We start from the raw sequence: 144,179 nt of genomic DNA, 5'->3' as shown, positions 1-144,179 counted from the left end.
ATACATCCACTTACACTTCCACTCACAATGCTTGAGAATGCCCGTGTTTCCACATTCTCATTGTTCCTGAATTTATAACTAACTGTTTTTAATCCTTGCCCAAAGACATTTTTTTTTCATAGCTTTTAGAGAGAGAGGAAGGGAGAAACACTGATGCAAGAAAGTGTCAATTGGTTGCCTCTCATACATGCCTGGACAGGACATCTTACACTCCCGGAGAGGGAGAGAACCCTCAACCCAGGAATGTGCCCTGACCCTCCAACCAAGTGAGCCACACTGGCCACAGTTATATTCAACTTTTTAATATCTCAGTATCAATGAATGAAAAAAAGATATGCCTTTGCAATTTGTATTTGCCTGAATACTAGTGAAACTTAGCATCTTTTCAGTCATTTGTATTTATTGACCTATGAATTGCCTGTGCATTTCTTTACCCATTTCTTGACCCATTTTTCCTACTGCCTTACCCAAACCGCTTTATAGAAATACCATAAATTATGACTAATTATCAATTTTAATTCTTTATATGAAAATATTTTCTCCTAGTCTGTTGCTTATCATTTTACTTTGCTTATGGTTTTGTGTTTTTTGCTGAACAGAAGTTGATATTTTTTATGTAGTCAGTTGAATTATTTCTGGTTCCTTGCCTAGCCCCAAATTACAAAATAATTTTTTACATTTTTTCAATACTTTCATTGTTTTGTCCTTTTGTGTCAAGGTTCTTATTCCATCTCAATGCCCCATGTCCTATTTCCACTCTTTGTTTTTGTTTACTGAATTGGAGTTACTCCGGGTTTCTGCTGGGAAGAATGACTCATTACTGGTGTGCCTTCCCAGGGCGTGTTTTGGGTTAAGGTATCTTTTGCTCTGGTTTCTGGAAATGGGATCCATCTGCTTACCAGCCTCCAGTCAGTCCTCACTAGGAGTCCCTTTCTTGCTAACACAGTATCTTTTTATTCACATTTTTCTATCTTCCCTTTCATGTCAGTGGAATTTCAGAAGAAATAGGCTATAAATACATATGTGTTGTCTACCTTCTTAAGTGGAAATGTCTTGATATGTTCTAAGAAACATTTTATTATGAAATAAAAATATGCACACAATAGAAAATTTGGAAAATACAAAAAGGCAAAAGAAAATACAAATCAACCAAAATTCCACTGTTTGATAATAAAAAATGCTCAGATGTTGGTGAATTTACTTCTAATATTTCTAGTGCATATAAATAAAATTGTCACAGAAATGTAGGATCATAGCCTATAGTCAGTTTTGTACCATACTTTTTAAATACACATTATGTTCAGAGTATTTTCTTATATCCTTGAAAAATATTTCATAAAAAATGGTTGTAGAGCAATCTACACATATTTCTTAGCAATTAGTGATGAATTTATTTTTTAATTTTTATTTATTGATTTTACAGAGAGAAAGAGGAAGGGGGAGAAAGAGAAACATGAATTTGTTGTTCCACTTATTTATGCATTTTTTGGTCGCTTCCTGTATGTGCCCTGACCAGGGATCAAACCCATAACTTTGGCATATCTGGATGATGCTATAACCAACTGAGCGACACAGACAGGGCAATGATCAATTTATTTTTTATTAACACACTTATCTCCAGGAAGAGTAATACATTCCATGATTCAGTACAGTCAAAAGTCTCTTTTCCAACTTCTGACTCCTGGTGATCACCCTTTGTGAAATCAACAAATGATACCTGATTATGTTGTAAAGATAAAGCCCCATAGGTGGAATTAATTGAGTGAAAGGGCTTATCCCTTTCTAGCTCCTGATAAATCCTTGCTCTCTAGAAATGTATAATTTACACCACTCCTGTATGAGGCCATTCTTCTTTCAACATGTATCAGTTTGGAAGGCAAGAAATGCCCTCCAACAGCCTTCATTCTCTAACAAAGAATGAAGTTTGAGCATATTTTTCATACATCATTAGCCCATTCTGCATCTTCTATCATAAATTAATTGTTTGTTCCTAGGCTTTGCCACAGAGGACCCTTTAAAAATACTTTCTTAGCTTTCAGCATTATGGTCAATCCACTGAGTTTTCCCCACATCAAGGCCAAGCGAGGCCTCCAAACAGCAGAGCTCTAGTTCCCCTTAATTATATCATCAGTCAACCCCATTGTTTTGCACTCATATTTTGACCACTTGACCACTTGTCCCTTATGTGCATCCTACCCAATCTTGGGTGAATTCCAAGCACAGTCTTGCCCTTACTCCCCGTTTCTCCTTCAATACCCCCAAATTTAGTGACATTTCAGTTCCTTATGCCACCCATCAACTCCAGCCTCTATTACAAACGTTCAGTGGTAAGTTATGCTTATATTAGAGTATGATTAGCTAAGGTTAAGTGATTTTAATCTTTTTTTCTAGGCTGATGTGGATCGCTGTATTTTCTGAATCATTGTACAAAGAGATGTTCAAAAATATTGGTTGGATCAGAGTACACTGCTGACTTTTTCTGTTTTTTCTCAACTTCACTATATTAGAAGGAGCTTTTCCCTAAATCCTCCTCCTCTCCGCCTCTGGCTAGAGCCACACCCACTCCCCTGACCCCTCCAGCTGCCCCGAGGCTCTGCCACGCCAGCACTATTTACTGTCACAGCCCCAGGGAAGCTGTTAACCTTGATCCTGGTGGAAGGGTCAGATGCTGCTTCTGTGTCCAGCGTCCCTCATGTATGACTGGCTGTCTCCCTGCCTGGACTCCCACACCTGCCTCTCCTTTGGTCTCCAATACAACAGTTCCGGCTTCTGGGCTGTGCTTGGAAACACCTGGGGAACTTTTACATAGTATTACCTGGTTCCCCTTCCAACTCAAAAATTCTGCTTTAATAATCTAGGAAGCAGCCTAGCTATGGAAATTTTTGAACGTCCCGCGGGGAGAGGAGGGGCTTCTTATGTTTGAAATCTGTCCCGCGCGCACCTGGTCTTTGCAACCTAATTTCCAACTTCTAAATCTGGGCGCCGGAGAAAAAAGTAAGGAATGCGGCGCACCTGGCGCTCGTGGGCCCGGGCGGCCCCACCCCTTGGGAGGGCGCGGCTGACCCGCCTTCCGACTTGGTCTCCTGTGGGCTCCGGAGGAAACCTTGAGCCTGAGTCCAGCTGCGAGTCAGTGACCCGGTACTGAGGCAAAGGAGGCCGGCTTCACCGAGAGGAGGGCAGCGAGGGCAGCGTGTCTCGGGTGAGTTGGCCAAGTCCCCGTAAAGGGCCTGGGGACAACCTCTGAGAGGAGTGGCGCTCGCGGCCCGCCAGCCCTCTGCGGCCCAAGTCTGGCGAGATCCGAGCGACTCGGGCCTTAGCGTTGTTGGGGGACCCTGAGGGAGCTCGGGGCGAGCCCGGAAGGGCGCTGCACCTCGGAGTGAGCTCCAGGCGGCTGCGTCCCAGAGGCCCAGACTGCCAAGGCCGCTGCCGAGCCCCGCAAGGGTGAACTGCTAGCCTCCTTCCCCGACCCAGAGCAGAGGGTAGGATGACTCCCTGGGCTCCCTTTTGGTCCATTCTGCCCAGGTGGCCTGCTCTCTGCTACTGAATACATCTATCTCTCCCTTCCTGTTGCCCCCAAATACTCTCTTGCCCCTTATCTCACCATCACCCCCGCGCCTTACCCTGGCCTGGGAATAATGGGTCATCTGTTTACAATGTACCCAGTTAGTTCAGCTTTGGGACTAGGAGGCTAGGACAGGAGATAGAGACACCAAAGAAGTCTTCAGCCTGATTAAATGTAATATGCTGTCACTTTCTAAGGGTCTTTACACTAAAATGGAACTTCACATTTACTTTTGTTTGTAAGTATAGTTACTATAGCCATCTTTAATTGCTATAGTCAGGGATCATTAATTTATATGCTAGCAGTAACATCAGTGAGCTTTAGCTGATATTTATTTTGCTGTCATTATGTGCCTAGCGCTATTCTAGCAAGGCCTGTAACATGGCAGGCCCTGAAATCCAACCTCGACTCCTTTTGTCCCGTCCCACCCCCGCCCTGTGCATCCTGGAGGGGCCTGGGGCAGATGGGCAATGAGGACCTTTATGTAAGGCTCCCTATTTCATAAGTAATGGTAGGTACTGTTAGCATTCCCCTATTTACAGGAGTAAACTGATGCACAAGAGATGAAATAATTTTAACCAAGGTTGCAGAGAAGTGAGTGGCAGATCCAAAATCCAACCCAGACTTTAATCTCTAGGCCTCATTACCTGTGCAGGTCCCCCACAGGCACCATAAACCCCGAGGAAGGGAGAACCTCAGGGTGCCATGCTCTTAAGCATCTGCCAGGACAGGGATACACAATGGGCCTGTGCTTGGTGTTGCATCATGCCCACATTGAGACTGTGCAATATTGGCACCCCTGGCATTAAGAATGTTGTTGTCTCCCAAGTCAGTGGTAAGACTCCTAGTCACCTGTATCATGAGGAGAGAAGTAGACCTTTGTCCTTCTGGCTAGGACTTAAATGGTTGTGTGCCTGAAAGGGCATGAGTGGCCTCATGTGGGCTTTCTCATGTAAGGGGTGTTGCCAGTGCCCAGGGTGTTGCTTTACTGTAGAAAGGCACCTCATCCTTACATGTCTAAAGGTACATACCCCATGACTATTTAAAATAAGAGTCCAAATACCACATTCACCCTTCAGGACACCTTCTTTCCAAGTCCTGCAAGGTCTGGGGTTCCCAAGCAATTATCCCAACCTCTCTATGAAAATAAATTCAAACAAAATGCCAGAGAGTTTAAAGGCCATTTCATCCAACATATGGTAAAACCTAGTGCTCCACAGCAAACACTCTTTGTTTAACCTGAATGCCTATGTTCCCCAGTTCCAGCATTCTTATTCCCTGGACAGCCCTGGACACACAGGTCATACCTACCTTAAGGCTCACACTCTTCTGTTTCTCTGCCAGGCACACCACTCCCAGATCTGTCTACCTCTCACCATTCATCATATGGATATCTGTTCAATTGTCAGTTCCCAGCAAATTTCTCCTGTTGTCTACTATCCTGCCCACAACCTAAACTACATCTCCTTTCTACTCTCTATAGCTCCCTGCACTTTTCTTTATACTACTATAGCTTGTGCTGTTGTATTCATTCACTTAATGTCTATCTCTTTGACTAGATCCTTAGCTCACCAGACCAGAGAATACAAGAGGCTACCCATCCCCTCAACCCCAGTGCCCAGCATCAATGCTCAATAAACATAATAAATGAACACCTGGCCCTCCACTAGCAAACACGGGGACTTTGGATAAACTGCATATATATTCTTTCTGATCCTTAATCTCATCTGCAGAATGAGCCCTCAAAGCCCTCCTGTGGTTGAATCTACCTGCCCATAAACATTAATAGTAACTAATCTGTCCTCATCCAACTGCAAAGTGAGGACCTGCTGTTCATTAATGAACATCACCTGCCCTCCTCTGTGCCTGCCAATTGGACACCCCACTCACGGAAACCCCCCCATTCCCACTAGAATATGCTCCCTGCTAAACATGTCTTCTCAACCTGGAGGAAATAAGACCTCTTTTTTTCTCAACTAGTTGTTAGTAAAACATCTTGTAAACTCCTCATTGAACTGTAAGTAACTGATAACAGGACATAAGCATGGAACCCAGTGTGAGCTTGTCAAGGGGAGATTTGTTATTCATCCAGCAGACCTATCAGATGCCTTGTTGAGGAGTAGCACCATGAATCTGAGAAACAGGATAACATTTGTAAAGCACCTACTGTAAGCCAGCATGTGGTCCAGCACATCAGATACATTCTTATTTCATCTGTAAAAAACACAGGACCAGTAAGAGCAGATGAGGAGACCTAGACCCAGGTTTCACAGCTGGGCAGGGCAAGGCAGGGCAGGAATCCAGATGTGTCTCACTGGTGGCCTACGGTCACAGGCACAGGGGCTCAGAGCTGGGGAAGGGGCATCCAGAGCTGACAGTAAATTCATCAGAAAAGGTTTAGAATGAACAACTAATTACTCTTCTTAAAATACATCATGCAAATAGGATTTTATGTTTTTCTCTTGAATCTCAGATTTTAAATTGTGACACATAATTAAAGAACAATGGTGCAAATGAGAAAACACAAACCTAAAAGGGGACAAAAATAAAACCAAAGACATAGCAGGGATGGCACCAACATCATGATATGGTCAAGGCTTTGAACATAAATCAGTCAACAGGATTCTGATTATCAGGAAGAAAGGTTAGGTCTGAGAAATAATGAATGTCTCCTCTGGGTTAAATTTGGGTGTGGTTAATAAACATGAATGAACATTTGTCACCTGTAATACTTACTTAGCAGCGCACAGTTGTGGGCCAGGCTTGATGCTGTGCATCAAGAATGTGCAACAAGCATTAAATTCAACCAAGATGCAGTCCCCTCCTCTTTCTAAGTTCAGAGTCTGCTACCAGGAGAGATGTTTAAATCATGCTTCTCAGTTTTTTGGGTTTTGGGTTTTTTTTTTTTAATATTTCCAAAACTTTGAGCTTGATGTAGTAAGCAAACACAGACGCCTCAGTCTTCATACAAGTCTTTCTTTCTCTATAGGTGTCAGTCAGAAAATGGCTCCCAAAATGGACTCTGCAACGAAATTTTTAATTTTCTTAGGAAAATCACTGTTCGCTCTTCTGGAGACTCTGACTTTTACCTTAATTCCAAAGCCAAGGAAGAATGTTGCTGGTGAAATCATACTTGTAACAGGTGCTGGGAGTGGACTCGGAAGGCTTTTAGCCCTCAAATTCGCCCGCCTCAGAGCTGTGCTTGTTCTCTGGGATGTCAATGAGGAGGGCAATGAGGAGACACGCAGGATGGCTCAGGACGAGGGAGCCACAAGAGCCTATGCCTATACCTGTGACTGCAGTCGAAAGGAAGAAGTGTATAGATTAGCTGATCAGGTAAAACCTGGGTGCTCCCTGTTTGCTATGGATAGTAAGAACTCTATGTAAATACTTGGACATACGTCAGATTCTTTGTCTGCCATTTCTCAGTGCCAATTTGTCTATCTTCAGCATTCCTTTAATGTAAAAATTATTGGAGAGTGGAAATTAGGAATTTTGAGTTCTCACTGGTATGCAATACACCATGCTAAGCACCCTGTATGTATTCTATCATAATCCTATAAAGTAAGGCCTGTTATTATCTCCATTTCACAAAGGAGGAAACCAAGACTGAGGGCAGGTAAATAGCTTAGACAAGAAACAGTTAATAAGTAGCAAAGCTACAGCTGGGACCTGAGTCTATTGACTCCTGAGTAGGTGCTCTAACCACCACTCTATACTGACTGTACTGGCCCCTAAGGTAGGTGATAGCATCCTTCTGTGAGGATAAAGAAACTGAGTCACAGAGATATTAAATGATTTGCTCAGGGTTGTGGAGCTACTGCACGACTAAGCCAGGATGTAAACACCTATTTAGACTGATTTTAAATCCAGCTATTTCTACCCCATCCCAGTGCCTTTTATTTGAATGTGTACTTCTCGTAAGTTGTCATGAGAAAATTAGAATATCTTATTCATTCTAAGAACTGTTAACCTCAGTTGTTATATTGGCAATGACAGAGGTGTTCATATAAAGAATGCTTTCAGGAGACTGTAGCTCTCGTGTGCCAACCCTAAGGGTTTTCTTAGTTTGTAGGGGCACATTTTTGTTTGCTGGCTGCCTCCTTTCCTTATTAAGGATTTCTCCTTCACATTGGCACGAGTACTCCACACATCACTCTCCAGGGCCACTTTTCTTTCCCAGAGTTCCCCCATTCAGTTAGAAGGGAGGAGCCAGACCGGCCTGTGACAAGCAGCCCAACCACTTTGGAAAGTTCTTGCCCAGCTTCTCTGCTCTAAGTCCCTGCTACTTTTCACTTCACTTCCTAGTGGAAAGGTTTGCAGGTCACTGGCCAGTGAGTTTGTAACTTTTAAATTTGTTTTTACATTTTATACATCTGTTCTAACATCTCCAATCACAGGCTGTCCAGAGCCATCTGGAGATCCAAGCCTGACAAGCTAGCGTGGGTTCATGCCAAACTCACAAATTCAAGTCTTTGCACTTGAAATACCAATCACCTGGCATGTTGGCTTACACTGACTACAAACAACTTCTCAGGCCTCCCTTAAGCAATAACTGGCTCCTATTTCAAACACTTAACCACTTCAGATGGAGCAAGCTAATATGAGGCGCTTCATAAATAATTACTTCCCTCTTCTCCATATTCATAACTTAGTTCTGCCCAAGATACTCAGCTTCAGAAATGGTCAAACGTGGCCATATTACTAGCCTATTATTCAGCTTTTCTTACTTCTGGGTCTTGCAGAGAATTAATTATATACTCTTCTGTATTCAGGAGAAGCAAACCATTTTCCACCCTTAAAAACCAAGCATCTCCACTTCTTATTCTAGATAAAGGGAAGATACCAGAGAATTTTTAAAAAGTGTCCCATAGTGGAGGGATCGAAGTGAAAATTGTCAGAGCAGGATGACATTGTTTTATCTCCACTGAGACCCCAATAACCTTGAAAGCTTGCATCCCAGATCATAGATTAGTACTAAAAGGCCAGCTTGATACCTAGCATCCTGGATGAGAGGTCATTTTGAAGAATAAACACAAGACCAAACTGGAGCTATGTACTTGTCACTTGTCCTTGATGTGGCATGTGGAAGTGTCCTAACTCTATGTTAACTATATGTTTAGTGACCATGATCCCTTATAGAGAAGCCAAATCATAATCAATTTTGCTTGGCATACCTGTAGATTGAATTGGTTCAACAGAAAGAAATCCTTAACTTATTACAGGCATATCTTTGAGATAGTGAGGGTTCAGCACAATAAAATGAATGTCTCAATAGGGAGACTGTCACAATAAGGCAAGTGCCACAACAAGGCAAATTATGATCTTTTTGCTGATGGAAGGTCTTGCCTTATTTGTAAAAATGAGGTATGTTTGTATTTGTAGCATCTGTGAAAAATTTTTAAGGTTTATTACTGATTCCTGATGTTCAAAGTCAAACTTGAGGATTGTTCCACCTTTTAAACCATGTAGTCACTGGTAGAAGTAGACTTTCACCTGCTGCCCACTATGACTAAGTAGTGTCTGGGAAATTCAAATCAGCCGTCCCAGGCAGGGTGGTGCTAGACACTGACATGCTCAGCCTTGCTGAAGTTTCTGTTGCCATAGCATGAGTGTACACAGAGAAATCCTGGCCAGCAAGTGGGCACAGCTCATGTGCGAGTCTTCCCAGGGTTGTGAGCTGGGGCTGAATAGACTGTTGCCACCTTCTTACAACAAGGAGAATAACGATGCAAAAAAAGAAAAAGAAAACTAATATAAAACTAGAATCTGTGGCATTCTCCCTTAGATGTTAGCCCTTTGTCCCTTGTAAAACACCACAATACCAACAAACTCACACTCATCTCCAAGAGACCATTCCATTGTGTTATCACTGGTCAGCAATAGTTAAACATATAGTTAAGTCACAATCAGTTAAACCTGATCCTTTTCCTCCCTAAAGCAGCAGAGGCTGAGTACTTGCCTTTCCATGCTTAATTTAAAGGAAAAAAGTAGACTTGGGAGCAAGATAATACTTAAAAATAAAAAGATAACCCTATATACAAAACAGATATATCAAAGGGAGAAAGATTATTCACATGAAAAATCCTGTCACAAATGCTTAGTCTGGTATGTTTCAAGTATGAATCATAAATATACAGTTTTTATATACTGCAGAGCTATGAGTCATGGATAATAAAACCTTCAGTGCCTACCTTGAAATTAAAATCTGATGTTTATGTTGAGTGTGTGATGACATGCTGTATTTGTAGGGGAGATGACGGTGGAACACACGGCCCTGTTATTTCTCCCTTAGATGTAACTTCTGGCTCAGCCATCATGACTCTGAGTTAGGACATCAGCCTCTAACACTACAGCTGTCTTCCAGCCACAAACTGTCCCGGTTTTGATTCTGCCTCTGGTAAGGCTTACCTAGTTGTTTCTAGCCTTGACTGCTGTTCAACTAGGATTTGACCATATATATTTAACCACTCTCCAAATCAGACTTTGTTGATTGTTTCCAGTGCTTTGAACTGAAGACTCTAACATGGGAGTAAGATTTCCTTTGTTTCTATTTCATCCTAAATATTTTCTAGATTACAGACCTTGTTAGCTAGTAAATACCTAACACGTGTCACCCGCATTGTGGGACCCATCCTCCCCCGAACCAAACTGTACCATCCATCCAGACAGGTGCACACATATGCAGGCACACACATACACACACATACAGAACTGGAGATGTCAGTGGTGAGCCCCCTGGCAGTGCATGACTGCCACCAGTGCTTTTCTTGGATTTGGGGGACAGGGTCCCTGCTATGTGATACCAATTACAGTAATGAAATTTAAACCGCAATGAGGAGCAAAGGGACGGCACCACCCCCTTGTGTCAGGACTGGAATCCTGTGCCCATTGCTCACATGACAGCCAGGGCTACACACTGAAGATATGCTCTAAGCAGAAGCCTCCAGTGTCCCATGCAGAATTTTTATTTCTTAAATAAGTTATTGGATACCTACTCTGGCCAGCATTACAGCAGCAAATGGGGCCTACTCGGTTCCTCTCTTCACATATTTTGGGCCTTGAAGTTAATGAGAAGGAGAAGGAAACCAGCCAGTTGATAAAAACAGAGCAGACAGGTTCTGTGTGTTTAAAGGATAGATATGAATATCATACTTCCTCTTTCCACTCCCTACAGCACCCGACCTCTGTGTGCTAGGTCTTGATTTATATGGCATGGTTATAACAGCGTTGTGTCCCGTCACATTGATTAAAGTGATATGCTACTTAGAGCACAGAACAAAGTTACTATTCACTGAATATAAGAATAGCTCTAACTGTAGAAGGAAAGCAACATTGCAGTGTTGGAGTATAAGGAATGAATAAATGAGAAGAAATACATCAAACTTGGATCTCTGATGCACTGTACATTCAGCAAAGGAAATAAAACATGCTGTGTTTTCAGGCTGCATAAACTCAGTCTATGTTAACAAGGATAAGAGGAATATAAAATTGGGGGGAAACTAAACCTACATCATGTAAGGAGTTACTACATTGACGGTGTTGCTCTTGTTTCTCAATTCAGGTTAAAAAAGAAGTTGGTGATGTTTCCATACTAATCAACAATGCTGGCATTGTAACAGGCAGGAAGTTCCTTAACTGCCCAGATGAGCTTATGGAAAAGTCTTTCGATGTGAATTTCAAAGCACATTTATGGGTAATTATTTTTTCTTTTCTCCTAATAAATATTATCCTCTGAATAAAGCACAGTCTTCTCAATTTCATATTATCCTGGTCTACCCACTTATCTCCTCTGAATCCAACTCAACCCACACCTCCCAGAGCCTCTGCTCAGGGAATCCTACAAAGACACTATCATTTATTCATCACCAAACACTATCCTAGGTGCCTTAGTGAAAAAGGAATCACAGAAGTTAAAAGATTTGCTTGAGGGTGCACAGCAAGTGACAGCACTTAGACATGACCAAGGTGACCTTATCATTTCCCTAAGCTGGAACTCTTTTGAGAGTGAAATGGGACTTTTATTAAGCAAGCATTAATCAGGTCTGTTCTGGGAAAACCACACATTCTGTTACCTGACTCAGCACCTCACCAGGAAAGGAGAGTTTCTAGCAGTAGCCCTGGTGACTGACCACATGCTGTGGACATTAAGGGACACAGCCACTGACAACCATGGCGATGCATTTTCTTGGTAGTCCTGCACATCTCCTCATTCTGCCTTTCCTAGCACTGGAGCCATTTTGTTCCCTCCCCACTGACAGCTTGCCCTTCCCTGGGCCAGCTATGTGCTGGGGTTTCTGAGATCCCCTCCATTCTCCTCACACCTCTCCACATGGACCTCCACCCAACTCTCCTTTGACAGCCTTTCCATTTCATTTGGAGCCCTGGCCTGGTGGTTCATTTGGTTGGAGCATGATCCTATCCACCAAAAGGTTGTTGGTTTGATTACCCATGTGGGCCCATACCTAGGTTGCGGGTTCAATCCCTGGTCAGTGCACACATTTGAGAAAACTAGTTGATGTTTCTCTCTGTCTCTCTCCTCACCCCCTAAAATCAGTAAACATATCCTCAGGTGAAGATTTTTCAAAAATGTAATTTGGAATTTGTAGGTTTTCTGTCCCCTGGTTGTACCAAAAATGTGATGGTGCTGGTACCATCACATCTTGGTGTTCTCTTCAGTTTTCAGGAGAAAGATGGATTTAGAACTAAGTAGCCACCATGCTCCTTCCGGAACTACTGCAAGTGATTTATGTTGTCTTGTCCCACATGCCCCTGTGCTTCATCACAGTGAAGTCAGAATATATGGTCAGAATGAAGATAAAGACAATGTCCTTAAAAGTCTCCACTCCTGTGGCTTCCATATTCTTTTCCTGCCTCTCTGCTTTCATTATCTCTTCTTCTAGATGTTCCCGAACTACTGATGTTTCCCTGGCCCTTGCCCGCCCCTCACATCCTCTCACTGTGTACACTTTTCCTGGGCAAGTCAGTGTACATGCTCTGAGCACCTGCATGGTATAAGCACTTACTTGCTAGAGGATCAGAGAGCCCATGGTGACAAGGGTCCCAAAGGGAATGTCCACAGGGAGAAGTGAAGTGACTCATAGCAGAAGCCACAAAGTGTTTCACCATGCTGCTTGCTTTGATTTTTCATCTCTCTCTACATGTTAGGTTCTCTCTGAAACTCATTATGAGGCAGACAAACAAAGGTTGGTTGACTTTTATAAGACATCCTTTTCTCATATTTATTCACATTAGGAAACAAATATTTGGTTATTATTTCTTTGTTGCAGAATACATCCCCCAAAGCTCATGTTCTCTCCTTTATCTTTTTTCTCCTGATCCCACACCAAACTTGAAGGTGTCCTGTAGTCCTCAGTCCCCTATTTCCAACAGATAATCTCTTTTTATGACATGGAATAATATTAAGAAACTGTTATTCAAGGAAGTAGAGATAAACTTTAAAACACAGTGGTATTTTTTAAACTGAAACCAACAACAATATTTCCTGTGAACACTATTCAGAAAAGTTTGAAATTCAAATATGATCCCGGGGCGGGGAGCGGGGGAGAAGGCAATATATACCTAAATCTTATTCTTGATTATAATCTAAATAATCATATTTTTTTCCTTTCTGGACTGTGGCTGCCACAACTAAGATTCTCCTGTACTGCTTCAATTATTGTCTTGATATGTTATTTTTTAAAGTCAAATATGACTTATGGGACTGAAACCAGGAGCTCATGCTGTGGCCTAAGGATGAAGTTCTCCATAGGCTGTAATAGACATTCTGTAGTGTTATGTTTTCCTGAGGAGAAATAATATAAAAAGTAATAAAATAAAAAATAAAGGTCAAATATAAGTCTGAATAAATGGTTTGTAATAATATTGGTATACCATGAGGAAAACACTGGTTTAATAGTTTAAGCAAGTTAACATGGTTACTTTCCAGATGTTTAAGCTTTTATATCCCAATAGCTTCAGGTATTTTTATGAGCTTAAAAAAATTTTTAATCACAATGATCATATAAATATCTGAAAAAGCGTAAAATGTGGTATAAAGTATTAAAAATTTTACTTTGCTCTTCTTAGACTTATAAAGCCTTTCTGCCTGCTATGATTGCTAATGACCATGGACATTTGGTTTGCATTTCAAGTTCAGCTGGATTAATTGGAGTAAATGGACTGGCAGGTAAGAAACATGTAACATTTCACATTTGTACTTTTTCCTTTTTTAATTATATTTTATTGAATATGCTATTACAATTGTCCCAGCTTTTCCCCCTTTGCCCCGATCCGCCCAGCACCCCCTACTCCCTCAGGCAATCCCCACACCTTTGTTCATGTCCATGGGTCATGCGTATAAGCTCTTTGGCTTCTTCATTTCTATGTTGTACTTTACATCCCCAAAACTATTTTGTAACTATCAACTTGTGCTTCTTAATCCCTTCACCTATTCCCCCAACCCCGCCCCCACCCTCCTGGCTGCCATCAAACCATTCTCCATATCTATGATTCTGTTTCTGTTCCGCTTGTTTGTGTAGTTTGTTTTTTAGTTTAAATTGTTGATAGATACGTATTTATTGTCATTTTGTTGTTCATAGTTTTGATCTTCTTTTTCTTTAAGTCCTTTAACATTTCATATAATAAATGACAAGCTCCTTTAGTTTTGTTTTTTTTATCTGAGAAGGTCTTTATCTGCTCTTCAATTTTAAATGATAGTTTTGCTGCATAGAGTCACTTTGATTGTAGGTCCTTGCTTTTCATCACTTTGATCATCCCTTGCCCATTTCTTCTTGCTGGCAAAGTTTCCTTTGAGAAATCAGCTGATAGTCTCATAGGAACTCTGTTGTAGGTAACTACATGCTTTTCTCTTGCTACTCTTAAGATTTTCTCTTATCATTCACCTTTGGCATTTTGATTATGATGTGTCTTGGTGTGGGTTTCTTTATGTCCATCTTGTTTGGCACTCTGTGCTTCTTGGGCTTGTATGCCTGTTTCCTTCATCAAATTAGGGAAGGTTTTTTTTTTGTTTGTTTTGTTTTGATTTGATTATTTTTTCAAATAGCCTTCCAATTTCTTACATTTTCCCTTTCCCTTCTGGCACCCCATGATGCAAGTGTTGGAATGGTTGAAGTTGTCCCAGAAGCTTCATACACAATCTTCATTTTTTTTGAAGGGGTGGATTCTTTTTTCTTCTTGCTATTCTGGTTGGTTGTTTTTTGCTTCCTTATGTTCCAAATCATTGATTTGATGCTCAGCTTCATCCACTCTACTGTTGATTCCCTGTTGATCATTCTTTATTTCAGTTTGTGTATCCCTCATTTCTGACTGGGTCTTTTTTCTGCTGTTGAGGTACTCACTAAGTTCCTAGAGCATCCTTATAATGAGTGTTTTGTACTCTGCATCTGCAAGATTGCTTATCTCCCTTTTTAGTTCCTTTTCTGGAGTTTTGATCTGTTCTTTCATTTGGACCATGTTTCTTTGTCTGCTCATTTTGGCAGCCTCCCTGTATTTGTTTCTATGTATTAGGTAGAGCTGCTGTGACTCCCTGTGTTGGTGGCATGGCCTAATGTAGTAGGAGTACTTCAGGGTCCAGTGGCACAGCCTCCCCTCTCACCCACACTGGGTACTCAAGATGCATCCTTCATTGGGCTGAGTACACCCCCCTCTTGTAATTGAGCTTTGATTGTTGTTGGCAGGTCAATGGAAGGGATTTAGCTAGACCAGTTAGCTGCAAGGACTGGCTGTAGCCACTGACCACCAACCTCTGTCCTCTGTAGAGGATCAGCTGTGCAGTATCTCACTCTACAAAGCAGAGCTTACTTCAGCAGGGCCCCAATATCCCATTATGTTCTGTCTGGGGCCACTTGGTACAAGGTGTAAAGTGATCAGCAGCCGACTGCTTCTTTTGCTGGGCTTCAAAGTGCCCTAGTAAGGCCAAGCTGTGAAGCAAGGCTGCTAGTGCCAGATCTGGAGCCACTTAGCAAAGCACAGGGACTTGCTGAGGCCAGCTACTGCTTGTTTGAGAGGATTTAGGAAGTTCAAAAGCATGAGCCAAGGTAAGTCAAGGAAAAGCCACTGTTAACCATTTAGATAGGCCCATAAATTGGGTGGGGGAGAGCCTCAGAGAATCACCAGTGTGGGGCAAACTGTGAGCTAGGTTGATGGAGTTTCAGATATGGTGCCCATTCTGCCATTGTCGAGGAGAGCCTAGAAGAGGAGCAGTGGCCTCTGCCAGCTGTCTGTCTTGGAGAAAGCTGTCCCCCCACTCTAGCCCTGATGCCAGACACTTCAATTCCTCCTTGTATGCCACTAGTAACCTTTCAAGCTGCTGCCCTGGTGTTGGAGCTCAGAGGGAGGGAGTCTGAGTAAATCCAATTACAGGCCCTTTAAGAGGAACTGCCTGGGAATTCAGCAGTTTCTACCACCTACTTAATATATACTGGTTTTTAAAGCCAGAGGCCACAGGGATTTATCTTCCTGGCACTGAAACCCTGAGCTTGGAGGCCTGGTGTGGGGCTGGGACCCCTCACTCCTGCTATCCCTCTGATTTTTATCAGCCACACATGGGTGTGTGACTAGCCCATTCCACATCTCTGCATCTCTACCCCTCCTACCAGTCTGGATGAATATGATTTCTTCTTTAATTTTGTGGTTTCAGGACCTCCATTCAACTCGATTTCTGGCAGTTCTGAGTGGTGGGTGTTCTAAAGTTTAGTTGTAATTTTTATGTGGTTGTGCAAAGAGCCAAGCCATGTTTGCCTATCCCGCCACCTTGGAGATCTAGCTCTTATATCATTCTTTATTAATTCAATTTGGAGAAATTTCACACAATAGCAGTGGCATCCAAGCTTCCATAGCTAGTAGATTGCGGTGCTAAGATTCAAACCTCTGCCTGTAGTTCACTTCCAGGACCCAGGCAGGTAGAAATGAGCAGAGCAAGGACAATGGGGCCAGGCACAGAAGGTCAGCCAGGCAGAAAGTCCCAAGTGCCTAGCAATGGATGCAACCGAAGAAAAAAGGACCTTGCCACCAGGGTAACCTTTCCTCCCCTAGCATATCACTGGTCATGCAGTTTGGACCCTCCACACTTGCACTTTATTCTAACTTTAGCTTACATAATACCTGTGAGTAATCAGCTTTGACCTGCACCAATAATAAAGATAATAAATTTTTGTAAGATATCTTTTTTTAAAGAATTTATTTATATATTTTTAGAGAGGGAAGGGAGGGAGGGAGGGAGAGAGAGAGAGAGAGAAAGAAACATCAATGTGTGGTTGCTGGGGGCCATGGCCTGCAACCTAGGCATGTACCCTGGCTGGGAATCGAACCTAGGACACTTTGGTTCCCATCCCATGCTCAATCCACTGAGCTACACCAGCCAGGGTAGATAATAAATTAAGAAGTGTATTCAATAAGGGAAGTGGCTGAGAACTAAATAGTGCACCAAAACTGCCCATCAAGGACTTCCGGCCAAGATGGAGGCATAGGTGGATACACTGTGCCTCCTCCCACAACCAAAATAAGGACAACAACAATTTAGAAACAAAATAGCAAACCAGAACTGACAGAAAATTGAACTGTATGGAAGTCCGACAACCAAGGAGTTAAAATAGACACATTCATCTACACCAATAAACCAGGCAAAAATAGGGAGTTAGACAGACCATGCAACCCAGGGTCCCAGTGCCAGGAAATAGAGTCTCAGGGCACCGATTGAAAACACCTGTGGGGGTTGAGGCACAGGGAGAGACTCCCAGCCTCACAGGAGAGTTCACTGGAGAGACCCAGGGGGTCCTAAAACGTGCACGAGCCCACCCACATGGAAATCAGCCCCAGAAGGGCCCAGTTTGCTTGGGGGCAGCAGCGGAGGGGGCTGGAGTCTGAGAGAGAGCAGAGCAAGCGCCATTGTTCCCTCTCAGACCCCTGCCCCACATACAGCCAGTGACTGGCTTGCCCAGCTCTGGTGAACACCTAAGGCTCCACCCCTTTACATAACAGGCATGGCAAGACCAAAAAAAAAAGCGGGGGGGCCCAAATGGAAGAACAGTTCAAAGCTCCACAGCAAATACAACTAAGCAACAAAGAGATAGCCAACGTATCAGATGCATAGTTCAAAGCACTGATGATCAGGATGCTTACAGAATTGGTTGATTTTGGTCACAAATTAGATGAAAAAATGAAGGCTACACTAAGTGAAATGAAGGAAGATACATAGGGAACCAATAGTGATGGGAAGAAAACTGGGACTCAAATCCATGGAGTGGACCAGAAGAAGAAAGAAACAACCAAACAGAAAAGAATGAAGAAATGAGAATTCAAAAAAATGAGGAGAGGCTTAGGAACCTCCAGGACATCTTTAAACGTTCCAACATCCAAATTATAGGGATACCAGAAAGGGAAGAGGAAGAGCAACAAGTGGAAAAGTTATTTGAACAAAGAATAAAGGAGAACTTCCCCATTCTGGCAAAGGAAATAGACTTCCAGGAAGTCCAGGAAGCTCAGAGAGCCCCAAAGAAGTTGGACCCAAGGAGGAACACACCAAGGCACATCATAATTACATTAGCCAAGGTAAAAATGAAGGAGAGAATCCTAGAAGCAGCAAGAGATAAGGGGACAGTAACCTACAAAGGAGTTCCCATCAGACTGTCAGCCGATTTCTCAAAAGAGACCTTGCAGGCAAGAAGGGGCTGGCAAGAAGTATTCCAAGTCATGAAAGACAAGGACCTACATCCAAGATTGCTCTATCCAGCAAAGCTTTCATTTAGAATGGAAGGGCAGATAAAGTGCTTCTCAGATAAGGTCAAGTTGAAGGAGTTCATCCTCACCAAGCCCTTATTTTATGAAATGTTAAAGGGACTTATCTAAGAAAAAGAAGATAAAAAACATGTATAATCAAATGACAGCAAACTCACAGTTCTTAACAACCACACCTAAAACAAAAACAAAAACCAACTAAACAAACAACTAGAACAGGAACAGAACCACAGAAATGGAGATCACATGAAGGGTTATCAGCAGGGGAGTGGGAGGAGAAGAGAGGGGGAAAAGTTACAGAGAATAAGTAGCATAGATGGTAGGTAGAAAATAGACAGGGAGGGCAAGAATAGTATGGGAAATGTAGAAGCTAAAGAACTTATGACACATGGACATGAACTAAAAGGGGGGAATGTGGGTGGGAGAGGGTGTGCCGGGTTGAGGGAAATGAAGAGGGGAAATGAGACAACTGTAATAGCATAATCAATAAAATATATTTTTTAAAAAACTGTCGATCAGATATACTTACCCATAGTTGAAGTATGCACTTTGGAATCATTAGGTCTTATGCAGTCCTCTGGGTTTAAAAAAAAAAGAGAAAGAGAGAAACTTTACTGATGAATGTTTTTACACAAGTGATTAGCAGAGTCACCATCTCCCAGATTGCCAGGCAGCATTATCAGGATGGTAAGACTGACCACTCTGCCTTCTGAAGTCTCCCCCTGCTGTCAGTTTGGAGATAACTTCTCCATTTCAAGAAACCTCAGCTTTACCACTTTGCTTTCCCACTGGTTGGAAGACTTGCACAAAGTAATTGTCATTTCTATCTCCCTTGCAACTGACTTGACATTAGCAGTGGGGAGGGAGCAAAGAGGTGCACCGAGATCCTTGGTGAAGGATCCAACTCAAGAGCTGGTTCTAGGAGAAGCAGAAATCTTGTCATTCCCTATCAGGGCATCATCCCCTGGAGCAACGTCCTGTGTACTGGCTGACACAGATCCCTGAGACTAATGCATCAGAAAGCCTAGCTGCAACACTCCGATAACTTTGGTCAGCTTGCCCATTGGGCACTTGAGCTGAGTGGCATCGTTCAAGATCCACAATACCAGCCTAGGCACAGTTCATCTCAGTTATGTGAATAGGTTTTTCAGAACCACCAGTCACTGAAACCGTTACCAGTCTAAACACATCTCCCTGTACCCTGGACTTACCTTCCTCTGTCACTCTTAGAAATCATCACATATTAGTATTACCTCTTTCTTTCATTCACCTGATAAATGATGAAACCTCAAAGTAATACAGGTATATTTACAGCTTCTGTTAATCCTTTTTCTGACATAGTATCTCTATCTTCAACTGGACTCTTCCACCCACAGCTGACCTTAGAAACAAGTATAAGCCTTTTCTGATTCCCACAGTAGAGGTCCTGGCTCCCCTGCATCAGAACTGCCCAAGTTATTTAGAATGCAGATTCCCTGGTCCTGGGCCACATCTGCTCATCATAATCCTGGGAGTTGAGGTTATTGAACTGCATGTCAGAGTCATCATACACCAGATGACTTCGATGATCCTAGAAGCTGATCAGAACTCCTCTCCCTCTCCCTCCTTCTGCCTTAGGCAGCAGTGGGCCTGACAGCCCCACACCTGGCACTTACAGCCTGGTTCCTGCCAGCTGTGGTAGCTGCTTCTCAACAGAGCCAGTGCATATACCTCATTTGACTGTGAGGGAAAGGAAAGGAGAATTCCACCCAAATGCCTTTTCTACTCCAGACTTTTCCATTCAGTGAATTGAATACTCAGTTGTTAAAGTGAGAGTGATTGAAGACAGCAAGCTCTAAACTGATATAAATGCCACTTTCCACTCTCCCTGCATTTTTAAGATATTTAAGAGGTTGAGATTTAAGATACTGAGTTTTTTGTTTTTCTTCTGGAAATGGAAGAGTTATAGTTAGAAGAAATTTTGGTCTGACTATGATGACCCATGCTGCCCTCTCTTGCCTACATCACTTACTGTATTTCTTCTTTTGTGCGTCTTCTGCCCACTTGGGTTGAAGTTCTTTGGGGCAGGGACTGCACACACACACTGTGTGTCCCACATAAGAGCTAGCCCACTGTCTGACCACCCATCAGTGCAAAAGTACTGTCTAGCAACATGGCCATCAGAGATTCCCTGCGCATCCATTCTCTGTTGGTTAGTGTTATAAGGACACCTGAATGTAATGCCAGTTTTTAAACTTCAGAATGTACATCAGGATTGTTTGTCTTTTTCAGATTACTGTGCAAGTAAATTTGCAGCCTTTGGATTTGCTGAATCTATATTTATGGAACTATTTGCTCAGAAAATAACAGGGATCAAAACCACTATTGTGTGCCCATTTTTTATAAAAACTGGAATGTTTGAAGGTTGTACTACTGGGTAAGTATGTCCTGTAATTTCAAAGAAACTGTATTTTAGAAAATAATCGATTATCTGTTTTATTATTTTCTACCTGTTTTTTAAAGTTGTGTAAAAAGATGTATTTTGGGGGTTCAGCCTGATTTATAAATGGCTTCAGAATTTACTTTTTAGTCAAACATGTTTGTGTTTAAGATGTGGAGTTTAATGGGAATGGTTTTTCAAAGCCGTGTCCCACTCATAGCCACCTGATAGCCTGAATCTGCTCACCCATGTCCCCAGCAGGCAGCCACACACATTCCCTTCCTTCAGCCCTCTTCCCTGATTCCACAGGACTGGAAATCAGTGAAGGGACACAGATGCCACATTCTGCATCTCATGGAGATGACAGAAAATTAGTTTGCAAAGACTTGCTTTATAATTAGACCTTGTTTTAGTATGGTTTTACATGTATGCATATTGTACCCCACTGTATTAATTAGAATCATCGTTTTCCATATTTTCCATTTCATATTCTAGTTATTACCATTTTGTTAATAAGGGAATAAATAGATCAAATCTGGAAGTGAAAGAAGCAAATAAATGATAATGTCTTACAATCTTTTTATCCTCAATATATAAGAATTGTTTTTATTTATTTGTTAACTTTGGTTTCTTGTTTGTTTGTTTGTTTACCTCCTAGCTGTCCATCTCTGTTACCAATTTTGGAACCAGAGTATGCAGTCAGAAAGATAGTAGATGCTATCCTGCAGGAAAAAACGTACTTGTGTATACCAAGGTTTATATACTTCATGATGTTTTTAAAAAGGTAACAATATCAGCTTCTATGACTTCTCTAATGTGTCAATCAATAATTTATTGAAAAACCACTAGAAGAAGCCACTTAAAAATTATCTGTTAAATGATTCCCCCCTTGTGCCCATTTGCTGACATAATATCAAATTTGCATAGTTGCCGTGCCTCCCAGGGGTCTAGAAAGTGGAGCTGGATCCTGCCAGCCTTCTTAGCATTATTGTCAAAAAAGAAGTGGATTCATGCATGAGGTGGCAGGGAAAGGCCATGAAGCTAGAAGTCAAGAGAACTAAGACTTACTTCTGGTTTGACCTTGAAGGAGTCATTAATGTCTTTGTTTCTCCATTTCCTCACCATATCACTGTAAGGATCAAATAAGATATCATGGAAACACCTCAAATATAAGCAAACTGACTTATTTGGAAGGCACTTTATTTTGGAAGGTATCACACAATTCTATCGCAAATTCCCTAGTGCAACAAAATTGTTCAAATCAGAAAAATTTCTGGGATCTGCAGTTCTTTTATGGAAACATTTTTTTTAAATAAAGAGCATAAGTGAGTAAGGTTTTCATTTTAAAGGAAGATGCTTGCATGATATAGGATGAGAGATTTCTGAGAACAAATAGGAAATTCCTTGAAGACTTGGAATTTAAATTGTCACCACTCTATTTGAATTTGAATCTCTAATGCCAGAGATTCTAATGAATACCTAGGTAGCACATCTATTGCACATCTATTGTCACCTCTTTTTATCTTTTTTAAAAAGGTGGGTTTTATAAAGTTGAAAGCTATTTAAATGCTTTTTTAAAGGCTTCCTTTTTTTGTCACTGGGTGTAGATATTGCAGGCAGCCTAGTGACACAAGATGTGTATCTGAATGTCATCCCACTATCAACAACTGAGTAGCTTCCTATAGCCCTTAGATTAAGAATCAAATATCCTAGGCTAATGAATCTCAACCCTGGCTGCTTTACTTAGAAGATTTTTAAAAATATCTTTCCCTAGTCCCTCCTCTAATTGAATCAGAATCTTTGTGGGTGAGGCCTGGGTTATAATTTTATAAAAGCCATGTAGTCTGACACTGACCTCTCCCATCTCGTCTGCCACTCCCTCCTTCTCCCTGCCTCTGCTCAGCCTACTGGCAGAGTCCTTGGTCCTGGAAACAGTCCAGGGCATTTGCACATACTGTGTCCCCTCTTGGTGTAAGCATTCTTTCCCTGACTTCCCAGAATATCCCAAATGGCTCCAGTGCACAATCTCCTAGCACCTGGCCTTGGCCCCCTTTGAACATCTCACAGCTGCATTGTACATTTCTTTGTGAGGTCTCCCCCTGGGTTGTAAATTCCTTGAGATTAGAGGCCAGTTGGTTTCTGCTCACTGTTGTGTATGTTCAGCTCCAGAAAAAGGCCTGACAAAAAAGAAGGCATTCAATACTTACAAAAGTGTGGGAAATTAATGATGGGATGGAAGATGATTCAATATTTTGTGTTATAAGTTTTAAGAGATCTTAAAACACATTATATATATATGTGTGTATATATATATATATATATATATATATATATATATATATATAAAAGTCATGTGTAAATCTAAGGAAGTATTGTTACAAAACATTGGGCCCCACTTTATTTTAGCTACAGCTCTCTCAGCCACCCTTCAAAGACAAATACCATTTGGAAAATAAAATTACAGAACTAATATAAAAACATTTTAAGACTGGATTCACTGAATGATCTGTGGACAAATTGAAATTACTATTTTTTTAGGAGAGATGCTTTTTCTTATGCCAGTCATGGGAGAATAGTGTCAGAATAGCTATTGTGTCCATGCTTATGTGAGTGCAGAACCCAAAGTCAAGACCACACACTAAGGCAGATATTTCAGGAGCTTGTGGTAGGGGTAAAAATGGCAATAGAGGATAAATTTGTGCTTAAGATGGTTAAAGACTTGGGGGGAAAACTCTGAAAAGATAACCACCTCTTAAAAGCACGTGACAGCATCTTTTCCCCTCCTTCTCTGCTTTCCATTGCGTGTTAGTGCTGAGACATATCACCTGCCATTTATGAGCATTTGCTCCAGTTACAGGAACAGCAGTGCCGAACTGCCTGAAGCAACTGCTGATTCCCAGGTCTCAGTTCATTTTCTACATTGTAACAGGTCATGTTGTTACACTTCCCCCTAGTAGGGGTTTCTGCTTTGCAAGGAAGCACGTTGGATTATTGACCCTCTCCCCTCTATGGAGTTGAAATCTGTCTCGTTTTAAACTTCCAGTGGTTCCATTGCTCCTGACAGCAACAATTGTTCAGTTGTTTGAACACAGATCTCATGCCTTGTGTCTACCACATGGCTAGCAGCCACTGCTCTTCCTGCATAAGCAAATGTCTTTTCTCTTTAGCTAATTGTATCTACTTTGTGCAATGAACCCAAAATCATTCTTCCATCCCTTTACTTCTTCACGCTTCACCTAGCACAGGAGTGCTGACTGTAGGGCTGACTGAGGCCGTATGGGCGGGGCACGGCATCTTGGACAAGGAGACTGAAGTCCAGAGTTATAACCCTCCTGTTTACCAAGTCTGTGACTCTGAGCATGACCTTTTTCTCTGGGTCCAATGTGCTCATTTAAGATGTAGAAGTCAATGCTGTGACAGCCTGTGAATGGGTGACTGTAATGACTTTCCTGGACAGTGTGCATGTTCACAGTACAGTAGCTACACTTGCTAATAGAAGTTAGTAATGCCAATTGTAAAGAATATGGGACTTCATTTTTCTAATTTTTTAAATAAGTATAGGGTTTATACTTATTTTGAGAAGATATTAGTTCTGGACCTTAAATTGAGAGAGAGTTACCCAGCTTCGAGAAGACTTTGGAAACATGAAGAAGTTCGGTGAAGGGGATCACATCACACATTCCCTAAAATGTTCACCCCAGAAGCATTAGAGAGTGCCTCGTGTGTGCTATGCATTGCTGGCCTCCTAGGATCGGGGGTTACAGCAAAGAGCAAGAGAGACAACTGTCCCTGCCCTTGTGGAAATTGTCTTCCCAGAGGGGTAAGGAACAGGGAACAAACAAAAAACAATAAAGTAAAAAAGAAAAAAAGGTACGCTCTGTGGTCATAAGTGCTATGGAGAAATATAAAGCAGGAAGAGGAAATCCCAGAGTGTAAGGGACAGGGCACAAGCTGAGATGTGATTTTCAGTGTGGTGTTCAGGGACGGTCTCATGAAGGTAACATTTATAGGAGACCTGAAAATGGGAAGGGCAGGAACCACCCGGATTTCATGGGGTATCCCCAGATGGACAGCGTGCACAGGTCCTTTATCCCACCCTTGGTTCAAGTCTCAGATTTACTGTGCCTGCTCTGTTTACTGTACCTCTCCTCAGTGGAATCAAGAGGGTCAGAGAGCTCTGTTAGGAGGGGCAGGTGGGGGTGGAGTAGTTGACCAGTCTTGGTTGGGTCTTGCCAAACACTTGAGGAGCTACTGCATCTAATTCTTGCAGTGGTCCCAGAAAAAAAACACTGATGACTTCGTTTTACACTGGAAGAAATGAGGCTCATGTGCTAAATAACTTGCTTGAGATGGCATTCTAAATGACAGAGCCAGGTTTCCATCAGGCTCAGCCAGCCCAAGACTTCACTGCTTCCTTCAATCACTACATAGTGTAAGGCCACTTTGGAAATGGACATGAGAAGTGAATTGAATAATGTAAATAAAGCAAGGAGAGAGAGAGAGAGACCCTGTGCCAGTGTCCTCCCACATCAACATGAGTGGACAGGCCCAGGGTGACCCTGAGGTATGCACGTTAATTAACGTGCGCATGTATGAATTCGCCTGTGACAGGTCTGGCACTGCTTTTCGGCTGTGCTGATGAAGATGCTTTTATGAATAACTGAGAATGTTTCCTCTTTTGTTCTCTTTAGTATCTTGCCCATCAAGATGGGACTGCTCTTGGCTGAATATATGGGCATCTTCAGTGTGATGAATGGCTTCACTGGAAAGAAGAAGAACTCTGGCTGATGTCATCTGATACCTAATGTTACACATTGCTTATTTCAATGAAGAAAAGGATTTTTTTTTCTGGTAGAATATACCTGGAGACTATAAGTATCATTCGTGTTCTATCTGGACTAGTATTTTCAACCAATACTTTTGAAAATACCAGTAATGTTACTATCTGCTTTTATGGTGAGATTTTTAAAATTAATAAAAACAGCTCATTTTTGTCATCTCTGCTTGCAACAGATATGAGTGAAAGAATCTTTTCACGTGCTGAGTGTTCAGCTGGAGTGCGTTCTCTCCAGAGGACACAGAACTCTGGATTTCCTCTCACCTTGCTCTCAGCCTTGGTGTTTCTGAACCTCTGTGTGTCCCTTGGTGTAGAAAAAGCCAGCCTCCTGTGTCCCTCTTTCCAAAGCAGCCACATAAATGCTTATGTCCACACACCCTGGATGCTCACAGAGCAGGAGCACTCCCACTGAAAGCACATCAGGTGCCATGGGAGGGACCCTTCCTGTCCATTCCCTGAAATCCCTAGTAGGCAGTGACCATAGATCAAACTCTTGATGGAATCCATTTTTTCCTAAAGAGATCAAAGAATGGTTGCTTCTTACTCTGAAAATGACATTCTACTGAATTAAATGAAATTCTACCTATTAATCCAGAAAACACATTCATGTGGTTAATTTCAAGTATTTAGTATTTCAAGTTGGGATTCATGTTGTATTTTTCCACAGGATGGACAATTTTATGCATTTGTATTCATGGGTGCTTCCTTCATTTCAGATTGATTGTATTCTTACAGTTTAATCAACTGGCCAACTGCTTTTATGCTTTGGAGATTCACCATAAAAGCAAGATTAAGAGAACTGTGTTAATCACCATACCCTGGAATGCCTTCCCAGGCTGGACAGGGCACCTGCCTTGCAAGAAAAACAGCATCTTTTGTCTCTTATTTTCTTTGGCGTGGGGAGCAGGAAGGGATGAGGGGTACCTTGGAAGACCCCTTTGAGAGTCAAAAGAGCTTAAATATCATGGGGGTAAGTTGCTCTTAGAGCAACAACAGGAATGTAGAGTCCAGAATCTGCTGTGCACTGATTTATCTTGAGCTGTCTGTCTGATTCTGACAACTCTGCTCCTGTGTTTCCTTTCCATTCAGAAAGTCTTTCAAAAAACTTGTTTTATGATAATAAAAGGAATAGCTAATATTTACTGAGCCTGGCATGAGGCTAAGCACTTTATACATTTCATAAATCAAGAATATTACATCATTACTCAAAAAATAACAAAGCAGTTTGGTGTATGCCAAAGAATAAAAGGCATCTTATTTCACAAGAGTGACATCCTACTCAGCTGTAGATGTGCACTGAGAGGATGAAAAGGCCCTCTTAGACTAACCCGCTGATGTTCCAAATCCTTGGTTAACAAGGTTAATTAACAGAGAGGCACAATATTGCTCCTATATTACAATTCCAAAAGCGTATATTCTAGGGGCCTGTCCATTTAGCTGAAGAAGAAAGAAGAGACTCTTAGGGGATTTAGTAAAACAAAGATGTGGGGCCTGGTGGGCATCCACCACGCATAACAGCATTAACAGCAATTATTTCTAATTGGAGAGCATCTTGGCTGGACTATTACAAAGGCCTGAAATTCAGTTGTGGTTTTACAGTACCCATAAAACTGTTTAAACAAATTCAGATTTACTTGAAGTACTCATATGAGAAGAGACCACATGTAAATTAGAGGATTCTAGAGGGTAATAAATAACAAGGTGATTTAATACCACTTGGGAACAAGTGTTCTCAGCTTGTGTTTCATACAATTTTCCATCTGACAGTTAACCCTAATGATGTCATGCATGATCAAAAGCCTTCAGGAAGCTTTAAGAAACAGAAGGCTAAAAGGCCAGGGCTGTGTGCCAGGGTAGGGCATGCTACCCTCCAGGAGGGCATCAAATGGCTGCCGTGGTCACTGTGCTGCTCAAGAACTAAGACGTTTTAGCATTAGAAGGAGTTTGGCTGGGTAAAAATGCATGACCATGCTCTTCCTTTTATGTTTGTTTGGTTGGTTGGTTGGTTGGTTGGTTGGTTTTTACATTGTGGTATTATGTTAGTCTGCTGCAGCTGCCATTACAAATTACCATAGACTGGGTGACTTAAATTTATTTTCCTCAGAGCTCTGGAGGCTGGAAGTCCAATATCAAGGTGCTAAACTGATTCAGTTTCTGGAGAGAACTCTCTTCCCACTGTGTCTTCACGTGGCCTTTTCTCTGTGGGCAGGGAGAGAGAGAGATCTGACTCTCCCTCTTCCTATAAACATGCTACTCCCATCCTGAGGTCCCCATCCTCATGACCTGATTTAACTGCAATTACCTTCCTAAGGCTCCACCTCCAAATACCAGCACACCAGGGTCAGGGCTTCAACATAGGCATTTGGGGTGGTGAGGGCAGGGCATGGATAGGGGACAATAAACTTTCCATCCATACTGATGCCAAGATAGAAAAGGAAATCTAGGCCACAGATAAAATCCATACACCCCTCAGTATCCTAAAGCTGAGATGGTCGCAGTTTGTCAAATAAACTCATTTAGAACCTTGGAGGTAGGGCGAATGGGAAATGCTTAAAAACAAAAACCTTAGGCTTTTGTTCCAACTTCTAAGAATAAGCACTTGATAGAAACATGACAGAATTGGGGCCACCAAACAAAAGTTAGTGTGAAGCATAACATCCCATGCAAAATGTTCATGTGAAGAAAGACAATGGCAGCACCTTCACCATTCCCAGGCAGTGACCTAATTTAGGTTTGTCCAAGTATCCCACACACACACACACACACACACACACACACACACTGCCCTTCCAAGCTGCTGAACAGTTTCCCTTTGCTTTCATTGAACAGGCCACAACTGGGCTGGGTTCCTTTTTTTTTTTTCCCATAAACATGCTAACAGACTGGAAAGCAAACCGATCACAAGTGAACCAGTCATTGGTGCTCATCCCTCGGGGTGGTTACTTGCAGGATGGTAAGGGTGAAGGCTCTGTCATCAGTGCCCATGCAGTACACGTACACAGAGATGTCCATAGTGTGCATCGGCACCAGCTGAAGCAGTGATGGTGGAGATAAGAAAGCTCAGCTCCACATCATCGCTTATTGCTTCAAGGCCTAGGACTGCACTGGTTTGCCTCACATTGGTCTTTATCACTGCATTTCACAAAGGCTACCACTGAGATCGCACTGGCCCTCCACTCAAAGCCATGCCTGTCACCCCTTGGCTCCTTCTCCTCTTCCACACGGTGGCCTTTCAGACCTTCCTCTCAAGCCCACTGCAATCCCATCATCTACTCTTTCTCAAGGGTAACCTTTCCTTCCTCTCCAAGAAAATGGAAGCTGACAAATATAAATTCCTTCAGCTCCCCAAACCAATATCTTCAAAGGCACTTACTTCTGCCTCCACCTCCCTTCTTTTTCTCAGCCTCAGAGGAAGGAGCGACACTGCTCAGGCCGATCCTGCACCTGTGCTGTCCACGTGGGGCCTCCCAGGGCCTCCTCAGAGGTCCGCTCACCCTGTGTCCACCTGTTCACCATAGGCTGTTACCCACATCCTCTAAGCATATGACAGAGCATGTGAAACTTAAAGACAATAAAAATAAATAAGCTTTACAAAACCTCCATTCCACTCTGGCAACCACTGTTCTCTCCATGAGCAACATTTAAAATGAAGCCCAGAGTAATTTGTCAACTTCCTCAGCTTACACTGGCTCCTAAGTCATCTGGCTGCCACCTCCATCATGTCACCATGATTTTTATGAAAATATCCTTGGGGATTTTATTCTCCTTACTTCTCATGACTGATATTATTAACCTCTCTACTCTTGGTCCTGGTGTCATCTGCCTCCTGGACTCTTCTATGGCTTACTCCCTAAGTTATTAGTGTTCTTAAAGGTTCTCTCCTTGGATAGCGCACTTTTTAGATTCCCTGGGAGGCTCCTGACTCTGCCCACAGCTCCTCCTCATTGCTTCCTCCAACGTGTCCAAGCCAGAAACCCAGGTACAAAGCTCTACCTCTGCTGTCACTTCATATCTTACCTCTAGACCCATTATTAATCAGATCCACTCCACTCAGTCTCTCAGCCATCACAAGCAGGTTCTCCTCACCCTCCCCACTGCTCCTGCCTTGGTTCAGGCTCTTCTCGTCTGTTTCCTGCCACTGCGATAATCTGCTAGCTGGTCTTTCTGCATCAAGGCTTGCTCACTCTGTCAGTGAGAATTATACCAGCCAGGATACCTGTTACGAGTTACAGTTTTGAGTACATAGAACATAATTTATTCTTATATTTTTATTTATTAATTATTATATTATTTTCCCTGTGAACAACTGTAAGCCTAATTTTACCCACCTGTGTGCATGCAATGGAATAGTAATCAGCCATAAAAAAGAGTGAAATTTTACCATTTGCAAGAGCTGGATGCACCTAGAGGATATTATGCTAATTGAAATCAGTCAATCACAGAAGGACAAATACCATATGATTTCCCTTACATGTGGAATCTAAAGAACATTATAAATGAACAAACAAAACAGAAACAAACTCACTGATCCAGAGAACAAACTGAGGGTTGCCAGAAGGGAGGATTGGGCAACTGGGTGAAAAAGGTGAAGATGTACAGATTAGTAGTTACAAAATAGTCACTGGGGTGTAAAGTAAACCCTCGGAAATATAGATGGTAATACTGTAATAACTACATATGGTGCCAATTGGGTAATGGAAATAGCAGGGGGAACACTTTGTAAAGTATACAATTGTCCAACCACTCACTGTGCTATAAAACTGAAATTAACACAAAATAATATTGAATGGAAACTGTTACTGAAAAAAATTTAATTTAAAAAAATAAAAAATCAATTATAAAAATAAAAAGCCTGGAGGTCTGGAGGTCGCTGTGCAGGCCAATAGGTTGTGCCACAACGTCAGGGACCCAAGCTCCTTTGCACATGCTCTATGTGTGGCTCACAGTCCCCACATCACTGATGAGCACCATCCACGATTAGTACCAAAATCTCAGCTGCTATGCCCACATTGCAGCCTGCAAGAATCCACCTCCCCTTCCCCCTCCCCACTCCTTCCCCTCAAGTAGTAGAGACTCTCTTGGGACCATCTGAAGCAAAGGTTTAGAGCAGCAGTTTTCAATCTTTTTCACCTCATGGTACCTATAAACTAATTACTAAAATCCTGCAACACAACAAAGAATATATTTTTTACCACTCTGACAAAAGAGGATAATTTTGATTCATTCACATTGAATGGTTATTGTTGTGTTGCCTGTTACTGTATTTTTATTTGACAACATAAGGGAAATGAGGTAGGTACCCCTGACTAATAGTCAGGTATTGCATGTTTTAAAAATTCTTGCAGCACACCAGTTGAAAATCACTGGTTTAGGGAAAGGCGACATCCATCATTTGAAGTTTGCTGTTGTGCTGAATTTGACATCTGACAGACCATTCTAAATGGAAGGTGCTAGAAAAAGCCTTGGGAACACAGTCTTACTTCTGCTAAGTTCTGCCAAGGCCATCGTCTGGAATCTGTGTTCCCAAGGGCTTTCCATCAGGCACGGAGGTTTGGCTACTTCAAATGTCCAAGGACCCAGAGTGCCTCTGTCTCAGTCAATCAAGCTGGTGGGTAGACAGGGCCTCCTGGAGCAGCTTCATTCCCTCACACCTCTGCTTGTCCATGGATGCTCTCCAGCCTGAGTTCATATCTGTCAGACTCTGCTTGAAAAAGCAGAAATGTCTAGACCAGAGCAAAATGTTGAATTTGTTTTAACCTTTTGCTCTATGCTACAGTCTTACTCAGTAGGTGATATAGCTTTCAGGCTAAGATAGGGTCAATTTGAGTGAAATGTTTCCACTGCCAAACAAGTATTACCAGATTTCTAGTCTCTGAAATTCTGAGCACTTTGCCACCTGCTACCTGAGAACTTGAACTTAGTTACATCAATATTTCCATTTCTGCTACATGTAATACTCCTCTACAATATACTACTGAGTTCTATCTTAGTTTAAAAATAAGCTTCTACAGCAACAATGATCCCAAATAGCAGTAATTTAATAACTGTAATGTGTACTATCTGTTGTGTGGAAGTCCAGAGGTAGGTGAACGTCTTCTATGTCGGTTCTGCTCGGGGAAGTTCCGGGACCAGGGCTGCTGAAGCTCTTCATTCAGCTGTCCTGAAAGTGCAGCCACCATCATCATTGTCAGGCTGGCTGCCATTACAACCACCTTCAAGGCAACAAATCTAGGAAGGGATAAAAGCACCAATTTGCCTTTTAATAATAACACTATCATTTTAGTCAGACCCAAGTAAGACTGGAGATTGCAGTTTTTAGTACAGCAGCTGTGACTCCAGCTATTAACTGCACAGGTTTCTAAGAGTGGGAAAGTGGGTATTGGTATTCTTGGCCTAAAGCTATCCCAAGTCACAGGGAGAAAATCAAATCAGTTTATCTTTGCAACTTAGGTCCAGTGATGGAAGCATCTGCAATCTTTTATCTATCCTGCAAATGATTGTAATTTGTCTTCTGAGTTCCATAAGAATTAACAGAGTTGGCAATTACAAAAACCTTGCAGGAATGCCTGGCTGAAGGAAGTGTCAGCCACACGTGGCTCCCTCCCTTCCCAGGTGGGGTTCTGTGAACTCCTTGGGTCATGCAGCATAGGGGAGAACCAGACTCAGATATGTGAACAAAAAGGGGGCTATGTAATAAATCTGACAAAGTTTAGTAACCAAAAGTAACCAATCTGATCCTAAATTCCTAACTGGGCAAGTGATGGTAGGCAGTCACATACCAGGCCTATAACTTCTTTAGTTAAAGGTTTATCTTTGCCTTAAACAGACCCAGGCTGCCCTTACCAGGAGGACAAAACAGCAAACAAGGGCAAAGGGAGACATCCAGCCTTCCATGGCTTTGCTTCTCCATCTGAAATGCTGGGCACCTGCCAGTGGGCTCAGCACATTATCTGTGAGCTCCAGAACATGAGTAGCAAGTATTTTTATGTTAAAAAAAAAAAGACTGCTAGACTTATCCACGCAGGACCAGTTAATAGAGAGCAACTTCAGGCTTCATCTTCCAAACTTCGGGTTTCATCTCAGACATGGAAGTCATCATTCCAATCTTTAAGAAGAAAAAACTGGATAAACTGAAAGTACAGTACAGGAAATATAGTCAATAATATTATAATAACTATATAAGGTACCAGATGGGTACTAGACTTATTGGGGTGATCACTTCATAAGTTATATAAATGTCTGATCACTATATTGCACACCTAAAACTAATATAATATAGTGTGTCAACTGTAACTGAAAAAAATTTAAATTACTAAATAAATACATTACTTTTTATTGACCCATCAGAGAACTGAGGACAAACTGCCATTCCACAATCTGGAGATACAAGATCATTCAGAGAGACACAGACAAGATCCACTTAACTGGAACAGGAGCCACTGGAACTATGAACTGACAGGAACATTTAAATGGCAGTTTTGACAAATTGCTCGAGGCTAAGTATGAGTTAACCTGAGATTGAGAAACTCTTGGATCAAAGTCCTGGCAGGGCCCCCACATTTCAGTGGCTTTTACCTCCAGGGTCCCCTGCAGGTTCTCACAGTGAAGCCCTGAGAGAGATCCCCTCCTGGCTCGGGCAGAAAGGAATCATTGTGACATAAGCTCAGAGCCTTTCCTCTACAAAGGCCTACTCTCCAGGGGAAAGGATGTTGCCAGAGCCTTATCCCAACTGGAGGAAAAGCAATCGCCTCCACCCTGCTCACGGCCCTACTGTCTCACCTAAGGAGAAAAAAGGCCCATCAGCATGGGCCAAGGCTTTAAGGAAATCGATTAGGAACACTGCAGCCATGTAAGAAAGAAGGGGCAGGGAAAAGCTACACCCCTCGACAAACATGTTTTGAAGGCTACAGCTCTGAGAAACAGGCCAACTAGAAGGGTGTGGTTTAATCAGAAGTTTATAGCATGTGATCCTTCTCTCCACCCCTTATCACATACCAGCAGAACTCCAGTAGAACAACAGTGGGTTACAGCTGCCAGACACAGGCTCTCTCTCTGAAAAGAAATACTTAGGGAAACTCAGAGACAAGAAGGAAATCATAAAGAGGGGCCCTAGCAGGATAGAGAGCCTCTGACACTTAGAGCTACAGCAAACATTAAACATAGCCCAGCTCCTAGCCAGATTAACATCAATTCTCATACCAAAAGCCTGCTTACTCCAGTTTCTATATCCCAGTAAAACATGTTCAGCTTTCAACAAAAGATCAGAAAGCATCACAAGAAAAATTAACACAGTCTAAAGAGACGAAGTAATTATCAGAACCAGACTCAAATATGTGAACAAAAAGGGGACTATGTAATAAATCTGGTGAAGTTTAGTAATCAAAAGTAACCTCACAGGGTGATCTGATCATAAATTCCTAACTGAGCAAGTGATGGTGGGTAGTCACGTCCCAGGCCTATGACTTCTTAGTTAAAGATTTATCTTTGACTTAAACAGATTCTGTCCATTGTTCTTGTGAATTTAGGTTAGTTAACACACCTTTGGGAAGACTCTTGAGAAGAATAACCTTTAAGAGCACATAATTTTATGAACCGTCCTGCAATCCAATCATAGAGATTTCCCCACTCTGCTTTCTCCCACTTTCATTCAGTCTTCCTTAAGTTATCTCCTTAGTTCCAAATATATAAAAAGAACTATAAAACGGTCATTTGCTAGAGCATTTGAGATCTTGCTCCTGTCATGTCGTCATTCTGGCCCAAATAAACACAACTAAACTCTTATAATAATTCTCTGGATGTTCAGCAGATATGACATAGATATTCAAATTATCAAACAGAAAATTTAAAGTAACTATGATGAAAATATAAAGAGCTCTAATGGAAAAAACAGATAACATGCACAAATGGGTAATTATGATATTGTGATAGTATGATTTATATTAAGAAATATGTTAATGAGAGAGGACTTTTAAAAAGCCCCTAATCGAAGTGTGTTGGTTGCTAGGAGAACCAACCTTAATTAGAGAGTTAGAACTTTAAGCTCCACCCCCCCAACCTTCAGGGAGGCAAGAGGGGATGAAGGTGAAAGAGTCACCAATGGCCAAAGATGTTATTAATCATGCCTTTATAACAAAGCCTCCAAAAAAAACCCTCAAAAAGGCAGGCTTCAGAGAGCTTCCATATTGGTGGATGCATCCACGTGTCTGGAGAACAGTGTACCCCAGTTCCAGGGGCACAAAAGCTCCTGTACTCAGGAAGTGTTTGGACTCTACCCTATGTGCCTCTTCATCTGGGCTTTCACTTGTATCTTTTATAACACCCTTCAAAAAAACCCAGTACATTTAAGTAATTGTTTCTCTGAGTTCTGTGAGCCATTCCAGCGAATTAATCAAATTGTAAGGAAGGGTTATGGGAACCTTTAATTTACAGTGAGTTGGTCAGAAGCACACAGAACAACCTGGACTTGTAACTGGCATCTGAAGTGGGGAAAGCCTTGTGGGACTGAGCCCTTAACATGTGGGATCTGATGCTCTCTCCAGGTAGGTAGTGTCAGAATTGAGATAAACTGTAGGACATCCAGTTAGTGTCTGCTGAGAACTGAAAAATAGCTTGCTGTGGAGGGAAAAAAATCTCATACAACTGTGTTGAATGGTAGTAGCATAAAAGTAGAGTAGAAACACAGAGGACTGTTTCCTTCAAAATTAATGAATGGTGTTGGAAAATATACATTAGACTAATGTAAACAGAGAGACAGAAACTCCAAGAAATAATAAAAAGAAGTATTACCAAAAAAAAAAACAGACCATAATAGAAATGAAGAATGCCTTTGATAAGTTCATCAGTAGACTAGACACAGCCAAGGAAAGAATCAATTAAATTGAAAATAGATCAATAGAAACTTTCCAAGTTGGAATGCAAAGAGAATAAAAGGATGGGGAAAAAAAACCAGACCATCCAAGAATGGTGGAGCAATATCAAAAGGCATATTACATGTTTAACTGGAATACCAGAAGGTAAAGAAAGATGTAGGAAGCAGAGGAAATATTTGAAGTAATAATGGCTGAGAACTTTCTGAAATTAATGCCAAATACCAAACCATAGACTCAGGAAGCTCAAAGGACAGCAAGCAGGATAAATTACACACACGCGCACGCGCACACACACACACACACACACACACATTATATTGAAACTGAAAAAATTCAAAGACAAAAAGAAAAAAATTTAAGGAAGCCAGAGAATAAAAATACCTTACATAAATAGGGAAAAGGACAAGAATCCCATTGGGCCTTTCATCAAAAACTATGTGAGAAAAAAGAGAATAGATGTTAAATATTTAAAGTGGTGAAGGGAAAAAACTACCAACCTAGAACTCTATATCTAGCAAAATGATCCCTCAAAATAAAGGAGAAATAAAGGCTATCTCAGAGAAACAAAAACTGAAGGAATTCATCACCAGTGCACCTACACCAAAAGCAAGAAATCTTAAAATAAAAACTTTTTCAGAGACAAAGAAAAGTATAAGGTCTGAAGTTTTGATCTACATAAAGAAAGAGCCGAGTGTTAAAAATAAATGAAGGTAAAGTGAAACCTTTTATTTTTATTATTCTTAACTGATATAAAAATAACTGTGTTTGAAGTAATAACAGCTATAATATATAGATAAGTTAAATGAATGACAGCAATATCACAAAGAATATGAATTAGTAACACTGTTATAAGTTATCTATCTGCATGGCACATGAAAGTGCACAGTGTTATTTAAGAATAGATTTACATTAGTTAAAAACTATATAGTGTAAACTCTAAAGCAACCATTAAAATAATTTTAAGTGACATGGTGAGAGAAGATGAATTATAATTATATAAAATGTTTTAATAAAACCAGAGAAAACAGAAAAAGAAAAGGAAAAAGAAACAAAGAACAAATGAGAAGTAAAAAAATACCTAATTAATCTATATTAATAATCATTTTAAATGTGAATAGTTAAATACACCAATTAAAAGGTAGGGATTGTCAAAGTGTACTTTAAAAAATAAGACTCAATTATGCAAAAGAAGAAATACAATTTAAATATAAAGACTCAAGTTAAAAGGGGTAGAGAAAGATATACTATCCTAACCCTAACCCCCCAAAAGCTGGAGTAGCTATATTAATTTCAACAAATCAAACTTTAGAACAAGGAGGTTTATTAGGAAAGAAGAGAAGCGTTACTTATGGTACAGGGGTCAATTCTCTTTGAAGACATAACAATCTAAAATGTGTCTGACTCTAAAACAGAGTCAAAATACATAGGGCAAAAACTGATAGAACTGAAAGGAGAAATACATAAATCCACTATAAAAATTAGAGGTTTCAATATCCCTCCATCAGTAACATACATACATAAAGCAAGTAGAAAATCAGTAAGGACATAGTTCACTTGGACAGCATTATTAATTAAACTAACTGACATTTATAAAATACACCATCCAACAACAGAATACAAGGCCTGTCCAGAAAGTATCCAGCCATGTGCTATGGAAGATAGGGGCATTTATTGAAGATACAGGAAACATTGTACATAGGACAATGACAACTCAGTCTACTTCAGGGCAGTCATCTTGGGACCTCACACAGTTCTCCCAGTTGCCATCAGTTGCCCCATCATACTTTCCTGAATCTCACTGATGGTCTGAAATCTCTTCTCTTTCAAAGGTGATTTTAGTTTTGGGAAAAGCCAGAAGTCATAGGGTGCCAAATCTGGGCTGTAGAGGGTCTGAGTCACCTGGGTGATTTGATGTTTTGCCAAGTGCTGCCCAAGGTGTGGTGCGTGAGTGGGCCTATTGTTGTGATGAAGCTGCCAATCACCAGTTACCCAAAGCTGTGGACTTCTGAATCATCTGAATGATTTCTGTGTAGGAATGTTCAAGCTTAACACAGAATTTGATGCACATTCATTGCTCCACTTGCTCAATCATTTTGAATGCAGTGGCCACACAGTACACATGCTCACTCAACAGCATCTACCACCCCCACTGATTAGTACAGTGAAGTCATTGTTGTTCATGCATGTGCATTCCAGTCCACTCTCCCTGGCTGCCAGGTTACATCGATATTGTAGAAACCATTCTCATTATATTAACAATGGCTGGATTCTTTCAAGACAGACCTTATACATGTTATTTTCAAGCTCGTCTGGAACATCCACCAAGATAGGCCACATACTGAACCATAAAACACACCATAACAAATTTACAAGAATGGAAATCATGCAAAGTATATACTCTGACCAACATAGAATTAAACTAGCAATTATTAACCAAAAAAAGTCTGAAAAGCCCTCAAATAAGCAGAAATTAAACAACACACTTCTAAATAATCCATTTGTCAAATAAGAAGTCTCAAGAGTGAGTTAAAAATATTTTGAACTAAATGGAAATGGGAATATAATTTACCAAAATGTATGAAATGTAAGAAAAAGCTATTCTTAGATGGAAATGTGAATTATTAAATATGTCTATTAGAATAGGTGAAAGCTCTCAAAGTTAATAACCTAATCTTCCACCTTAGAAAACCAGAAAAGAGAAGATCAACTTAAGCCTAAAGCAAGCAGAAGAAAAGAAATAGTAAAAATTGGAATAGAAATCAATAAAATTGAGAACAGAAAAAAAGAAAAGTCAATGAGATGCTAAGAGAGTAGATAAAATGGAACTAGATAAAATGGAACTAAATAAAATTCTGAAAACCAAAAAAGGAAGAAAAATATATAAACAAAATTGATTAACCTCTAGTTTTCTTAATATCTGGCAGAAAAGTCCTCAGTGCATTATTTTTAAGGTTGACTTACAGTTTCATGAACCTTATATCTTAATGCTCCCATAAAATGTTTAGAACAAGTGTATAAAGTTTAATTTAAAAATATCACTGAATTTTATTTTTTTAAGAATTTATTTATGTATTTTTAGAGAGAAGGGAAGGGAAGGAGAAAGAGAAGGAGAGAAGCATCAATGTGTGGTTGCCTCTCAAACTCCCCTGACTGGGGATCTGGCCCACAACCCAGGTATGTGCCCTGATGGGGAATCAAACCAGTGACCATTTGGTTCACAGCCCAAACTCAGTCCACTGAACTACAGAAGCCAGAGCTAAAAATCTAACTGAATTTTAGTTTGATATTGAGTGATCAACCCATTTATGAAACACGTGACGAAGATCTCATGATCCAGAAGTCCAGTAGAAGAGATGCCTGTGTACTTCTAGATTTCTGTAGCAAGATCACACTATCCATAGAAGGAAATCAGCTCCTGACATCTGACTGGGCCATGAGAGATAGCGCCTCGCTGTCAAACATTAAGTAATTATACATCGAGAATGTCCCTGTGAAATAAAGACTGTCAGGTTTACCAAGACATAATAAGATCAAGCAAATCCCACTTCCACTCATCAAAAGGTGAAATCGTTATATCCAGGATCAAGCTTGAGCAGGCCCAGAAAGCACAAGTAAGGTGCACATAGAGGTCACTCAAACTTCCATGTCACTGTCCACTGTTGCACTAGCTCCTTTCCTTTAGCTCACACTTATGGAAAGTCCCCTATGAACAGGTGATAAAGAGAAAAGAAAAAAGAAGTGAGCTTTGTTCATACTTATGTAGGTTCTGTATGTTGGTATAAATCATAAAAGGAATGCTGCTACACTTCAGTGCCACTGGGAAAGGGGAGCTAAAAGTCAGTAGGGAATAGAAATCCCCCTAATAGGCAGAGCTTCTATACCTGGTCACCTCCTTTGTGAAAGAGAAGTGGTTCAAGGCAAAGGTGCACACAGACTCGTGTGCAGTAGGAAATGGCTCAGTGAGTGATGAGGCCTTAAAAGGAGCAAACTTGGAATATCAGAGATAAGGAAGTCTGGGAAAGGAGCATGTAGATGGACATATAGAAATGGCCATAAAGGGTGTGGATCTTTTTACCATGTGTTACTCCCCACTAGAGAGCATCCTTTAGGAGAGACATTAAATTGTTAATGAATAGAATGTCTTGTCTAATAGATATCAGCCAGCTTCTGTCCTCAACTGCTCCAGGCTTTGCACAATGGCCATCAACAGAATAGCCATGGTCACAGAGGAGAATGTGCATGTCCAAAATGGTTGCCTTTTCACGACTCCTTTTCACTGACACTGATCTAACTGTGCTGTTGCCTAAATGTCCAACCTGTCAGCTAAAGAGATTGATCGCAAGCCCTCCAATATGACACCATCCTTCAAGGAAATCAACCAGGTCCTTGGTGGCAAGTTGATTTCATTGGCTCCCTTTTGTCTTGGCAAAGTCAGTAGTCCATCCTGATCAGCCCAGATGGTTAGAAAGCAATACAAGTGTATCATAAAATACACAAATCGAAAAAAATATTTTCTTGTATTGTTACAGATGTTACTATTGATAGTACTGTATTACTGTAAAATTATGTGTAAGTAGAATTTTGACAAATTATATTATATATGTAGTAGAGGGGTTTTTTTCCCAGCAGTTTACTCATTTTATTATATGGAAAAGTAAGAAATAATGTATCCACTTTTTTAAAAAATGAATGGTTGGATATTTCTCAGGTGGCTTCATTAGAGTTGGAACAAAGGTTTTAGTTAAAGGACAGTTTTTGTGAGTTTCAAATGTTAAAAATGGTGCCCCATCTGAGCACTAGCACTATTAAAAATTAAATTACTCCAGTCAGAATTAAGTTTAAGATTAATATATATATATTGACTTCCCTCATTTTCTCTCTTGGGACAGCATACCCATCCATGCTCTTCTGACCTTGGGCATGCCCATGTGCCTTGTTTTGGACAGAGAAGTGGTGTAATAAGTGGATCTGAGCAGATACCTTAAGAGGCATGGCATTGGGCTGACTCACAGCCTAAAGCAGAGTTTCCTCTTCCTCCATTGACCTGCAGACCTTTATATTTCTTCATATACATGTGAAGAAATAGGTGCTGTGTATATCTTTGTAAGCTGCTAAACTTTGGGACAGTTTTTTATACAGCATTACTGGGCAACAGCTGATAATTACAAATATCACCAACACTGTCTAATCAGAATTACACATAAAAGGCATTCACATTAGTGTCTGAGCAGTCAAACCAGAACATGTGGAATCACACTGAAGAAGGATTTGGACAAGATTACTCACCAAGAGAACAGTCTGTTTTATAAACCTAGAATTTTACAGGTTAAGTTAAATCTCTAGAGATTTAACTTAACCTGCAAATTATGGAGCTGGAAACTCCATAGTTATAATTTGCATAGCTTGATCGTTATCATGTACTATGTACAGAACAACTGGGCAACCTAAAGAAAGGCTTAACCCTTTTCCTATGTCTTATAGGGAACCTAAAGCCACATTTCAGCCCAACACCAATGAACCCCACCTTTAATAGTTCCATAGCCATACTCTGCCCCTAATACAACCCAAATAAAGTGTGCAATGTCAATCTGCATGTGACACTAGTTGTGAAAAAATTAAGAAAGAACACTTTGGCCCAAAGAAGGAAAATTTGAAAATAAGTAAAATCAGGCCCAGGCAGATGCAGGAATTGCCACTAACTCCCCAAAGAGGAAGGGTGGGCTAAGGTTGATGTTGCCAAGAGCAAGGGTATGACTCTTGAGAGAAGAGAAAGCTGAGGTAAATTGGGAAATATTTTATATATATCTGATGGCCTAGAACCACACTTAGCAATGATCCATGATAAAATACAAGAGGGTACACTAAGAATGATTCCTTTCTGACTGCTGGTCAAGATGGAGGTGGGGGTAGACATGCTTCATCTCTTCCTGCAGCCATGAGAAGAATCACAACTAACCTCAAAACACAAAATACTCAGAACTGCCAGAAAAACCAAACTGTATGGAAGTGTGACAGCCAAGGATTTAAAGAAGCCATATTTATCCACACAGGTTGAAGGGGTGGAGATAGGGAGCCTGGGCAGAGAGGACGTGGTATGGCACAGAGAGGTGGTGCTGGTGCCATAATCAAGTGGCCCAACATCCATGTGGATAAGAATCAGGAGGGACACCTGTGGAGTGAGCCATCCCAGCCACAGGCCAAACCACATACCCCAGGGTTCCAGCACCAGGAAGAGAAAGTCTCATAAATTCTCGCTGGCAAAACCAGTGGGGGTTGGGATGGCAGAAGGAACTACCTGTTACTCAGGAGAGTCTGTTTAAAGGGCCCACAAAGTCTTAAGACACATGCAAATCCACCCACTCTGGGATTCAACACCAAAGCAACAACTGGAAGGGTGCCAATCACATACAGCGAGTGGATGAAGTGGCTGGAAACCAGGTGAGTGCTGAATGAGCCTATAGAAGCCAGGCAGCAACATCATCCCCTCTTCAACCCCTTCTCTCCCCACACAGCACCACAAAGCAGTGAAGTGGTTTGCCCCACCCTGGCAAATACCTAGAGCTCCACCCCATACAACTTAACAGATGTGCTAAAACAAGGAGTCAAAGTAGCTCTACTTAATAGACAAAAACAAACACAGGGAGGCTGCCAAACTGAGGAGGCAACGAAATATGGCCCAAATTAAACAACAGATCCAAATTCAAGGAAAAGAACTAAATGAAACAGAGATAGCCAACCTATCAGATGCAGAGTCCAAAGCATTGGTGATAAGGATACTCAGAGAACTCACTGAGTACAGCAAACACATAAGGAAAGAAATGAAGGCTACACTAAGTAAAATAAAGAAAAATCCACAGGGAACCAACAGTGAAGGGAGGGAAGCTGAGATTCAAAACAATGATTTGCAACATAAGGAAGAAATCATCATTCAACCAGAACATAATGAAGAAACAAGAATTCAAAAAAAAAAGTGGAAGAGAATAAGAAGACTCTGGGACATCTCCAAAAGTGCCAACATCTGAATCACAGGGATACCAGAAGGAGAAGAGCAAGAAACTGAAAACTTATTTGAAAAAAATAATGAAAAAAAAACTTCCCTAATTTGGTGAAGGAAATAAACATACAAGTCCAGGAAGTACAGAGAGTCCCAAACAAGTTGGATCCAAAGAGGACCACACCAAGACACATCATAATTAAAATACCAAAGGTTAAAGATAAACAGAGAATCTTAAAAGCATCAAGGGAAAAGAAGAGAGTAACCTACAAAGGAATTCCCATAAGACTGTCAGCTGATTTCTCAAAAGTAACTTTGCCAGGACTGGCGAGAAGTATTCAAAGTGATAAAAAGCAAGGGTCTACACACAAACAAATGGAAACATATACCGTGTTCATGGATTGGAAGAATTAATATCATCAAAATGTCCATACTACCCAAAGCAATTTACACATTCAATGCAATTCCCATTAAAGTACCAATGGCATATTTCACAGACATAGAACAAACACTTCAAAAATTTATATGGAATTATAAACGACCCGAATAGCTGCTGCAATTTTGCAAAAGAAGAGTAAAGTAGGAGGGATCACAATACCCAACACTAAACTATACTACAAGGCCACTGTAATCAAAACAGCCTGGTACTGGCATAAAAACAGGCACATAGACCAATAGAACACAACAGAGAGCTCAGAAATAAGCCCAAGTCTCTATGGTCAATTAATATTTGACAAAGGAGGCAGCAACATAAAATGGAGTAAAAATAGCCTCTTCAACAAATGGTGTTGGGAGAACTGGACAGCCACATGCAAAAAAATGAAACTTGAGCACCAACTTACACCATATACAAAAATAAATTCAAGGTGGATAAAAGACTTAAATATAAAACGTGACACCATTAAAGTCCTAGAGGAGAACGTAGGTAGGAAAATCTCAGATATTTCACGCAGAAACTTTTTTACTGACTTGTCCCCTAGAGCAAGGGACATAAAGGAAAGAATAAACAAATGGGATCTCATCAAAATTAAAAGCTTCTGCACAGCTAAAGAAAACAGTACCAAAATTAAAAGAGAACCAACTGTATGGGAAAACATATTTGCCAATGATACCTCAGACAAGGGTTTAATCTCCAAAATATATAAAGAACTTACACGACTGCACTCTAAGACAAGGAATCCAATTATAAAGTGGGCAAAGGACTTGAACAGACACTTCTCCAAAGAGGACATACAGAAAATCCAAAGACACATGAAACGATGTTCAATATCGCTAGCTATCAGAGAGATGCAAATTAAAACCACAATGAGATACCACTTCACACCAGTCAGAATGGCCATCATAAACAAAGCAACAAACAACAAGTGTTGGAGAGGTTGTGGGAAAAGGGATCCCTAGTGCACTGCTGGTGAGACTGCAGACTGGTACAACCACTATGGAAAGCAGTATGGAAATTCCTCAGAAAACTAAAAATGGATCTGCCTTTTGACCCTGCAATTCCACTGCTGGGACTCTATCCTAAGAATACTAAAACACCAATTCAAAAGAACCTATGCATCCCAATGTTCATAGCAGCACAATTTACAATAACTAGATGCTGGAAGCAACCAAGATGCCCATCAGTAAATGAATGGATCAAAAAACTATGGTACATTTACACAATAGAATTCTATGCAGCAGAAAGAAAGAAGGAGCTCCTACCCTTTGCAACAGTGTGGATGGAGCTGGAAAACATTATGTTTAGCAAAACAAGCCAGGCAGTGAAAGACAAATACCACATGATCTCATCTTTAACAGGAACCTAAATAACAAAACAAAGAAACAAGCAAAATATAACCAAAGACACTGAAATAGAGGCCAGGCTGACAGTGCCCACAGAAGAGAGTATAGGGAATTTAAGGGGACAGTGGGAAGGGTTCACAGGAACAAACTTAAAGGACACATGGTCATAAACTAAGGGGAGGGTGGTAATGGGAGGGAAGTGGGGAGGGGTGGGAGAGGGGGCTGGATTGGGAGTAAAAAGGAGAAAACTGTATTTGAACAATGATTAAAATTTTTTAAAATAATGAAAAAAAAAAAGCAAGGGTCTACAACCAAGATTACTCTATCCAGCAAAGCTATCATTTAGAATCGAAGGGCAGATAAAGTGCTTCACAGACACCAAGCCCGTGTTACATGAAATGTTAAAAAGACTTATTTAAGAAAAATAATAAGATCAAAACTATGAACGTTAAAACAGCAATAAATTCACAGCTAACAACAACTGAATCTAAAAAACAAACTAATCAAACAAACAGGACAGAATCATAGATATGGACATCTTTGGAGGGTTATCAGTGGGGAGGGGGAAGAGGGAGAACAGGGGGAAAGGTGCAGTGATTAAGACGTACAAATTAGCCCTGGCTGGTGTGGCTCAGTGAATTGTGTGCAGGCCTGCAAACCAAAGGGTCCCTGGTTTGATTCCCAGTCAGGCACATGCCTGGGTTGTGGGCCGGGTCCCTAGGGGGGGTGGTGCTCGGGAGGCAACCACACATTGATGTTTCTCTCTGTTTATTTCTCCCTTCCTTCCCCTCTAAAAATAAACAAAATCTTTTTTAAAAAGTACAAATTAGTAGGTATAGAATAGACAGTGGGTATTAAGAACAGTATAGGAAATGGAGAAGCCAAAGAACTTACATACATGACACAGGAATATGAACTAAGTGGGGGGAGATTGCTGGAAGGAATGGGGATACGAGGTGGTGGGAGGAGGGAGAAAAATTGGGACAACTGTAATAGTGTAATTAATAAACATATTTTAAAATCAATACCTACTTGAAGTTATTCCAGTAAAGCAACTATGAAGTAGAAAAAGTCATGTGGTTATCATAATATACACAGAAAAGCATTTAATAATAGTAAACTAAAAAAGAAACTCATAAGCTGATCAAAGGAGATCTTAACCAAATATGTATAATCTACAAGAAAAAAGCAAACATCATAGGAAAAGCAATGTGAAGATCTAGAGGTGTTGAAGGGGAGAAAATGGAAAAAGAAATGCTCAGAGTGACGGCCACCTGTGTGCAGGGAAGTGGGCAGGTGTATAGGCCCGACAGTCAGAGGGTGAGAACTCAGACCTGGGCCCCACCACTTAAGTGATTTATGGCCATTAGAAATTATTTCTTTATTCCATATGTAATATGTAGGTAATGGTAGCATCTACCCTATAAAGTTGGTATTAAATAAATTAACATATCTAAAATGGTGCCTCATATTTAGAAAACACACAACACAGATTAATTTTAAAGGTTCTAGACATTACTACTTCATATTTGAGTTTTTTTCATGTTTTCCTGTAAGTTAAGTCTTCCATTTAAACCCCCCTCTATCTCTCTGATATTGCACAGTTCCCCCAAGTTTTCCCTCAGTCATAGAAGAATTTAAGCCTGTTCCTCTGGTTCATGGCTCCACCCTGCCCCCTCCTCATCTTACCACCCTTTAGCTGGCTTAGTCGATGCTGTCAATGCACCTCATAACTAATCCAGTACTCCAGCATCACCATTCCTTGAAGGCACCCCAGCCTGTGGCCTTCCTGTAACTTGCTGTTATGGACTGAAAGTTTGTGTTCCTCCACATTTCATATGTGGACAACTTAACCTCCCCTCCTAATGTAATGGTACTCAAACATGGGACCTCTGGGAGGAAATTAGGTTGTGAGGGTAGAACCCATGTTACAGGATTCATGTCCGTATAAAAAGAGGAAAAGAGCTTGCTCTCTTGCTCTCTCTCTCCCTCTCTCTCCCACCTTCAATCCCTCTCTCTGCCATGTGAATATAAAATAAGAAGACCCTCAATAAACAAGGAAGAAGGCTCTCACCAGATGTGGGATCTACTTATACCTTGATCTTGGACTTTCTAGCCTCCAGAACTGTGAAAGATAAATTTCTGTTGTCTAAGCCACCCAGTCTGTAGTGTATTTTTTATGCCAGCCCAAGCTAAGATACTTGCCCACCAGGTTGCTTCATCCCCAATGTCTTAAATCAATATCCCATTCTAACTACAATCTCCTGTCCTTCTAACTCACGTTTAAATCTCCATCCCCTACATTAGTAGGCTCCTTCCATTCTACCAGCATTACTCTATATTCCTTTATAGTACTATCATCTGTGAACATCTGTTGAGTCTGTTGCTTAGCAGAATTGTCTTCTTCATTGCCTGCACTGGCACCTGGCCTCCTATTAAAACCTTCCTTCTACCTCATTAGTATTTCTTTTTGTTCTTCACATCTTTCTTCACCAGCTCAGAAGAGTAAGAAAGGTTTCCTCCTTATGTCACTGCGGTTTTCATTCTTGCCACCTTCCTTGATTAGATAGACAATCAAGTCTATTTCATAAAACAAAAATAATCATCCCCTCTTATTTTTTTAGCAACTAAAAATATGCCTATGGCTCCCAAATCAGCATGTGAGATGCTGTTCTTGCCATAAGCTGGGATATCAGAAGCCTGAGGGGCCTTGGCACTAATCCATCCCTGCAAATAAAACAGAACCCTCAGCCCTTTGTATTCTCTGTATGGGTTTGGGGAACCAGCAGCCACCCAGGCACCCTGAAATTAATCCTTGATTCTCCCTCAGTAGCACTGAATTTCCCAATAGTCAGACCTAGTTGGTATTTAAGGCACCAGCAACTGAAAAAAATACTTGGAAAAATTTCTTTATTCTGGAATCACACAAAACAAAACAAAAATAAAACTTATTACATGAAAAATTTTAGGAACAAAACTTTGCTGAATTTTCTCATACTCAGTACATGGTTCATTATAGTTTTTTAAAAAATATGTATAATAAGACAACATAATCATTTTTAATACTTAGGGTCCCTAAAGGTCTTGACCTAGTCCTGTCCTCTTTTTGTCCCTAGGAATCACCACATCCTGACAGTTTGGCATTCTAAATATCTCTGGCATCCACACTGTCCTGCATCCCCCACCCCTCATCCTTAACTGCCACCACCCCAGGTCAGCCTCTTCTCTTCTCATTCTGTCTCCTGTCATACCATCCTTCCCACAGGACCCCTGGAGCGGCTCTTCTCAAAAGCAGTTCCAAAGCCATCTCTGTCCCTTGCAAACAAACAAACAATGAATAAATAACACCTTTTTGGTGGTACCACACGAACAACAATGAGACCAAGTGCCTCAGCATGACTCTCAAGGTTTCCCTGATGTATTCTGGTGATTCTCAAATGTGACTTTCTGACCATTTTAACAGATTCACTTGGAAATTTATAAATTTCCTGGAAGAGGGTGCAGCAGCTACATATTTAACAAGCATCTCAAATGTAAAGTGTGGAGACTGCTATCTACCTCCCCAAGCTCACCTGCCATCACTCACTCACCAGAAAAATATTTTTTAATACCAGTGCCCTGGCATCTCTGGACACATTAAAGAAGGCTATACGGAATTGAAGCCCAGGACCTGGCATTTTTTAGAAGGTACCCAAGTGAATCTAATCTGCAGCCAGGATTGAGAACTACTGGTAACACGAAGGTGGAGCTGCTCCAAAAAGCACCTATGCCCCTATGATGTGTCTCACCTCCTCTGCTGTGCCCATAATACTCCCCACCTAGAATGAAGCTCAGCCCTTGTATCTGCTGAACTAATTTCTTTTTACTCCTTAAGACTTGGGTTAGGTAATGTTAATAATTCCAGGGAGCTTTTCCACACTGCCTCCTGCAGGCTAGGTGTCTCCACTTTCTCTGGGCTCCCATGCACCTTTTGCATCCTTTGTATCCTTCGAGTTTAGCAGCATCTGGCATATAGTGGGGACTAATGAATGACTATTGACTGAATGAAAGAACAAATGAAAAAGTGAATGTGTTGATAAAATAGTTAGTGGATAAGAGGCCTAGAGTAAGAGGCCTAAGTTGAAGTCAGAATATTGGAAAGAGGCAATATTTGGGACTATGGGTATGAATCAGCAAGAGATTAATGAAAAAATTTACATTTTGTAAATACAGTCATGTAAAATACAGGAGTAAATTTCTTTACTGTAGTTAAAATATTGGCTTAACTACAAAATCCATTCTATGTGCAAGGTCCTGAAAGTGCCCTGGGGCTGTGTGTGTGCGATTAGCCAAGACCCAAACAGGGTTCAGTAACTCTTGTAGTGGATTGTCAGCCCTTTACACCTTAGTGGGGGGGGGGAGCTCTGAAGGCAGAAGAAGGCTGCCATCTACTGAGAAAAATGGAGCATTACAGACAAGTGAGAGCACCGGAGACCGCTGACATTTAAGTTGTTCCTAGAAATTGTCCTGTCTAATTTCTAATTTCTTGCTCTGTCCCTTGTATATTTTATCAAGTATTTTTCTTGATTATTTTAAACACATAAATATTTAGGGAAACTTTACATCTCTTCAATAAGTATTCCATGCCCATTTCTAAATGCATCACACTTTGTTCACATTTTTCTTAAAATTTATAGTGTTTTTCCAAAAGTCATTAACTAAAATTTTAAAAATAAAAATTAGTGGCTAGCACAGTTCCAAAGACCATAGTGTTATTCATACACAAGCAAAAACCCTACCGCTTGTTTCATTAATAAATTCAGGGAATAAAATGTTGATATAAGGCAAGGGCCAGGTAGGTTCATATTATTTAATGCAAAATGCAAACAATGTTCACTTAAATGCATCATTGGAGCCAATGCAGTGCAAGAGGTGGCAGGAAGTCACCTCTCGCACTGCTATTCACAGCACAGAGCCAGTGAAATCACCTGGTTATGAAGAGAGGGCCACCTGAGGCCTGCTCTGTAGTTCCTACACACCTGGGAGGGATAGTGCTCTGTTAATGGCTAAAGATATTTTCCCAAGATCTTTCCTTGCACACAAGAGATTCAGTTAGTACTCAGATAGGAGGCTGAACCAAACAGAGTTGGTTTTGTGGCATTCCTGCTGCGATCCCCTGAAAATTCAAACATAAGTAGAAATAGCATTTATTGAGCAGTCATTAACTTTTGCCAGTCATTAGCTTTTTACTTTATGGATGGTGCGTAATTTAATCAAAACATTCATATGAGGTAGATTTATATCAAGTTAATGATGAAGAAAAAGAGACTCAAAGAAACTAACCTGAGCTCATACATTCAGTGAGCAGTGGAAATTTCGAGGCCAACTTTTTTGACCCTCAAACCTAATTTTTCCCCATGTGCCCAGGCCCTGTTGCAAGGGAAAAGTAGACAATCCAGCAAAGAAAAATAGTTACGGGCAGGGTCAAAAAAGAAACTAATTCTTAGACTGGGGATATAGAAGGAAATGCATTTCCCATGAATTTGAATTTTTGGCAATATCTGCAGGGGAGTGTTTCTCAAAAGGTTGTATTGGAATACAAACTGCCACAGTGTCCCCCATGAAAAGGGGGTGTTGAATGTTCAGCTGGATTTGGGAAGTGCTACATTCTCTATTTCCTCTTAAAGAGTCAAAATGTTCATTTGTTTATTAAGAGCCTCAAGAAGTAAAGAACTCTGTTTAAACTGGTTTACCCAACGTTTCATACAGAATTTTCCTTGCAGCACATCTAACATCCCAGTGAACACCAGTTAAAAATGCTTCCCAACCCTGGCTGGCGTAGCTCAGTGGATTGAGCGCGGGCTGGGAACCAAAGTGTCCCAGGTTCGATTCCCAGCCAGGGTACATGCCTGGGTTGCAGGCCATAACCCCCAGCAACCGCACATTGATGTTTCTCTCTCTCTCTCTCTCTCTCTCTCTCTCTCTCTCTCTCTCTCTCCCTCCCTTCCCTCTCTAAAATAAATAAATAAATAAAATCTTTAAAAAAAAAATGCTTCCCTGACCAGTGAGGAGTCATCAATGGCTTTTAAGCAGGATGTTGACACGGTTAGATTTGCACTTTTGACTCAGGATTCTGGCAGATGGGGTTTGGGACTGGGAGAGACCCAACAGGGAGGGCAACCAGAAACTGAAATAGGATAGTTAGCATAATACGGATGGAGAAAAAGGGACAAAAATGGAAAACTATTTAGGAAGTAAAATTAACAACATGGAGATCCATTGGATGCAAGAGAGCATAAATGATAAATAACCCACAGGTTTCTAACTTGAGAGACTGGACAGATGTACCAAGAGAATGGGAAATTGGTTCAAGTTTTTTAACTCAGTCCTTTTCAAATGTATTCATCTCCAACTCCCCCGACCCTACCTTTTTTTTTTTAGATAACCGGGGGAACTGATGTCCTGCAGTCCATACTTTCAGAAATACTTCTATGGGGGTCTTACGCAGCAGAAAGGCTTGGTAAACTACAATTCTCAGGTCACATCCTGCCCACCACCTGTTTTTGTAAATAAAGTTTTACTGAAACATTGCTATAGTCATCTATTCGCATATAGTTCATCTTTGCTTTTTTGCAATAGTGGCAGCACTATTGAGTAGTTCCAACAGAGACTGAATGGCCTGAAGAGCTTACAATATTTACTATCTGCCCCTTTGCAGAAATGTTTGCAAAACGTTTGCAAAACATTGATCCATTAAACTATTAAGCACTTGGTAGATCCTTGAAAAATCAGCAAAATGATACATTGAAATCTATGAATATAATAAACATCAATGCATTTGCAACCCAAATTTCCTCAGGCTACACCAGCTGATGAGGACAAGGAATTACAAAAAAGAAACCCAAAGTCTAGTTGTTGGGTTCAGCCTCCTACCCCAGCAGCAGAAATTTTAGAACTTTAGCCCCAGCACAAACCTATCGAAGTCTGTGTACATCTGGCATCTGTCAGCTCAGCCACCACCCTTCCTGACATTGCCTCCTATAACCCTGGCTGCCACTCCAGAGGGTGGGCTACCAGTACCACCTTGGTGTCTATCAGCTAGCAACTGTGCCTCATGGAGCCTTTATAAGCTAAGGTTGCATTCAGTGGCAAATAGCAGAGATTCCTGCTATAGAGAGATTTTTTTAATGGCATTTATTCATCCATTCAGAAAGAAATCTAACAGTGAGTGTCCAGGGCTGGTTCCAAGTTGAAAGGATAAAGGAGGAAGGGCAACAGGCTGAGGAAGAATGCCAAGCAAAAATGTCTTTTTCAACTACTTTCCTGGTCGTCCAAACTAATGGCTTTCCGCTTTACACTTCATTGTCCTGAAGTAGTTCACCTGACAAACTTTTTCTGCAAGGGAATCTGGGAAGGTAAGTGTGTGAGCTTTCCAGCCTATTTGGTAGAAGAAAGGATATTGGGAATGGTTTTTGAAGTAGCCAAACTATAGTATGTGACTCAGTGCCTTTACTTTGTTCCATTCTCCAGAACACTCCCGCATTGTTTGAGAGAAGACAGTGCCCCCACTCACGGTGGTGTTCAGCAGCTCACTGAGATGTTGTGGCAGTGGCCTGTGCGCATGTCACACCTGTCCTTGTAACAGTGGGCATGGACAATAGCATACTATGGAACAGTCTGAGCAATGCTGCTTTGCTATACTGACTTCACCATGACCTCCCCTCCTTTCTTGTCCTAAAGCTTGAAAGAACTTGTAAGCAAGTCTTCTTCAGAAACTTCGCTCTGATGTGCTCCCTAGCATCTCATGTTATCTCATCCCTAGCATCTCATGGGATATCTTCCAGACATCTCCAGACATGGCTGGAGCTATAAGTTGTATACAGCTTGAAATCCCACTCTGAGATCTTCATAAATCAAAAAGGCAGAACAATAGAGTGGATGGAAATAGGTTTTCAGGAACACCAGTACTCAGGGCTTAAGTAGGGCTACGGAAGGAAGTAGTTCTGGAATAATTACCACTAGCCATAAGCTTAAAGTCTTTATCTTATTTATAAAATATTAAATTTATTTTTTCTCCAGATTGGCTAAGCCTTCTCAGAAACATGTCTGCCTTAATTATAGGCACATTTAAGAGCACTAGTTAAAGGACTCCCCAAATATTTTTGCATCCTGCTCCCTACTACTTGACATTTTTTCACAAGAGATTAAAGTTTCTCACCACAATAAGAAATAAGACCAAACAAAATGTCCATTTGATAGGTAATATTTTTATTGAATTTCACACATAGATGTGAAGGCAACGTAGTGATTAAGAGTTCAGGCTCTAGATAGGCCAGTAATCCAACATGGGCTCAGCTTTTATTAAATCTGTTTTCTCATCTGTAAAATAGTTTAAATAAAATAATATTTACAAAGCACTTAGTTAGCCTTGTATCTAGGAAGGACTCAATGTTAGTTGTTCTTGCTGTTGTTCTTAAAACTTATGGGAAAGCCCTGGTTGGCGTAGCTCAGTGGATTGAGCGCGGGCTGAGAACCAAAGTGTCCCAGGTTCGATTCCCAGCCAGGGCACATGCCTGGGTTGCAGGCTATAACCCCCAGCAACCACACATTGATGTTTCCCTCTCTCTCTCTCTATCTCCTTCCCTTCCCTCTCTAAAAATAAATAAATAAAATCTTTAAAAAAAAAAACTTATGTGAAAAAGAGAGACAGTACAAAGGGTACCAAGTTATCTAAGGGGAGACATATTCCACAGAGTAGAAAAGAATACTGAAAGAATAGCATGTTTCCTGTGGCACATAAAGTACAAAACAGACCAAACTTCCTGATTTTGCACATTAACGAGTGGTCAAGCCAAGGGTGACCCGTGGTCAGTGAAGTGTATGGCTCACTGGGGGAACGCAATGCAATATTCTACCACCAGATGGCAGAATAGAGCCACTGCCGCTTCATCCTCGGGCAGCCTTGCCGCTTCATCACGCTGAATGAACTACATATACAATGCTCTGAAGAATTGGGTTCACCGCAATGGATCTGTGAATGATCCTAGTAAGATTCCCTCTGCTGCAGCATCTAAGCCCTGAGCACTGGTGTTCCTGAAATCCCATTTCGATCTACTTTTCTTCACTTTGCCTTTTCTTCTTGCCATTCTTAGGAATGTAGAATAACTAGTAAATCTGATTTACTTCTAAAGAGAACCATTCTATATCCAAAGTAAAATTGCAGGGTCCACTCTGCAACAAGCATTTAGCTGTTCTTTCTAAACCCATAGTGGTTCAGCTGTGGCTAAAACTTTCATTAAAACAAAGTACCTTTGCCATGCTTAACAGCACCACCAGTAATAGGCAAAGAACATTCCGTAAGGAGTAGTTTAGAAACAGCAATGCCACAGAAATTCAATTGCTTTTTTGCAAAAACGGCAAGCATTATTCCATCAATGTCATTTTTTTAATTCAGATAACATTGGCTAACAACATTATATAAGTGTCAGGTGTACGACACTGCGATTCCCTATCTGCACACACTCTAGCATGCTCACCAGCACAAGTCTGGTTTCCAATCCCTCACCACACATTTGACCCCTTAACCCATTTTACTCTCCTCCCAGCCCCTCCCCGCTGGTAACCACCATTCTGAGGTCTGTATCTACGACTTTGGGGTTTTTGTTGTTGTCATCCTTATTCCTTTTGCTTTGTTTTGTTTTCTTTTCTTTTCTTTTCCTTTGTAGTCCGCACGTGAATGAAATCATATGGTTTTTGTCTTTTTCTGTCTGACTTATTTCGCTTAGCATAACACCCTCAAGATCCATCCACATTGTTGCAAATGGCAAAATTTCATCTTTTTAAAGGTTGAGTTGTATTTCCATTATATTGTATATATCACTTCTTCATCCATTTATCTGTTAATGGGTATTTAGGCTGTTTCTATATCTTGATAATGTAAATAATGCTGCTATGAAATATTTTTGAATTAGTGTTTCCTTATTCTTTGGACAAATACTCAGAAAAGGAATCATACTGGATCATATGATAGTTCTATTCTCCTCCTCCTCCTCCTCCTCCTCCTCCTCCTTCTTCTTCTTCTCGAGGAACTGCCATACCATTTTCCACAGTGGCTGCACCAGTTTGGTGTTGGTTGCACAATACCACCAACAGTGTACAGGGCTCCCTTTTCTCCAAATCCTCTCCAACACTTGTCGCTTCTTGCCTTTTTCATAATAGCAATTCTAACAAGTGTGAGGTGGTATTGTGATTTTGATTTGCCTTTCCCTGATCATTAGTGATGTTCAACATCTTTTCATGTGTCTGTTGGCCATCTGTATGTGTTCCTTGGAAAAACGTCTATTAAGATCCTCTGCCCATTTTTTAACCAAAGTGTTTATTTTGTTGTTGAGCTGCATGAACTCTTTATATATTTTGGATGTTAACCCCTTATTGGAAATATTATTTATAAATATCTTCCCCCATTTACATGATTGCCTTTTCATCAACATCTTTTAAGATAAATTTCAGATACCAAATAGCTTTTAAATGGATTCATACAAATAAAGTATATTTCATCCTGAAACCCAAAGCCTTTATAATTTTCATTGTTTTTATGTCAAACTTATTTTTTAAATATATTTTATTGATTATACTATTACAGTTGTCTCATTTTTTTCTCCCCTTTATCCCCCTGCACCCTGCAACACCCCTCCCACCTGCATTTCTCCTCTAAGTTCATGTCCCTGGGTCATACATATAAGTTCTTTGGCTTCTTCATTTCCCATACTATTCTTAACCTCACTCTTGTCTATTTTGTGCCTACCATTTATGCTTCTTATTCCCTGTACCTTTTCCCCCATTCTCCTGCCTCCTATTCTCCACTGATAACCTTACTCCATGTGATCTCCATTTCTGTGATTCTGTTCCTGCTGTACTTGTTTGCTTAGTTTGTTTTTGTTTTTGTTTTTTAGGTTTAGTTGTTGATAGTTATGAGTTTGTTATCATTTTACTGTTCATATTTTTCATCTTCTTCTTTTTCTTAGATAAGTCCCTTTAACATTTTATATAATAAGGGTTGGTGATAATGAACTCCTTTAACTTTACCCTATTTGGGAAGTACTTTATCTGTCCTTCCATTCTAAATGATAGCTTTGCTGGATAGAGTAATCTTGGATGCAGGTCTGTGCCTTTCATGACTTCAAATACTTCTTCCCAGCCCCTTCTTGCCTGCAAGGTTTCTTTGGAGAAATCAGTTGATAGTCTTATGGACACTCTTTGTAGGTCACTCCCTCCTTTCCTCTTGCTGCTTTTAAGATTCTCTCCGTATCTTTAATCATGGGTAATGTAATGATGATGTGCCTTGGTGTATGCTTCCTTGGATCCAACTTCTTTGGGACTCCCTGAGCAACCTGGACTTTCTGGAAGTCTATTCCCTTTGCCAGATTGGAGAATTTCTCTACTATTTGTTCAAATAAGTTTTCAATTTCTTGTTCTTCCTCTTCTCCTTCTTGCATCCCTATGATTCAGATGCTGGGATGTTTAAAGTTGTCCCAAAGTTTCCCAAACCTCTCCTCATTTTTCTGAATTCTTGTTTCTTCATTCTGTTGTGGTTGAATGTTTATCTCTTCCTTCTGCTCCAAATAGTTGATTTGCATCCCAGATTCCTTCCCTTCACTGTTGGTTCCCTGTACCTTTCCCTTTATTTCACTTTTCATAGCCTTCACTTTTTCCTCTATTTTACTACTATATTCAACCATTTCTGTAAGCATCCTAATTACCAGTGTTTTGAACTGTGCATCTGATAAGTTGGCTATCTCTTCATTGCTTACTTCTATTTTTGGAGCTTTGATCTGTTCTTTATTTGGGCCATATTTCTTTGTCTTGGCATGCCTGTTACATTCTAAGGGGTGGAGCCTTAGGTATCCACCAAGGTGGGGCAACCCAGGTCACTGCATTGTGCTACTGTATGGGGGGTGGTAGGCCCAAAAGGGAACAATGCTGCTTGCTTTGTTCTCCACTCCACTGCTCTCCACTGGCTTTCAGTCACTTCCCCTGCTTCCCACAAGCAAATTGGGTCCTTCTGTTGCTCATTCCCTGGTGGGTGGGCTTGTGTACATTCTAGGACCCCATGGGTCTCTCCAGTGAACTCTCCTGTGAGGCTAGGAGTTTCTCCCACCACAGCAATTCCCACAGATTTTTATAGCCAGAGGTTTTGTGGTTTTATTTCCCTGTGCTGGAATCCTGGTTTGGACAGTTTGTCTTGTTCCCCAGTTGTCCCTCCCAGTTTATCTGAACACAATTGTGGGACCACCCAGTCTACCACCTTGCCATGTGTTCTCTCTGCCCCAGTTGCCCATCTCCACCTCTCCTACCAGTATGAATGAATGTTTCTTCTTTAACTCCTTGATTGTCAGACCTCCATACAGTTCAATTTTCTGGCAGTCCTCGTTTTTTGTTTTTGAATTTGTTGTTGTCCTTCTTCTGGTTGTGTGAGTAGACAAACTGTAACCTTATAATTCTCATTGTTGATCTAAAGAAATAGGTCATTTTCTTTTATAGCCACAAATAAGAATAACATGAGAGTGATTCATTATATATTAAAATACTATAAGACTGTCAGTCTGAACCCATTCATTTTTAATTGGGACCAAGTAGGTCATTCAAAGGGAAGGTCACAGGTATGCATAATGTCCTCCAAATGCTATAATTTACATTTAGTGTTAGATTTAGTTGACAGATTGAAATCTCTATGTACCCAAATGACTCCCTTAGAAGCCATACATATGCAGAAGCTGAAAACAAGTTATTTCTGCTTGTGTCAATGTTCACTTATACCTGAAATTTTCTCATAATCTACATGTTTGTTGTGCTGGATGCTGGCCTGGTATTGCAGTTATGCTCACACCCCTTGTTCTGTAGGTATAACTAACTTCAATATGAATTAAATGTAAGCTCATGTTAATTTGAAAAGTATTTCCAAAATTATTTTTACAATGACACTACATTGAGCTGAAAACAACAGAAACATCCACTCTTTGAAATATGTAGTCTAACCCTGAAGTTAATAATCACTCATAATTAACTTTATCAATGATATTAACAAACCACATATGTGTTTCCTAAATTTGATGCACTGAGAAAGCTACAAAAGCACTTATATAGGACTTCTTCCAAAAAGCATAACCTGAACTCAATCATGAGAAAATCACAGATAAATCCAAATTGGGAGTTTATTCTACAAATAAATGAGCCTGTACTCTTCAAAAATGTCAGTAATGGAAGCAAAGTAGGAGAAAATGGTCCAGATCAAAAGAAAATAAGGAGATGTGAAAACTAAATTAAACATGTAGTCCTGAGTTTGATCTTCAACCAAAAAAAATGCTATACAGGACACTATTACTGGGACAATTGGTAAAATTTGCATAAGGTTTAGAAATTAGATAAAATAATGTATCTCTATAAAGTTCCCTGATTTTGATAACTGTACTGTGCTCATATAAGTGAATGTTCTATTCTTAGGAAGTACAGAGTTTTTAGAGGTAAAGGGCAAGGTGCTCTCAAGTGATTCAGAAACAATATATAATTTTTATGCATAAGGAAAGAGAAAGAATGTGCAAAGATAACAAATGTTAAAAAAATGGTGGATCTAAGTGAAGAGTGTATCAAAGTCCTTTGCACTTTTCTTGCAACTTTTCTATAAGTTTTAAATTGTTTCAAATGAAAAGATAATCCATTTAAAAATGGTTAAAGGACAAGATTTAGTAAAGCAATTTTTCCTTTAATTTTTAGATAAAACAACATGTATCAAGGGGGGAAAAGAAAGTTTTAAAAAAATCACCCACTTGCTACCTTCCTATCCTGCAGGTGTTCCCAAGTCTACAGGAGCCATCCCCAAATCTTTATTGTCTTACATCTTTTGTCCACTCTGTGTAGTTACTGCCTTCTGTTCCAAGCCTCCATCATCTCTTGACTGCAGATTGGACTCCCTACTTCTACCAGTCAGTCCCCTTACCCACCACCCCACAATGTCTGTTCTTACCAGAGCAGCTAACATGTGCCTTTTGTGTTTAGAACTTTCAATGAAGTTGTACATATTCACATACACACACACACACACACACACACACAGAACTCACAGAAATAGAAATTTTGGAAAAATACATCATGAAGCCTCTAGCTAAATAGTTTAACATTTGAAGACATTCAGCTTTGTTTAATCCCAGTAAAATACTTCCACTCTCACACACTCCTCGAGTTCACCTGTCAAATTGAAAAATAAACCAAATGGCCCCAACTTTTCTTTTATTCTCCCTTCTCCACCCCTTCTCCACTCCAGCAGTCTTTAACTGGCTGCTCGAATTCTGTCTTACCACTATGACTCTCCACCTGGGCATTTCTGAGGCCAGGTGACTATCTCCAAATCTCTCAAATCAGATGGGACTGGGCTCTGCCCTCTGGTGAAGCCAGAGCCTTCTGAATCTACCTGAAATCTGCCAGTCAAAGGTAAGGCACCAGATGCTGAGTATAACTCTGCCACTAACAAACTGTAGAAATCTGGCAAATTGTATAATCTTTCCTGTTATCAATTCTCAATTAAGTAAAACAAAGGTAAGAATAATTTCTAAAATCACTTTTAATTCTGAAAGATTATGATTCCATAGCCAAAAAAATGTAAAAATAATTAGATACAAACTCACAAGCAAAAAAACTTGAAACACAGCTAAGTGAAAGATAATCATGAACATCATAGGTTTATTTTAGGACTTAGAGGATAGAAGAACAAGGCTCTCCTCTGGTAGAATAGAACTAGGTAATTGGAGTCCGGTAATTGTAGGATGAGATGATAAATGACTTAATAAAACAATTGACCCTGACTCTTACCAGCTATGGATAAATGACACATCTCCAAATGCTGTAATTAAATATCTCTGAAACCCAATTCTAGCAGTGAGTAAGATTTCCTTTCTTTATACTTTGAATAGCTTTGGAAGTAAATTAGGCAGTGTTTTAGGTTACTAGATCAATGGGTCTCAAAGCCTGATCTACAAGTCTAGACTAAAGATCAGAGCATTTCAGAGTAAGAAGGAAGACTTGATGAACAACCAGTCCAACTTTTTACTTAGTACAATACATGAGGATAGTAAAGACCAAGTTGTCTGAGTGACTTGTCAAAGGTCACACAGAATGGTGGCTCACTCCCAAAATATCTGACTGGGTTTTTTTGGGTTTTGGTCTTATAAATGGTTTGGATTTTTAAAGTATATTTTGTTGATTATGCTATCACAGTTTTCCCCATTTTTCCCCTTTATCCCCTTCCACCCTCTACCCCCAACCTTCCACCATCCCCCTCTTAGTTCATGTCCATGGTTTGTACATATAAGTTCTTTGAATTCTCTGTTTCCCATATCATTTTTGACCTCTCCTCATCTATTTTATGCCTACCAATTATGCTTTTTCTTCCCTGTACATTTTCCCCCCATTCCTTCCCTCCCCCTTCCCACTGGAAACCCTCCATGTGATGTCCATTTATGATTCTGTTCCTGTTCTAATTGTTTGCTTAGCCTTTGTTTTCAGTGTTTTTCTTTTTTCTTTTTTAGGTTCATTTGTTGATAGTTATGAGTTTGTTGTCATTTTACTGTTCAGAGTTTCTGATCTTCTTCAGTTTCTTGGATAAGTTCCTTTCACATTTCACATAATAATGGCTTGGTGATGATGAACTCCTTTAACTTGACCTTACCGGGGAAGCACTTTATCTGTCCTTCCATTCTAAATGATAGCTTTGCTGGACAGAGTAATCTTGGATGTAGGTCTGTGCCTTTCATGACTTCAAATACTTCTTCCCAGCCCCTTCTTGCCTGCAAGATTTCTTTGGAGAAATCAGTTGATAGTCTTATGGGCACTCCTTTGTAGGTCACTCCCTCCTTTCCTCTTGCTTCTTTTAAGATTCTCTCTTTACCTTTAATCTTGGGTAATTTAAAGATGATGTGTCTTGGTGTGTTCCTCTTTGGGTCCAACTTCTTTGGGACTCCCTGAGCTTCCTGGACTTTCTGGAAGTCTATTTCCTTCACCAGATTGGGGAAGTTTTCTTTCATTATTTGTTCAAATAAATTTTTTATTTCTTGCTCTTATTTTTCTCCTTCTGGCACCCCTATAATTCAGATATTGGAATATTTCAAGTTTCCCCAAAGGTTCCTAAGTCTCTCTTCATTTTTTAAAATTATTATTTCTTCATTCTGTTGTGGTTGAATGTTTATTTCTTCCTTTTGTTCCAACCATTGATTTGAGTCCTGGTTTCCTTCCCTTCACTGTTGGTTCCCTGAATATTTTACTTTATTTCACTTTCATTTGTTTTCATTTTTCAACCAAGCTCAGTCAGTTCTGTGAGCATTTTTATTGCCAGGGCTTTAAACTCTCTATCAGATAGGTTGCTATCTCTTCAGCTCTTAGCTCTCTTTCTGGAGTTTTGTTCTGTTCTTTTGTTTGGGCCCTATTTCTTTGTCTTGGGACACTTATTAGGCTGTAAGGGGGCAGGGCCTTAGGTATTCACCAGGGCAGGACAACCCTCCTTGCTGGCTGCAGTGCTGCCTGTGGCATAGGGGCCAAGGAGGGAAGAGTGCAGCTCACCTGCTCAGCTGTAGCCCCACTTCCAACAAGCCCTCATATGAGACTAGGAGTTTCTCCCACCACAGCAACCCCCGCTGTAGTCCACAGCCAGCTCTGAGTCTCAGTTTCCCATTCAGCAGGCCCTATCCCCAGGTCTGCTGCCTTGGCACAGGTTCTCTCTGTCTGCCCATCTTACCAGTCTGGTTGGTCTGGTTGACTGTTTCTTTAATTCCTTGATTGTCAAAGTTCCTTGCAGTTTGATTTTCCCGCACTTCTGGTTGTTAATTGATTTTAGATTAGTTGTTATCCACCCTTTGGTTGTGCGAGGAAGCAGAAGGTTTCTACCTCCACCTCCATCTTGGCAGGGATTCTATGGTGACTGGGTGTTTCACTGCTGCATCCTCATCTGTGAAACACTTCTAACCATTTGGTATCTGATCGGGCTGGTCTCTGGGTGCTCTTAGGGAAGCCATGGACATATTTCACTTCTATCATTGATTCATACACTTCATCCCTGTTCAGGCCTCTGGGACTGCCTGTCAGCTTAGGTAGGTCATGTATAAGGAGACCTTTTCCAGTATTGGAGCCATTTCACCTCCTTGGTGAGGGTCCCTCTCTAAAGTGGGCCCAGCGAGTACAATCACAGGCAACTCTTCAGACACAACCCTTCAGATGTTTTCTTTTTACAATGGCACATTTTTCCAAGGACTTATGTCTCCATCAAACTGTTCTCTAGGAGTTCGGATAGTTAGGAAGCCATTATAATTATAGCACCTCATATATGTTCTGAATTCAAATAAGCTCATCAAAGAAAAAAGTCAGTCCTCTTATAGGAACACTCAGCAGCACGTTTCTTCTCTGGATTTGCCTTTAGAGAGAGTAAAGCATTAAGGGGAACTCCATGATAGAAAATAATTCCCTTCATTATAGTTATTGGTGATAATAAAGATGGCCTTTGTTACCTGGTATGGTGATGGTGGTTTCCATTTACCATGTGATGAAGCAAAATAAACAAGCATCATGTCTTGTGTTAGTGTTGCACAAGTCTTCAACAGCACCTCTGGGCTAACCTTGAGACCCTGCCAAGGCTAGAAGAGAGCGGTACTTTTGCAGCTCACCCCAACTCTCCCCAAAGCCTTGGCATCCAGAGAGAGCATCAGAACCTGCTATCACGCATCCCTTGTAATATTTTCTCATGAAATCAGATATGACTTCTTTCAAATCAGGTAAAAAGCATCTTCAAGACAAACAAGAATATAATTTCTTGAATTTCAAGGTCTCAGTCCTCTATGATGTTGATAAAAACTTCCCTAATCACATGGAAGTTCTTTGTTTTAAATTTGACTCTCCACCTTGTCAGGTTTCTCAAGCTTTTTTATAATCCATAATATCTCAGAAGAATAAAAATGATTCCTCATCAATTCAAAAGTTTGAGAAGTCCTAAACTAGAAACTTGGATGTAAAAGGCCATAAGGTCTAAGGTCCTCGTTTTAGAGCACAGGTGTCAAACACAAGGCCCATGGGCCAAATCCAGCCCTCCACCTTATTTCTGCCCAGTGGCAGCCAAGCTCTTGCTTAACCACTAAGGAGTAGTTACATTTATACGGTCCTAAAACTCAGTTTGGCTTTTTGAAGGTAACCATGAGGCTGATGTGGCCCCCAGTGAAAATGAGTTTGACACCCCTGTTCTAGAGAATCTAGACCTACAGTTTAAATTGTGGCATGGTTCACAGGAAGTGGGTGATGGAATCATGGAATTAGATTCCCCTTTTTTGGATATCAGATTATTTGATTCTGAATCTCTATTCTTCAATTTACTAGCCATGGAAACTTGCAAGAATCACTTCACCTTTTGCAATAGATCACCTTTTATAGATCACTAATAGAAACAAATTTGATAACAACTTTAATAATTAACAATCAACATGTTTCAGCTCTCACCATCATCATCAGCAGCAGCAACTGGAAAGGCAATGTCACGTTACTTTTAGGCTCATGGGTTCTGAAATTACATTGCCTAAGTTAAAATCCTGGCTCCAGTTCATATTAATTATGTGACTGCAGACAAATTACTTAACCTTAAGTCAGAGGTTTTTCTTCTCTAGTATGAGGCTGAAGGTTGTAATGAGAAAGAAGAGCTATACACAGGAAGTGTATGGCACAGTGCTTTGTGAGTAGTAAGCACTTTAAAAATATTATTTATTCTTATTATTAATGAAAAAGTAGCAACAGCAGTGGTAGCAATACTGCTTTATTGGGGAGACAACTTGTAATTATTAATATTGGAATATCTCTGAAAATGTTCTTGGCAGAATTAATGTTTCCATCTTTGACTGGAGCTACATTACAAATACTCATCTTTTCTCAACAGTACAAGGACCTCTGGAAGAATATTCTGGACAAACTGGGAGTCCATGGCATCCAGTAATATTCTAGATGGGGAAACATTTTTTTCTCCTCCTGAGTTGTTCTGTTTAATTTATTAAAATTTTTTCTTGTGCTACTTTAATAGTTGGGATACTAATAACAACAATAATTACTGCCAATATTTCTAAAAATATAAAAATTTTCGCTGGTCTAATATTATGATTATTTAAAGCATTTACCTGAGGACAATTTATTCTCCAGAGATACTATTATATAATAGCTGTGCACTGGATTTTAATTTGAAATAACCCAAACATTTGTATGTTAAATGCTCCTCTATCTACTTGTTTGAGGAGAATATATGGTCTTAGACCATCGCTGAGTATTTTTTCATCTGTCTCCTCATCTGTGAAAATAGTAGCTTCCCTGCCTGTCTTCCAAGGTTGTTATTGGAGATCAGATGAGGAAAAACTTGGACTGAATTATAACTGAAGTTGTTGTACAAATTTAAGCTCTTATTTCAAACTCTGAGCTCACCCACCCACACAAACACTGGTTCTTGGATTTTGTTTGTACTAACTGAAAAATAACTTCTTTGGTTGGTACATTTACCCCATTGGCCCTCACATAGGAGGGGCAGGCAATTTTGGAATCAGCTTTATGGGCTCGGGACGCAGACCTGTCTTCTCTGGAAACAGGGGGTCGGTGCTTCTGCTGCAGGAACCTCACATACTCCTTTAAGGAATTTTACCAGGCCTTCTCAGGGATGTACATGTGCCAAAATATATATTAACATGATAAACCACAATGGATTTGTGTTTAAAGTCAAAAATACACTTTTAAAAATAAGTACTTAAGTTGGCTGATTGAGCAGTAGTGCCTGGATGCTGAACTGAATTTGTTTAGAATAAACCACAGAGTAAACTTTTTCTTAACATTTTGCACTGAAGCAAAGAAAACCAAAGGGGAAAAGCACAATTTTGTGGAACATTTTCTCATTTCTACATTATGGAACAACTGCAAGCAGCAATGGCGTTATACGGCCATGCCAACAAACTCTGACAGTCCTTGTGAAATACTTAGGTTCCAATTAAAATGAAATATGCTCCCTGTGCCCCTGACTCTGTCTGCTCTTTTTTATCTTACACTTGTCCCTTATACCTCCTGTAATCCCCTTTCTGATATCCAAAAATCTGCTGCAAAAGAATCCCTCAAACTTGGGAAAAAATTGCAATAAAAGTCAGGTGCCTGTTTTTTACTTATGAATTCTGTGTTTGCCGTCGGTCTTGAAAATAGAAGCATACAGACTCCCTTCTCTCTTCCTTTGGTTTTGTGAGTTCCTCTTACGCTTTTTGGTTGGACCCATTGTTTTAATTTGGGTAGAATATTGTGAATTATTTTCACTTCAGCAACTTCCCTTTTGGGTCGGATATCTAGGGTGTAGAGATGATTTTTGTCTAGGTCTTTCAGTTCATTTGGGGAAACATTACTGCTGTCAGCATGTTTTGAGAAGCAATTATTATTATTCTGTGACAGTTCAAGCTCCAACTTGAAGCATCAGAGAGGAGAAACCCTGCTTAACTAGATGGTGGTTCTGAGAATTCTTTTTTTTTAATCATTTTTTTTCAATTATAGTTGACATACATTCTTACAATAGTTTCAGGGGCACACCCCAGAGATTAGACATTACGTAACTTACTAAGTGATCATCCTTATAAATCTCACACCCACCTGGCCCCACACATAGTTATTAGAATATTATTGACTATATTCCCTATGCTGTACTTAACATCCTCGTGACTACTCTGGTGAAGAAATTAAAAAGTAGAGAGAATTCTGGTTCTTCCCATCTCCTCCAGTATGATGACATTCAGACACTAGGAGAGGTGCTGGGAAGGTCTCAGAATTTGCCATAATGGCCCCAGCTCCTCCATTCCTCATGAACCAGCTCTCTAGCCCAGGGGTGGGAATTGAAGAGTAGTACCCCAGTGTGGCATAAATGTATTGCAGTAGATCAGAGATTGACAAATTCTCCCTGTGGCTTAGAGGGACCCTCCACATACTGAAATGTGTAGTAATTAGGGCTGCTTGCCCCTGTCAAGATAAAGATCCAGCAAATAACGTGTTTAGCACAACATAGTTTCTGGCAGTCAGGACAATAGACAACGTGTTTCCTTAAAGCATTTCTTTCTTTTACCTGAGTTTACATTGCTCCAAGCTCAAATTAGTATTTCATCATTTTATATCAGTCCTCTGATAACAGCTCTGACCTTGACCTTGAGTACACAGTGCAATGTTCTGGAGGAGGGTGAGGAACCAAGGCAATCACCTAGGTGCTCAACATCATGTCAACAAACAACCAATTGAATTTTTCACTAAGGATCTTAGAATCCCCTGTGGGAAGGGGTATTTCCTTAAAGTTGTTCAGCATTCTATGGGTTCAAAACTGAAAATGTTTTTGAACTCCAAAATTTCATGTACAGCTTTTGTTCATCTTATGTATTGCAAGAGCACTTTCTCATTGTGGCTTTAAAGTTCATTGAACTTACCCATTTTCCTGCCTTACTTACTGTCCTTTGCTGCCTGGACCCTGGACAACTTTAGCACTCCTTTTTACTGGTGCATTCTCATTAACTCAATAAATAAGATTTCTGAGTTCTTAAAATGCTCTCACAGTGACACTCACATGACCTCTTTTAATTCCTCATTCTAAATCTAAGGAGACATTTATTAGAAAAGCAAAGTCAGACAGGATAGCAAGAAGCAAAGTCACCATGTAGTGTCCACAACTAAATCCAGGAAAGAATAAGTTTTATTGCCCTTGACCCTCGCCATACTCAATGCATCCGTGATTCCTCCCTTGCCCTACCTGATGTCCCATTTCTCCTGACCCCCAGCTCCTCTTCTCTTGCCTTAAGAGTCTTTTTGTTCACAGCACTATAACTTTCCAATATGCTATCGAGTTCATTTATTGTACTTATTGAAAATTGTCTGTCTCTCTATATAATTTCATAAGTCTCATGAGGTCAGGGATCTTTCCCTATTTTGTTCAGTAGTGAATCTCAAATTCTGAGGACAATGTAGCACACAGTAGGCACTCATTAAATATATATTGCAAAAATGAATGAGTGCTGAAAGATAGACACTCTAAGGCTCAGGTCATAAAGCATAACCTAATGACTTCTAAATCTTTTCTTTACTTACTTACTTCATCTCTAGGTGCAAAACTTTGGTAAAAGTTTAAACTTTTCCATGCCTTTTTATTTCTTCTCTTTCTTTAACTTCCTCCCACAGTCCCTATTGCAGAGCTTTTATTTAATCTAAACACTCATTTCTTTTGTCTACTCTGACCTATATTCTTCAAAGTGACCCATGTTTCATTATTTAATGCATCCTTTCTCTTGGTTATTCATCCCTTCCAAGTAAATCCACCCACTGTTTCATTATTTAGAGATGTAGTCAGAACCTCAGAGACAGAGGCATTTCAGGAAAAGTTCTCTATTCAAATTAACATCATGTTCTAGCTATCCTTGTAAACATGCTGCCATCTTCTTGAAGATTACTGAGTTGTCAAACCATACAATCTTATGCAGCTGACCCTCTCCATTAGCAATACCCAGATAGTGAAATTACCACAATTAGTCTCATAATCACTCAGCCCTAAAGAATTCTTACTTAAGACTAGGATGCTATTTCAAAGATGAGGAGTTCAACGACACGGAAGTGTTGCTCTATTACTCCAACACATGGAAAACAAAGTACAAGATCCCTGATTTTCAAAATCATTTGAATGGACATTTCATGTGTATCTTTTTATTTATTTATTTGTTCTTTTCCTCAAAAATTAGGAAAAGAGAATTAAAATAGCTAATACTTATTGCTACTTCCTATGGTCCAGTCACTATGTTAGGCTTTATAAACATCATTTTATTCAGTGCCCACAACCACCTTCTGAGGTTGGCATTTTAGTAGCAGAACTTGAGACATTCATATTTTTTATCCAAAACCCACAGTTACAAAGAAGTAGGGATGTAAATCTAGCCAGTATAAAGCAGAGCTCATACCTTCAACCACCAAACTGCACACCTCCCATGCAACACCTTATTTTCTCAGCTTTTCATATCTTCTCTCACATACTAAAATTATAAATAAATAAAGGGATGTTTAAAAGAAATATAGATAACTGATACAAACACTACTCTAAACATTCTTGTGCTTGATATGGGGTGTCCTAAGGCTGTGAAGGGCTAGAGATGTGCACTCTCTGGTTAACGGGGCTGCAGAACAATTAACCAGTCTGGGCTTGGTGGCTGCTGTCTCTGTTTGGTTAGGTTTTTACAAAGAGGTAGAGAAATGTAGTCTATCAGGATTGTGAAAGACATTCTTTAAAAGTGGAAATTATATACAGAAGCTGTCAAAGGTTTGGAATGCTGCTCTACAAGATGACACATACATTTCAAGTGAAAGAAACAGAGAGAAAAGATGACACTCTAGTTGCCGAGTATATGAACTATAAATTGAAAACACCCTCAGTCCAATCTACAACTCCCCGAGTGTTTAAGGAATTTATGTATGTGTCAGGAAACACTTCAGTACAACAAAGTGACAAAATCAAACTTTTTATCCAAGAAAAAAATCTACTCTGCTGATCACCCAAGAGTTTTGCTTTGTTCTTATTTTTTATGACAAAGAACACAACCATCTCTCACTCATATCATGTCTCACTATTACTGCAGGAGCAGAAGGCAGAAACAAGGTTGGCAGGGCGCACAGAATCCAGCATTCTGAAAAGACCTGTTAGAGTTAATGAAAAGGTTTGGTAGAGAATCAGTCAATGGTGTTGGTTATTTGTAAATTTCCTCCCAGAGTGTAAATTCTCTAATACACTTTTAGGAAACATTTTTTTCTCTCATCCCCTAAAGGAAACTTTTATTTGTATACAAGCTTAATAAATGCTAAATGGTAAAATGAACTGTAATTTGAATAATAGCCACAGGGAGGAGATGTAGAGGAAATGAAAGACACAGGGGAGGCAGGGTCACCACAGGGGAAATGGAGTATGTCGGAGAGGCAACATGGCAACCACATGCAATTTCGGGTTCCTTAGGCTGCATGAGTCTCCGTCTTGCTTCTGGGAGCCCAGAACAATAGAGACTTCACATGATGGCATGAGTTTTAAATATGATCATGTTTTTGACAATACCTTGTAAACTGCAAGGTGCTGTGCAAATGTGAATTATCATAATTGTCTCTACTTTTGCAAGTTAGTGGGGGGCAAGGCAAATAGAAGCTGTGTATACAATGCAGGGACAAATGATAGGCACCAACAAATAATCACGGACAGAGCTAGAGCTGTACTTAGCACTACAGCACTGGGAAGGTAGCAGGAGGAGAATCTGTGAGTGAGGTTGGAGAGTTAACTTCTGGACTAGGAGCAGTATGAGGTAGAAATGACACACACAGATCTCAGTGGGGATGAGGAGATGCTAGAGGTCACTCCTGAAGAGAATGAAGGGCAGCTTTTGAAGAGAAGATAAAGAACAGGGCTTCTGTTCATGGGCAGGGAGAAAATCTAGCCAACGTTTGGTTTTATTTATGCATGTCATGCCCTGAATTATGGATAATATTGTTTCTCCTGTGTGACTTAGAAATATTTCTGGTTCTTTTTATCTACCTCCCAACAAATAAAATTTCTTCATGCATGTTCTTGCTTATTGGACACTTCAGGTATATATGAAGGAACTAGGAAAGTGGTAGTGTATGAGTGAGAATGAAATTATAAGGAAACAACATTCTGAACCAAATTATACGAAAACTATAAAAGTAAAAAAGTGAGATAAAATAACAATCAATTTGGCTTTTTGTAGCCTCTTTTAGCAGAGGTGTAGTTTGGGTGGTTTTTGAACGGGGACTTTAAGGGAGAGGGTCAAGTGAGAAGGTTGTAGTGGTTGATAATATAGCTTTACCAGAATAGACCAAGAATTACTGAGGCTTTCATTATCACAAATAAGTTCAATATCCATTTACATAGAGACATTTCAAATGTTAATAAAATCTACTTGCTTAACACAGTGAAAACTTCTTTGGGTTTCACAACCACCTGTAGGATAGTCAGGGCATTTTTAAAAGTACATATTTCATAGTAAGAAAGGCTCTAAAAGATTAAGCAATTTACTCAAGACCATACAGGCAAGAAGTGGCAGAGCCAAAACTCAAACCCAGATATATTTGACCCCAAATACAATGCTGTTTCCACATCATGTCATGTTTTACTTGGATAGTAGGTGGGATTTTTTGGTTTTGGTTCTGACATTTGCACCTTTATTTTCATGGTGAATGATCTTTTATTCTTTGGTGCTCACTGCAGTACATAGCCAGCAGCAGAATCCATTGAATCACTGTCTCCTTTTCTCTCATCATTCTCTATCAGTTCTTCTCTCTTCCCTCCACCTAAACTTTTTTTGCAACTTATCCCCTTTCCCTCATCCTGCCAATAGCAAAATATGATGCTCTGAAATGACCCTTACTTGCTATTAGTTTCTTTGGGAGGACCACTAGAACTGGTAGAGGAATCAGAGTCAGTCTCAAGCCTATTTATGTAAAATGGTGATAAAACAGAAAAACTGGGCCCATCCTTTTGTAGACTGGAGAAAGTTTGTGTAGGCAAACAAATTTTTAAATGTAATTTAAGAGTTTTCCTAGAAGAAAGTGTTCAGAAACACACTTTGCACTTCATTGGGCAATAGCTCCATCCAGTTGTCAGAGGAAGAGCCCAGCAGCCCTGAGAGAGTCTGAAGGCTGCAGGCAGCCTGGCTTCAGATCTCTCACACTGACCACTATACAGCCTCGAGGCTGTCAGGAGCTGTCTGACACGATGACAATAGAAACCGCTCATAATATTGAAACTTGTCAATGAAAATTATTATTGTGTTTATAACTGAAATACAAAATTAATCCACCTTTTAAAAAATATTTTAGTTATTTATTTTTAGAGAGAGGGTAAGGGAGGGAAAGAAGGAGAAAAGCATCAATGTGTGGTTGCCTCTCTTGCACCCCCTACTGGGGACCTGACCTGTAACCCAGGCACATGCCCTAGACTGGAAATCAAACTGGCAACCTTTTGGTTAGCAGGCTGGTGCTCAATCCACTGAGCCACATCAGGGCTAATCCACCTTTTTAAATTTTCTTCAGAGAATAAAGCATTTAACACTTAAGTGACATTAAAACAGAGGTGAAATTTAAAAGAACGTTTAAGTGACTTTATTTACCTAATTTTACCACTTCCAATTACCCAACTATGCCAGAGTAGAGCCAGAGAGGAATGAAGAAGAGGTGAGATTATTTCTGACTGGCGATACTAGAAAGGCTTCAGAGAGAGTACATGTGAGCTGAGATTTTAATTGCAGCACTTGAGGGACAACCATTCAGGTTGAGAAGATAGGGTGTGTTCAGGGAATGGTGAGTATGGTGGGAAGACATGGATTAGAAAGTATATAGTCAGATATTTTCATGTCTCGCTCCCTTACTGAAACCTAAGGTCTTTAAGGACACAGCCTGGGTCTAGTTTATCCAAAACCTAACACCTTCCCAGCTTCCTCAAGCCTGCACCCTCTGTAAATGTCCCCATTGCAGAGGACCATGTACCTCAAGGGAAGGAATTTGAATATCATCTTTAGGTAATGAGCAGGTCTTGGGAATTTAAGCAGGGAGATTACTGTATTTGCATGTCTTTATTTAATCTTTATTGTGTTTTTCCATTACCATTTAGTCCCTTTATGTACCCTTCCCCCAGCAATCACCACACTGTTGTCCATGTCTGAGTCCTTTTTTCTTTTTGCTCAATACCTCCACCCCCTCACCTCATCTCCACCACTAGCTGTCATTTGCTCTCCATCTTTGAATCTGTCTCTGTTTTGCTTGTTAGTTCAGTTTGTTCATTAGATTTCACATATAAATGAAATCATATGGTATTTGTCTTTCTCTGACTGGCTTATTTCACTTAGCATAATGTCCTCTAGGTCTATCCATACTGTTACAAAGGGTAAAAGTTTCTTCTTTCTTATGGCCGAGTAGAATTCTATTGTGTAAATGTCCCATAGTTGTTTTACCACTGATTACTGATGGACACTTGGGCTGCTTCCATATCTTGGTGATTGTAAATAATATTGCAGTGAACATAAGGGCACTTATGTTTTTTTGAATTAGTGTTTTGGGTTCCTTTGGATATATTCCCAGAAGTTGGATAGCTGGGTCAAAAGCTAGGTCTATTTTTAACTTTTTGAGGTATCTCCATACTACTTTTTCCATGGTGGCTGCAAAAAATCTGCATTCCCACCAACAGTGCAAAAGGGTTCTCCTTTCTCCACATCCTCGCCAGCATTCATTTGTTAATTTATTGATGATAGCCATTCTGACCAGTGTGAGATGATATCTCATTGTGCCTTTAATTTGCATTTCTATGATGATTAGTGATGTTAAGCATCTTTTCATATGTCTATTGGCCACCTCCTATTTGGAGAAGTGTCTATTCAGGTCCTTTGCCCATTTTTAAATTTTTTTTTACTGTTGTTCAAGTACAGTTGTCTCCATTTTCCCCACATCACTACCCCCACCCCAAGTCATTCCCACTTCCTACCCTTGATCCTATCCCTCTTTGGTTTTGTCCATGTGGCCTTTATAGATGTTCCTGAAAACCCTCCCCTTTTTTTCCCTTCATTATGCTCTCTCACCTCCCCTCTGGTTACTGTCAGTTTGTTCTTAATTTCAGTGTCTCTGGTTATATTTTGGTTGCTTATTTGTTTTGTTGACTAAGTTCCACTCATAGGTGAGATCATATGGTATTTATCTTTCACCACATGGCTTATTTCACTTAGCAAAATACTCTCCAGTTACATCCATGCCATCACAAAGGGTAGGAGTTCCTTCTTTCTTTCTGTTGTATGGTATTCCATCATGTAAATATACCATAATTTTTTGATCCATTCATTTACTGATGGGCACTTAGGTTACTTCCAGTACTTGGGCTTTGCCCATTTTTAAATTGGCTTGTTTGTTTTTTTGATGATGAGTTTTGTAAGTACTTTATAAATTTTAGATATTAACCCCTTATCAGATATATCGGCAAATATGTTCTCCCATTCTGTGGGTTCTCTTTTTATTTTGTTGATGATTTCCTTTGTTGTACAAAAACTTTTTAGTTTGCTAATCCCATTTGTTTATTTTCTCTTTTCTTTCCCTTGCCTATGGAGATATACCTGTTAAGAAATTTCTACTGACAGTGTCCAAGATTGTGCTGCCTATGTTTCTTCTGTGATTTTTATGGTTTCAGGTCTAATATTTAAGTCTTTGATCCATTTTGAATTTACTCTTGTGTGTGGTGTAAGGAGATTGTCTATTTTCATTTTTCTGCACATATCTGTCCAATTTTTCCAGCACCATTTATTGAATAAACTATATTTAGCTCATTGTATATGCTTGCTTCCTCTGTCACATATTAATTGACCATACAGGTGTGGGGTTTTTTCTGGGCTCTTTGTTCTGTTTCATTGATCTATGTGTCTGCTTTTATGCCAGTACCAGGCTGTTTTGATTATTATGACGTTGTAGTATAGTTTGATATTAGGTAGCATGATTCCTCCAACTTTGTTCTCAGGATCTCTGTTGCTATACAGGGCCTTTTGTGGTTCCATATAAACTTTTTAAATATTTTCTCTAGTTCTATGAAATATGTCATTAGAACCTTGATACGAATTGCATTGAATCTATAGATTGCTTTGGGTAATATGAACATTTTAATGATATTAATTTTTCCTATCCGTGAATATGATATGTGCTTTCACTTATTTGTATCTTCTTCTATTTCTTCCTTCAGTGTCTTATATTTTTATGACTACATATCTTTTATATTCTTTGTTAGGTTTATTCCTAGGTATTTTATTCTTTTTGAAGTAATTGTGAATGGGATCGTTTTCTTTTTGTTTGTTTGTTTTGTTTTTTTAATATATTTTATTGATTATGCTATTACAGTTGTCCCATTTCCCCCTTCACTCCCCTCCACCCTGTACACCCTCTCCCACTCACATGCCCCCCTTTAGTCATGTCCATGTGTCATACTTATAAGTTCTTTAGCTTCTACATTTCCCATACTATTCTTGCCCTCCCCGTCTATTTTCTACCTACCATCTATGCTACTTATTCTCTGTAACTTTTCCCCTCTCTTCTCCTCCCACTCCCCTGCTGATAACCCTTCATGTGATCTCCATTTCTGTGGTTCTGTTCCTGTTCTAGTTGTTTGTTTAGTTGGTTTTTGTTTTTGTTTTAGGTGTGGTTGTTAAGAACTGTGAGTTTGCTGTCATTTGATTATACATGTTTTTTCATCTTCTTTTTCTTAGATAAGTCCCTTTAACATTTCATAAAATAAGGGCTTGGTGAGGATGAACTCCTTCAACTTGACCTTATCTGAGAAGCACTTTATCTGCCCTTCCATTCTAAATGAAAGCTTTGCTGGATAGAGCAATCTTGGATGTAGGTCCTTGTCTTTCATGACTTGGAATACTTCTTGCCAGCCCCTTCTTGCCTGCAAGGTCTCTTTTGAGAAATCGGCTGACAGTCTGACGGGAACTCCTTTGTAGGTTACTGTCCCCTTATCTCTTGCTGCTTCTAGGATTCTCTCCTTCGTTTTTACCTTGGCTAATGTAATTATGATGTGCCTTGGTGTGTTCCTTCTTGGGTCCCACTTCTTTGGGACTCTCTGAGCTTCCTGGACTTCCTGGAAGTCTATTTCCTTTGCCAGAATGGGGAAGTTCTCCTTTATTATTTGTTCAAATATGTGTTCAATCTGTTGCTCTACCTCTTCCCCTCTGGTGCCCCTATAATTCAGATGCTGGAACATTTAAAGATGTCCTGGAGGTTCCTAAGCTTCTCCTCATTTTTTTGAATTCTTATTTCTCCATTCTTTCCTGTTTGGTTGTTTTTTTCTTCCTTCTGGTCCACTCTATTGTTTTGAGTCCCAGTTTCCTTCCCATCACTATTGGTTCTCCGTGCATTTTCCTTCATCTCTTTTATGGTAACCTGCATTTTCTTCATCTAATTTGCACCCAGAATCAACCAATTCTGTGAGCTTCCTGATCACCAGTGTTTTGAACTGTGCATCTGATAGATTGGTTATCTCTCGTCGCTTAAAAGGATGAGTCCTGGGGCATTGATCTGTTCTTCTGTTTGAGACATATCTTTCTCTCTCTCTCTTTTTTTTTTTTTTTTTTTTGGCCTGGTTGCTCCCATTACAGTGAGGGGTGGAGCCTTAGGTGTTCAACAAGGCTGGGCATCCCAGTCACTAGACTGTGACATTGTATGTGGGGGCGGGGGCCGGGCGGGAGGGAACAATGGCAGTAGCTCCATTCTCCTGGGACCTCAGTCCCTTCTCTGGGATCCTGGGTTGCTCGCTCTGCCCTGGTCCACAATCACCGCCTCACTGGGTCTGCCAGCTGCCGCTTGCGTACTCAGGGTCCACCCGCTGCGATCTTGCGCACCCCAGGTGCCTTATGCGCTCCCGGTTGCCTTATGCGTCCAGTTCTCCCTGTTCTCCGGGTGCTGCGACCCGAGCCTGGCTGCTCCTCTCTGCCCCTCCTTCCGGTCTGGATGAATGGGTCTACTTCAACTTCTGGGCTGTCCCACTTCCATTCAGATAAATTCCCTGTCGGTTCTGGGTGTTATTCTGCCTCTAAATTGTTGTTGTTCTAATCTTGGTTGTGCGTGGAGATACGGTGCATCCACCTATGCCTCCATCTTGCCGGAAGTCACCATGAATGGGATCGTTTTCTTAATTTCCCTTTCTGTTTGTTCACTATTGGCATATAAAAGTGCAACGAATTTCTAGGTATTAATTTGTATCCTGCTAATTTGCTGAATTCATTTACCAGTTCTAAGGGTTAATTGGTGGAATCTTCGGGGTAGTCTATTTACAGTATCATGTTATCTGCAAATGAAGACAGTTTTATTTCTTCCTTTCCAATCTGAATGCCTTTTATTCTTCTTCTTAACTGATTGTTGTAGCTACGACTTCCAGCACTATGTTGAATTAAAGAGGTAAAAGTGGACATCCCTGTCTTGCTCCCAATCTTAAGGGGAATGCTTGTACTTTTTGCCCATTGAGTATGATGCTGGCAGTGGGTTTGTCGTATATGGCCTTTATTATATTTAGTATGTTCCCTCTATTCCCACTTTGCTGAGAGTTTTGGTCATAAATGGGTGCTGTATTTTATCAAGTGTTTTTCTGCATCTATTGATAGATCATGTGGTTTTATCCTTCATTTTGTTATGTGGTGAATCACATTTATTGATCTGAGAATGTTGTACCAACCTTGCATTCCTGAGGTAAATCCCACTTCATCATGATATATGATCTTTTTGATGCATTGCTGTATTTGGTTTGCTAATATTTTGCAGAGGATATTAGCATCTATGTTCATCAGGGGTATTGGTCTATAATTTTATTTCTTTGCAGTGTCTTTATCTGGTTTTGAAATTAGGATAATGCTGGCTTCATAAAGTGAGTTTGGGAGCCTTCCTTCCTCTTGAATTTTATAAAATAGTTTGAGATGAGAGGTGTTAGTTTTTCTTGGAATATTTGGTAAAATTCAACTGTGAAGCCATCTGGTCCAGGGCTTTTGTATGTTGAGAGTTTTTCAATTACTACTTCAATTTTAATAGGTGTAATCTGTCACTTCAGGTTCTCTGATTTTTCCTGATTTATGTTTTGAAAATTGCATGTTTTAAGGAATTTATCCATTTTTCCAGGTTGTAAAGTTTGTTGGCATATAATTGTTCATAATATTGTTTTTACAATCCTTTATGTTTCTTTGGTGTCACTTGTTATTTCTCCTCTTTCATTTCCAATTTTATTTATTTCAGTCATTTCTCTTTTTTTCTTGATAAGTCTGGTTAAAGGCTTGTCGATTTTGTTTATCTTTTCAAAGAACCAACTCTTGGATGCATTGATCTTTTGTATCTTTTTTTAGATTTTTAAATTTCTACTCTAATCTTTATTATTTTCTTCCTTCTACTCACTTTGGGCTTTGTCTGTTCTTTTTCAAGTTCCTTGAAGTGTGAAGTTAGATTGTTTATTTGAGCTTTTCCTTGTTTTTTAAGATAGTCCTGTAATGCTATGAATTTCCCACTCAGGATCACTTTTCCCATGTCCCACAGGTTTTGGATTGTTGGGTCATTTTCATTTGTTTCAAGGTATCTTTTTATTTCTTTCTTCATCTCATTGTTAACCCATTCATTGTCAATAATGTTATTTAACTTCCATTTCTTTGCATGTTTTTCAGTGTTCTTGTGATTTATTTCTAGTTTCATAGCATTGTGATCAGAAAAGATGGTTGATATGATTTCAGTCTTCTTAAATTTATTGAGATGTGTTTTGTGTCCTAACACGTGGTTTATCCTAGAAAATGTCCCATGTGTACTTGAAAAGTATGTATATTCTGCTGCTTTGGGGTGAAATACTCTGAAGATATCAATTAAATCTATTTGATGTACGATGTTGTTTAAGACTACTATTTCCTTGTTGATTTTCTGCCTGGAAGGTCTATCCACTGAAGTCAATGTGGTGTTGAAATCCCCAACTGTGACTGTCTTTCTGTTGATCTCTCTCTTTCTGTCCATCAAGACTTGCTTTACATATTTAGGTGCTCCTCTATTGGGTGTGTAAATGTTTACTAGGGTTATATCTTTTTGTTGGATTGTTTCCTTTATCATTAAGTAGTGTCCTTGTCTCTTAATATAGTCTTAGTTTTAAAGTCTGTTTCTTCAGATATAAGTACTGCTACCCAGGGTTTTTTTTTTTTCATTTGCATGAAATATCTTTTTCCAAACCTTTACCTTTAGTCTATGTGTATCTTTTAATCTGAGATAGGTCTCTTGGGGACAGTGTATATGTGGGTCTTGATTTCTTATGCATTCAGCAACTCTGTCTTTTATAAGCATGTTTAAGCCATTTACATTTAAGGTGATTATTGATAGATGTGTATGCAATGCCATTTTTATTGTTAGATTCTTTTCCTCTTTTTTTTTCTTTCTCTTCTTCATCTCATTCTCCTCCTCTCCTCCTCCTTTCATCCTCCTTCTCCTCTTCCCCCTTATTCCTCCAGTAAGCCCTTTAACAATTGTTGCAATGCTGGTTTGGTGTTGACAAACTCCTTTAGCTTCTTCTTGTCTGGGAAACTCCTTATTTCTCCTTCAATTTTAAATGATAGCCTTGCTGGATAAAGTAGCCTTGTTTGTAGTTTCTTGCTTTTCATCACCTTGAATATTTCATGCTATTCCCGTCTGGCCTGAAATGTTTCTGTTGATTAATCTGATGCCAGTCTAATTGGTGCTCCCTTGTAGGTAACTACCTGCTTTTCTCTTACAACTTTTAGGATTCTCTCCTTGTCTGTAAGCCTTGTCATTTTAATTATGATGTGTCTTGGTATAGGCCTCTTTGGGTCTAACTTTTTTGGGACTCTCTGAGCTTCCTAGACTTGTGTGTCCTTTTCCCTTCACCAGATTAGGGGAGTTTTCAGTCATTATTTCTTTAAATAGGTTCTTGATCCCTTGCTCTCTGTCTTCTCCCTCTGGTATTCTCATGATGTAGATATTGTTATGCTTCTTGCCATCTAAAATGCTTCTTAAGCTCTCCTTGTTTTTTGTTATTTTTTTCTTTTTTCTCCTCTTCCTGGGTGTTTTTTTTTCTATTGTCTTCCAAAACACTGATTCAGTCCTCTTCTTCATCTAACCTACTGTTTATTCCTTAGAGTGTATTAATTATTTAAAATGTTGTATTCTTTTTTTGTGACTGGTCCTTTTTTATGGGTTCAATGTCTTTTTTCATGCTGTTGAGTATCCTTACAATCATTATTCTAAACTCTCTATCTGATAAATTTCTTGCCTCCATTTCATCAAGTCCTTCTGGAGAATTCATTAGCTCTTTTATTTGGGGTCTGTTTCTTTGTCTTCCCATTTTGTCTACTTCTTTGTGTTTTCCTCCTTAGCTACTAATCGGCCTTTACACTGACTGGTTGTTAATCTAATCAAGCTTTGATCATCAGCTGGCCTTAGGCACCACAGGGTGGGGCAGAATTATTCCTGTGGGCAGGGTATTCATTCCCCTCAGGCTGATGCCATTTAGAGAGGAGTGCTCTGCCTGAGAGAGATGGCTCCCACAGTATGGGGAATGACTGAGCACAGGGACTCTGGCGGCTGTTCCTTCAGTACTATGTACTACCATGGTCTTTTTGTGTAAAACCAGCAAATAAATGTACCGGTGTGTTTGTATATGCATAGAAAATCTTGAAAACTCAACATTGGCTGCTTCTGAGCAGACTTATTTACATTGTATACCCTTTTGCATTGTTTGAACTTGCATGTATCTCAGTATGTCATTTTAAAAGTCATCCCTCCCCAAACACACAGATGTGTTGAGCATTTATTACACAATAAAAGCATACCAGAGATTATGGATAGAACCATGAATAATATTGTTTATATCCCCCAACTTTCATATGGATATAGTGATTCTCAAAATGATTGCTTTTACATACAGCACAGTATGCCACACTCCCACATTGCATGGAGAATCTACGAGGTGCTTTCTACAAGAGTGAGATGTACATGAAAATGGTAAAATGCCTTCTACCTATTTTGTTAGTTGATATCAAAGGCTTGCCCAGCTCCAAAATTTCTCACGGTACTCACTAAAAACCCTGACATAATTAATTTACCAGGTTAATTAGCTTAACCTCTCCTAAAGCATATTCTTAAAGCAGAACCTGGCTGGTGTAGCTCAGTGGATTGAACGTGGGCTGCAAACCAAAGCATCGCAGGTTCAATTCCCAGACAGGGGACATGCCTGGGTTGCAGGCTGTGGCCCCCAGCAACCGCACATTGATGTTTCTCTCTCTTTATCTTTCTCCCTCCCTTCCCTCTCTAAAAATAAATAAATAAAATCTTTTTTTGAAAAGCAGAGAAATACAATAGTGGCAAATTTAACAGTGGTTATAAGGAAATACCCTGGGACTCTGCCCCTGAAAAGTGATGAAGTGAGATCTTTAGTAATCTGGTTATAAGAAAAACATGCTGAAGTTATCAGGGCCTGTGTAAAGATACAAATAAGGAATTAGGAAATTACTGTAGACTAAATTAGACAGCTTTACATGGGTGGAGACATATTATGATTACATGTTAAGGGTTTGCTGATCAAAAATACTCAAGCAATTAGCTTGTCATTAAAATCACTTCATAGAAAACACATTTATAGAAACGAATCATCAAAGAGCTTTGCATTACTATGAAGGTATAGTAACAAAGACAAGTGTGGTGCTAATATAAGGATAGACATATCCATCAATGGAATAGAACCGAAATTCCAGAAACAAACTCTCACAAACACAATCAATTGATTTACAACAGAGTGACAAGACAATTCAATAAAGAAAAGCAGTCTTTAAAAAAAAAGTAATGGGACAACTAGATAGCCACATACAAAAGAATGAACTTGGACTCCTACTTCATAGCATATATAAAATTAACTCAAATCAAGGACCTAAATATAAAAGCCAAAAACCACAAAACTCTTAGAAGAAAACACAAGCATAAATCTTTGTAAACTCGAACTAGGCAATACTTTCTAAGATGTGACACCAAAAACAACAAAAGAAAAAAAATGGGACTTCATCAAAATTAAAAACTTTTGTGTTTCAAAGGACACTATAAAGTGAGGATACAACCCACAGAATGGAAGAGAAAAACTGCAAATTATGTACCTGATAAGAAGAGACTTATACCTAGTATATATAAGGAACTCCTTCAAGTCAATAATAAAGATACAAAAAAATATTTTTGAAATGCACAAAGGATCTGAAGGAATATTTCTCCAGAAAATATGTACAAGTGGCCAACATGCACATGAAAAAATATTCAACAGCATTACCCATCATGGAAATGCAAATCAAAACCTCAATGAGAACCAGTTCACACCCACTAGGGTGGTTGTAATCAAAGGCAGATAATAAGTGTTAATGAGGATGTAGAGAAATTGGAACTCTCATAAATTGTAAAATGGTGCTGCCACTTTGGAAAATAGTTTGTCAGTTCCTCAAAAGATTAAATATAGTTACCATATGACCCAGAAAATCAACTCCCAGGAATATATCCAAAAAGAAATTAATGCCCATACAAAAATTTGTACACAAATATTCAAGAAACAGAACTTCTGGCGAAGATGGAGGCATAAATAGATATGCTTTGCCTCCTCACACAACCATAAGGATAACCAACCTAAAAACAAAAAACAACCAGAAGTGCCAGAGAATCAAACTGTATGGAAGTCCAACAACCAAGGAATTAAAGAAGAAATATTCATTCAGACAGGTAGAAGGGGCAGACAGGGGCAGCTGGGACAGAGAGGACACATACAATGACACAGCCGTGGACAGCAGAATGGTAGTCCCATATTCGTGTGCGAATTAAAACTGAAACTGGGGAACAAGCAATCCCTGCCTCAGGACAGACCATGCAACCCAGTGTCCCAGCACCAGTAAGAGAAAGTATAAAAAACCAATGAGGGTTGTGGCAGCAGAAGAAACTGCCAGTCTCTCAGGAGAGTCTGTTTGAGGGGCCCAAGGGATCCTAGAATGTACACAAGCCCACCCACTCGGGGAATCAGCACCAGGGCAGCAGCTGGAAGGGTGCCAGTCACTTGCCAGAAGTGGGGGAAGTGACTGAAAGCTGGCAGAGCCAAGCAAGTGGCATTGTTCCTTCTCCCTCACATACAGCACTCAAGTAGTCAAGTGGGTTGCCCAACCCTGGCGAACACCTATGGCTCCACCCCTTGCAATGTAACAGATGTGCCAACAAATTGAGAAGACAAAAAAATATAGCACAAATGAAAGAACAAATCAAGACTCCAACAATAGAACTAAGCGAAGAGGAGATAGCCAACCTATCAGATGCAGAGTTCAAAACACTGGTAATCAGGATGCTCACAGAAATGATTTAGTATGGCCACAAAATAATGGAAGAAATGAAGGCTATACAAAATGAAATGAAGAAAAATATACAGAGAACCAATAGTGAAGGGAAGGAAGCCAGGATTCAAATCAACAATTTGGAACAAATGAAAGAAATAAACATTCACCTGGAACAGAAAAAAGAAACAAGAACTGAAAAAAATGAGGAGAGGCTTAGGAACCTCTGGGACAACTTTAAATGTCCCAAAATCCAAATCATAGGGGTGCCAGAAGAGGAAGAAGAGCAAGAAGTTGAAAACCTATTTGAACAAATAATGAAAGAAAACATCCCCAATTTGGTAAAGGAAATAGACATATAAGTCCAGGAAGCTCAGAGAGTCCCAAATAAGTTGGACCTAAAAAGGGCCACACCAAGGCACATCATAATTAAAATACCAAAAGTTAAAGAGAGAATCTTTAAAAAAGCAAGAGAAAGGAAGGGAGTTACTTACAAAGGAATTCCCATGAGATTATCAGCTGATTTCTCAAAAGAAACTTTGCAAGCAAGAAGGAACTGGCAAGAAGTATTCAAAGTCATGAAAAGCAAGGGCCTATGTCCAAGATTACTCTATCCAGCAGATATTTAGAATGGAAGAGCAGATAAAGTGCTTCCCAGACAAGGTAAAGCTAAAGGAGTTCATCATCACCAAGCCATTATTATATGAAATGTTAAAGGGACTTGTCTAAGAAAAAGAAGATCAAAAGGATAGACAGTAAAATGACAACAAACTCATGACTATCAACAGCTGAACCTAAAAAAAAAATTAAGCAAACAGCCCTGGCTGGTGTGGCTCAGTGGATTGAGGGCTGGCCTGCAAATCCAAGGATTGCCTGTTCAATTCCCAGTCAGGGCACATGCCTGGGCTGCAGGCCAGGTCCCGATGGGGAGGAGGGGGGAGCATGTGAGAGGCAACCACACATTGATGTTTCTCTCCCTCTCTTTCTCCCTCCCTTCCCCTCTCTCCCAATAAATACACATTTAAAAAATTAAGCAAACAACTAGAAGGAACAGAATCACAGAATTGGAGATCACATGGAGGGTTATCAGCAGAGAGGGGGATGGGGGAGTATGGGGGAAAAGGTACAGGGGATAAGTACAAATGGCAGGTACCAAATAGAGGGGGAGATTTAGAATAGTAAAGGGAATGTAGGAGCCAAAGAACTTATATGTACAACCCATGGACATGAACTAAGCAGGGGGGATAGCTGTAGAGAGTCAGGGTACTGGGCAGAGGGGAGCAAAGGATAAAAAAATGGGAAAACTGTAATAGTATAATCAGTAAAATATACTTTAAAAATACAGCATGACTCATATTAGTGAAACAGTGGATAACTACTCAAATTCAACTGATGAACTGATAAACAAAATGTGGTATATTTGTGCAATGGAATGTTACTTAGTAATAAAGAGGAATAAAGTGCTGATGGATGCAACATGAATGAACCTGGAAAACATGAAGCTAAATGAAAGAAGCCAGTCACAAAAGACCACATGGTATAAGCTTCCCTTTATATATATATATATATGTCCAGAATAGGGAATTCTAGAGAAAAGAAAGTGTATCAGTAGTTGCCTAAGTTTGGGGTAGGTGGGGAAGAAAACAGGTGTTAGGAAAAAATGGAGAATGTGTGCTAATGGATATAGGTTTCCATCTGGGGTGATAAATGTGTTCTAAAACCAGTTGTGGTGAAGGCTACCCCAAATTGTCAATATATTAAAAGCCATTGTAGTATTGTCTACTTTTGGAGGCTTACATATGAATTTTATCTCAATGCAGTTGTTATTTAAAAAAAGAGCTATGTGAGGACAAATAGCTACAAGATGAATGTTGATATTGGTGTGAATGTTTAAATAGGTGACATTAAAATTTCAAACCCTTAAACAAGCATGCTTAAAAGTACTGAAATGCTTCTTATACAAATATGATTTTGTCAGGTTTTTTTAATCCAACATTTTTAGAGTGATGAATAAAAATCAAAAATTTCTGAAATAATCCAGAACTTCCAGTAGTTTTACTCAAAATGAAATCACATTTTATTCAGAAAGAATCACATTTAACAGTCAAGGTCCTGTATCTCACTGCATCTGAGCTGAGGTTTGAACTAAGACCAATGAGATGAATACTTTGTTGTCTGTCCCCATTAAAATTATCCTTCTGATGATCATGGACCAAATGAAAGGGACACAAACTATTTGTCTTTGTTGTTTTTCTATTATTAAATGTCTTTTGTAAAATTAGTCCTTAAATGAAACAAACTGGATTTTAAAAGGTGGTGTATATGGATTGGCGCTACACAATCCAGCCCAGTCACCATACTGAATATTGTTTTTATATCAAGTGAAGGTAAGCTCTATTTTCATTCCAGTGTTGTGTTCACCTGATGAACCCCATACAACTTCCACGCCCATCTGATACTAAAAACGATTTTCTTAGAATCATTTAGAATCATTCTCTTAGAATCATTTTCCCCACATTACTATAGTTCAAGACAATTATGTCTTCAGAAGTTTATCTAATATTTGTGGGTTTTAGTCACAGAATCCTTTAACCATGCCTTTACTTAAAAGAAAACCAGTTTTTGCATGTCGGACTTAAGGCAACCTTTCCACACCCTGCTCCCCATCGAGTAGATGTACTAACCTAATTTAAACAAAGATGAGTGAAGGGAAGAGATCTTAGTAATGAGTGATGGATTTGAGGCCCAGCACACATCTACCCTCACCCCCTCAGTCTCCTCTGGCATTACTCCTCCACCCATCTTAAACTCTAGGTGGAACAGCTGACAGACAATTCCCTGAATTTGTCACAAGCCTTCCTTCTAACATGTTGTTGCTCACATGAAATACTGCCTTCCTTTTACCCCCATTCAGTCTTTACTTATTCATACCTTACTTTTCTTTTGAGACTCAGAGGAAAAGGCCAACTCCTCATGTAGCCTTTCCTAATACTCCCTTAACTCCAGGACATGATACAAATTCTGACACAGGACATTCAGCAGTGGCACACCATCATCATGGCATTGAGGGCAAACATAAAGGACACAGGGTTCACTGAATTTTGTTTCCCCTTTTGAACACAGGATCTATCTGGGTAAAAATTGTAAGGTCTTAAAAGATTACAGTAATCATTTATTAAAAATATTTATCTGCTTTTAAGTTAAATAAACAATTTTAATGCAAACATTCAATAGGGCATCTTTCCCATTGCTCCCAAGATTTCATCTCTTTCTGCTGCTGTAGGCATAGGTGGCTTTACTCCATTCTGTCTTCTCTGCATCATGACAGAATTCTGCATATAGGTATAAAAAAAAAGAAACCAAAATCAGTCATGCATTAAATGCTAATCATTTTCCAGTAATTTGCTACTGCTTCTTCAAAAAGAAAAGTCTATAAACCAAGTTAAAGAAACAAAAAAAAAACACTAATTGTAGGACTTCAGATAAAGTTTTCAAAATATTATCAATTATACAGTGATATTCCCACAGGAATACACAAACAATAATTGGGATGGGGACATGCTGTTTAACTACAAGAGCACAAGAATACAGTCCATCAATGAAACCATCAATTAATTTAGCAGAGAGAACTAAAGCAGGTGAATGTAGTGCTCAGAGAAACAGAAACTACATACCAATATCTCAGGAAAAATGGGACCACTTATAAACCACCCTAGGCGGTGGTAGGAGAGGTAGCAGAAATGGAAGACTAGTATGTGTTATGACAAGACAAGTTACCCATTCTGTCCATCTCTAAGAGAAATAAAATTAAAACAAGGTATTGTTTTAGGGCTGCAGATACTTATACACCTAGGAAGACCCACCTCTATGATTTGAACTGCATCCTTATGCCTTGGAGTAGGATAAGGCAACTAAGAAGAGCTCTCAAGGATTGTTTAGGGCTAAAATAACACCTTAAGGATAAAGTAAAAAAGTTAAGTTTCCAGTGGGGATGTGTGGACTGACTGAAAGGAGGTGAAGGAATTAATCAAAGAACATATATGCATGACTCATGGACACTGGACAATGGTGTGGGGATTGACTGTGGAAGTGGATGGTGGGCTGCAAGGGGGAGTACAGGGGAAAAACCTGGGATGACTGTGATAGTGTTAACAGTAAAATATTTAAATAAAAAATAAGAAAATAAAATACAAATAAAGAGAAAAGTTGTTTCACTACAGCCATTCCAAAGAAAGGATTGTGGATATTGATTAATTTCAGGCTTCAGTATCAAGTCTAAGAGTTGAGTTAAAACTATCTCACCAAACCACGGTAGACTTACCCAGAATTTCCGGCAGTTTTTGTACCTCAAGAAGTAAGTGGAACATCTTTCCTTGTCATAGTTATTTTCATCCATACATCTGGCAGAAGCATCAGATTCCTTAAATATGTAAAATAGGCACTATTTAAGAGGTGAAATGCCATCTAAAAAAAAAAAAAAAAAAAAAACCCAAAACTTCTGAAGTTGCTGCCCCCACAAAGCAGATAATATTAAAGTTCCTTTTTGTTCATTTTAATGAAAATTTAATGAACAAAAACTGAATTATCTTTCCAACTAGCCCAAGCATTCTTTCTGCTCAAAGCAGACATCTTCCTTTTTATAGTCTGGGTCAGTTTTCTGAATATCTAATCACAGGAATTCGAGCTGAGGCACTGAGATCATTTAACCCAGTAACCATTTAACAAAGAAGCTGTGGCAAGGTGCAATCTGCCGAAAATCACTGCTGCACAGCTAGAATCAAAACCATCTCCCAACTCTAAGGACAGCAATCCTGTTTTTCCAAGTTCTGACTTTGACTTGAATGTCTGATGTTAATGCTCGTTTTGAGATCTAAGTAAATTGCTAATGACTGGTCTACATCAAGGCAACTTAAATTAACACCATTCATCTCAGTGTACTTTTGGCTATCATTCACTTCATTACACAAGTAAATACACTACTGTGTAAGCACTTTTAATAGATATCGTTAATTAATATCATTTTAAAACTAAGTGAGCAACACAGGGCTATGAGTTCAAAGGAAGGTAGCTACCATTCGGGAATTAAATTTAAGTTGTCTGAACTGGAAGTAGATTGGATAACAAACTTCAAAGTGAAAGATATGACTCTGACAGGTCACCACCTAAAGAAAAGCTTTAACTAAAGGGGTAGGTAATTTGCTTTATGGATCCAAGAAACATATTCTATCTAAAGAGACTTAATAAAGCAGTTGAAAACATCGAATATACAGAACAAATCTAAATTTCTATGCCAAATAATCAATGAATGTGTATAGTTGGAAAGTCCACATAATAGGGTCAGGGAATATCATTTTATAGCACCAATCTGATGATTACATAATTCAAGGGTGACAAATATATTGCTACGCACACCAAATAAGTGCCAACAAAGCTTATGAATCAGCAAAATATTCTGTTTATATACCTTTGTTAAAACTTTTAGACTTTAAACAGACTAAGTCTGTATCAGCCCCTTACTCTCATCCAGGTGGTCTCAAGGACATGATAAAATTATTGCTATTAAAACATAAATTTCAAGCCCTGGCTGGCGTAGCTCAGTGGATTGAGCGCGGGCTGGGAACCAAATTGTCCCAGGGTCGATTCCCAGCCAGGGTACATGCCTGGGTTGCAGGCCATAACCCCCAGCAACCGCACATTGATGTTTCTCTCTCTCTCTCTCTCTCTCCCTCTCTCTCTCCCTCTCTCTCTCTCCCCCTCTCTCTCTCTCCCCCCCCCTCTCTTCCCTCTCTAAAAAATAAATAAATAAATAAATAAATAAATAAATAAAAACATAAATTTCAGTGATAATTTAAAATATCACACTTTCCAACTTTCCATGTTTGGACTAAGATTTTTCCTCAGTGTTACATATATCTGTTTAATGGTATGGTGAAAACTAAATGCTTGTATATAATATAAATAAGTAAAACTTAAAAGAGATAAATCTTTGTTAGCTAAATTATGCCTATCTAAAAAATGCTCTAGTGAAAAGAGGATACACTAGTTAGGACTATTTTTTTATATAGAAATAACTTGAAAAAAATGGCAAGCCATCTGTATGTCATCTTTGGAAAAGTGTCTATTCAGTTCTTTTGCCCATTTTTTAACTGGGTTGTTTGTCTTCTTGGTGTTGAGTTGTAGGAGTTCTTTATATTTTTGGAAATTAGCCACTTATCAGATGTATCAATGGCAAATATGTTCTCCCACTTCGTGAGTTCCCTTTTCATTTTGTTTATGGTTTCTTTTGCTGTGCAAAAGCTTTCTAGTTTGATATAGTCCCATTTGTTCATTTTTTTACTTTGTTTCTCTTGTCCAAGGAGACATTGCTACCAAAAAAAAAAAAGAAAAAAAAATCTCAGAAGGAAAACATAGGCAGTAAAATCTCAAACATTTATCAAGCATATTTCTTATAGTTCTGGTATAATACATGTCTATAGAGGAAAAAAGAAGACATTTCCCTTACTAAGTGTATAATTTGATGATAATGAAAAAATGGAGATAATTTTAGAAGTACTGTTTTAATGGACCTCTTCCACACGTCATGGGGCTCAATGGAAATGCTCACTGAGAAATCAAACAACTGACAGGTTTGGGGAGGGGCCTTTGTCCACAGCCTAGGTCAGGGGATATGTCTGTGTATTTTGTTAGCACCTCCCCCTACAAAAACCTTAGAAATAGTTCACTGAACCAAATCTTCTGATCTATGAAAGAATGAAGCCAAAAACAGGCAGCTTCATGAAGGGAGAAAAAAGAGTATCTTTATCTTCCAATAGATTCAGAGAAACCTGAGAAAGTATACCCACAAAGTCAACAGAAGAAAATGAGTATTCATATGATGTTACCCAACTATTAAACTAAAGAAAATAATGATTAAGGATCAACCCTGGCTGGTGTGGCTCAGTGGACTGAGTGCCGGTCTGAGAACCAAAAGGTCACCAGTTTGATTCCCACCCAGGACACAAGCCTGGGTTGAGGGACAGGTCCCCGGTTGGGGACATGCTAGAAGCAACCAATGGATGTATCTCTCGCACACTGATGTTACTCTCCCTCTCTTTCCTCCTCCCTTCCCCACTCTCTAAAAATAAATATACAAAATCTCCTATAAAAAAATGTCAGAAAACAGAAAGATTGATATAGACAGAGAAACGAACTGATGGCTGCCAGAAGGAAGGGAAGTGGGAGGGAGGATGGGTAAAAAAGGTGAAGGTACAATCTTCCAGTAATAAAATAAGTGACAGGGATGTAATATACAGGGAATGTAGTCAGAATGCCTTACAGTGACAGCTGATTTTATTAGATTTATTGTGATGATCACATCATAAGGTATGTAAATGTCAAATCACTATGTTGTACACCTGAAACTAATATATGTCAATTATACTCTAATAAAAAATAACTAAATTAATTTAAAATAACAAATAAAATAGTAAAAGAATATCTAAATGAATATTTACTGGATTTCTGGGTAGGAAACGTAAACTTCTGTATTTGAAAAAATCCCATTAAAATTAAAAAGCAGCCCTGGCTGGCGTAGCTCAGTGGATTGAGCGTGGGCTGCGAACCAGTGTCGCAGGTTCAATCCCCGGTCAGGGAACATGCCTGGGTTGCAGGCCATGACCCCCAGCAACCACACATTGATGTTTCTCTCCCTCTCTCTTTTTCCCTCCCTTCCCCCTCTAAAAATAAATAAATAAAATCTTTAAAAAAAAATTAAAAAGCAAACTGAGAAAAACAAAACAAAAAAAAGAACTTCAAAAAAACAGATGTCCACAAAATCAGAATAAGCCTGTTTTTCCAACTTAACACTCATGAAAATTAAAAGCAAACCACCTTACCAACAAGCAAGGATTTGTGTCAGGATCTCTCAGTCTCCGTGTTACCATTGGCATCCTAACAGTCTTCTTACTGAAGGTAGTAGATGTTAGGGAAAAGAGTTATACAGCAGATGTCATAAAATAAATCAATAAATCTCATTTGCCCCTTAAGTACTTGAAAATTAATTCTGAAATAATGATTATCTAGTGCGAACTTCATGTAGCCTCTCCATTTTGAAGATAAGGACTTGGATATGTTTTTCCTTTGCATTGCTATGGTGCCTCAGTACAATGGCCATATTTAAGTGCATCTACTAAGATTTGATTATAATGTCCAAACTGAAAGACAGTTCAGCTATCACTCAGTTTTAGCTTATTCTTATTTCCAAAGGTTAAGTAATTAATTTTACTAACAAAACCTAATACAGCATGTGCTCTGAGTTATTTCCCTATAATACATTGATTAGCATACAAAATAAGTGTGGAATAACTTAGTACAACCCAACTTTAGCAAAAACATCTGTCAACTGCCCAACAGGAATGTCTACTCTGCAGCCAGCACTGGGCTGGCCAATATACCAAAAAGCAAAGTTACTGCTTAGTTGACATTTCAAAGTTTTTTAAAAAGCTGAAACTTCACTCCCAATGTTTTCTATTTAATTGATACTTCTGGGTTGAAGGAATCAGGGAATGCTATGATTCATTAATGTTTCAGCTCAAGCCTTATAGACACATCCTGCAAAAGTCTTTATTGATTAGAGGTGACGACAGTTTCCTAAGAGCCAATTAGTGAATCCAAGTCAAGTCATATACTCATATAATAGGTATGCCAACTATATCTCAGGACAATTGCTCTCTATAATGGAGTTCAATTAAAATTGGTATGCCTCCTATCTTCAAAGACACCATAGGAACCAAAAGAAAACAAATTTAAAACAGTAACTAACTTAAATATTTAAAAGTGATTTTTTGTTTCAATATATTATACACCATGGATAAGCCACCCACAAATGTTTCCTGAATCCTCTTCTCCCTTAATCATCTTCCACTTAAAGACTGAAGGAGAAACCAGAAAATAATGCAGTATGACCTACAAAATGCCACAGAATAAAAGTCCAGCTGCGTGAGCTACTGACATGTTAGCATATTGATGGTCAGCATAACCAGACAGAAGTCAGAATTTGTGTATGAACTGGTTTGTACTTTCCTTGCTCAAGATGGTACCATCAAAAGATATGTCATGTTAAAAAAATAAAGTACATTTAGGAAAAATAATCAAATCCCACAAGCTCCCGAAAAGTGGAGGTATTCTCAATCAAGAGTCACCTAGTTAGATTGGTTTCTTCTATTGTGGGAAAGATTAGGTTGTCTAGGCTAAAAGAAATCAACATTTGCAAAAAAGGATGGAAAACAGTTCAGTCATTCCGGGGTCCTTTAACTTTTGTACCCACTAAGTAATCCTTTCATTTTATGATTTACATTGAATATATGAATATACCTAGTTAACAGAAACATCTTGGCAAAAAGGATATTCAAGATGCTCTTCAAATATATCTAGAAGTGTCTTCCTTTACTAAACACAATTCTTTCGCAGCCTTGACTTCCTAGCGTGATGATGGTGCTAAGCAACCGCACAGCCTTGCTTTTTACATCTATCCTATTACATGAGAACACAGAACTCTGCCTAGGTGTTCATATTCCTTGGATATAATCTCAACAACCATCAGACAGAGACAAAACTCAGATTGCATACCTTACATGAAAGCCTCCTACTCTGCATTTTATTATCACCATTAGCCAGGAATTCTTTAAAAATAACACCTAGATAACGTCACATAAACCCGAATTAGGTTTACAGCGTGGGTTTATTCACATTCATATTTCATTTCCTTTCCCCTCTGGATTGTAAATACAAGTCAATCTAAATTTGGACTTCCGAATGTCACCTTCTTTGCATAAATTCCTAATATATAAACCGGAAATGTCAATTTACAGTGAAGAAGTGGGGCAGAAGGGCAAGATCGAGTGTTCTGCTAGAGAGGCCTCATCTACTTACTTTCTGAAGGTACTAAACAAAAGTTACAAAGCTCTACTTGCCAGAAAAAAAAAACCAGAGTTATAGGAGGGGCCGCACAAGTACATGTGAGGAACAACTTCAAAATCTTCTCTAAAGAGCAAACTGTTGTAAAAAAAAGTATTTGATTTCCCATTACATCCCCACTCCAAGAAGCTTTGAAAGGGAAGGGGAAAGGGGACCCTACGGCCAGGTTCCCAGTCTGGTCAGAGCCACGCAGGCTGTCTGTGGCTCTGACAAAACTCAGATGCAACTATTGGGAAGCTGAAAAATGTCATTTGAAAACATAAAGCCTATTTCTAGGGTGCAGAGACAGGGTGGCATACCGGAGGGAGGCGGGGAACTCGAACGGAGAAACCGGAGAGATAAAGTCCGAGTCCTTGCTGCCCTCCGCGATGCTGCCAGTCCGTCTAACGGTGGATGGCGGGCACAGGAAACACACCTTGCTTCAACCTTCGATGGTGCCGAGAAGGGCACGGGGCGAAAAAAAGGAAGGAAATTGAGTATAGGTGCACGCAATGACGCTTCAAAGGCTGGGAAGGAGAATGAAGAAAGAACTGGAGTTGCCCGGGCATGGGTCAACTTCCTCGCCCGGGGCCGAACAGACCCGTAATGCAGAGAGGAGAAGCGAAAGGAAGGGGCCCGTAGCGCAGCAAGGCCCGGTGGAAGCAGCTTCATGCGGAAGCGCACTTGGGCCCTCGGGGACTCAAGTGCAGCCCTCTCTTCCCCGTTCCCTGCAGCCTGTCACGAAAGGAGGGGCGCGGACCACTCACCTCGGGGTGCCACTCTACCAGCGACCAGGCAATCTCCAACTCCAAACACGTCAATAGCTCACGCAGCTGGACTTTAAGTAGCGCGCATCCCAACATGCTGCCCCCGCTCCTCGGAGGCCTCCAGTCCAATCAGCGTGCGCCGCTGCCAGACTGACAGCCGATCCCGGCCCTGCGCAGCGGGGGCGGGCGGGTCTCGCGCCCGCCCCCAGCTGGCGGCCAGGGGGACAGAGGCGGGGGAAGTGGGCGGGGCCGCGGGCGCGCCCCTCCCTCCCCTCCTACCCCCGCCCCGCCGCGCCCCCGGAGCCACGGCCCGCTTCTTAGCACTTCTTCTTGATCGGCGGCTCTACTGGCCAATCGACACGCCCAATTCTTGCGGCGGCAACGTCTAGTGGCCGGGCCCAGGGCGGAGCACGCGAGTGGGGGCGGACACAGTGGCAGGCGGGGGCCAGGGGCGGGCCGGGGGGAGGTGGGGGCGGTGGCCGAGCGGGCCCGAGGAGGCGGTGGTGGGCGCGACGTCGGCGGCAGCGGCGGCGGCGGCGGCAGCGGCAGCTGCAAGTTGGGCTGCAGGGGCAGCGCATACACTACAATGGCTGCTGGAAAGAGGCGTAAGGAAACAATTTCCAGGCCCGCCGCGTCCAGCCCGAAATATGAGAAAAAAATTATTAGAAATTCCGCGGGCGGTGTAAAGGCGGCGGACGGGCCGGAGGGAGGATGTTAAAGCCCCGCGGTGAGTTCTCCCGGGATCCGGGGCGGCGGAGAGGCGTTTAGCGGGAGAAATATCAGGGTTATTTAAATTATGGGACTAGCCGAGGGGGCAGAGGAACAGCGGCGGCGGCAGGAGGAGGAAAAGTTTGTGCTACTCTCAGCCCCTGCTCAGGACCCCAGAGAGAAAAATAATAATAAAAAATAAAATAAAATAATTAATTGAGGGTGTGAGGACTCCCGAAGTCGCTTCTGACAGGGCGGGGGGCGATGCGGCTGGAGACCCAAAGGTGAGGTCGGTGGGAAAAAAAAAAAAAAAAACCTTTATTCAGGGTCTGGAAAGTTTGAAAAGTTTTCCTCCTCCTCCTCCTCCTCCTCCTCTCTGGTGCTGTGAATATTGTGACAGCGGCAGCGGCAGCAGCGAGAGCGGAAGACATTAGAGACCCGAAAAATAAGGGAAAAATTAATATAAATTCAGTTTTGAGAGTAAACTCTCCGCATTTTCCACCAAAACATCCCGGGGGAAGGTCGCTTCCCAAAGGGCCTGGCGGAAACCCGCAGTCGGCAATATTTGGGGGGCTCTTTGAGTGACTTGGGGTAACTTTGCCCCTTTTTCAAAAGAGGTTTTTCTTTTTGGGAGAAATGAATTTGTTTTTGCCCTTTCCTCAGGTGGGCGAGTCGGGGTCCGGGTGCGGGGTCTTCAGGGAGGTGTGAACCCTGGATGTGTGGCTGCGAGGGCGGGGGATAGGGGGAGGGGGTGCTAAATGAAAGCAGGAGATCTGCACAGAGCAGGGACAGCTTGTTGTCAGTATCATAAACAACCAAAATGGAGGGAGAACTCAGGCATATAACCAAATAAAAATTTTTAAAAAATCTCAAAAAATCCCTAAAAATCCGGGATGCTCCCCCTTTTCTCGCTAAAGGTAAAAGTATGAACCGCCTTTCCTCTGAAGTCCATTTTGACTTTGCAGGGACCAAGGAGTTAATATTTATTTATTTTTTAAAACTTTCGAAGGGCAAAAGCCTTTTATAACTCAACCGACAATGAGAAAACGTGAAAATCCGATGCAAGAGAAGGCGGGGGAGGGAGGGGGGAGATGGTAGAGCAGAAACTGCTAAACTTATTGGTAATGTGGACTGATCTGAGATAAGATAAACACTATATTTGCTATTTTATAACTCTCTTAATGATCTTTGCGGTTTGGGGGGGGGAGTTTGGTAGGAAAAAAAGTGATGCCATTTTTCTTAAGGGAGTTAATATGTGTGATTGGAAGAATAAACCTTTCTGGCTTTAGATTGCATTTTCGTCGCATTTATGCTTCAGGTTTTGTTAGTGGCTCCCTCCTTTCTTTAAACTAGGCTGTACAGAGGAGGGGTAGAGAGGTGATGTTGCACTGAGAGGCTGGAGTGCGAGACTGGAGCACCTTTTGGGGAGGGGTGGGGAGTTGCTTGGCTTCTCCCTTCCTGACACGTTTGCTTCACCTGTTCATCCTCGGTTAAGAATGTTGAGCTGAGGTTTTCTGGTTTTATGTATATAAAAGCATGGTGCCTCTTGCATCACATTGAAGTTAATGGGAAAGTGCTGCTGATGTTGGTTCCACGTGGGATATGGGACAGAGCACGGCATTTTAAAGGGACAGCTTCTCTTTTCCTATGGTTTTCATCACCTACACAGAATCACTGTCTGAGGACCAAGAGAAGAGGTGCTGGGAGGGTGTGTGGTGATGGAAGAGCCTTCTTTCCATTACTCAAGTGCGCCCACCTTTAGGAGTGATGGAGAGGACGGAGGGATAAACAAACTCAACAGAAGATAGATATTGTATAGATTAGTTTGTTTCCAAATTGTTCTTTTGTGTAATGAGCCCTCCCAGGAACTTTTCATGTTACATTGCTTTGCTTTGGAAGCTGATTTTGGAAGGAATTGTGGAAAAATGGGAATAGTTTAAGGTGTGTGGTGTAATGGTATAGCATTATTGAACAGTTATGAATTCTGTGCAGTGAGATCAAAGAGCTGTGTATGCCCATAATGTGAATTTACAGCCATTTTGTAAAATGCTGTAAAATACCTAATATTCAATTTGGCTTAAGGTACAATGAGGACTTCTGGTTGAAAACTGTAGGCAGAGTGATGGAGATTGTTTAACACTGTAAGCAGTAAGCATTTCTTTAAGGAAAAAAAAGCACATAAACCAACACTATGGAAAAGTTTACGTATACCCATTTTTAAAGCCCATCCTATACATGTGCTGTAACTCTGTGCCTTGAATTTAGAAGATTTTTTAATTCTGAGACCTATCAGCTTGTATCTTTTAAGTTAATTTATTTGTGTTATTTAACCAAAAAAGTAATTACTGAGCATAAACTATTATTGCCTCTAATGGGTTAGCTTTCTACAATATTTTCAAAATTTAAAATATATAAATTGGTAGTTGTATTCTATTTGGGATTAAAGTTAATCTTGAATAAAAATTACTTCTGTTCCGTTTTCCACAGGTATATGGAATTTCTAGAATAAGTGCCTATTTTCCTTTGTTTTTATGATTTAGAGAAATGGATTAAAAATAGAGCTGGATTTTTAGACTTCTTATTCAGAATACTTTTTCTTGCCATACTGTACAAACAGATTATTTTGGAGTCCATTGTATGTTAACTTGTGTGCACAACTGAGCTTTTATCTGCATCTTGGTGTAAATACCTGTAAAACAGCATTACATAAGTGTAATGTTTAAGTACATCATAGTGGTTTCTGATTTTGGAAGCAATTACAACTTTATAAGAACTCATTAAAAATAAATCCCATGTTAAATCAAAATTGATTGGGAAGTGATTAAACTATCAATGTGGAAGAGAAATTTTCATCCTTCTCCCAATAGTCTTCTTTCCAAAGATTTCAGGTTATTATTAATGGTTATAAAACCTCTGAAGTGTATCTTACATTTTTATTGTATTTTGGCTCAAGACAGTTATATTGACTATAAGTAGTCAGAATTAGGCTGTGTATTTAAAATGAATGAGTCTTTTAGATCTTGAATAGTTGCCTCTTTGACAAACCAGATAGTGTCAATGAATTCAATTTCTGTAACAATGAAGGTAAAGTATTTCTTCCAATTATTTTAGACCATTGAGTTAATCGGGTTGTTTGGACACTTCAAGTTATGGCTATTGTCAACCTAAATAAAAGTGCTGGTATTATGGGGTTTTTTTCCTCTCAGAAAGAGTGATACAAAACTTTCTTCATGTTTGGGTTTGACGTAACTAGTTACTTGTCTGAATTAGAAAATACACTCTCAGTGCACAACTATAAAATCTGTAATTCCTTAGAGAGTCTTTAGATAGGGCACAGCACAATATCTAATTTGAATTTGTTGTTTTGAGCTTTTTTAATGCCTTAGAAATCTGGCTGTTGAACATCTTTTTTTCTGAAGCTTCAATTAAATTACGTCAATTTACAGAAATAATCTTAGGGTATTGTATGCTTAGAATTTTTACATCAGTTTGAATTAGAGAAACCTCATACGTTGAGATTCTTATTTGAAATTTATATGCCTAATTTTGGTATGAGAAATTTTATAAGGAATTTAGCTGCTGTGGAAAATGATTTATAAATGTGGGCTAATACTGATAAAAGTCTATATCTGTATATTTATTATAACCAAAATATTTAATAAACAGACATCTTACAGCTAAATAAGTGAATTTGCTCTTGTTAATGTAGTTTAAAATTTTTATGGATGCTCTGTGGTTTAATGCTATACAAAGGTGGAGGGTTTCCTTCATTTTTAATAGAATACTGGTTGTTTCTATATACATTTTGTTTTGGTATTCTGGAAATTTCCTTCCTCAGGATTAAATTGTTATTTGGTAAATTAAATGTAATATGCTTGTCTTTGAGATCTGAAAAGCCAGATAACTGAAACACATCTATAACTATCTTTGAAGTTTTGTTTCAATAATAATTTGGCTCTTGAGCTGTGTAATCAAAATATTGGTTTCTTCTAGGAATGTATTAATCTTTTTATTTACAATACTGTTCTTTATAAAAGTAAGATATATGAAAAATTGCCTGTTATACACACACACACATTCACACTCAAGAAAAAAGAAAAAAGTTTTATTGAATAACTTCACTTCTACTGTTTGAAATACTTGTTCTTTTTGATGTGTTTCCAAATGTATAAGAAAAATATAATTTTTGTTCTCTTTATATTGATAATATCTTAGATTCTTTAGTTATTTGAATAAGGGAAGAGTTTCAAAAGAAGGAAAAACAACTGAATCTGTTCAGTAGACTCCAAGATATGAATATGTTAAAGGTACAAGGGCTATAATTTGTCCTTTTAGCCATCTTTGAAATTTTTAAGAACCTGAGAAACACCTTTTGTGAAACTTCGAATACAGAATACTTTGAAAATATATCAGACATAGCAAAGAAACAAAAGTGAACCTTTAATTTCTTTAATTTTAAGAGAATTAATGTAGGCAGCATATTTAACCAATTAGTAAGTATTTAGGTAGACTTGGAAAAGTATTTACAAATAAGTTAAATATGAGGGTAGAGTAGATTGGATTGATGAACTTTAAAGTTAATTATGATTTTAGAGTTCATACATAGGAATTTTATTCCATTTTATGATAACACCACTTTGGAAGTAACTAATTTTTAGTTTTTGTATTTGTTTTATAACTTCATTGTTTTTAAACACCTGAACCTGCCATCCACTGTGTTACTACTTTTATAACAGGACAACTTTCGTATCTCATTAATAAATTTAATTTTTAAATATAATTTGAGAAATTAAATGAAATTTTCTAGATCATATTTATAAAAAGTATTGGTGTATAGTTAACTAACGTTTAAAGTTGTAAGAAATATACATGAATGAAAGCCTAGTAGAAATTACTACAGAAGCATAATTTGATTTTTACTTTTGAATCGTTTGGCCTGATGCCCAGAGGTTTGCATTCTACTCAGTGTATACACCTGTCCCTGCCTCCTCTTTTCAGGGTGACAAGACTATGGTGATGTAGAACTACCAAAGGTGCTTTGATATTTTTGTTTTCTGATTTTGTGTGTTGTTATTAAGGTGCACAGGTTTTTTTTCTTTTTTTTTTTTTGTTAATGCTTATGAGAAAACAAAAACCCATTTTTGCAGAACAGAAATAATATCTCATTTTTTAAAAGTGAAGTGGTGTGACACTACACGAAAATTGTTAGTATTTAAAAGTCCCAGGATGTCTTGTAAACAAGAGTTACTGCAGGATCATGGTATTAAACTAACCACAGTATGTGTTGGGAATTTGAGATGACTACCTCAGAAATGTGTGTGTGTGTGTATGTAGGAGTGAACTTAGGAAATTATGTCTTAGGGTTAATAGGATAAGCAATTTGCTTGAAATGTTTCCTTGCATTTTTTAAAGTAAAAACTGTATCTAAAAATGTAGAAACCCTAGAGTGTGAAGGTGTTAGAAAGCAAAAATGTTTTTTTAATGACTTTTAAAAGTAAGAGTTTTGTGTAATCAAAGTGTGTATAAGAGCTTGAGTATGGCTAAAGTTCCCAAAATTGATGGGAAGGAACTAGGTGGATGAGAATTTCAGACTCAAATAAAAATCATGTTAAATTTAAGATGCGACTTATTTGGATAAAGAATAACTAACTAAAAAAGCAAAAATAATAAATTCCCTCCTAAATATGAGTGATAATTGAGGGAAACTATAAGAATATCTTGATACAAATTACTCATTTTATGATAATCTTTTAAAAATAGATTCCCCCAAAGCCTTTCCTCTACGTCTTCATAGATTTGAATTAAACTAAATTACATTCTAAGCATAATTTGTAGTGGTTATTAACTTTTAAATAAGGAAAAATAATTTTCTGCTATTTTTAAAAAGATTTTTAAAATTATTTTAAATGTATACCTAAGGGAAATATTCTGAAAAATCTTAGAAACTATTGAAAATTATTTTCATTCTTCATTAGAAAGTTTAACATTTTTTATTAAGTTAATAAAATACATTTTAAAACCTTAGTCTCAGAGCAGAGAACTTTGTGCATTTTCTTAGGGCAAATTAAAGTCATTTCTTTCAGACTTAATAACATTTTAAAAACTTTTCACAAGTTATAGATAAAAATATTCACCAATAAAGTTCTTAACTTCTGGAATGTTTTTAGGTGTATGTCGATGATAAAAGAAATTGTCCTTCTCATTTATTAATTAGTAATTGATTTTCTGAAGAAGAATCTAGACTTATTATACTATTACATTCAGGAGTAGAAGTTTCATTTAATATTAGAAAATATTCTAAGAGAAGAGGAGCCATCTTTTCTTAAAGGGAGACTGAGTCCTCTACAGATTATTTATGATTTGCCATTGCAGTCTTGAATTCTTTTTTTGAGAGTGAGAGACTCATTTTTGTCTTTCAGTTATTAAGTATTAGAATTATTGTCTCAAATCAATATTGAAATTGCACATGGGCATGTTGATTATTTATGATACTCTATCTTTCAGTTTCTGAGCATGGGAATATTCATTATCAAATTAAATGCTATAACTAAAGAGCTGTCATTTGACTTTTTTAAAAATTACATCTTTTAAATTATTAGTTAGACATTAGAGCCTTTACTTTTGATATATATTTTTTGGAGACTTTTAAACTAGAAATCAATTAGAGAAGAAGAATTTATCTCCTTTGGCTAAAAGACAAAATTTAAAAAAATGTTTTAATTGTATTCACTTGAAGATACATTAGTAAAAACATTGGTTCAATTGTTCTTGATCAGGAGAATTTTAAGAACTTGAACCTGAAAATTTAAGGAGTTCAAAATGTGCAGATTCAAAATAGCATATATGAATTTTAGTCTGCTAGATTTTCTCAACTTGATTTTATTTTCTTGTGTTGTCTTAACACTGGAATTACATAGAGCCCACATCACTTTTCATCATACCACACAAGGCTTATAATAATAACTTTTATTTTTATTAACTTTAGGCAATGAAATGAAAATACTGCTTTATATAAGAATATATTCCCTCTCTTAAGCTACTTTTTGCATTTCCTAAATATAATTTCTATTTCATTCCAAAGAAGGGAAAATAGCTCCTTTACTTTAAAACTAAATTTGTTCTAAATTTACAGTTTATAAAAGAGTTGTCACCTTATATATCTGGATAAGATCTATTATAACCTTAAAAATAAATGTTAATATGATATGACCAACATATCTGATGAATAGGTACCTATCAAAAATGAATTTGCTTTCTTTATATTTCTAAAATTATTTTTTAAATAACTCTGAGAAAATGTTTTTCATGTGTTCTTTAATTTGTTAGAGTCTGAGGTAATTTAATTTAGTAAAATTTCAATCTCCATTATGTTTCTCTTCTAATATTAATAGGATTTTATTTGAAAATCACTATATACATATATAGAGTTTTAGCACTAAAATAGAGTTAGATATATAATAAATAGGTAGGTTAATTAGACTAAAGGAGGTGAAAGCAGCCCCATAGTTCTTATTTGGAAGAGTTGAAAATGTTGCAAAGAAGGAAAGTGCCCATGAGTCTAGAGCACACCTCTGACAGCAGATGGTGATATGTTATGCTGTTCTTTTTCTGCTTCATAAAACTTGAGCATCTTCAGTGCTGCTGTCATGCAAACAAATAACTGATTTAACCATGCCCTGTAACCATGACCCGTGTAAAATGCATGTATCAGGTTTAGTTTTTAATTTACTTTTAAGACAAAAGTATAAGACATTTCTTAGCAATAATTTGGCATATGTCACATTTTAAAAGATTACATATAAATATATTATCATAATAAGTTACCCAAATCAAAATGAAAGTAAACTATCAAGTAACAGATTTAATTATACACAGAATGGAAGTTTTAAATATTTAACTGGATAACTTGCTATACTGCTGAAATATAGGGAATTTTAATTGAAAGTTGTCTTTATACCTGAATCTATTTCTGTGTGCCTAGAAGTTTGTAAACAAAGTGAATACATATAAAAAGTCTATCAGTTTGTAGAAGTTCCTAAACATCTGTCCTTTGACAATTAATGAAAATATATATTTCAAACATACAGGCTAAATTACTTCAAAAATAACACACTCAATTATTTCAGTTATTTTTCAAAGAAAAAATGGTGGTAAATGAATTAGCCCTGTTTTTATGTACATCAGTTGAATATCCATAGCATTTGAAAATTTTAATCATTCAGAATTTAATAGTATTAGGGATGTTTTAGTTTGTTTAAAGTAGTTTTATGGATGTTTTCCTGAAAAGCAGTTCTTTTTAAACATTTTAACCTAATTAAGATAGTTATAAAACTTTAACTGCTTTTATTTAATAAGAGCATTTGTGTTCCCAAGATCATGTTATTCTTTTAAAAAATCCTATCATGCAGGACTTTTAATCATAGCTTGGGTTTTTTAAAATACACACTATAGATCCAAGTGTTCTACTTAAACATTGGCTCTGGTGTAGTGCTTAAATTTAATCATGCTCAGTTCACCTTTTGTCAGTCACTTCAGAAAGAGGAAGAGAGAAAGCAATTGGTTATAAGAGAAGTGCAATTGATCACATTCAGAGGCTGACTCATAAGAACTTTTCTAAAATGCATGATACTTCTGCCAGAATTAAAAGGAATTTCTTAATTAAAACCAAAATACCCGTGTGTCTAAGAAGAGTTTTCATAATCAAATTGCAGGCACACTTGTATGCCTGCCTTGGCCATTCCAAGTGTTCTGCTGTTTGCTAGCATTTTGTTCTCAGTGCTGCCACCCTGTGTATGGCAGTGCCTCAGCGCTAACTGTACCAATTTCTGTGCTTTTGTTAAGCGATTATGTCCAAAACCCCTTCTGGAAAATAAGCATATACATTACAATAAATTTAAAAGATATTTTGGTATACTCTGCTTTTGTGGCTAATGCTCTACTAAATCACGATTTTTAAAAGTTATAAAGTTCAGAAGTATTGTATTCAATAGCTCAAAATGATATTTGTGACTTTTAAAAGGTAAAAAACCTTTATCTGTTTCATCTGCCCCTTCACTAAAATAAGGTGGAATTAGACTAGTATTTTAAATATAGCTTGACATTCATCAAATAAGAAAGTGGAGGTTTGAGTCATTTAAAAATATGAGAGATGTTATAAGATTTTTTTTTGTTTTAGACAAGTTTTAGTTAAAAGTTCTCTCTATAAAAGCAAAACCAAAAATAAGCACAAAAAGAGACTGTTTCCATTTAAAAGAAAAAGAAACTTAACTTGATTGGTTAAATTATTCCCTGAATCATTATCCAACATGACTTTCAAATTATATCACCCAAAGTATTTTGAGTATTGATACTGTTAGCCATAAAGTCATCTGCCTGGAGAGCAGTCTTTTTTTGCCTCTATTATCTTATTAAATTTTCACAGTAATCTTGTGAGATAGGAAGTGAAGGCATAATGTGTATGCAAGGAATACTTCAGAAACTGGAATTCTTTCACTTTTTATAAGTAAATCTTTAGAATGGACAGGGCATAGAAGCTACTTAGTATATATTAACTTGCTAGTATAAACCTAAGTTTTATTAATGTTGAAGTTAACATTTATTTTAAAAATCAATTTGTAAAAATAAAGTTTTTTAGTCATAAAGTTGACATTAACTCAAGTTAGGAGGTGCTGCATGTCTACTTATTTATCAGATATACATGGGAATTGAGGGGAAATTTATAAACTTACTAAGATAAAGGAGATTTTTTAAAAATATATAAACCTAAGCTTTGGTTTATAGAATTTAATGATCTTAAATAGGTACGGATTTTGTTTTATTTTTCAGTTTTTACTTTAAAACAAATTTATAGCAAAGCCATCTGATTTCAGAATAATAAACATCTCTTTTTGAATTTTTCATGGTTTTAGTTGAATAAACTATAGTTCTGTATTGTGACAATTGAAAATATTATTTAGTTTGTTTCATTTTAGATGTTAGGCTTTCAAGATGGAAATGTCATTGATGGTCTTCCCACTTAGGAGAATGGAAACAATGTATACAGTGTATGACATCATCCCAATTACTCCAGAATTCCAAATTAAGTCCAGAATCTCTGCTTTGTTGTTCATGTGCTTATCTCCTTAAGTTTAGAGGAGTTAGAGATACCTCACATTTGACTGTGGCCATCCCTTTGACTTTGCCCAGTCTCTCTGCAATGCTCTTCTCACATTCCTGTCCACTTCTTAGCTGTCTTTTAAGTGTCATATCAAACTATCTTCTTTTTGAAGTTTCTTTATTCTTACTCCAAATTGGAGCCAGAAAGGAGGAGAGAATCTTCTGCCCCACTTAGAGTACTTATATTTGCTTTCTCCTTTTTCCTTGCCTTTCTTTGCCTTGTCTGTCTTCCTTCCCCTCTCCCTTCACCTCCCTCCCTCTCCCTCTCTCTCTCTCTCTCTCTCTCTCTCTCTCCCCCTCTCTCTCTTTTCCTCTCTTCCTCTCTTCCTTTCTTTCCTCTTGGATGATGGGTCAGTATATGAAAAAATCACAAAGCCATGTATTTTTAAGTGCAAAATGAATATTTCAGACTATGAAAACTATAGGTATTCAGGGGAAGAAGAGGTGGAACTTGAGGTGGACTTGAAACAAGGCTTTTGTTAGGAATAGGCAGAAAGAAATGGGGATGGTCAGGTGAAATGCATGGTTTCAGCAGAGGCAGAAATGTACTTATTGTCCATGGCCAACAAGAAGACCAGTCTGACTAGAGAGGATCGTTTGTTAGGGAGCAGTCAAGGTAAGATCAGAAAGGTATGCTAAGGCCTGATTGTGAACAACCTTGATTGGTATCCTGAGGAGTTTGCACTCTATGCTGTAGAATGCATTGTAGCCTTTTGAGCAGTAAAGGGTGAGTTAGGCAAATTAAGTTGATTCAGAATCCAGAGTAAATTGAGCCCACGAGTATGAGACTAGAAATTACAGAAAGGTTAATATAATCCATATTTGAACTGGTAGTTCACTGATGCATAGATTATTCAGATTTTATCACCAGGCCCATTCTCACTATCAAGTTCAAAGCCTGTATACAGCAGATCCTCGAATAATGTCATTCTGTTCAATGCCATTTTGTTATAACATTGATGAGTTGCTATAGGAACTTAACTCTTGTTGACATCAACTAGTGTATGGTAAAATTGATTTCCTTATATGTTGTTTCACTTAAAAGTCACAGAAACTGTCACAAAGATTTACTGTATATTTTCAAGAACTTCTTTGACATAGCCATCTGAATGGAGGATTGCCAGCTTAAACTCTCAACATCCCTAAAATTAGCAATTCAGACTTAAGTACTTTTATTAAGTACTTAATTCCATTCTTTCCATTTCCATCCTTACCATTCTTTCAGGACTGGGGTAACACAATTGCCTTTTCTACATTCAACTGGAACTTGTGTTGCAGGTTTAATACTTTTATTGTGGAGACCTAAATAAAGTGGACACGTAGAGGAAGGGGCAGTTTATACCCACAGGTGAACATGATTCACAAAGGAAGGTGGTCCTAGAGCAGGGAACAGGAGGAGGAAGCTAAGAACAAGGAAAGGATGACTGATGTTGATGTTGTAATGCAGCACATGCTGGGTCCTCTTCTGTAGCTGGAGGGTAAGGTATGTGGAGTGAGCAGAATGATGGTGCATAAGGCTAGAAAAGGAGACTGGGGCCAGGATGTATTGGACACTGATGACCACACTGAAGGATTTTCATGCTGTGGAGAGAGGGACCCACTGAGATTCAAAGCTGGGTCTTCAGTGATACAGAGCCACTGTTTTAGCTGTGTCTCCATTCTCAGTACCTTCATTCAGTTCTCTCATCAGTATCCTCAGCACTTTTTTGCATGTCTGGGAGAGTTGGTCTGGTTAGGGAGCCTGGGCCCCATGGTCTTGAAAGGCACGCATTATCGGGGTTGCTGGAGCCAACCTGTTTCTCCAGCCCACTCACCCCTCCCATCCTGGTGTCGCCCATCTCTTGCTTTCCGCCTGCAAAGTATGCTTAAATCTTCTTCACTTATCAAAAACCAATACTAGAGAAGACCTTTGTCTTCATTCCACCCCCTCCTTAAATATCTTTCTCCCATTGGTGCCAAACTCTCTAGACAAGTCGTCTGTGTCCAGTCATCTCCTCTTGTTGCCTTCATCTCCTCTTTAACCCATCCTGCCCCTCCTTGTCTTCTGTGTGAGGAGAACATCCATCCGTAGCCCCCAGATACAAACCCAATGGCATATTTTCCATTTTTCCGCTTGGCCTTTCTGCAGTACTTGACACCTTTCCTGCTCCTCTCCTAGCACCTCCTTTGCATTCATTTGCCTTTGTGCCAGTTCTTCGCTTGTCCTGAATGAGCAGCATTTTGGCATTTTCTAGGGTTTGCAGAGTTCCCTGGTCCACCACCTCTGCTCTCTCATTGTACACTTTTCCTGAGCACTGCTATCTCTCCTGTGTTCTCTTTGCCTTGCAGCTTTGTTGTCAGAAAGCCTCAGTCCTTACCACTCTGCTGGGGTCTCCATGACTGTTTCTCTGTGTACACAAATGTCTCCACATCTGTGTACAGGACACCTTTCCTTCCACTTCTTATTCAGAGTGCCTGTCAGGGGTCAGATACTATACCGGACACAAAGCCAGATCCCACCCTCAGTGAACAGAGGAGACAGACAGTAAATAGTTCTCTTGTCTCATGGCATCAGGCTTGAAGGAAATAAATACAAGGATGAAAATTCTTGGGGTCCTCAGGTAGAAGGGACCCTTAGAAACAGTGGTCAGGGAAGACCTTTTGATAAAGGAACCTTTGTGTAGAGCAGTGATTTTTCAACCTTTTTCATCTTGTGGCACACATATCTAATTACGAAAATTCTGCAGCACACCAAAAAATATGTTTTTTACCAATCTGACAAAAAATAGGTATAATTTTGATTCATTCACACTGGATGGTTATTGTTGTGTTGGCTGTTGTCATTTTTATATTTGACACTGTAAAGGGAAAAGAGGTCATGGCTGCTGACTAAATAGTCAGGTATAACGTGTTTAAAAAATTCTTGCCTCAGATCTGGTGAAAATTGCAGGTATAGAGGCCTAAAATGGTAAGAAAGAGCAAGCCAGGAACAACCGAAGGGAGGCACTGCTAGACAGAAAACCCTGTCAGAAAAGGAGCCCAACCAGGCAGAAGGAGCAAGGTAGGGGATGAAGCCAGAGAGCTGCCCTGCTGGACCATCATGTGCCCTCTTTGGGACAGCCAGCCCAGACTATGGTTAGAACTGTTGAGCACAGCATGAGTTGCCCTTTTGCAGGCTGGCTGTTGCCTCATCCTCTTCTATGAGTGCCCTTTTCATGTGGTTAAAGGGCCAAGACATCCCCTCCCTCAGGTATGGCATCTTGAGAGAGCAGCTCCCTGACTACTGACCTCCCTGCTCATATCTTCTTCACCTCTCCCTCCTCTGCTCCTTTGGAGCTCTGTGTCTGGGTGTGTCCCAGGCATGTCCCCAGCCTGTCTGTCTCTGGGTTGGGGTGACACCTTTGTGCTTGCACAGCCATCTCCAATCACTGCTCTTGGGAACTGCTCCCATCCAGTGTGTGTTCAGCTTTCTCCCTGGATTGATCCATGATCTCTTCCCTGCTTTCTCTCTCTGGAACCAGGCCCACAGTACTTATCTGGGGAGGAGTGGTCTGTTCTCAGGGGCAGCAGGAGGGCTGCCTGTGGTAGAGGGAAGTTGGTGGAATCCTGAAGCAGCAGTTCAGGGCTTAGGGGCTGTGTGATTAGTCGTCCAAGAGGCTGTCCCAGGAGAGTGTCAAGGTGAGGAATGGCAGACGGCACTGAGGTCCAGATAGAAGTCAACAAGAAAAGGCTTGGGTTGGGTCCTCAAGAATCGCAGCCAGTCTCCTGGTAACTGAAGTGCGGGACAGCAAGGTTGGGAGGTAGGGAGGTGGCTTGTCTCATCTTGCTGCCTTGACCCACCCCATGTCCTCCTCCCTTCATGACCTGACCCTTCCCCAACACGTATAGATAGAGCCCCTCAGCACCTCCAGGCAGTCCTACACTCACCCACACACAGGCTTGTGGGGCTGCTGTGAAAACAATACACATACCCCAAAGAAAGACAGACATGGGTAAACATGTGGGTGCGGGGGTTGGGGGGGAGGAGAATGTACACACACTTAGGGAACCCAGAGCCAAGGGAGACTCAGAATCACACAGAGAGAAACACAGACACATAGACCTAAACATAGAGGGAATGGGGGACATGTATGCCAGGAGGCTGTATCTCTGTATATATGTGTGTGTAAGTGAGTGTTTCTATTTCAGGAGACAGAGAACAGGCGAAAGATACACAAGGGAGGGGAGAGAGGGCAGCACACCCAGTTCATACCTAGAGAGGGGAAAGAAAGACACATTGACAACTCTGTGCTTGTCTCTCCCCGGCCTGGGGGAAGATATGGAATTGGGGAGGGGTACTTACTTGCTCCCACAGGTGGGCTGGGGCGGGGAGAAGAGTGAAACGTCTAGAAGGTTGAAGAAGGTGAGAGGTAAGAGAGAGAAACAAGACTCCAGGATGGGGAAGGGGGAAAACACACACCCAAAAGGTAGGGGGAGAGTCACACACACCAGGATATGAAAGGGGACACACTGGCTGGCACTGAGGTTGGGAGATAGAAACACATTGACTCTAGGCACACTGAGTTAGGGAGAGAAAAGCACTCTCATTCCTAGAAGGAGTTAGACACACACAGAGACATCCAGAGGGTAGGAGGGACACCCCCAAAGTTGGGGGAGACACCACATGAGCACATCCTCAGCAGGAGACAGACTCCCAGAGAGGAAGAGGACTTATACACACACCTAGAGAAGAGTGAGAGACACACACACACACACAGCGAGGGATCTGCAAACCTGGAGGGGAGCATGCACATAGCCTCAACTGGGAAAGCGAGACAACAGACAGAGAAATTCGGAAGGGAGTTGGCACACGTGCATGTACACACACACACACACACAACCAGATGCGGTGGGTGACAGAAACACACAGACATCTGCAGAGTAAGGTGCCCAAATACCTACACACACTAAGAGGGGAAAGAGAGGCAGACCTGCAGACGGGAAATAGAGGGAGGTCCACGCAGAGGAGAGACATGGGCCAAGCAAAGGACAGCACACAGGGCAGGGAGAGGAGGCATGCAGCTCAGGCACACCCTTGGTGTTTGCACTACCACACCAGGGAACCAAAGTGGGGAAACACTCACAGTACTTGTCAGTCCCCATGAGGAGTGTCCTCTGTCCTAATGCCTCCACTGGATTTTCACAGAGAACCTTTAATGGAGGTTATGGTCTGACCATTGAAGGTACCTTAAACTCTAGTCTCCCCTCAAGTCACAGATCCCAGACAGAAGGTCACACCTTTCTTTTGCTCTAATTAAAATACTAAAAGTCACCATACATTCACATAAAAAGATTTTTTTCTGAGTGTAATGTATATGTTAATCACAACCACCTTGAGGGCAGATTTATGAACCCTTTGGGTCACCAGCACTATAGGTCGTTACTTGAAGTACTAATAGTGAACCTACCCTGCCCTTGGCTTCTGAGCTTGGGATTCTCTTTTCCCACTGCTCACCAGACAGTGTCCTTTTAGACCTACCTCACCACTGAGGTAGGTCTTTTGCCCCCCCAGAGCCCTATTTTAGTGCCTGTTTTCTAGCCTGAGCACACAGCCTGCTTTGACTTATAGTTGGGGATGTCCTCTCCCCATCCACAGGACTAAGTCTTAATTATCTTGATATCACCCTTCACCTTCATACAGCAAGCACTGGGGAAGTTTTTTGAGACATGAGCCCCCTGAGCTATAATAGTTAAAGGGAGAGTCCTGGGTGCTGTCTTCTCACCTACCCAGAGCTGAGCGGGGGCTGGCTCCCTCCCACTGGCACTGTCTCCTGTGCCCCCACATGAAGTCAGGCTCTGTGAGCTCCAGGCCCCCTTACTTGGAGTTGGGCAGAGAATGCTTCAGGCCAGGGGACCTGCATATACTTTCTCCAGGTACTGGGAATGAACTTCCAGACACCTTCAGCCATGCCCAGACGCTGATGCTGGTGCCTGTTTCGCGGCTCCACTACTGCTAGCCTCTCTAGCCACCTGTTTCCCGCATGTTCTTACCTTGTGCTACTCTCTCCCCAATTCTGGAGATCCAAGGGGGCTGGTTAGCTTCTGTGGGGCTCTCTTACTGACCCTGTGAATTGGGAAGTTATTTCACTTCTCTGGAACAACAGTATCACCTGACATTGTGAAGGGCTTACTCTGTGACTCCTGTAATCTTCCTGGCAACTAACACCATCAGGTAGGTACTGTTCTTATCCCCCATTCAGAGGGAAAAAAACTGAGGCTCAGAGAAGCTAGATGACTAAGTATTAAGTGAGATAATGCATGAAAACAAATTCAGCATAGAACCTGGTTCACATAAGCACTTATGTGGTTTTTGTTTTTTAAACAACCCTGTCCAGTCTGTGAAATTCTAACTAATAATAATACTCTCATAGAACTCAAATCTCTTAAGAGTCTAATAGTTTATTAATAGACTAATATTAGTCTATTAATTAATATTTTCTATTCTACTCTAATAGAGTAGAAGTATGGAGTATTTATATTCTAATAATACTAGTTTATTAATATCTAATAGTCTATAGTAATTCTACTTAGGATCTGTAGTGGACATTAGGTAAGTTTGCCCCAAGTTCACTGAGAAAATTGAGTCTCAGATATGCCCTGTCAGCAGTCTGTTCCTTGGCCACCAACCTTATTTGCACCCTAACCCCTTTTTTCTTTGCTGCTGAGAAGCTCAGTGCTCCTGCCCAAGGTGCACCATCTCTTTTTCTGTGCTATGAAATATGGAAATGTGTTCACCCCCTTGGCTCCTTTTCTTCATCCAGTGGAGATACTCAAGATTCTCCAAGCCAAAATGGTTCAAGGCCTTCATTTAACTTTGTCTTCTCCCTATAACCACCCTCTTTTTCCCCCAGACCTTCATGTCTTTACCTCCTTTACTAAACCTCACCAGTTTGGAAAGTTAATATCTCTCTCTCTTCCTCTCCCTCTCAGCAAGTCCAGCAAATGCTTTCCCTTGGTGCCTTGGGATATATTCCTGCTGCGTGACCTTGGGTCCTTCCACTCAGGTGCACCCCTACCTGGCGTCAAATTAGCATCACAGTCATCCACCTTGTCACAGACGGACACAACCTGATCTTTATTTTTTTTAAATTTTTTATCTTTTTTTTTTTTAGAGAGAGAGAGTGCATACAAGGGACAGAGAGAAGCATTGATTTGTTGTTCCACATATTTATGCATTCACTGGTTAACTCTTGTATGTGCCCTGCCCAAGGATCAAACATGCAAACGGGACAATGCTCTAACCTAGCGATTTTCAACCTTGTTCATCTCACGGCACACATAAAGTAATTACTAAAATTCTGTAGCACGGCAAAAGAAATACATTTTTGCCAATCTGACAAAAAAATAGATTTTATTGATTTATTTTTTATACTCACTGGAGGACATGCTTATTGGTTTTAGAGAGAGGGGAAGGAAGAGAGAGAGAAACATCGATGTGAGAAAGAAAACTTCATCAAGTTGCCTCTGGTAGGTGTGCTAATTGGAGACCCAACTCACAACTAGGCATGTAACCTGACATCTGACAGGGAATCAAACCCACAACCTTCTGCTTTATAGGACAAGGCTCCAACGGAGCCATACTGGCCAGGGTGAAATAGGTATAATTTTGATTCATTAATCTGTGTAGCTATTGTTGTGTTGGCTGTTGTCATTTTTTATTTGACAATCCAAGGGAAAAGAGGTAAGTATCCCTGACTAAATACTCAGGTATTGTATGTTTTAAAAATTCTTGCGGCACATGAGTTGAAAATCACTGCTCTAATCAACTGAGCTAAGGCAGCCAGGGCCTGACATACCCTGATCTTGCTACACTAATTTATCATCCACCCTTATTAGAGGTAAAAAAAAAACTACCCATTCATTGCATGCTAACTGATTGCTTGAAAGCCTAAATGCAAAAGCCATCTCCCAGAATATTTATTTCTAAAACATAGTTTATATAATTATAAGGCTGCAACTACTAAAGATATCTGTTACCATGTTACTTTTACATCCTCTCATGCCTGAAGAAGTTACTACTTGGCTTCAGTAGAGTAGCATAGATCAGTTGATTGGCCTGTGACCTTTGTGGCTGGGTAAGGGTTTCAGAAATGATTGTGTGCATTCCTTAGTTCACAAAAGTTGTAAGCCTCATAAACTACATGTGAATACTTTCTGACTTTGTTGTTATCAGCCAGTCTTTCACTAAGCACCCACACAGTTTGTAGTATATCACATATAGGTTAACTGTATATTGTAAGTGTAATGCTGCCTTTCCAGATTTTTAAAAAAATTTTATTATAGAATATTTAAAAGGTGTACAAAAGTAGGAAGAATATACCCATAACCAGTTTCAACAGTTAACTGCCTCTATAGCCAGTCTTATTTAGTGTCCCCCTGCCAATGCCCATCTCTTCTCCTGCAGCTATTCTGATGCAAATTACTTCATACCATTTGTATATTTTGATATATATTTCCAAACTGTACAGACTCTTTTTAAAAGTACAATCACAGTGCAGTTGTCACAACCCAAAAGAACAACAGTTCCTTAATATCATCAAATATTTAGTGTTCAGATCTCCATAGTTGTTTCTTAACTTTTTAAACAATTTGCCGATCACTGTGGTGTGTGCTTCATATGCAATAAGTTATTCCTTACAACCACCCTGTAGGGTTCAGTTATCTCACTTTTCAACAGAGGAAACACTAGCTGAAAAAGGTAAGTCCTTTACCCAGGGCCACACAGCTAATCCATGTGACCCCTGTCAATTACCAGGCAAAATTGCTTCCACAAACAAAACTGCCTTTTCCCTCTGCTGTTCAGCTTCCTAAAGCAGAGGTCCTTTCACATTATCCTAGACTGTTCACAGCCTTGCCTTTCTACAGCGTCCTTTCCCACTCCTTTCCTTAAGGCACAATGGGCTCCAGTCAAGGAATTAGTCATTGTTCTTCCCGCTTTCCACGCACTTCGCAGGCCCTGCCCTTTCTGGGCTGCTTCTGCCCTCTGGGTCGCACCCCCACCTTCCAGCCCCATTGACAAGTCCACATCTTCTCTTTACTCAGTTTAGCTGCCTCTTCTTTCCCAAATTCTCATCTCCGAAGCTTGAAAGAATCTTTTTTTCCTCTCTGAATTCCCATTGCTCCTGATCTTATTTTGTTGCATTTTCTATCTTCTATTTCGTGTTACCAATAATTATAAATTACAAGTATCCTTTTGGGATACCTCCCCTACTAGATTACACACACTTTTATGGTACAACTGGTGGCTGATTAATCTTTGCATTTTCCATGATACCTTGATAGTTAAATTAAATAACTGGGATTTATTCATCTGAAAAGTTTTTTTTTTTCACAGCCCCATTCCAAGAGCCTCTTGTATGGGTAGGGGGATTATACTGGTAAATTGTGGAAGACGAACTTTCCGGATATGACCACAAGATGGCACAGTTACTGCAGCGTCCTGCTGTCTGCGAGGGTGGGCAAAGAAAAGAAAGAGCAAAAGGTGTTCTGATGGCTGAATACTCAGGGGAAATGCAAGAGAATTTTCAAATTTAAAGTATTTAGTCAATTCCCTAATCATTCACAGAAGTAATCAAGTAGTTTGAGCAGCTGTTTTCTTCCACAGATCCATTTGGCCACCAGAATGGAAAGTTTCCCCCCTTTCCTGTTCCTTGTCCTGTTCGTTCAACAAATATTTGAGTATGTCCTTTGTCCACTATTGTAGATATTAGGGATATAGAAACGGATAATAAAAGGCAATATCTCTGCTGTGATGGAGTTTGTTCTGTAGCCTTTAGTGGGACCCAAATGAAGATAATGGAGACAAACCCAAGAGTTTCTTTGCTGTTTTTGTTACTCTTGAAGTCACTTTTCCCCCATCCTCTGGCATGGATTGATCTATACTATTATACTGTGCAAAAGGGTTTCATTGTAAAAGGTGAAAGAACCACCAGTGTGTTGCTGCAACTAATTTTGTTTCGGCCATGATTTTCTGTGACCTTCTACCTAACTTCTCAGTTATCTCAGTCAAGAATCGACTCTGTTCTTACAGTTAAAGATGTTGAGGTCCAGAAAGGCCAAAAAGTATGTCCAGTATTACATAAGTAGATATATGGAAAAATACATACCAAGGTCTCTGTATCATTCTTTAGTTTATGATAAAGATTAATGCTGGTAAAAAATTTTAAAGCAGAATAAAACAAGTGCAGTGCTGTGGGAAGTATCTGTAGATGAGTTTGATAGACACTGTGCTGTTGCTAATCATAACTTTGACAATGTGAACCTAATATAAATTTACTTAGTTAACATTACCATTTAGTGTTTAGAAACTTCTGCAAGGGATAAGAAGAAAGTATGTAAAAATAGTACATGTATGATCATTTAGAAACCTCAAAAATCACACATTGCTTGTTTAAGAACTATGAGAAGTCACTGTGTATTAGAGCAATCCCTTTGTGGTGTGAGTCTTCGTTGAGTGCCTGTTTTTCTACCATTGGCTCCTCATCTCCCCACTGTGCCTTTCCTCTCTACCTAATCACTCCCCAGCCTGACTGACTGCAAGACAGCATTCAGTTCTCCGCCCTTCAGTTTCAGGATTGAGGTGGGGTTAACTTGAGAGGCTGTGTAAAAGAGACATTTCCACATTGTAGAGTATCCAGTGTGGAACAGTAGAGTACTTTGTAAAAATTTTGTAGCTGTTTTATCTGACTTTAGTAATCTTAATATTTTCACAAGTGCATTATAATCTTTTACTACAGTTAAGCCACAAATGGGCCAATCCATCCCTGGGTGCTTAATAATCATATTATTTCCCAAATTACCATTCCATTCAACATGCAAAATGACTTAAGGCTCCACATGGGTTGGTTTTATATTGGTTGTGATTTGGTGTTATCTGTGACCATTATCACCAGAAAATTTCAGGTATTCCCATTTAGGTCACAGAGATGAGAACATCAGAAGTATACTGCTTTACCAAATATCACTTTTAATATAAATCTCACATTGAATATGACTACTTAGTCTTCTTCATATAGAATATTCCCATTGTTCTGTTGGTTATGATTCTATATATTGAAATAAAAGCCTGTGCCAAGGAAAAAAAAAGACACCTTATTTTCAAGTACTTATTAGGCCATTTGGGGGCAGCACTTTCTGAGTAACACACTAAACACAATAGCTTTGCATTTTGAACCTTCAGAACTATGCTAGAGATTTTATGTACATCACTTTGTTTATTCTTGCAGTAATGCAAGGTAAGTATTTATTCCCATTGTGCAGAGCAAAATGCTGAAGGGAGGTCAAACTGTTCAAGGTACACTGATAGTAAGGGTCAGGCAGGATTCAAACTCAGTGCTAATTCCCTAAAAGCAAGTCCTCTGCCTGTGCACAGGTGCTCCCCTGTACTAATCTCAGCTCTGAATTGGTGTAAGGATTTGTATTAGTGGCCCTCTAAGTCAGAATTTTGAAGGAGCAAGGTAAAGACAATTGCCGGAACTGTACTGGTTAACACTATGGAAGGACCTTCTCTCGGTGACGCATCTCCTTACCAAAGTTGGGGCAAACCAGAGGATCTGTGCTGCAATGAAAAAGGAGCTGCCCCAGGTCCTGGCTCATGCTTCAAGAAAGGGAACCCTGAGGCCCCACACTGGTGAATGCAAACCCCTTTTTGTTAATTACTGTCAGCAAACACAGCAAAGGCCTGAGTTTATAATTGAGGAAGGTCAAATTTCTTTTTTTTTATGGATTTTTTTTATTGTTCAAATACAGTTGTCTCCATTTTCCCCCCACCCCAGCCATCCCCATTTCCCACCCTTGATCCTACCCCACTTTGGTTTTGTCCATGTGGCCTTCATACAGGTTCTTGAAAACCCTTTCCCCTTTCCCCCTCATTATCCCCTCCTACCTCCCCTCTGGTTACTGTCAGTTTGTTCTTAATTTCAATGTCTCTTGTTATATTTTGGTTGCTTATTTGTTTTGTTGATTAGGTTCCACTTATAGATGAGATCATATGGTACTTGTCTTTCACTGCCTGGCTTGTTTCACTTAGCATAATGCTCTCCAGTTCCATCCAAGCTGTCTCAAAGGGTAAGAGATATTTCTTTCTGCTGTGTCGTACTCCATTGTATAAATGTACCATAGTTTTTTGATTCACCCATTTGCTGATGGGCACTTAGGTTGCTTCCAGTGCTTGGCTATTGTAAATTGTGCTGCTATGAACATTGGGGTGCATATGTTCTTTTGAATTGGTGTTTCAGGGTTCTTAGGGTATAATCCAAGCAGCAAAATGGCTGGGTCAAAAGGCAGTTCCATTTTTAGTTCTCTGAGGAAATTCCATTCTTTTAAAAAATGCTAACCTAAATACAAATTGAAAGCAGATTACCACTTAAATCTACTTCAGAAATCAACAAAGGCACACAAAGATAGGTTGCTTTCTGAATAATCTAAAAACTTGGTTAGGGATGGGAGTGGCAGGAACAAATGGTACTGGCACCTACATTTAGGATAATTAGTAAATTATCAAAATATTTTTAATTTGTCAGCCCTTGGGAACACGGCCCATACAAGGCTCCTCCACTCATCTCCTGTCTCATAGCTCCACTCTGTTTCTCACTTTTGGCTTTAAAAATAGCAGATTGCCTGAAGTTACCCAGATTCACCATATGCTTTTGACTCCCTGTGCCTAGAATACCTGCTGGGGCTGGCTAATGTGTACTCTTTCTTTTGTTATCTTGGCTGGAGTGGTATTTTGTTTTTCGTTTTAAATTGATCAGAGACAGCCTACCAATTAGCATAATACTTCTTTTTAAGACTACCGCTAATTAACATATTTAAAAGGTCTATACAGAGGCTGACTTAAGACACTTCAGTGGGTACTTCCCGTGGTATTTGATAAATGGAACTAATCCCAGAACTATTTATTGTTTGTAGGTCTCAGTTCCAGTTAGAGTATATTCTTGGAGCCTTTAAATCATGTAGTATGATGTGCCAGTCTGTAAAACAACAGGTGAACTACACTGGCTTCCTCTAAGGGCAACAGCTGAGAATGTGGCTCTAAAAACTGCCTGGACACATAATCTTTTCTAGTAAGAATTGAATGTGGCCCTTACACTTAAGCCAATATTCCTCAATCAGATTTTAGTTATTTGGAGTCATTGTCTTTAAAAAGGGTTTTAGTTTATCAGTTCACAGAGGTGATTTGGGGGGAGGATTTTGGCAGGGGCGTTGCAAATGTAAGTAAATTCTTACGAAGATTTGTTCCTCATTTTTATTAATTTTAAGTTTTTCTCACTATAAAAATTTTGCCTTTTTATAAACTGCGTGTTTGAAGTGTACAATTTACCAAGCTGCGACATTTGTCTACATCCCCAAAACATCACAGTAAACATACCTCTCATTCCCAAAAGTTTGCTCATGTTTTTGAGTTATCCCTCCCCCAGGCCCAGATAACCACTGAGCTTCTTCCTATCACTACAGATTAGTTTACATTTCCTAGAATTTTATGTAAGTGGAATTGTATAATGTGTACTCTTTTTGTGTGACTTCTTTTATTGAGCATAATTATTTTAAGGTTTATCTTTTACTGCATGTGCCAATATTTCATTCCTTTTTAGCTAGTTTATTACATGATTCTACTACAATTTGTTGATCCATTTACACATTGATTGACATTTGGGTTGTACCTAGTTTTTGACTATTGCAAATAAAGCTGCTATGAGTATTCATGTACAAGTCTTTATAGTAAGGTTTTCATATCTCTTGGGTAAGTAATAGGTATGAAATAGCTGTGTCATACTGTAGGCTATGTTTAACTTGTTAAAAAAACTAATAAACTGCTTTCTAAAGTGATTGTACCATTTTTATCTTCTCAGTGGTATATGATTTTATTAGCTTCACATCTTCACCAGCACTTCATACAGCCAGATAGTTTTTTAATTTTAGTCATTCTAGTGGGTAGATAGTGGTCTCTTATTGTTGTATTGATTTACATTTCTCTGATGAGCAATGATATTGAGCATCTTTCCATGTGCTTATTTGCCATCCATTTATCTTGAGATGTCTACTCAAATATTTTGCTATGTTTTATTGGGTTTTCTTATTGTTGAGTTTTGGAAGTTCTTTATGTTTTCTGGTTACAAATTCTGTATCAAGTATAAACCTTGCAAAGATCTTCTAGTGGCTTGTGGGTTGTTTTTTTTTTTTTTTTCATTCCATTAACATTGTTTTTGGAAGAGCAGTTTTAAATTTTAATGAAATTTAGTTTATCAGTTTTTGTTTTATGGGTTGTACAAGGAATTTTTTTGACTAACTCAGTGTCTCAAGATTTTTGACTATGTTTTCTTCTAGAATTTTTATGGTTTTAGGTTTTACATTTGTGTCTGTGATTCACTTAGTGTTAAGTTTGTATATGGTGAGAAATATGGATCCAAGTTCCTTTTTGTTCTTTATGGACAACAAACTTTTGTAGAACTGTTTATTGAAAAACTAGTCTTTTTGGTAAACTATTTTTTCTAATTATAAAGCTAAGGCATTTATAAAATATAAATGAATACAAAGCCTATATATCTTGCTAATTTTTTATTTATAACTTAGGTACATTTAATTGTATTGGTGGGGGAAGGGTAGTTCTAAGTATGTAGAATCATGGTATATTCTGTGTTCTACATTTAAACTTAAAATTATATCAGTGTTTTCCCATGTGATTTAATAAAATGCATTGTTTGTAATGGCTACATAGTTAATATACTTTACTCCTTAGAAATTGTCAACTTTATTATCAAAATATACTTTGAACACATTTATACATAAATCTTTATTTCTCATTCTTTTTTGGCTTAAATTTTTAGAAATGAATTATCACATCAGCATAAATGAACATTTAAAGGCTTTTATTATATTTTGTTTACAGTGTATTCCAGAAAAGTTTTTACAGTTTATACTCCCATCAGGAATAACTAAGAAATTTAATTTTTTATTCAAGTTTAGTTTTTGTAAAACCCTCCAGGATGCCCTGGGGACATCCCTCTTGTTCTTCCAGTCTTCCAGTCTTCCCTCCTGTTGCCAGGCCAAGTGCCTTATTCCTTCTGTATCCTTACCAGACATGACCTTTTTACTTGGCACTGATGAAATTAAGCAAACTCCTTGCATCCCTTGCCTCTTTTACCAAAATCTTACCAGGATAAATATACATTACTCCTAGATCATAAAGAAGACCCTTTCTTATGCAAGATGAAAACCTCTTTCTTTTCTCCCATTTTGCCTTATCTTCCAGAATGCTCCATTTTATTCCCTGCCTCTCTGTTCTCAGCACAGAAGTGTTCACTTGTCTTTCCCGCCTGGCATCCTGAGTTCCCTTTTAGTCACCACCCTACCTTTCTTCTTCTCTTTCAGTACAAAGTTCTTTGAAAGAAGAAAGCATCCTCTTGCTGGAAGTCATTTCCCTGTGTCTCAACTAACATCCTCATTTAGGTATTTCCCCTTCTCACCTCCCATTCTCTCACTCCTAACCATTCTATGTACCATGTTCTTGCTGGAATTTGGTGTCTTTATGCCTAAGTGGTGAATTCTGTGCAAGAATTGGAGGGTGGTTTTATAACTCTTAACAGTTTTAGCTTGTGGATTTTGCCACCTTTTTCTTCTCCTTGAAGCTCTGTCTCTGTCCCTCTGCCCTTTAAATTATGTGGTTTCTTTTTATAGTGGTGGTCCTTAGGCTCCAACATGAGTTTGCCAGTAATTTGGTTTGAATAAGCTATACAACTGCCTTTGTCTACCTTCCTCTTATCTTCTCTGTTAATACTGTCAGGCATATCAATGGTCTTTCTTCTAGGAAGTGCTTGTTTTTGCTGGGTTTGGGCTAAGAAAGGACCTGGAGCCAGAACAGTCCAATTAAGAGTTTTTATTTGAGCTAGGACACTGCTATCAGGCAGCCTGGGTCCAAACTGACTGCAGCCCCAAGGGAAAGGGTAGAAGGGCTTTTAAACTTTGTACCAGCCCCCCGGGGGAGTGTGAGTCATCCTGCTGATCTGTTCCAGGTGTACTGGGTATCTGATCAGAGAGGGCTGATTTTGTAGAAAGCTTGAGGGAGAGGAAAGGACTCAGTGAGGATTCAACCGTTTCTAGCAGGGGGAATCTAATAGTCAGGTATTTAGGTGGTGGCATATACCTTCTTTGTTCCAGCATAGGTGGTAGCTTAGGTCCATATGCCAGTACGTTCTAACACCTTGGACTACTCCAGCACGCATCTCCTTTATCTCATTTGAACAAACACTCCCTGTACCCTCCTCCCCTCCCCTCTTTCTCACTTTCCCTCCTCCCCAAGTACTTGTTCTTGGTGCTTTTGACCCATGCAGTGTTTCACAATTGCCCTACTTCTCATCATTAGTAAATGTTTAGGACATTTGGACTTTGGTGCACCTTTTTCCTTTGAATCCTTACAATGGCTATAATCTGTGCTACACTCCAGCCAGAGAGCCATCTTAGAATCTATAGTAATTTGCAATGTTAACATATCAGTTTCGAAGATTCACTGGCATGTCCTCCACATCCCTTTTCCCCCCTTACTTTATTGTATATTCTTCAAGGAAGAAGTAACCAAAGATCCATAATATTCTTTTCTTCTTCTGACCTTCTATTGTAGTTGTTTATACCATATAACATGTTTTTGCTATTGATTTGTCGTTCTATTACCTTCTTATGACAGCTTATATTTTATGTAACAATCATATTGCTTGACTTGAAACTAGGTGTATGTCCTGCAGCTGCAACTAGCTTATATGCACCTAGAGAAGAGAGATTGTGTCTATTTACATCTCCAGTGATTCAGATTGGTGCCGTATATAATAGGGATGGTAATATTTATTACATTACTGTCAGCTATTTATCTTAGTAAAGTGATAGCCATGTATAATTGAACACTGACTCGCTGGCCTTGAGAAATGAAGCAGATGATTTCTGTGTTGGATGCCTGGCACGCCTTCCCTCTCTTGGTTATTGCCCTAGAGGTAGGTCTTCACTACCTGTACCAACAGAAAAGAGCTGAGGATAATCCCAAACTTTGAGTACTTCAGAATACATTTTCGTTTTTTTGTGTGGGGGTTGAAGATGGATTTGCCACCTGTGAATTCACTTTGAAACACCAGTAGTCTCCTTCTAAAGAGTAACTCCAGAGCTGAGCAGTTGTCCATGTCCTTATGTGTCTCTACATTAGGGCACTCAACAAACTGTGCCCTTCCCTGGGAACGGAAGGCTTCAGGGACTACTGCTCAGGCAGGGTTTCTCCTTCAGCTGTTGTTGGGACTGAGAATCTACAACTCAAAAGGTTTTTTCTGAAAAATGTGTTACAGAGAAAATAGGAATGCTTCTAGAATATAAATGAATAACAACAATGATGTGAAATAGCAGTAAACTTGGATTAATATTTTATCAAATAAAAATATGAACAATTTATATAACTTAATTGTGTTTTGGGGAAATACATGAACCTAGGGATATTGATTTGTTTACTTTTCATTTTTCAATGTATGTACTATAAATATTTTGTTTCACCTTTGTTTCTAATGAGATTTGAGATAGATTTCCCAATAAAGATAAAATGTAAAGAGTATTAATAAGTGATAATGAATAAAAAAAACAGTTTGGTTCATATACCATTGACCAGGTTGGGTCTGACTTTTGGAATTTCAAACTAACTCTTCTTTTCTTTTTAGGTTGCCTCTTGGTGCTGCATTGGCCGTATTTGGCACCCAGAATGCTTCATTCTGTCATGGTCTATTAATAAGTTTACCTTGCTAGAGTTTGGAGCAGGGGCTCAGGTAGGTGGCTTTTATCATTATATGGCATGGCTTTCAAAGTGATCAATCACTCCAGTTTCTAAATAATATAAGATTAAAAGCTTTGAAAAGCATGCCACATAATAAGCATGCCACTTACTATTTTAAGGTCTGTCAATATACATTGTGTTCAGTAGGACTTTGTTAATAGTTATAGTCTAATGGAAGGATTGGAATACTGACAAGGAGCGGTCTTCCTTACTCTGCACAAAATGCATAGCTGCTGTAAGAGCTTACGTATTCGTGTCCCCTAATAGTCCACAGATGAACTCTTAAGTTTTCCTTTCTTGGAGCCCTGCTCAGAGTAATAAGACTAATTACCCCATGTTACCATTATATCTCTTTCCATCTACTGGGAAAGATCTGTTTAACTCTAAGCAGGTGGGGAAGGAGACTAGCTCTGCTTGCTGGGATGGGGCAGGTACTAGAACAAGGAACTCTGTGGGTCAACAGCAGTTTGTTAGCCCTTGCTGGAAAGAGCACAGTACATAGGCATCTAGATTTCCCAACCTGTAGATGCAACTCAGTGGCACAGAATCAAGGTGTAGCAATACTTGGAAATCAGGTATACATGGATTTCATTTCAGGTAAGTCTTTCAGCAGGAACTTAGACATAGGATTGAAGTTTAGAGGCCAGCACCCTCAGCCCTAGGATGGGAAGACTGTTACAAACAAAGATGGCTGTGCCAAGTGCCGGAGGATGGGCTCCAGCTCTTACCAGCAGCAGGTAGGGCCCAGGCCTGGGGAAAGGAAGACATAACCAAGAGCTTCAGTCTGCAATGGACAGAGCTTTATAATCAAATAAAAAGTACATTAATTAATGTGGTTAAAACTCTAATCACAGCATCCTATGGAGATAAAATCAAGTTAGCATAAATTTTTTAGTCATTTTTATATTGCAAATATTTTTTAATTACATGAAAAGATGTTCATGGTTTTTTCATGTTACAGGTTAGTTTTTTTTCTTTTTCTACTTCATTGTACTTTTTAAACTTGTTTTTTAACAAAGCTCTTTTTTTGGCAGCTAGGAAAAGAAAAAATTTTTTCATTGCTTTTACTTAGCTTTCAACTACTTTTACATAGCTTTTCTGTTTTGATCTCTCTTGTATCTGTAATCAGTCAAAGATTTTCTCTGATATTTTCAAAATCCTCCTCACATTTTAATTTAACATGAAGAACATCCTCTTTAAAGATTTTGAATTTTACTTTGTTCCTTTTTCCTTCCCATAAAACTTCATTGGCTATTTCCAAATGGTAAATCACTATCAGTGATGGCATGAAACAGGTGACATGGCTTAAGGAGCCATGAAGAAGAACATTTGAAAACACAAATGTTCTGAAAAATGCCGGCCAACTGAATGCTGCCCAGAAGTGCCTCTGTGCCCATCAGGACTCCTGCAGGCCTCTGAATAGCATGTGCCTGTTTCCCTAGTTTTTGACACCCACTGACAGAAACCAGACAGACTCCAAGTTGACTGGGGTGCTGCCCTGAGTTTCCACCCCTCTGTTAGAGCAAACTAACAGTTTCATTCTGTGGGGTTTATCTTCTGAGCTTGTATCAAATCACTTTGAGATTCCAGGAACCCCAAAACATGTTTACCTGCCTGTTTTGATTCCTGAAAATTTTTAAAGGCACTGTAGTTATGTACATCAGATATTTATCACATATCTACTGTGTGCTGGGGCCCTGACCAGGAGCTGGGAATATGAGGATGAATAATAGTTTCCCTGTAGTTGAATTTGTGGTCCTGCAGGATAGGCAAGAGAATTTCAAGAAGAGCTTTACAGTCTGTATTTTAGGGGTAAGAGTCTTAGAGAGGTAAAGTTCTGAAGTTCATTCTTGCTCAAGTAAAATTGGGCAAGGAATTTGACTATTGAGTCTCTTCTGATTGTGACAGCTGGAGGAGTGCATGGGTCCTCTGTATGTGGAGGAGAGTGTAGCCAACCCCGAATTGACAGTTTTGCCTAGAACTGACCCTATTTACCTTGAATTACATGGGAATAAAGAGAAGCAGTTGTTTCCACAGCAGTTTTGTCCTGGGCAGCCACATGAGCATGACTTAGGGAGGACAGAGTCATAGCCATGTATGAAGCCTTACCCGGGTGTGGGTTCAGTTTTCATTAGGTTGTTTAGTGCTACTCAAGATTTTGCACACATACTTAACAACATTTATACCTCATTGTATACCATTGCACAAGCCTATTTAAAGTGGAGTTTACTTTGAGATGGCTTAAAACTAATTCTCTGCATAAACTTTTATAATTAAGGTAATCCTTCTTGCCTTAAAGTTTATTATTTCTGCCTTTTCACTTAAATTTATAGACAGATTCAGTATGAGTGCTTGGAGAGTTCAAACATGAAACCTGGATTATACTATGTTTGTAATTAAAAATTTTTTTATTGATTGATTTTAGAGAAAGGGAGAGAGAAACATCAATTTGTTGTTCCCACTTAATTATACATTCATTGGTTGATTCTTGTATGTGTCCTGACGAGGAATTGAACCCACAATCTTGGTATATCAGGGTGATGCTGTAACCAACAGAGCTACCTGGCCAGGGGTGTATTTGTAATTTTAATAGCATTAGACAGTTAACCATAAATTAATGGAGGCATGTCCTCTAAATGTTTAGGGTCTTCAGTGTGAACATGTTGATATTTGGTGTCAAGCATTTTTGCTATAGCCCTAGGGATGGAATGGGTTAGTGGTACCAGAAATAAGAACAAATTTTTAAAATTTGGAAACTGCAATTTTCAGATTGAGCTGATGTGTAAGCTACCTACTTTATAATCCTAGCCAGAGCATTAATATTTTGGAAATGCTTAATACAAAAAAAAAAAAGCCAGACAAAACCAGGAAAACCTCTAAAAATGGTTTAAATTTTTATTAAGCAATCTTACTTTGTATTCAGATGTTATTGTGATTTATTGCTTTCTTAGGCATCATTGCTTTCCTTTTGCACAATTCCTCTTTCATTCCTGTTTGCAAATACTAACTACGCTATGTTTAGAAAGTGAAAACACACTGGTGTACTGCTCATCTGTATTTTTTAGTTTTATATTTTGATAAGAATATGCAACCAAAGGGGGGGAAATCCCCCCATGTAGTAGTTAAAATGGAATGCTAACTTCTAAGTTATGAGTCATTAGACTCAGAGTTATGACTCTAAGTTATGAGAGTCTCTAAAAAAGAAGAAAACTTTTTAACCTGAAGAGTTTTGCTATATAAAGTAATTAATCAAGGAGAATATTTCTGAATTGGAAGATAAAATGTATTTGAGTATTCTCTCATCATCAGTGTCTATTCATTCTCTCTGAGTACTCTAAAAAACAAAATAAACAGCCATACCCAGGTTGAAAGTGACCCAAAAAGGAACATCCTAATTGTACAGATAAGAGAACTGACAGATTTTGTTGGTTCTGCTTTGGAATTGATTGCCTATTTTCCTATTGGGTTTTCAAATAGTTCTGCTATTTTCCTTCACTTTTCTGTTTGCTTCTTATTTGTATATTAAATGTGAGGCTTTATAAATATCAGTTACGGCTAAATGTTAATGGTTAATTTCAAAAGAATTATTCTAGGACTGCATTTTAATGAATTGCTCAAAAGTCGAAAATATCAAATACAATAATTCAAAGAAGGCATTCTTGTTCTTAATTAATTTTAGTTAACTATGACATCTATAAGTAGCCAAGTGCTGAATTTTCAGTATTTCAGGTATGAGATGAGTGATTTGGGTACCTGCTTACAACCTCAGCAGATCAGGTGCAGACCCAGCTCTTTGCCATGTCTCCTGCTTTGCAGCAGGCACTCCTGCTTCTTGCTCTTCTTCTCTTCTTGAGGCATCAGCAGCCCCATCTAACCATCTTTCATGCCCCATGCCAAGGATGGGTGCAGATGCCAGGCATGTTTTCACTTGAGAAATTTCTATTAGGAATGGGAACCAAGTTGATATTATCTGCTTGGACTAATTGATACCTTAGCAATGATATCAATCAGAGAAGGCTTGTTTTCTGAAACAGGCATTAGACAGCTTTTATTACAATTACAATTGTTTTCATCTAAGACTTCACAAAGCTAAGTTTCCACAATACCTTTCTAGTGGCCTTTAATTTGGTGAACCAAATTGCATCCATACTGTATTATTTTTTTTACCTGAACGTAGATATGTATATTCTGTCTTATTTCTACCATCATGATTGAGCAAGGCTATAGTTCATTTTCTTGCTGGAAAGCACTTGCCCTCCTTTAATTTTTTGCATTCAGGCACCAAAAATTTTACTTTTATGGAGAACAGCAGTGAATGAATCTGACACATCCTGCCCTAATGCTGCCTACAGTCTATTTTTAATCCTAAGATTTTTTATGGTGGCAGGATATTTTTCCTTTTATTATTCTTTAATAAGTGATTTTACAATTCTACAGAAGCTGAATGCTGTAAAAATTTCCACATTATCATACAGGATCAAAAAATATTCTAAGTATGCTATTGCCCTTACTTGAAAGTTGACTGTCTTCAATTATGTTATCTTGTTAATAATTTCTCTCACACAATTCAGACCTCTACTGTGTCTTATATATGTAACTTAAAGTAGTAACTACTGGTAAGTTTTCTTTTGCAATATGAAAAACATGTTTCAAGCAAACGTTGACTTTTTCTGAATTGTTAACTAATGGTGTTTTATGATTAGCATAAAGGAGAATAAAGCTTTCATTATCAATAACATTTGCCCTTAATTAGCAAAGTATATGTTTGACTTTTAACTTAAATATGAAAGAACTATTGATGAAGGTAAGTGTTGTTAAAAATCACCACTGGTAGAGAAATGACTATCAGAACTGTGGCATTTTAAGTGTAGAAACAGTTTCAGTACAGGTTGGTTCCCTTGCCAGCATCCTCATAGGAGTGAATTCATTTTAGTAGACCATTGATGTAGGATTCATTTTTGCTTATTTTTCTGTGAGTCACTGTTTTAAAATGCAAAACATGGGAGATAACCTGTGCACACACAATATCTCTCTTAATTATTATTTTTATATGTGCAAAGTTGTCATAGGAAAAAATGTTCATGCTGTTATCTCAAAAGCTGGAAGGGCATTCTGAAGTCCTATTTCATCGTAGGACAATTTGAAATGGTTATATGTACAATTTCTAGCTTGTCTCATAACTTAAAGAAGAACTTGAAACATTTGAACAGCATACTAACTAATGTTAGATATGTAAAAAAAAACAGGAGTATGAATGTTGCAGACTTTTCAGAATAGTAGTCACTATTTGCCTTTCAAGTTTTTCTTATCATATAAAAGAACATACAAATAATTTTAGTAGACTTTTAGTTATAAGATTACATAAATGCAAACTGTATTTTTCTTGTTTATTATACCAGGCCAAATAATAATGAACTCCAGCCAGCTCCTGGTTTCTTTTGTTTGGGAAAATAATTAGCAGTCCTTTGAAATTATCTGGCCACTCATAAGAACTCAAAATAGATAGGTAGAATTTAGGGAAATAACTGATATTGGAATGATTTTTTGTGACAAAATGAATGAAAATGATGACTTTATTCATATTTTTATTTCAGACTGTAAAATATGTAACAGGAGTAATTTGAACTTATAATATTTCAAATCAAGATGCATAATTTTAAACTATATTAAAATACTTTGACTCTAAAACATTTTTATAAATGCCAATGAACATTAAGCATAAATAAAATTTTTATGATTGTATTTGAATGCTATAAAATTTATACTGGTCAGGAAAAGAAGAAAAAATACATATAATTTGTTTACTAGTCAACTTTGGTTTTAGATTTTTCCTACCCAAAATCTTTCCTCCATTAGACAATCATACTAATTATTATTTTAACTATTTAGTAAATTATTTAAAATTAACTTTGCAAACTGCCTTTATTAAAGAAGCTTTTTAAATCTTCAATGTATTCCCCTTTGATAGCTCTGATAGAGAAAATAGGTACTCCCCCCATTGTTGTTGTTTAAGTGTAATGCTACAGGATTTATCTGCTTGCAAATTGGTTTGCCGAACTTCCCTTCTAGAATGCAGTAGCGTAAGAGTGAAATAGGAGTTTTAGGGCTTAAGCCCCTTTTAACCATATGAGTATGCTTGACCACATATACACTATCAAGATGTTCAGCTTCTCTGGTCCTCTCACGTTAAAATGGCAGTGATGATAAATGCGTCCACCTGTCAGATCCATTGAATTCCAGGGAGGTAATAGAGATGGAAACGCTCTACACTTTTAAGGTATTTGTATTATTAAAGTATCAGAATACACAAAACAGAGTCATTCTTAATTACCCTACCAAAAACTCAGTATGTACCCTGGGCAAGTAAGTATTTACAAAATTAATTTATTATTTTCCAGTTTTAATGTGCAGAATTCAGCTCTTCCATTTATGCATGTTCTGTGCTTTACAAAAGAATGGAGCTTTTTCTTTAACTTCAAAAATATCTTTTATCAGTCTAAATTTTTATTTTTCTTATCTTTTAAACTATGAGAATAATGCTGCTTTCAAATATACCCTTAGTATTTTTGTAATGATGCTTGAATGTCCTCTATTAAATATTTTATTTACACATCATCAAATTCTTAAAAGAAAAAATTTAATTTCAGGAGAAATTAGATTTGTGTTTAGAAGATTAAATTATTTTCATTTATTCTGTCATTGGCAAATCCTTTTCTTATTTTAGTTATTTGATTTATATTATCCCCCTCAAGTTCTTACAATCATGATTCTGAATGCTCATCTTAAAAGATACTGTTTAGTAAGCTCTCTGCCCTGTACTGTCTATAATAGATGATTCTAGTCTATTCTGCCTTTAACCATTATTCCTTTCACATTTACTTGCACAGTCAAAAAAATTAGTAACAGGTTTTTTTTTCTATACATGGTCTTTGTCTTCTGAAGATCATGCTACTAATAAGCATTTTTAAAACATTTTAACATTTTTTCAATAATGACCTCTCAAAACCAGATGACTTTTTTCTGACACCCCTTTTTCCTATAGCAAACCTATATTTTTAACTTTCCTTGTGTGCTTTGAAATCTAAAAAGCACCGAGTTATTGCTACATTCCAGCAATCCTTGCAGCATTGTGAGAGATAAATTGGCAGGCATTGCAGGTAATGAGCCCAAGTTGCATAAGCATGTGCAGCGTGGGCATGCAAGGTGCTGTTATCAGGAGGCTGCTGTCCTTTGGTAGCGTTCCACATGCACTCTAAGAGAGAGCTGAGTTTGTTTCTTCCATAATATTAAGCTTAATGAAATTTTTATCTATTTGATTTACAAATAGTAACTCTAATATCTATTTCTCTGAGTAGGCAAGTTAGATTTAAAAAGTTACATTTGGGAAAAAGTGGGGAGTCATTCAGCATCACAAAATGCCATTTATATAGGTAATACTATTTCACTTTTTGTTCCTGCATTTATTTGGTCATGTAAATGTGCTTAGAACTAATAAATTTGCAATTGATGAAAATTAATGCATGACTTGTCAGCAGAGTATGGAATGTCAGCATGTGCCATGAAATTGCAATTCTTTGATTCTTTATTTTCCAACATTTACATACTGGTTCCATTTAGAGTGTAGTCCATTCTTATTTTTTGTTTCATAGATTGGCCAAAATGGGAAGGACTGGATTCCGTTCTCTTCCACGAAGAGTCAGTGGGACTGGCTAAGGTCAAGGTCTGAGGCTTTTTCCATCTGTCATCAGGTATGCATTGATCAGAATTCACTACAGTTCTGTGCATGTGTCTTTACAGTATTTGATTGATATGCATGTTATGAATGTGGACTTTTATTCAATGTTGAGCTCACAACCTTATATTTATCTTGTAGTTTTAAATGCACCAATAACTAATTTGAGTTTTGTAATATATTGAGATAAAAAGATATTAGCCATGAAAAAATTTCAGCTGGTCTTAGAAAAGTGTAATATTTGAAATCTGCGATTCTTCATTGCTCAGTATGTACATCCAAAGATAACAGAATCCACTTGTTACTCCATATTGAGTATTGCCAATTTTTATATAATCAAATGTTTGTATATTGTTTCATGGTATACTTTTTATAATTTTTTCAATAACTTAGAAGTTACTATTTTTCTCAGCTGGAATTCTCTGCCCATTATGGTTGGATCTCATAACACAATGTGAAATATGACCAGTCTTTGAAATATTTTCAGATATCAGTTATATACAGGGATTTAGATTCTTTGCATTCTTGTGTTGGTTTTACAGTTGAAAAATGTGTAAGTTTGTTTCCTACAATGTTGTAAATAGGTGCACAAAAGCATCATGTTAGGAAATCAAACAGTTGAAATTGCTTTTTTATCTGCCTTGTAAGAATGCTTTATACCAATTTACAGTGTCATTGCTGGTTACAGCAGAATCACTGTTTAAATATTTCTGAGAGAGGTGTCTGCTGAATGAAATTATACCAGCAAAGACCAAGTTCTTGGATTCCAAACTTGATCTTAAACCAGAGGGCACATACTGAGTTAGCATTAGTAATGTCAGTTGCATTTTTGTGTTTATGTCACTTTTAAACTGCAGGGGAGACTTAGGCAACCTAAACAGCATACAGGAAGGCCTTGCCTGTGTCTGCCTACCAATGAAGAAAAGACACACGAACCAAACACTAGTTAACTTACCTATATGCTTTACATTTTAATCACATAAGTGGATAATTACTCTATTTTGCCTGTTTAGTGACACCTCTATGTTAAAATTCAGTAGGGCATATTGTAATATACACTTAGTTTTACAAAAGTGTAGGTTCAATTTAAAGTCTCTCCAAATATATAACTGGAATCTGGGAAAGTCAGTGTCATACCTCTAGCTTGTGAAGTGTCAGTCTCATGCCAAAGACAAGTGAGACAAAGAAATTGATTTTCTTTATTTGTTTCTTAATGTATAATAGGATAAAAAATCCAGTTGATTAGTAGTTGATAACAGTTATTTAGCCACATTCAGTTTTCAGTTTAAAAATCAGATCTTTTTAAAAGAGTTTGTAGGTGTTATTTCTGTGTCTCTTAAAAGTAAAGTATATTGCTATACTAGTATTTGTGAACCTTGAGGAATCATTTAACTCTTTTATGTCAGTTGAATGTTTGGGGGTTCATTTCTTACTCTGAAAAATACAGTTGATAATATTGATCTCGTCCACAAATTTTCAAAGCTTTCCATCAGTTTAAAAATTTTGTTTAAATAGACATACTCTGTTTCCTACAATATGTTCATTTCTTTCTCAACGCACCAATAATGAAGTGAAACTCTGACACATGTTTTTACAACCTGAAACACCTCCATAATGATGTATCCTTGCATAGGTACCGTGCTCTAAGCCAAAAGTCCCACCGGTGTGCTGCACACAGGTTACAGGTGTGTCAAAGACTGACCGCTCAGCTCTTGGGGAGGCCTGATAACTCTGATTCGTCCACTAACCTCAGTCTGCCCAATGAACAGAATCATTTTCTATGATGCGAAAAATGAAAAACGGTGAGGAAAATTACTTCAACCAAATCCTTCTTTCCTCCAAATGACAAGGAGCCATGATCCTCACCTAATGTGTAACATCAGAAGGCTTTACCATTTCAAGAATGCATATTTGTTATGAAGATTAGTCATTTCTACTCTTGACTCAGAAATTGCTCTGGGTGTGATGACACTGATGTAAAGATGATATTTTCACTCTGAATGACCCATTCAACTCTTTCAGGCCCTGGTGTCTGTGCATTAACTGTGTCTTCCATGGACTGAGTGGTTCACGAGGTGCCTAAAAGAGTTTTCAGTTGCTTACTTATATTTTATTTTCCTGTAACAAAGAGTGCGACTTACACAAATTAAAATGATTTTTAGACATTAAAATATTTGTGGAAACATTTTTATGTTCTCAGTCAGATTTATGTTCTCTAGTCTCTTTCCATCTGTCTCTTGTAAGATTTGAAGCCTAATAATGCCATTTTTAGTGTTATGTTTTGGGTTCTCTTTTTTCATAATTCACAGTTCTGTTTATTCTGTGATGGCATAAAATCACAAATGAGACACTAAAAACAAGGAAAAACTATAAATACCACCAATGCAGGGGTCTGTTAGAACCATGTCCCATTGGGAAAACACTTGAGTGCCTTGTAGATTTGTGTAATTTTTTATTATATAGTATTTTATTTTCATAACTTATGAAAATTCTTCTTTTATTAAAAATATAATTTTATAAAAGGGCACATATGCATAATAGATAATTTGGAAAACATGGAAAGTTACAAAGAAGAAAATACATATAATCCATAACTTCAATAGTCAGAGCCAACAACACTTAACATTTTGATACAGATTCTTCTAGTGGTTTTTAAGGCATATGCATATTTTTTTTTTACAAAAAAGTAATTATACTGTATGTCTTTTATACCTTGCTTTTTAAACATAACATTTGTAATAGTTGTATCCTGTTCTATTACATGAAAGTCTCTTAGTTTGTTATACATTTTTTTTTTATTTTTGGATATTTGGGTTGTTTCTAGCGGTTTGTAGTATAAATAATGGTGTAATGATGATCTTTATAAATAAATCTTTTCTGAGACTGTATATTTCCCTAAAGTTCATTTCTAAAATGAGAATTATTGGCTAAAAGGTCTGAAGTTTTTGTTTGTTTTTACTTTTTTTAGTGTCATGTTTTGATGTTTCCTGAACGCTTCTGAAATCGCTACTGCTTTTCCTAAGTACAACATTTGTCAGGTGGAATTTCAAGAGATGTGTGAACTGTTCATTCTGAGCAATGCATTAATATGTATTTTGACAAATATAAAGAAACCTACAGATATTACATTAGACCAGCTGAATCCATTTTATGGTTTCTTTTTAATTCAAAAGCATCACATAGCAAATAAAATTTTTAAAAATTAAATTTAGTTACAAACTAGTTGTTTCTTATTTTTTTTTCCAGTCCCTTTTTGCTTTCTTTTACGACCACATGAAACTTGAGAAGCCACCTAAAGCTAAATCATTTAGTGGAGTTGGGCAGTTCCCAAGTGTCCAACAAGAAGGCCTGGTTTAGGCTGCGATGGCCACTGTCATTCCTGGTGATTTGTCAGAAGTAAGAGATACCCAGAAAGTCCCTTCAGGGAAACGTAAGCGTGGTGAAACCAAACCAAGAAAAAACTTTCCTTGCCAACTGTGTGACAAGGCCTTTAACAGTATTGAGAAATTAAAGGTTCACTCCTACTCTCACACAGGAGAGAGGCCCTACAAGTGCATACAACAAGACTGCACCAAAGCCTTTGTTTCTAAGTACAAATTACAAAGGTATTAAACTCTATTTGTCTTTCAGATTATATTTGCTATGATGTTGGCTGTGTGAAGCCATTGTAAGCGTATATATTTGTATACACATTTTTTAGCTGATTTGCAGAAAGGAAATGTTAAGTAGATTAGACATTGGCTAGTTTTAGTATTCTAAATCACATATTTTTATGTGTTAGTGTCTTTGGATTTTTAAAATGAAATGTTTAATGAGAGTAGAATTTCCATTTGTACAAAGAAATTACAAGAAAAGGTATGGACGTTTACGTGAGTATATTCAGTCTTGCTCATTTGATTTTGTAATAATAGCTGAAAACCAGCCAGTGAAAATTCAAGTGGCAACTTAAATGACTCAAGTTCTACAGTATTTAGGTATATTAACTATCCTTGTAATATAGATGAAATTTAAAAGTGTCCATTAGTAGGGAAATTCTGTTTTAGCATAGTAGTTTAGCTTCCATTTGAAAAGTGAATACATGCCATTTTTGTCATGATACTTACAGAATATGTCTATGTTTAAAGGCACATGGCTACTCATTCTCCTGAGAAAACTCACAAGTGTAATTATTGTGAGAAAATGTTTCACCGAAAAGATCACCTGAAGAATCACCTACATACACATGACCCTAACAAAGAGACATTTAAGTGTGAAGAGTGTGGCAAGAATTACAACACCAAGCTTGGGTTCAAACGTCACTTGGCCTTGCATGCTGCAACAAGTGGTGACCTCACTTGCAAGGTCTGTTTGCAGACTTTTGAAAGCACAGGAGTGCTGCTGGAGCACCTTAAATCTCATGCAGGCAAGTCATCTGGTGGGATTAAAGAGAAAAAGCACCAGTGCGAGCATTGTGACCGCCGGTTCTACACCCGGAAAGACGTCCGTAGACACATGGTGGTGCACACTGGAAGAAAGGACTTCCTCTGTCAGTACTGTGCACAGAGATTTGGCCGAAAGGATCACCTGACTCGACATATGAAGAAGAGTCACAATCAAGAACTTCTAAAGGTCAAAACAGAACCAGTGGACTTTCTGGATCCATTTACCTGTAATGTTTCTGTGCCTATAAAAGATGAGCTCCTTCCAGTGATGTCCTTACCTTCCAGTGAACTGTTGTCAAAGCCATTCACAAACACTTTGCAGTTAAACCTCTATAACACTCCATTTCAGTCCATGCAGAGCTCCGGATCTGCCCACCAAATGATCACAACTTTACCTTTGGGAATGACGTGCCCAATAGACATGGATGCTGTTCATCCTTCTCACCACCTTTCCTTCAAATACCCATTCAGTTCTACCTCATATGCAATTTCCATTCCTGAAAAAGAACAGCCATTAAAGGGAGAAATTGAGAGTTATCTGATGGAGCTACAAGGGGGCGTGCCCTCTTCATCCCAGGATTCTCAAGCATCGTCATCTAAACTAGGGTTAGATTCTCAGATGGGGTCGCTTGATGATGGTGCAGGGGACCTCTCCCTGTCCAAAAGCTCTATTTCTATCAGTGACCCTCTAAACACACCAGCATTGGATTTTTCTCAGTTGTTTAATTTCATACCATTAAATGGTCCTCCCTATAATCCTATATCAGTGGGGAGCCTTGGAATGAGCTATTCCCAAGAAGAAGCACATTCTTCTATGTCTCAGCTCCCCTCACAGACACAGGATCTTCAGGATCCTGCAAACACTATAAGTCTTGGGTCTCTTCACTCACTGTCAGCAGCTTTCACCAGTAGTTTAAGCACAAGCACCACCCTCCCACGTTTCCATCAAGCTTTTCAGTAGGATTCCAGGACATGGATTTATTATAGAAATTTATGTGTAGCCCTGCCTTAGATGACTCTTTTTATTTTAGTGCCTACTTTTAGACAGTATAAAAGTTTCTGCTTTTGTATAGTACCAATATTCATTAAGCCAGTATAAAATAGAAACTAGCTTTGGAACCATTTGTGTTCAGTTATGTTTACCTGAGTATTTTGTCCTAATTCACTGCCAATTGTCATATTTTAAGATTATTTTTCATATAGGAAAGCCATTATTATTAGTAACGTCTTACAAATCCCACATTTGAATTACTTTTTGATCTTAGACTTTTTATTCTTTCCATTACTAATGGCTCTACCTTTTGACATTTGGCTTATTTAAAAAATTGCAATATAATGTAAATTTTCTAAAATGTGAATATGTATAACCCAAGAGATTTTTAAATTTTTACTAGCCTCTAAGTGGATTCATAATCATATATTTCAAGTGAATTAAGAGTCCATTGTGGGAAGATAACAGATGCTTCTTAGATATACAGTAACTTCAGGTCAGTATATTTTGAAGACTTGCTGTTGTCTGGCTCAAATAGTTCCTGTCTCTGTTGTGCACATACAAGGAAAACAAAACCTAAACACAAAGCACCAGTGTTTTGGCAAAAAGAGACTCCTAGTAAGGTGATATGGTATAGTATTTCATGTTACTCAATACTTGGCCTTAAATTAGTACACAGGATATTTTGCCACATTTCAAACTTTTTAACTTGCTTTCTTTGCATTTAATAATACTTCAGAGTCAGTTCATAGGTAGCTCTCTCTAATATTTTCCACCTTTCAAGGCCAAAGGGTGGGTCACATGCAGCCAGCAATTTTATTTTTATTGTTAGTCCATCGTGGAACACAGGTGTTAGGTGTATCCACCCCAGAATGAACTCTCTCATCTTAGATGGTTTATTAAACACCCTAAACTGGAAGATATGAAGCATACCTTTCAATCTGGGGACTTGTCTAGGGGTCATGCCCCTTGTTGCCAGAGTTGGAAACTAGACTATAGAGAAGTAAAGTAAAGCCTGTTGCTTATATCACTTGTAGCTAAATTTGATAACATTTTCTTTCCCATAAGAGCCAGTAGCAGAAAACAACAGTTTAGCTCCTTAATATCTTTCTCATTCAGTGTTAATTTGTCTTTCCTTGCTATTTTCAAATGGAGGATTTAAAGTGAAATGCAGTAGAAAACTATTTGAGGAATGACCACAAAGATTTAAGCAACTAAAAATATATACAGTAAAACCCACTTTTACTTGTCTCTGGGAAATGCGGGGAATGTTGCAAATCAGTAAGTTGAATTTGTAGAGGGAGAAAAAGTAAAGTAAAACAATCACTATCTAAATATGAAAATAATCAAGAACATTCTGTTCACTGAATAAAGTAGTTGTGGGTTTTCCTCATATTAGATAACCACCATAATCTTGTGAAATGTCAAATTATCATATTTTTCTAATTATCAGTAGGGACATCAAACTAAAAGACCATACCTATTAAGCACTTGTTAACACCTTATTTGGGAGCCTCTCTGTTGGGGCAGGTGTAGGGGTGGGGGGGTGAGGGGACTATAGAAGAGTATATATCTCTTTAAAAAGAAAAAGAAAAAATTGTTGAGCACTCAGCCCTATATGGAAGCTTTTTTCCCCTTTTATAGGGCCAATTATTACTGCAGATTGCAATGTTTACCAAGAATTTCTAAAAAATGAGTGCAGATTACTGAATATAATGCATTATTTAAAATATTTGGAAGTATAATTTGTGGAGGAATGTAAATTGTAATAATGTAAATGGGGGTTTCACTCTATATATTATATCTATACACACACACACATATATCGCACTTCATAGAATCAAAGTTGCTCTCTTAAGGAACTTTGGCTCCTGATATTTTATCATGCTCCTATTTTTTTTAATCCTAGGAGCAGTAGTTTTTATACTTATATTTAAATTTTATTATTAAAAATTACATTTTATAAAAGTGTTCCAAAGGCATTAAAATTATATATGTTAATAAGGAAATGCATTTTAAAATTTTCAAACTGCTCCTAAGCTTTTGATTAGGAGAATATTGCTCTGAAAGTAGGCTTTTAGCTCTGCTTTATTACTGCTTCCTTTAGTTTCTATGAAACAGATTGCTTACCGAAATCATTAGTTGAATGATTAGTGTTCAATATTGCTTTAATGACCATTTTTAAAAATGGAAAAAAGAAATTTGGTGACAGAGCACAAATAAATAGAAAACCTATTTTTAAGTAGAAATCACAAATGCAAGGGTGGAAACACTACTTATAAAAAATGTGCAAAAGGAGAAGTCAAATTAATGAACTGAGTCAGCCTTACTAGGGCTGTATTTCACTGCTAATAAAAAAGGGAGTACCAGGATTTATTAAATAAAGCATTTTAGAAATGGAGAATGGCGCCATATATGTATATATTTTTTTATCCTAATTCTCGCCCTGCATGGAATTCAGATACATGGAGGCACATCTTTCAGGGCACCAGTGTTAAAATTGTAGAGTCTTGATTTTCATACATACATCACTTTGCCTGTTGCTGGCCCACCGACTTAAAATAACATATCCAAGTGAGAGGGAATTGAGCTAATTTGTTTTTAAATTGACTGTAGTGGTCACTAAAACCTTTTGGAGAGAATTTCTGTTAAAGATGAGGCAGACTCATTTGTTTTCATTTCACAATGGTTTAACAAGTATATAACAGAATTGGCTCCTTTTATTTCCTATAAAAAATTTGACATCTGTTTTTAGGTCAACTGGATATGATTAAAAATAATTACTGCCAATGCTGTTTTTGTTCTCCAGTGGCCAGAATCATCATCCTTAAAATTTCTAGTGCCTTTGCTTGGTAAAAATACTACTAATAATAAAAATTAAAATATATTTAAAGGTATTATCATTAAGTAAAAATATTTCAGTTTAGAATTTGGACCTCAGACAAGATATTGAACCTCATTCAGTTTGAACTTCTGCGTGTGTGCATAAATTTGGTCACCAGACACGGAAACATGACTGTGGAACGATCTTGGCACAGTAAGCAATTAATATCCACTTCTATATGCAAGTATCATCTTTGTATTTAGTTATTGGTCACTTAAAATTTGCATTTTTAAATCCTATCACCAAATTCAGTTTTTCAAAACTTCAATTGTCCTGGCTGATCATGCACCACTCTTTGTGCAACTGTTATATTTCATTTAGTGTTTCTTCCAAACTATGTATTTTTGCCTATTTGTTGCTTGTGCTTTATTATTCTTAGTCATTTGTGGAATATAGTGATACATTGTGTTAATTTGGACAGTAGCGGTTTTTAAAAACCATATACTGACTGAAACATGAGCCAGAGCTGACTGCTTTATTAAGCTAATATTGAATGTTAAAGAGTACATATTTTCAGGATCATTTATCTAGTAAGCAATACACATATATAGGCCAATATTTTTTTTAAAAAAATAGAGCTTGGTCAACCTCTATACTACACATATTACAAGATATAGCACTTTCAAACAATCTAAACCTTTACAGAAACTTATAGGTTATGCCTTTTATTTTAAGACTTATTATGATTTGTTTCAAGTGCCATTAGATTATATATATATAGGCCTTTGATATATAATGCTTTGTGTTCAAAAATGGTAGACGATATTTTAAAAAGGTACATTTTTACAGTGTTTCTTATCAATTTGCTATATTGCACAGAATCAGTGTGTGTCTTTTCATAAGGTTTTACAATGGTTTATTTTTTACAAGGTTTACGTGTCTCAAAACACACTGTCTTCCTAGTATGTAAATTTAAAAATACCAGTTCACCCAAGTTGCTTCTAGCCTATTGAGATCCATGTGGCATTGGAGGAGATCTTTTAAACATTGAGTATTCTTCATTAGTAATGGCAAACTGTTATCTCTGACAAATGAGTGGCTAAGTTGACTTTGTCTTATTTTTCTCACTGTGTCAGCAGTCACATTGACAACACAGATAGTTTGTACGATTACATAGATTCACATGAGTGTTATTGTGTAGTCTTGTGCTAAACACCTTTAAGAACTCCTTTTTGATCATATAAAACAAGATGCTACTGCCAACCAAAAGGCACGCTTAGATCACCCTTATCCCCTCCCACAACATTATCAACCCTCTGAGGATGGAAGGCAGTGTCTTTTGATAAAGTTATCTAGCTCTAGAAATGACAGAACTATTGCTAATGTATAAAACACTTCATTATATAAGCTTCAGTGGTACAGATGAACCAGAATGAATGTTTATCTTCTCAGAAACACTCCTTCAGTTTTATGTTGGATCATGCTGCTAATGTAACTTGGGATACAACTCTTCATGGTGCTACAAACGTCTCTGTCTCATTCACTCGAACTTTTTTTTTTATCCATAGGAATAAAGGACTTCATTAGGTGTAAAGGTGTACGATATATTTTTATACTGACTTAATTTGTCATTAACAAACTTTTACACCACCCACCGCAATGTATTCATGTGCACTTGCAAAAGGAAATCTTGGACATGCAAATGTTACCAGAACAAACCCAGCTTTTGTCTACAAGGTGACTGTAACTCAAAAAGAAAAGTGGGCGTTATAATATAGTGTAGAGTGAAGAATGTGCTGTATGTTACTAATGGCCCTTTGAATTTAACAAAAACTGGGAATCCATTAGGAAATGGATTGCATCGTGCCTGAACGTAAGCTGGACTGCTGAAATTGTACTTTAAGCTAATGAAAAAGTGTTTGGACTAGAATTCTAAAAATTTTCTACTTAATGATAAAGTTTTGAGTCAAAACAGAAAAGAAAAAAATCTGCATTCCAGGCTGAATTTTGTATATTTTTATTGCATTTAAAATCGCTATTCTGTGATATTGGGAATTCAAGTGGCTTATCATGTATATCATGTACTTAAAATGTATCCACAAACTACTGTTGTATTTGTATAAAATATAGACAAAGATCATACTTTTTGTGTGTGTATAAGCTCTGTAAAATAGCAGTCACATTATGAAGCTGCAGTGATACTACATTTTAAACATCCACATCCAAAGAAGCAGGCTATTTATTTGTCCAGTTGACCAGATATAAAATATAAATTTGCTGCTAATTAAACAATAGTACTGCAGCTTCTTGTGGCCTACAGTGTTATATTTGCTGTAAGAAAAAGATATGTGAACTCCACAAAATATATGAATAAAATTATAGAATGGCTTTAGATAATGTAGATCTTCCTGAAATTTTAATAGATGATAAATTTCTATTTGGTATAATGTTTTTCTTCTTCACTTTGAATTTTCAATATTTTCTCATTTGATAAGTATTATACAAGTTTCTAATAGCTGCCTCTAAGACAACAGTTAGTTATTGAAATGAAATGTAAAGTTCTGGGGCTTCTTTTTTGTTTTTGTTTTTCTAAAAACTTTTGTACGTTTAAAGGAAGGATAGAAATTGTAAATAAAAAAACTCAAAACATGATGCATCAAAACTTTAATCCAGTGGAGAATTCAAAAAGGAACCCAAAAGGGCTATCAGAAAGTATAAATTGATACTGTTTCTTGTTCGTGTGAGATAAAATTGGCACTAAGCATTCCTTTAACACTTACTGTCTCTGTCAGTACTCTAAATTGTCCTTTTAGAAATTCTCCTGGACTGTTTGTCTAAAATTTTGCTGAAAACCCTCCCTTGACGATTCATGTAGACCAAAACAACAAACACACACATACTTCATCTAACACTCCTAAGTTTAACAGTAATGGAGCTTCAAGAAGATAGTAATTCTGCAAATTCAATTAATCTATCCAGGAACAATCATAGGAATATTTTTTTTATGTATCTCATAGCACCATTTTCCAAATGATAGGGAAAATTCCTCCTTTATGTCTTCCTGTTTTAAGGCTCTCCAGCTTCCCGAGAGGTAAAGAAAATGAACAATAATTCTCATGTTGGCAGTTCCTCTCTTGACGTGCTTAATTCCAGCAAATCTAAAAGTATTTCTTTGTTAATTCTTAGCATTAACACAATACATTTTTATTTAAATTTGTGCATATGAAATATGTCAAGGACTGACATACTGTGAAAAAATATGGGATTAATTCACTTAAGGCATTACCTACCTTACAGAAGAGTAATTAGAAATGCAGTTTGCTTATTGCACCATAGATCCTGTGGGGCTGAAAGACTTTTCATTCATGTTATTGTCAAGAATGGAAAGTTCGTACCAATGTTAGTGGTTTAACATTAAGAGGAAGAGGAAGTTCAGTCTGGCTACAGACAGCTTGAGCTTTGCTATAACTTTTCCTTAAACACTTGTTTAGCAAACATTTCCCTTTTTTTTCTCCCACTTTTCAATTTTTAAAAAATATTTATTTATTTTTAGAGAGATGGGGAAGGGAAGGAGAGAGGGAGAGAAACATCAGTGTGTGGTTGTCTCTTGAATGCCCCATACTGGGCATCTGGCCTTCAACCCAGGCATGTGCCCGACTGGGAATCGAACCAGAGACCATTTGGTTTACAGTTTGGCACTCCATCCACTGAGACACACCAGCCAGGGCCCAACTTTCAATATTTCTTGTGATTCAGTTACACTTGTCCCCATTTTCCCGCCATTACTCCCCTGCCCTACATCCCAGGTTCAATCCTCCACACCCTGCCCCACCATCTTTGTCCATGGGTCCTTTATACATGTTACTTGACCCTTCCCCTTCTTTCCCTGTTATTCCCTCCCCCGCTCCCCTCTGGTCTCTGTCAGTTCTTTATTTCCATGTTTCTAGTTCTGTTTTGCTCACTTGTTTGTTTTGTTGATTAGGTTCCACTTACAGGTGAGATTGTATGGTATTTGTCTTAGCAAATATTTCTTAAGCAAAGGAACCACTTTGTGCTAAGTCTTAGTGTTCCAAAGAAACCAGCTTTATCAAAGGTTGTTTCCTGATCAAGCCTCCTAGTAAAGATGGCAGCATCAATGCAACTGCAGACAAGTCTCAGTGTTACATTGAGCCATACTGGGTTACTCTTTTTGTAGATCAAAATGGTGAAATATTGGCAATTTTAGCCTAAAACTAAAACAAAACCCAGAGTATCTTGACTTCACCTCCATTTTATTCAACACAGGTCAATAATAAATCTTTCTACTCTGAAGATGTTTGACTCTTGGCTAGTGTAATGGTTAAAATTTTCTGTGTCAACTTAGCCAGGCCATGGTACTCAGACTAGATGTCTTGTCTACTCAAACACCAGTCTGCATATTGCTGTGAAGATGGTTTTTAGATGTAATTAACATTTACAATCAGTTGACTTTAAAGAGATTACCCTCCATAGTGTGGGTGGGCCTCATCCAATCAGGTGAAGACCTTAAGAGAAAAGATTGAGTTCTCCCAAGCAAGAGGGACTTCTGCTTCCAGACTGCCTTTGGGCTTAAGCTGCAACGATGACTGTACCCTGGGTGTTTGCTGGCCTGTCCTGCAGATTTTGGACTTGTCAACCACCACGATCATGGGAACCAATTTCTTAAATCTCTCCATATACAGGGTAGGACAGTAGGTTTACAGTTCATATGGAAAATAATAAGTAATAATACAAGAATAAACTTCCATGTACTTAACAACTGTAAGCCTGCTTTTGTCCCACTCTCTATATACACATCCCATTGGTGTGGTTTCTCTGAATAACTCTGACTTATAATACAGCTAGTTTCAACTGTCATTCTTTAGAACTGCTGGTTTCACCCTGAAGGGAGTGGAAATATTTTTCCCTCTGATACACTTATGACAGAAAACATAAATTCCAAGGTGCTGAGTGCTTTAGAGAAGAAGGGGAAAAAGATCACAGCGCCTAATGGAGATTGTATCCATAAAGGAATCTCCTTTTCTATACCATCTGGCTGCCATTATTGCAGATGGAATTGGGTTTTCTCTTCTAATGAACAAGTTTTCTTTTAAAAAGACATGTAAACAAGATAATCTTGCTTTACACAGTAGAGGCATACTTGAAATATAATCCAGTGTCTTTCATAAATGCACAAGTGGAGACATGTAAATTGAATCTTTTTGGAAAACAGGCATATAGTCCATGTACAGCTATACCTCAGCAAAGGCCCAGGGACTCTGAGGGATTGAGGGTCAGAAGGGTGATGATTCCTCATATAAGCTGTGAAAGTTTTCTGTTTCATGAATTAGCTTTTTTTTTTTTTGGAAAGGGTTAATTTTTGGTTTATTCTATTTGTAATTTTAAAATTTTCATCATTTTCCTAGGGCCCCCCCTTTCGGAGTGTTGTTGATGCAGTTGGTAGTCCCATTGGAAAAATGTTGATAGACTGCTGTATTTCTAGAAATACATAACTAATTTGTTATTAGTATTCATACACACCTGATGACAATTCTAAGACAGCTTCTGTAACCAGATTTTCATGCCCTAGGAATGTTCATTGTGTAAGTAGGTTAATAGCCTAAGCCATGCCCCATTCAAGATTTTAAGGTATGTCAGCTTTTCCCACCTGAGAATGAATGATGATTAGTGTACACCCTTCTAAGTGTCTTGAGGACCATTTTGTTTAAAGACTTCAGGCAGAAGAGTTCAGCACATCCCCTCACTTCTAAGCTATCTTTTGTTGTAATAAACTGTACTACTTAAATGTTGTATTTTTGGTCATAAATTATTTCATGTAACATTTCAGTATTTATTCCTAAGTAGTACCTTTACTGAGGGCTTCAAGTTAGTACTAGTCAATAACTATCTGCCAAACCATTTCCTTTTCCTTTATCATGTTCATATGAAGTCACTGTACTTTGTGCTTATCCATCACTTGGTCTTCAGTTGTCTTATTCTCCATCCTAAATGCTTTCTTTCTCTATTCCTGCCCATGAATTCCACAAACCAAAATTTTACCCATCCTCCAGCCCTTCTGTAGTGATAGCTCTTCTCTGGTCTCACTCCCTGAAAGGTAACTTATTTTGCCTGTGAACATTTATTATAGCTTATTAGATCTTTTTAGGGGAATCCATATTATATATTCATTATATGGTGTATTATGTATTTCAAGGATATAGATTATTACATAATTATATATTGACATAAGTTAATATATTTCAGGGATATATTATATATTAATGTATTGATATAGATATTATATATTACACATATTAACTCTTGTAAGCATTTGTCCACATAGTTCCCTGCATGTGGCAGATAATCAAAACCTATTCGTTGACCACCAAAGGGCAATAATAGCTCTTATCTTTCTCCACCATCTTAATATTTAGAACACATTTTAAAAAGGAAATACTCTTTCAAAATCTGACTCTAGAAAATTTTTAAATAATAATTTTAGCACTTGGACTTTATTTGTTTTATATAACAAAGTGCTTTCACTACAATTGACCGAAACTGGAGAAACTTTTGAGAATTCTAATTCTTGTAACTTGGTGCTTCAGGAGCTCTTACCATAGGGTCTTTAGCTCTGTCTAATATTTCTACAAGTTGTGTGACTATTTAGATACAGGCATCATTAGATAGGATTCTTAAGATTTTATTTAATCAAATACTATGATAACTTCTCATAACAGAAATCATTTTGAAATTTTCTTAAATCATATTTAAATTTTCCTTTTCTCCTTAGCAATTAGATCAGTGAATAAAAAGCCAATGAAGCCTGACTGGGTGGCTAAGTTGTTTGGAGCATTGTCCCATACACCAGAAGACTGCAGGTTCAATCCCCAGTTGGGGCACATACAGGAGGCAACTGATCAGTGTTTCTCTCTCACATTAATGTGTGTGTGTTTCTCTCTCTCCCTCCCCTCCCCTCTCTCTAAAATCAATGAACACATCCTTGGGTGAGGATTTTTTAAAAAGCCGCTGAAGGGAAAGTTTTTGCTTATTCTGCAGAGAGATTGAAAATCAACTTGTCCTTTTATAAAAAACAAACTGTACAATTAAAAGAGACCTTTGAAGTTACCCCTCCACTTTTACAAATTAATCTAGGGCACCAAGGCTGCTTGCTGTCCAGGGGCACAGCGCTAAGACCAGGGCCCAGGTCTTAAGCACTTTCTGCTTTCAGGTGTCTAAAGCTTTCCCAGTGGAACCAGCCCTATTTGAAGGGAGTGGCATAATCTAATATGCAAGCCTACACTCAGAAGTTTTTTAAAAGTCTCATGCTTTAACATTACAAATCTAGGAAGATAATGAAAATTCTATGTCTACCTCCCTTGCCATTATACAGATGAAGAAACTAAGGCTCAGAGTTTGTAACTTGCTAGAAATTATGGGATTTATACCAGGTTATTTGACTCCAGGATTTACCCCTACAGTTTTAGGATTTCCAATATCCAGGCATCCAGAAGGGAGAAGAAAATAGGGGGTCGAGAGATGGCAAGACAGTACTCCCAAAATAACAGTTTTCCCTTAGCTCAAAGGTGGTTCAGTACTTGCCAGACAAGATTACCAAAAAAATGTCCTTTGCATCAAGATAATGAAAATAGCCCTGGTTGGTGTGACTCAGTGGATTGAGCAC

The 144,179-nt window shown here is 38.7% G+C and overlaps 3 protein-coding genes across 17 annotated transcripts; 2 read left to right on the top strand and 1 right to left on the bottom strand.

Moving 5' to 3' along the window:
- Positions 1–3,058: 3,058 nt before the first annotated feature.
- On the top strand, positions 3,059–26,713 carry SDR16C5 (short chain dehydrogenase/reductase family 16C member 5). 2 transcript variants are annotated; one of them, XM_036031129.1, is made up of 7 exons: positions 3,059–3,199; positions 6,552–6,898; positions 11,127–11,258; positions 13,652–13,751; positions 20,591–20,735; positions 21,397–21,522; positions 25,430–26,713. In XM_036031129.1, exons 2-7 carry the CDS (start codon positions 6,566–6,568, stop codon positions 25,524–25,526), a joined length of 933 nt encoding a protein of 310 aa, XP_035887022.1. In that variant the 5' UTR covers positions 3,059–3,199; positions 6,552–6,565; the 3' UTR covers positions 25,527–26,713. The 2 variants fall into 2 exon arrangements, with proteins under 2 accessions (XP_035887022.1, XP_028389829.1); XM_028534028.2 differs by lacking the exon at positions 3,059–3,199 and adding an exon at positions 3,283–3,479 and having other exon boundaries at positions 25,430–25,687.
- A 56,413-nt stretch (positions 26,714–83,126) lies between these two features.
- On the bottom strand, positions 83,127–92,122 carry CHCHD7 (coiled-coil-helix-coiled-coil-helix domain containing 7). 9 transcript variants are annotated; one of them, XM_036031128.1, is made up of 5 exons: positions 91,856–92,080; positions 91,376–91,615; positions 89,030–89,099; positions 85,477–85,619; positions 83,127–84,487 (listed from the first exon to the last, which is right to left on the bottom strand). In XM_036031128.1, the coding sequence occupies exons 3-4, from the start codon at positions 89,081–89,083 to the stop codon at positions 85,503–85,505; spliced, it is 171 nt and encodes a 56-aa protein (XP_035887021.1). In that variant the 5' UTR covers positions 89,084–89,099; positions 91,376–91,615; positions 91,856–92,080; the 3' UTR covers positions 83,127–84,487; positions 85,477–85,502. The 9 variants fall into 9 exon arrangements, with proteins under 9 accessions (XP_035887021.1, XP_035887020.1, XP_035887016.1 ...); XM_036031127.1 differs by having other exon boundaries at positions 91,409–91,615; positions 91,856–92,072; XM_036031123.1 differs by having other exon boundaries at positions 85,477–85,575; positions 91,409–91,615; positions 91,856–92,024.
- A 249-nt stretch (positions 92,123–92,371) lies between these two features.
- Positions 92,372–138,895, top strand: PLAG1 (PLAG1 zinc finger). Of its 6 annotated transcripts, none has more exons than XM_028533683.2 (5): positions 92,372–92,582; positions 120,421–120,525; positions 128,183–128,281; positions 131,512–131,661; positions 132,390–138,895. In XM_028533683.2, exon 5 carries the CDS (start codon positions 132,394–132,396, stop codon positions 133,645–133,647), a length of 1,254 nt encoding a protein of 417 aa, XP_028389484.1. In that variant the 5' UTR covers positions 92,372–92,582; positions 120,421–120,525; positions 128,183–128,281; positions 131,512–131,661; positions 132,390–132,393; the 3' UTR covers positions 133,648–138,895. The 6 variants fall into 6 exon arrangements, with proteins under 6 accessions (XP_028389484.1, XP_028389482.1, XP_028389483.1 ...); XM_028533681.2 differs by having other exon boundaries at positions 131,512–131,870; XM_028533682.2 differs by lacking the exon at positions 120,421–120,525 and having other exon boundaries at positions 131,512–131,870.
- Positions 138,896–144,179: the final 5,284 nt, after the last annotated feature.

This window comes from Phyllostomus discolor, chromosome 7, assembly GCF_004126475.2.
Source record: "Phyllostomus discolor isolate MPI-MPIP mPhyDis1 chromosome 7, mPhyDis1.pri.v3, whole genome shotgun sequence".
NCBI classification, from domain to species: domain Eukaryota; kingdom Metazoa; phylum Chordata; class Mammalia; order Chiroptera; family Phyllostomidae; genus Phyllostomus; species Phyllostomus discolor.
Note: the sequence above shows the minus strand (reverse complement) of the source record. Positions and strands in the feature narration are given on the sequence as shown.

Excerpts from the sequence above, each read along its gene's own strand:
- CHCHD7 (XM_036031122.1), bottom strand. The coding sequence starts at position 91,951 with ATGTTGGGATGCGCGCTACTTAAAGTCCAGCTGCGTGAGCTATTGACG. Across the intron at positions 85,576-91,855 it reads TGGTAGAGTGGCACCCCGAG|GAATCTGATGCTTCTGCCAG; the intron begins GTGAGTGGTCCG and ends TACATATTTAAG. Across the intron at positions 84,488-85,476 it reads AAAACTGCCGGAAATTCTGG|AATTCTGTCATGATGCAGAG; the intron begins GTAAGTCTACCG and ends ACCTATATGCAG.
- SDR16C5 (XM_036031129.1), top strand. The coding sequence starts at position 6,566 with ATGGCTCCCAAAATGGACTCTGCAACGAAATTTTTAATTTTCTTAGGA. Across the intron at positions 6,899-11,126 it reads TGTATAGATTAGCTGATCAG|GTTAAAAAAGAAGTTGGTGA; the intron begins GTAAAACCTGGG and ends TTCTCAATTCAG. Across the intron at positions 13,752-20,590 it reads TGGAGTAAATGGACTGGCAG|ATTACTGTGCAAGTAAATTT; the intron begins GTAAGAAACATG and ends TGTCTTTTTCAG.
- PLAG1 (XM_028533682.2), top strand. The coding sequence starts at position 131,629 with ATGGCCACTGTCATTCCTGGTGATTTGTCAGAAGTAAGAGATACCCAG. Across the intron at positions 131,871-132,389 it reads TCTAAGTACAAATTACAAAG|GCACATGGCTACTCATTCTC; the intron begins GTATTAAACTCT and ends CTATGTTTAAAG.